This window comes from Xiphias gladius, chromosome 17 (genome assembly GCF_016859285.1).
Source record: "Xiphias gladius isolate SHS-SW01 ecotype Sanya breed wild chromosome 17, ASM1685928v1, whole genome shotgun sequence".
NCBI classification, from domain to species: Eukaryota; Metazoa; Chordata; class Actinopteri; order Istiophoriformes; family Xiphiidae; genus Xiphias; species Xiphias gladius.
In genome coordinates this window covers 19,435,900-19,557,362 of record NC_053416.1, presented here as the reverse complement: position 1 = coordinate 19,557,362, position 121,463 = coordinate 19,435,900, and the positions used below count along the sequence as shown (strand labels likewise).

Sequence of the window (121,463 nt, the reverse complement as noted above, 5' to 3'; positions counted from 1 at the left end):
GCTGTGGCCCAGCATTATTCTTCGTTTCGTTGAAAGCACGGGGATCACTAATGGTTATAATCTCTGGCGATGGGCTGTCTCGTATACAGTAGATGTTATCGCAGCGTGTTGGTGCACTGGGGACGGAGATAGCACGTTTTCTATACTGGCTCCCAGCTCTGGTAGTCCCTGATATAACACCCGGGAAAAACCAACATTATGACATTAAACTTCAGTGAAGGAGTTGTTAGCCTATTCCTCCTTCTTTCTGTTTTTTTTTCCTTTAATTTCCTTTTTTTTTTTTTTTTGGCAGGCCAATACCAGCTCAACAAAGATAAACTAACTCGTCTGGTGGCTACTTTCACCGCTCATTTGACCACAGTGTCCCTTTTTGTTATCACCTGACACCTGATTTCCATGGTGAAAAAGATAGATCTGTTTGTTCATTTTTTTTTTTTTTTTCAAAAACAAACAACATTTGCTTCATTTTTGAAGCGACCACGCCAAACACAAAATCTACCAATACCTCAAAATCAATAAAAGAATCGATCAAACAAGTAAAAATACGGAAGGAGGATAAGGGGTTATTGATTCATTGCACCTCCTGTGTCTTAGCTAAAAATTTTCCTAAATCTCAGAAATTTGTTATTGAATATGCACGTCAGAGAAATCACCATTATTAATTCGCCTTGTCATTTGGAACATGAATAATGTTCCAAATTTATGACATACATGTTTTTTTTTTAATTCAAAAATAGAAACTTTATCAACGGGAGAGCGTTGCAAAACTGAGCATGCTGCATACAATGCAAGACCCAAGTATACACTTTTAATAACCCAAACTCACACACATTTTCAGACCATTTTGTTAGATGCAAATAACTCTGTAAGCTCATAAATACCAGTAGGCTCATATATCCTAAAATATACTTTTTTTCTTTCCTTTTTTGAAGCACACCACTGCTAGGCCTACTTTATGCCAGTTTTGCTTGACAGGATACCTCCATCATGCTCTTAAAGCACAATGAACAAGCATTCGTGCTTTTTTAAACGAATAAAACAACATGAAAGCATGAGCAGAAATCTAGTGGTGAACGATTAAGCTTAAGTTAATTTTTTCCTACTGTTGGTCACAATTGCCAGGTTTGGGTAGAAGCTGATTACATAGCTACTGTAAATATATATTAATAAGGAGGCTTCACTTGTGCCGTTAAAGAACACATCCACATCCAGCTGTGAAAGCATTTCTTTATGTGAACTATAAACAAAGAGGATCTGCGGTCACACTCTGAATAAAGGAGAATGCCTCATATTGTCAGAGTAAAATCTGTCAATGTGTTGTCATAGTGGGAAGAGCAATTGTCCAGTGGTTGAGTCTTTGAAGGAAAACGCAGTCGTACAAAGATGCTAAGGCAATCTTTTCAACGACAAAGAGAAGAATCAACGAATTGGGAAAATTAAAAGCTGCGTGAATTAAAACATTTTTTTTCAAAGTAATCTTAAAAAAGCTGGGCATGACTGTAATTTGTACCCTTTCTCTGCTTTGCCACTGGACTGGAGGCACACAGACCACAACAGACAGGTTCTGAACTGCATTTGGAATATTAAGTGAAAGGATTCATTCTTTTCATTGCTTTTGTTTGCCGTTGGAAAGCGTTTTTGGATTTGTGCAGAAAACCCAACCGTGAACCGGGAGAAGCAGAGCTCTCAGGATAGCACTCACACTACCACTACCAATAATAATTAGAGTAAATGGTAAAAGACTTCTTGTACATCTACTGTTTCTTAAATCTGATCTCAGTGGGTGACAATGAAAAGACCAGAGGGGAGAGTAATTATCTCTGCGGTATACTAAGTGCGAACTGTGTGGATAAGTGTCTCCTCCTGGGTTTGTGTTTCTCCATCAGAGGTGTTGATTAGAGCCTGGCCCAGTGAGCTGGCCCCCAGCACCACTCCGACACACAAGAGGTCTCTGTGCAGCACTGGAATCTGGCAGGGTGCACGCTGTTTGTTTTGGAATGAAAAAAGCATGTCATTAGTTTTTGTTAATTGCAGCTAATTGGCCCTAACGAGATGAACAAGACCACCCACCGGGAATATTCATACAAATAATTTGTACGAAACAAAATTAATTACTAGATGCTCATTAAAGTCAATTAAAGCTGATTAGGCAGCTCTTGAATGGTAAAGTTATAGACGGGAGGAAAACACCTTGCAACACACAATATAACATGGCAAATACATCTGGCAGCTCACAGAGCTTCCTACCTCAAAACAAGATGGCTTTCAATTATTCAACCCTCATATGCTGAATTCAGCTTCCACCACCTGACCAGATTCTCAATCAAGTAGATTCATTATTAACCTCTCTTCTTTAAAAACTGAAGACTCTACCAAATGGTGGAGCATATTTTGCATCTTTCATTTTAAAGTTGTGACATCTTTTTGACCTTATGAGCATCTCTAGCGGTCAGTTAAAGTAGAACTTTTCAAGTGGCTTTTTTCCATGAAGCTAGTGGCAGAAAAATCTCTTTTTGCATGTGACCTGTTTACAGTAGAGTTCTCTCAAGTAATCATATTTATAAAATTTTGTTTATTGTCAGAGGTTTTAGTCTTGTAGTTTGAGGTTGATGTGTGGTCACTCTGTAATCATTTCCTAAACACATTATCTGATTATAAATTATAAATATTATTATTATGATATTCTCAATATAAGGAATCTAATGTTGTTTGATTGCATATTAGTTAAAGTCCTTTTACCGGTGTCTGTTTTTTTTTGTTTTACATGTATTCAGTATCATGATAATTAGGTAAATCTAGGGTAATACTGGAAATGAGACAGCAAAGCCAAATTTAAGCACAATAACAGCTATGGACACCGACAAACCTCACTCTAATAACCAGGTGCGACTTCTGCCCAGAGGTCATGTCCACACTCAAATGCATAGGAAATCCTTCGTTTTCTCGGATTTGAATACAATAACTTGTAACGATAAGTAACCACTGATGGTAGGATTTATCGCAGGACTGTTGTATTAGACTGCATTCGTTTTTAGCTAGGTGTGCCTAACAGACGGTCAGCTGGTAGCATTGTTTGTGGTAAAACACAAATATCTGTAACCAGTGTCAAGCACAGTTTAGAATCAAATTTCAGGCAAAGGATCATACCACCTGCACTGTCTCTGCTCTCAGCCAGCTGACCTCAAAGCCTTCATTTTTTTCAAGAGCTGAGAAGTGGAACAGCTTAGTGTGACATTTGCAGCGCTCAGCATACAACATACGGCTACTGTCTTTGGACAGCCTATGCTTGACTGAATTAGCATAATGCAGGTAGCATAGAAAAATGCAATGGAAATACAGAGGGGCTGTCTTATAGTATGGGAAATAAAACAATTCTTTCCATGACATGTAATTACTGGCTATTATTAACTGGGGATAGCAAACAAAAGGTGAATTTGATGCCATTTAAAAGGTGACAAAATGTAAACTGCGCTAGACAGGTGGCTCCTCCACATAAAAAACGTGCATTACGAGAACAGGAAAACCCATCAATGCAGGCGGACAGCCACAGAGAGAGGAGTAATCCGTGATGACCACCTCTACGCTGACCTGCCAGGTCATATCAGGGATTTTGTCTCATGCAGACATGCAGCTTCATCAGTCTCACCCCTATGAATCGATTTTACTGAGCATTTGCACTGGCCCTGTCATCTTTACAGCAGTACTGACACAAAGGGAGTGGGGATGATTCTCCTAAATTATATCCTAGAGCCTCCCAGTGAGAGTAGTCTATGTTAAGTTAATGTAAAAACTCCCATGTGTGTAATCAAACAGCTATCGTGAATAGGGAGAACTCAGCACTGCTGATCATGGGTCTTTTCTGTTAGGACACTTTCAAAAATTGTTCGCAATTAGTCCAAGCTGTACTGAAGCAGTAAGATGGGCATTTCATGCACAATGCTTGATTATCGAGTGCCGGTAAAACGATAGCAACGAGTGGCGTTGATCAAGCAGTGTCACATTGTCTGCATGAGTGAGTGCGGGTGTGAGGAAGAGGAGACGCGCAGGGAGAGAAAGCTACCCCATATGAAGGGAGAGGGAGTGATCCGCCGGAGGGGCCGTTCAGTGAGAGGGCCCAAGGGACAGAGTGCCCACGGCCCTGGTGATGATGGTGATTGATGCCGGCACAATTCAGACACCCCAGACGCTGCAGCAAATTAAAAGGCTATTTTGTAAAGTTGTAAAGGAGCTGAATGGCAGAGGGGAGCGATGAGCCCCCCCCCCCCTGCTCTGTCACACCATCAACTTCTTGGTGTCATCAGTCCCTTAGGGAGGAGAGCTATTACAAGCCTTTCATGCTCCCTCATACTGGATACACCGCTGAAGCCGCTTGTGCACACAGTGACGTGTGTGTGAGTGTGCGGAAGGGGGGTAAATATGGATCCAAGCACAAGGGAAAGACCGTAAAGCTATCCCTGATTCAGTAGCTGAAAGAGAGCAAGAAGAAGAAGCAAACATTGATTTTGGTATGAATATTTTTAAGTTCTCAACTGACAAGAGTAAAAAGAGCCGTGTTTCCTCCCTCTTGTGGGCATTACTTCCTTTTCTGTACATCATTTACAAATCATTAATCCTCAAGTTGAATTTAATTGACCAAGCTGACCTGAAGATGCACCCGTTGCAGGGTGTGTGTGTCCTGCCCGGGAGCAAAGTGTGTGGGGACGGGAGATAGAGAGACAGTCTGTGTCAGGCTATAGGCAGAGCAGCCTTTGGGGAGGACAGCTCACATGCCAGAGGTCAAACTAGTGTCAAGTGGGGAGTGAGCCCAGCTGAGCTGCCTTGGCCCACGCATTGTAGTCATCAATGCAGCTGCCGTCAGTTATCAGGAGTGGCCGGGGGTGGGGGCGCAGGCTGCGTTGATAGAAAGGACTAGTGCTTGTGTGCATGTTTGGGGGAAGTGGAGGGGCAAGGGATGTGGGATTGTTGCAGCTTGGGGGCATATGGTCCCCCTACCCAAGGAAAAGGGCTCTTTTCCACACAACACATGCCAAGTCTCTCACAAGCAGGTCACCTGCCTCACATCACACTTCAAATTGATTTAAACATGTTCATCTTTTATTTTTTTCTACAATTCTGAATAAAAATTCTAAAGGTACAGGTTAGTTTACAATTCCTGTACATTTACAACACTGTGAGATTACCAGTTTATATTGAAAGCGAGACGAAAAAAAGATTAGAATTAGATTAGAGAGGACAAATATTTCGATCCTTTTTTTTTAAATCTACAATCCGGAATAAAAGGTCTAAATGTTCAGGACAGTCAGCAACCACTGTAAATAGGTTTAAAATACCTTCTGAAACACTCATTTATAGTAATAAATTCTGTATTATAATTTGAATACAAATAATAGTGAGAGGAAGATAAATTAGGAGAAGAAAAAACTAAATTGCAAAGTTTGAAATGAAACTCATATTTTATATGCCCGAAGACAGATAATTAAAAAAACACAGTATTTTTGCTCCTACTGTTTGCTGTCTGATCATTATCATCTCCTATGTGGCTGCTGTGATCTCATTCAGGGGCGATATGTTTCGGGCTGCAGTGTAGAGGCTTGAGGCGCTTAGACCTAGCAGCCCTGGGTGAGGTGTAATCAGCCCCACTGCAGTAGGGTCACGACTCTTGCTGGAATGGTTTGACGGGCCTATAGCAGCTTATCACCTGCTCCCACTATGCCCAGGCCATCCACTGAATACTGACAACAAGGACGGGGAGCCCACTGTATGAATCGATCTGCGCTTACACAGATATGTCCCGCTAAGAGGTCACCGCGGCTGGTTAATATGTACACTGGAGAATCAATATGAAAATATTAGCCAAACAGCTTAACAGAGAGGGAGAGGGGAACAGAGACTGCATGCATGAAAGGGTGGACGCATGCATGTGTCAGACATCCCAGTCTGCTTCCCCCGGTGCATCTGTCAGTCTTTGATCTCTGAGTCGTATGCAAGCAGGGAGAGACATAGATGCTGCATTAGAATAAGAGTGGACTGCAGGAGTGCAGCAGACAGACTGTGTCCTGATGCTGCCGCCCACCCTTGTCTTTTCAGCTGGGCCTTCTCATACTCACTCCTTTCATTCCAGCAGCTCTCTGGGACTGGGCTTGTCCCAATGCACTAAACAGATGGGCGTCTCACAAAGGGCCTGGCTTCTTGGCAAGCTGGTGTCCTACATGGCTGATTACACCTAAATACCAAACCCAGAATTGATACAGTGGCTCATGGTCACGTTGCGCAGTGGGGTAGCAGGGCAGACAAAAACAAAAACAAATGATAAGGCAGTTTGGAACCTGTTTTTATTGGTTAGCAAAAATTGATAAATACTGCTACTTTTACTTTGGAAAAATTAGGGGTTTAGGAGCTGCTAGAAGACATATATATAATATGCCACATAATTCGCAAAGAAGAATACAACAGGCATAGACATGTTCATATTTTATTTGTTTAAAGAGAATTCATGGTTAATGGTGTAATCTTTGTTTGAAACTACTACAGAAACACTATGGATATCTCCCCTTTTTTTTGCATCGAGAATACAGGGGTTTCACATCTTCCACCCCAGACTGTATCATACCGCAGTGCTGGTACCAGAGCATGCATTGGCTAAATACATGGAAAATGACATTTTTAGTGCTTTTGGGGAGAAAAACAAAGACATACAGAGTGACAGATAGAGAACTGACAAAAAAAAGGAGAAAAACATAAAGGCAACAATTTCCCGCTGAGGTAAGATAAATCCCACCAAACATAAGTATCAGGGCTGTTTTGTGTAAGTTCAGAGAGCCCCTAATCAAATCATCAGTCACTCAATCAGAGAATCAGATAGTGGCAAGTGAAATCACCATGTCCCTTCTTTGCACTTAAGTCATTCCATAGTTCTACCACCCATAATGCTATACCTGCCACATTGTTGCATGGATTGCATGGATTAAAAAAGAATCCCTCCAATGTTAATTAATTTCTTGCTCATTATTAAATGTGAAAAAAAGTTTATTTGGAATACACCTGTTGGTCTAACTTATTTTTTTTTATTAGATACACATATTATGTAAAAACTATGGCACATAGGCTCAAACATACACGCAAGTGCCTCTTCCACAATGGACTGTGAGCAATGTTTCTTTCTCAAATCCACTGTTTCACTGTCTTGATTTTATCCCGTCTCCCTGATAGGACTGCTGTCAGCGTGTGTATAAGTGTGTGTGTGTGTGTGTGTATGCACAAGTACGTAGGTTTTTACAGGAGGACAGTCTCAAGGCTGTGTAAGTGCACATACGATACAGAGGAACAGAGAGAGAGGAGTGAGTACATGCCTGTGGCCAGACTATCCACATTTTTCATCAACATAAAAAAACAAACTGGGCTCCTTATCAGCAGCTGTGTCCTTTCCTTCCTCTCAGACTGCCCTCCCATCCCTGTCTGGCCTCCCAGATATGCTAATCGCTATGTAAGAATATCCTGTTGGATAATTACCATACATTACCCTGTGCTCATCTCCGGATTAATTCTTCATGTGCATAATCGCATTTGGGCTTATTTTCTAGCTCAATGTTAAAGGTGAAATGTGGGTAAATACAGTTTATACCAGTCGAACATTATGGTATGGAATGTGTTACCTCCAGGATATTGTCTGCAGACTGAGATGGCTGAATGAAGGGGATTATCTCCTTCATAAACTGTCCAGACTGCTGGATCTTAGAGAGTTGTAATACCACCACTAAAGGCTATTTTAAGTGGTGGATATCCTGGCATTATCCTTTGTTATTTAAAGGTTTTATCATTTTTTGGATATTCATGGTTTTGTATTGATCTCATACACTGTAACTGTCAACACAAAGTGCCTAATTACAGCCTGAATTAATCATATATTGTTTATTTTGTGTCTATTTCAGCAGTACACATTTAAAAATGGATTTGAATATTAAAATATAAATTATTTGCATAACCTTGATTTCTTTCATGTTGTTTTCATTTCATCGTCACAAAAGCTTTACAGGTAGAGCTATCAAACGACTTAAAACATGCAGCCTAATAATCTGCATTCTTACCTTTAATAAACAGGGCGAGATATAGATATTTCAGTGCTGAAATTCGTTATCATATCAAAGCCATTTGGAAATCCCAGATCTGACCTAAGTATCAAAATACAGTTATTGCAGTCATTACAGAAGTTTGCCAAACTATATTTTCCAAATCATGTCTGGACATTTAAATATATTCTCAAAATTGGCACTTAAATTGTGTCTGGTCGGTAGAATGATAAATGCATTGTAATCAGAAGATACTACAGCTGGAACCATCCCTGTATTGATAGCCCCACCCCTATTTTTATATCTTATTTGAATATATTGAGTGGGCCATCTGTAAGCCATTTATCTACATCAAAAAACCGTTAGGACTGCTGTGTCCTCCCCCTGGCCCTGCCTCCAGCCCAGTCGGCACATACAAATCAAAACATACGTGCTTGGGTTGAAGCCTGCAAGTAAATACACACATACACACACACAGAAAAAACATGTCAAGGAAGCCTTGATGTATATCTTCTCTTCATATTTTCCCATCCATTCTTTGTCCAAGGAAAGAATGATCCTTTTTCTTTAACATTTTTTACCACTCAAATATTTCAGTTCTGCAATAGAACCTACCCGACATTCACCATTAGCCTTGTCCATGGACATGGGAAGGTGTTTTAATATGATCCTTCTGACAACTGATGCCTACGTCTCTGTCTGCAGACCTTTCAACAGAGACCGGCTGTGGCAGTTGCACACATGACCCTTGCGAACAAACCATAAAAGCACTATTACAAGAGTAATGACCAAATTTAACAGTTTGCCTCAGCACACCTGGGTTCTCGAAAAGGACCGTATATTTCCTTTGACAGTCCCAACATCTCGGCAGAGTGCAGCCAACCAGAACTTAACTGCCAGGGTCAATATCCCTGGAGAGAAAGAGGAGTACTTTAAAGACATGGTGCGTTTGCAGATTCTTATTTGTGGCTGCATAAAGGCTCAGAGGGCAGAGAGGAGGACAACTAACAGAGCTCTCTGTTAATTCTTACCACTCTGGAATGAGATAGTTGACAGTGATATAAAACCATGTACTGTCCAAAGGCAGTTTCATTAGAAATGGGTTGGGAAAGGTGAATGGTTTCTTCACACTTACATTTTCAGTGCTTTGGGAAAATAAAGTCGAGTGAGCCCGACAGTTGTAGATCTTGTGCATTAAATATATAGTTCCATATTAACATATAAAAAAGCCAAAGTGGGAAAGTTTGATATTAAAACCTCTCTATTTCAGGCAAAAGGAGCTAGATAATTGTCTGCTGACATCAGTGAGCAGCAGTTGCTTTAATAGCTAGCAGGGCCAGGGGCAGAGCCAGAGGTCTTCATTCAGCCCGTACAATGCTAATGTGCTAATCTGTTTTCTTCCAGCATGCCCTAAGGCTTTACACAGCATTATCTCCACAAAGTTGTTTTTTCCTCAAATTACTTAATTGGTCAAACGACAGGGAGGCGCAGGGATGCAAAAATAGAACAATATTCACTGTAATATTCAAAAGATTTAAAGAGTCATTTAAACTGCAGTATATTTAAGCTTTATACCAGAAAACATCCACTGCCCTTATTTGAGGAAACAGGTATACAGAGACGATATAAAGCCAGAAATCAATTCAGATGACAACTTGTAGCTCAGCCAGATACACCTTGTAATAAATGTGATATGCATCATAATATATTATTCACATCACATTTGGTCACCCTTGGAGCTGCCAGAGTGCCAAAGACAGCGGGACAGTGAGTGGTGAGAGTCAGGGGAGGGCACACAGAGAAAAGTGCTAATGGACTGACACAGCAGAGCAGCTGATCACAGCTCCGAGCGTCTGCCAAGCCCAATGCTTCCTGACTCTTGACTAAGACATATGGTCATGACAAAACACGTCAAACTCAGCTCAGGCACTCTTATTGCTACAGTCTCCAGGCTCACACCCACACGACCGCACCTACCACACACCTTGCCCTGCCAATACAATACCTATAGCTGGGAGATGGGAGAGGGCGGGACTAGGATCTAATGCTACATTGACACAGCATAGAATTGGTATAAATTGTAATCCATCTCTTTGAATAGTTGAATGTGTAGCCTGTAACAGCAGCCTGTCAATCACTTTCTTAGACAAAACATCATTTATATTTTACATATTGAATAATGCCTAATATCAATAAAGACAACATGAAATGGGAACAAATACATATAGGATTAAAAACTTTTACTCACTATGTTTTCAGCTATGTTTACATTAAGGACTGAAATGTCCTTACTGATCTTGTAAGATATGTTCCAAGGTGATTATTTGTCAGCTTAACTTTGAAAGTACTTTAATTTTCAGGTCAACAATAAATTTAAATCAACAACAATAGTCACTACTTACAGTATATATAATTATATACTAGATATTCTAATCAAATAGCAGGTGGTGTTGAATGGAAATAATGAAGCCCACTTTAACTTTAGATAGTCTAACATTTGACATCTTAAGATTGAAATACAATAAACAGTAAGATGATGGCATTGCTAGAAAACCATGTATCTCCAAATATAAAAAAGCCGTTTTAATCTCTGTGAAATCATTTTTTAAATAATCCAATTCATTTTTAAATAACTTAAGAAGTTGGTGAATTTCTCAGTCCATAAAGAGAGACTTAATCCTTAAATTTTCCTAAAAAATTCAAAATCAGCAAATTTTAGAAACATGGATTTTATAGACAGCGATATAGACACACGGATTATCCCTCTCTATTGGTCACATGCTGATTATACAGTATCTGACAGTACCTCACACCACCATCACTGTTTTGTTGCCATGCCAACTATTGGTCCAAACAGCCTCATCAATGCAGATGTTACATTTGTCATGTCAGGACAGCTATTTGCAGGCAATTGATCAGTTGCACCTTCTCGGTTCCGGCAAGAGGTGCATGAGAATTAAGAAGAGAGAGACCTGTAGACCGATTCTTCACATCTGACCTCAGATGATATCACAGGACCTGTGATCAGCACTTTGCAGTGGCCTTGGTTCAGCACACCTATTGGCTCCTCTTTCTGGAGATAGTGAGGGATCAAAGAAGCCATGACACCGTATTTCCTCATCAGGAGTTGTCAAAGATCAGCATTAAAACCCTGGGGAGAAAGAAGGGTTTCTGTAGATAAACCAATCTCTGAATATTGCAGGGCTGATAACACGGATGATCCGTTCTTTGGCATTTTCCCCAACAACAGTAGTACTGGGGACTATGCCTTATTCTGTTCCCACTTAAACATGAGGCAGGTGATCAAACTCATCACTGCATCCTGCTTACCCAGAATGCTTTTGGGTATTCCAGCCATGAGAGAAAAGGAAGATGTATCTGTCAGTCGAACAAAGCTTTCCTGGTTTTTGAAAAGAGGAGCGAAAATCAATGCCTATCTCCAGTTTGTGGAGGCACAATCAATTTTGTGTGGGCCTTATCCCCTCAATGGAGATGAGAGAACAATAACAGACTATGGTCATTTCAGGGTCATAGCAGACTTGGGGAGATGGCCTTTGGTTGAGGTGTTTTTGTTGGATCCCAAGTGTTGTGTTATGTATTGATTTCTTTCATCCTCTGTGTCTCCAAGAACCATGGGCTCCTTCACACAGAGAGGAGTTAAATCACCCCTTCATGGCTGCTCAACTTTCTGTCTCTAAAGGACTGAGGAGACCTGATATCTCTACCTAATTTTACAATATATTTAAATAAAGGGCAGGATCAGTCAGTACAGACTGTTTGATTTTGACGAAGAAAATGCTAATAGATAAATGAGGCATGGTAGAAGATTAATATTGAAACAAACAATGTATCTCATCATTATCAAAAAATATAAACCTCTCCTCCTATTCACCTAGGTGGAGTTTGTATGATATCAGATTTCCATTTTAATTTCTATCAATCCCCTAAAATAATTCTTAATTCTGTTTCTCACCCAGAGGATTAGGCTGCTTTATTTCACTGCATCTGTTGTTTACCTCCCATGATTTGTTACAGCCCTGCCTGCCTGCAACCAAAAACTGAAAGGACTGTTGTTCATTCAATATCTCTTTTTGAACCCCAGATAATCCATGATTGGCATAGTATGATCCTCTAAAGCATTAACATGGTGTGAACAGAGCTTCAAAATTATTAGCCTTACACTTCATGGAAATCCATCTTTGTTGCAATGCATTCAGTAATTCAACTGATGTGATTCTATTGATGTAAGCCACAGTCAAACTTCCCTGGGTGATGCAAGTACATTGACAGGCAATGCATCATATCACACAGGGATTTGCATCAGGCAGGTGGCTGTCTGGGCCTTGAATCCACCTCAGAGACCAGCAGCTATTCTGAGATATGTTACTACTACTGGTCCAGAATCAGATGCGAATAATGTGTGCACCACAGCTGAAAAGTCATTTGAAGGGAAAGTGGATTTTCTACCTGTTGCAGACACATTATCTCCCTACCAGTGGCCAAAAAAAAGGGCTTCAACACTTTCTACATACATTCATTGTTTACACAATATACTGGTTCCTTTTAAATTGTTAATTTTATTATTGCTCCAACACTTTCAAAGGCACAGGTTGTTTTCTTAAGTGTTGGTAAGCTCATACATCAAGTGGAGAATAAATCAACCTGTAGGGAACATAGAGGGACATAGTATAGAAATACGGAAAATGAGAATCGGGACCATCTGTCAGTATTTGTGGGGAATGGAAATGGACCTCTCTGGGGTGACTTTTCTCTGATCAGTCATGTTTAGCACATTTGTGGGCCAATTACTCCATCAGACATTGCTAGCACCTGTCTGTCAGACAAAGAGAAAGCCTGATGTCTCACAGGCAGGTGAGTGACAAGGGCAAGCTTGGGGAGAAAACCAACCAGAGGCTGTGGTGCTAAGGAAAGAGGAGAGAGAAAAAAACAGGGAAGATGGAGAAAAGCCAGGGACTCCTTTGTACACCAATTCCCTTGGGTGAAGCAGTATCAGTCAATCTGGGGCTAATTCATGTCAGAGTGTGTATGCTAGCTCCTTCAGAGGGCAGCAGAAGGTTGATAAAATTCAAGTGGAGATGAAGTTGGTTGTACAAGTGGACAGATATTACAGCAATGAAGAGATTAGGACAGAGATGCTGATACTATGAATTTCCTTGATATTCCTCTGATCCTGTCCCAAATTCTGGCCATCTTTCTAACCTCCTATATATTTGAAATTGGGGGGGGGAGTTGAAATTATTTGCAGATTCTGAATACAATCTCCCAGCTCAACTTCCTTCTCAAAATGCATCACAAGCAGCCTACATTCAGTTGTCTTTAATAAACAAATCCGTTTACAAAAAGCTTGCATATTTGAGGTACATAAAAGTTAAGGGAATATATAAGGAAATACTATAAATGTGGTACACAATGGGAAAGAGTTAAAATTTTATGTGAGTTGCACCAAACTTTTCTGATTCAAGTTTACCATTCAAGAATCCGATATAAGAACATATTTCTGTCTAGCATTCAGAAGAAAAATAATTTTGTTCTCGTGAAATGATAATAATAATGTACTAAGTTGATTAATGCAGCTGAATCATGCCCGAAAAAAAACATTTACTCTCATTGATGTTATACTTACATAACAAGATAGAGCTATGATCATAATGCTTCCTTTTTTATCTATTTTCTTCATAATATTACCCCCCCTGTCAAACAGAAACACGAGAGAAATTTTAAGATTCACTAAAAGTTAAACAATACAGAACATGCATCTGGTTGTAACCAGATGGAATTCTTGACCTCTGTCTCTAACAAATTATACTGTGTGAGATTTTTTTTCATACTGAATTCAAGACCACTTTTACCACTCAAAAATAACCAAAATAAGTAAATAAACAATTCACTATATGTTATATTTGTTATATCAAATTCATTGTAGAAGGTAGCAAAATGGATATATAATCACATGAAATGTCAGTAATTAATGTGAGTTTTTCTTACACCATATTGTCTGAAATTTTTACATTTTGTATTTTCATTTTGTCTTGACGCTGAAAACACCCAAATAAGAGAAGAAAATTAACAATTGTGAGATAAAAAAGAGAGAGAGTGGAGGTGCATTGGGCTGGGAGTTAAAGGCAGGTGAGAAAATAAAGCAGATGGTGAGGTTGGGGCTCTGTGTCGAGTGCATAATGTGGCCTTGGGCTTGGGGAAGCAATGTCTAAATTAATATGATTTGTCCACCTTTGATATTTAAGAGGATTATACCTTATGTTCAAATACAAGGTTGTGAATAACCTAGGATGAAAAGTGACACACAGCAGAATAGAATTAACGGCTCCTGAAAGACTTCTTCATTCATTGTTAACTTCTGGCCTAATCCTTATTAGAATGTACAGGTCTGAGGGAGCTGGTCGAGGCTGTGGGGACATGTGCCCCTATTGTGTGTCTGATGGTTAATCATGCTGTCATGGCAGGAGGAGGGGAAAGCAAATGGGAAGAGAACGAGGGATCAAGAAAGTGCACAAAGGCCCCCTGCTCTTTATGGGTGTTACCCAGTCTGGCTGAGCTCTGATCCTCCTCCATGGTGTTAAACATGAAGTGCAGAGCACAGGCACTAACTCCCAGCATGTGCACATGAGCTATATCCCGTATGTGTTCACACACACAAACCTGTTAATTACATGCAGGCCTATTAAGGAAAAACAGCAAAATTGGCCAATTGAAAACACATTCATCAAAACCATTTCAAATCTTTGATTCCAAAGCCTGTCTGAACAGATCCGGCTGCAGAATCAGTTCCTTTTAATTTGGTTTAGACTGGCAATTTATTTCAACTATATAACTGGTAATTTGCAAACTTCTGAAGACAAATGAACAGATTTTTTTGTTTTTGTTTCATGTTTGATCTATTGTAATGGTTCTCGTTTTTTCTACATCACTATAATTTTATAATTTTTTATAACTTACTGTTAAAAGTCCCATTCCAAAGTCTTTAACAAATGTGTGAGAGGCCTCTCCTTCCCCTGCTGATTTCTGTGACCCCCTTTCTTGGCCTCTCAGCAGGGATCACACCATGGTAACACAGTGTGGCAGTCGCCTCATTTAAATGTTCAGAATACAAGTGACTTATATCAGCTAAAAAATTTGTTTGATGGCATTGTTGGTATAGTTTCTTTTCTGATTTTCCAGCCCAAAACAATTAACCCTGAGTGGGAAGTGGGAAGAACTTTGAATCGCTACTGGATGACACTGTGTTGGGTTTTGTCATTGCAAATCTTTTAGCTGGACATGTTTTTTTCATCATCACAACTGGGATTGTAGATCCCTAACAAAAAGAGGCAGGTTTACAAAAAAAAATTGGGAGCCCAAAGACTGTTTTAAACTAAATTTCCCCTAATAAACTAGAACACATGCAGTATCAGTCTGAATTGAATGGAAGGACTGAATCAATATTTTTGATATTTTTTGTTACTACGATAATTTTCCTCCTTTAAAATGTCAATGGGAATCCTTCCAGACACTGAATGACATTTTTTATGGAGGGAAATTTCCAGCAGCTAGACTCATCCCTCGGCTTTCCATGTGCTGAAGATGTAGTCTCTATTGACAGGCTTGTGTCCGTGGTGCTGAATCTCAGACTGTCTCACTGGGTGGGTGGTTCCGTGGGCCAATAAATGGTCCTATTTCCTGATACATGACAGGTCTGTACAACAGTATCAACAGTGTCCATGTGAGCAGTCTATGAATATCTGTGTCAGAGTATCAGGCATGCAGTATGAGTATGTCAGGACATTTATTAATGTGTTGTGTGATTTGAGAAGCAACAGAAATTCATTTTCATCTAACAGCTACAATGTAATCAAGGGTGCCAAGCAATTAGCTACAATATACAGACACATTAATGGCAATGCAACAGTAACTAGAGATATTTACACACAGAAGCTTCCTGCTATCACACACTTGTTTGTCAATGTGATGCACTGAAGACAAGAGCCCTGTCGTTGAACAGAATTGTGCATCATGTGTTCTCTTCTTAGATAAGAATTGAGTAACAGGAATGTTATGTTATTTATATTCCTCAAGGTGTTCACCTTCCCCTCGCCCCTCAGCCCCAGTCACCCAAACACCAACGTACTTCTGTTAAATGCTATTTTGCACTGGTCTGACCCCACCACTCTAACGCAGACACGGTGGCAATACCATCATGTAAATGAAGGCACTGCGAGTCCGTGGGGACCACTGGTTTATCAGAAACATGCCTGCCAGAGCAGTTCGGTATTGTCCACTCGCAGCAGTGCACAGAGAGCGTGCGGGAGTCATATTCACAGCCCAAAGGTCAACATCAATACTGATGCAAATGGAGCTGCACACATAAAAAGCAATTCAGACTGTTGCTACCTGTTCTTGTTGTCATGCTTAGAGGGTCTACTTTCTAATTCTTGATAATGACAAGGGGACATAATTTACATATCAAATCCTGCATATGTTTCTTCTTTTTTAAAGAAATATTTAGGAATTCCCTTCCCATGTCCTCTTGTTCACATCTGACATTTCTCAATCACCAAAAAAAAAAAAAAATGTCACCGGTGTTGGAAGATAATATACAGTTCGTATGGGTAGTATTAGAATGGAAAACCAACATTAGATTATTGGTGAAATTGAATCTACTTCACTATCTGAACTATCCTAATATACCAAACAGTGCGTGACACTGACAGCAGTGTACCCTCTTTGTTATTCTTACACCTGCAGAGCTCACCATCAAAATGTAATTAAATTATGAACTGATAAATATTGGGCATATCACGCTTGTTTGTTTATCCATTATTAGAGACAGAGAGCTTTCATCCTGTGAATAAAAATCAGGGCTGACCCGATAGCTTCCCCCACCTTACTCCGGCACAGTTATATATGAGGCACATAAGGGTAGAAGGTGAATTTAAACCATTTTTTTATGCATTGGTCTTGATGGAAATGAACAAATAATCAATAAAATAGGGTTGCATCGAGCAAGTTGTGTATCACTGTCCATTCAGTAGTGATAAGTTTTTAACACAGATAGAACTGAAAAATTGGAGACACATTATCCTTTAAGGGTGAAACTTGGTGCCAGGTTGAGCGACAATTCAGTCACATCTTTTCTTCGACAACTAATACAAGTTGTAATGACAGACACTTTTGTTCCCATTTAATATACTGTATGTCTAAAAAAAAAAAAAAAGGCATAATTGTAGTAGTTAGAGGAAATTATGACACTTGTGGGTAAACGCTCTGTAAACTGCCATTAGAGGTGAGGAGGCTTTCTGCGCACTGTAAAACAGCAAAGAGAACAGGTGGAGAGGAAACTGGCTTTAGCCTCCACAATCTACCATAATAACCCTTCAATTTACTAACACCTCCCATCTCCCATTCTTCTGTATGATTGAGGTACTTTGACATTTTCAACAGTTTGATGGTCCACTTATCTTCTTATCTGTATCAGAAACATTATTTGTGTTTATACTTGTTTAAACTGTGCAACATTATGGATAGTTTTCTAAATGTTTTTGAGGTCTGTTTTTATTGTAAAATAATCAGAAGTCGTCTCATTGTGCTGTTTCTCATTTCTTTAAAAGCTGTACTGCCACTTGCTACAAAGAAGGACTGAAATAATCCAGATCTTCAGGTAAGTAAGCGGACATACTGTCCATTCTGTGCACACGCACTGTACCAAATCATGGGGTGAATTTCTCCTTAATTAACAATGAGAGCTCTTCATTTGAAGAGTCTCATGTTTTTGTGGTGCCTCCTCTCAGATTTGGGACAATTAGAACAATTACCAAAGCAAAGTGGCACTCTGTCCTCAGAGAGAAAAAGAGTGTACCGTGATCCCCTGGCTGATGACTTCACCTCACACTACAGCCATAATGAGAGTGGAGTGCATGCCTTGCTGAGGTTATGAACTCTAGCCGGACTCCAGATTCAATGGTATTCATTAATCTGTTGATGTTCTCCGATATGATGATGATCCACTTATGTCTGCCACTGAAACCCCTCTACTCAATCATCACATTAAATGAATGTAAATGTGAGTATTGAGAAAATGTTGAAAGCATTCCTCTTTCTGCCTTCACTGGCAGAAATTTAATGATAATACTCTAAGGAGAACTGTTATTATGTAGACTAGTTAGATCTGTTGCTCTATAGAAGAAATATCTGTAATATTGCATGTTGATGTTATAATAATACTGTAGGTTATGGTTTTATTTCTGTTCGTAAGCAGGCTACATGATGTGTGACCAAATAGGGTTTGTGGTATCTAATTTGTGCAAAGTGCAGTCTGTAGTCAGTGTGTGTGTGTGTGTGTGTGTGTGTGTGTGTGTGTGTGTGTGTGTGTGTGTGTGTGTGTGTGTGTGTGTGTGTGTGTGTGTGTGTCATCCCTGGACTTGACCTCAGCTCTTCTGCCTCCAGTGCCTTTGTCTCAGACACAGACTCTGTGATTCACAAGCAGCACATGCCTGCACATCTTTTTACCCAGCATTTTGTGACAGAGGAGTGGGTGCTCTTTTCTTCATACAAAACATTTCTCGGACAAAATACAAATGAGTTGCCCTGAGAGTTGTTCTGTGCCTGACAAAGTTTTCATTAATCAGTAAATCTTTTCAAGACATGTTACAGTGTCTCTGTTAACCTAATACATTTCAGGCACTGGGATGGGAGCACTGATTTTATTTCACTGTGACCCTTCTCACTAGAATATGAGCCAAAAGGCAGCTGAGAAAATGTCATGCCCATGCACTTAAGCAGCATGCATCTGCGGAGTTTAGTAGCTTAGCGGGAGTGTGTGACAGCTGGGAGTGAAACATTATGTGTTTGATTATAACAGAAGTAAGGTTACACTTTCAATTATGCACTATGCACCTACTTTGCACATTATCACATACGCGCCATAAAGGTTGCTGCAAGAACCTTGATAATGGTATATGGTGCCTTAATAATCTTTATGAGGTTGTTTTACTTGAAGAGGACAACTTAGCTTGTAATCAATATAAAGGTTTCCATTGGCTGTCTTGGTATGTTAAACCCTGAATAAATGTCTTTTTTATTTGTCACTTCTTGACTGATTGATTAATGACAGGTTCTTATGTGCTACTTTGTTCTGTTTGAAGGCTGGTCATTAGAGGATGAGCTGCTATTATTGGAGGAGCAAATATCCTCAGAAATAGGATCGACTTCCTTCCTCACCATGTTTCTGCTGGAGCTGTGACACTGCTACCTGCAACAATGGATCAGTCCCATTACCGGGATCTGGTCGCCCAAAAGCTCCACTCTCCTCTTATGACAATATCCATAGCAAGAGGTCTAATAACTTTACTAATTATCAAACAAAAGAGAGCCTTTTCCCTGTAATTAGGTTATCTTAGAAAGTGCTGGTGACAGCTAGAGGAGTGTGGCGAACTGGGCTATAAAACCAAAGGCCAAAACAGCAGTTTGGTGGATGCTCATGTTTTATCATTAGGGAAATGCAGTCCTTTATCAAAAGCCTAGAACACTACATTTACCCATTCAATCATTTATTTGGGCTCTATCTGTATGGGCCTCATAGTTAATCCGCATATATGTAGTTAAACATGGGTATCATTAACATGACATGTCAGGAAGCTAGTCTGGCTCATCTTCTTGGCCCTTTACTTCTTTACAGTCCTCGTTTCTACCCAGCTATGGTTTATCACCACAAGTTAGATGAATTATCTTTGATTCAGTGTGATCAACCAACAATCCATAAGTCTTCTCTACTGCCCTTCAGTGTGATGTCTTGACAGGAAAAAAAAAAGTCAAATCCTTCCTTTTCATGAGGTTGCTTCAAATTGTTTTTCATTCTCATATAATTAAATGGTCAAAAATAGCTGTCATTTAGCATTCTTTCATATAAAATCGCCATAAATGCAAATTTAAACAATCAAAACAATAGGAATCAAAATTAACTATACGTACAGTGAATGCCCAATGTACTACATGTTGTTATATATATAATATCAATTGACTTTGACTTACTTGACTATTAATTTAACATCAGTAATAATACAATGTGTGTATGGTGTACTTTAAAGGGTCAGACAATTGCAGCAAGGCAGAAAAAATTTGCATGGAGAGGAAATTTCTTTTCCAGCTAACATAAAAATAACATAGTCATTAAGGAAGTAAAAAGGAAAATCAATAACCAGAGTTAATTAATATTTAGACATCACTTTTCAAATGGATGGTGCTGGAACTCTTTCCTAATAGACTGAAACACTTGCGTTACATTGGTGTTTTACAAATTACTTTGGAATAGCATGTACACAGTCTGAAACCGGCATAGGGAGTAAATGAGTATTCACAAATCAGGCCACTGTTAGCTCGTCTTCAGGCAAGAAGGAATGTTCCATTAACAGTATGTCTAGTAAAACACATTGAAGCATGAGATCTCCAGCAGCAATGACACAATGTTTTTTTCTACAAGGAAACAGGAGTTCAGTCATCCGTATTTAAAGAAAGTAAAGGACATATCAACACGTCTATGACAGGGCATCGTAGATGTGAAGGATCCATGTATTTTATTGAAACATGTTTGTTAATAAGGAATCACATCCTTTCAATCGAAATTTCCATCAGATCTTCCTTATATATCTTCAGCCACAAATGAAACATAAAATGACTAATTATAGTATAATTTAAAAATGCATTTGCTGCTAAGTGATTAATCAAGACACTTGTAAAATATAGTCCCGTACTGTAGTGCCTTCTGGTTAATATATTAAAGAACATGTTAAATTTTAATGTTTAATTATAAGAAGATCTTGAATGAAATATTTATGACTTTTAATGATTCAGGTGCTGATTTTGACTCTTATTTGTAGTGTATCTGTTGCTTCCTCAGCCGCCTTTAAAAAACAATGCTCTTAATTGACAATCAAAGCTTTCAAATATCTTTGGGACAACTATAGCTCTTATTATATGATATAATAATTGAAATTGTCCTACAAGTACATTTTTTCTTTGTTACTGTTTGATGATCTGTGGCTCAAATAAACCTCAAGACAGGTGCATACAGTGTGCACTGTATGCTAATAGTTTAAATGTGGAGCGCTTGACAAATGATCTTGAACTTCAAACCAACAGTGGAGTTATTAATGTTTAAATACCTACTCAGCTCAGTTAGAGTTAAAGTGATCTGTCCTCTTTGTGCATTTTTGCTCCTTATCACCTGCTGTAACTCTCAACCTCTCTTCTGGTCCAATGCATATCAACTTTGAGGTTAATGAGATGGTTTTATCGACATTCAAGATGTGCTATTGGATTAGAATATGAGCATTTCCTATTTTATTATTTTGATGTATAGCCACTTTATTTTGGATTCTCAGTGTTTGCACCTACAGCATTGGGTTAAACAAAAACATTTCTTTGGTTTCGGAGACTCAATCAAAAACTTGTCAAAAAAATGCTTGTTCAAGTAGATTCTTTTTTTCCTATAAACTTTCTGATGGTTGTGATTCCATACAATATCTTCAACGGAAATTATCTAGAAAATGGGAGTGCTCAAGCTCTGCAAACTCAGTATTGTTTACTCCTCTTAGTACATAATGCATCCATTAACTAGTGAAAAAACAAAGTATATCCCATCTCACAAATTCCAAATCAGTATTGGTTGATGATAATTATTTATCACTTTACTGACCTGAAATGTGTGAGAAGACACTGAAATCAATATGTCCTGCAGATTCTTCGCCTCCATGGCAGAAAGGGAATCTATTATGGAGAAATCATGATTTATGTCAACTGTGGGAGGGATGTCAGGTTGAGCAAGGGATGGAGGTTCGAGCCAATAATGATAAATGCCCCCATCCACAGGCCCACCCAGCCCCCCAGTACACTCCTCTGTGAACAGAGGTGAAGCTCTTCAGCACTTCTCTCCATCCTTCCCCCATGTGGTTCTCCTCAGCATTTGCACTATTAAACCTTTATCCAGTCTTATCTTTCCACTCTCTTTTTATCCCTTTCTTTTTTTTTACTCAACAGATATAGTCCCTTCTTCTTCTCTCTTGTGCTTCCCATCTGTTGTTGTCTATTCCCTGTGATCTGTCTATGTGGAGACCAGTGCTACTGCCCATGATGGATTCCAATGATCCAGCGCTTTAGGGAACAAGGAGCGACGCAGTCACCTTTAAGCTGTGGCTGAGCAATCTGTCTCTGTCAGACATCCCCCATACATGCAACATGGGCAGACAGTGAAAAAGAGGATGAGGAGGGGATGAGGAAGAGATATGGCCAGGAAGGTGTACGGATAGGATCAAATATGCTAGATGGAGATTTAAAAAAAAAGAATGCATTGAGGAGAGGAAGCAAAAATCCATCAATCTGGTGCCACACCATTCAAATAACAATCTTTTGAATTATTCTCGTAGCCTACCGTATGCTACAATGCATACATTTTAGTATAATTAGTAAGCTCATTACCAGTGGGAAATCTAAATGTGTTGTACAGTAGCTATTGAAAACACGACAATTGGTGAATAGCAAAATTTGGATTATTTAAATCAGTGGGTTTGACATTTCTGGGTTTGGTAAGGCTTTCATTTCAGTTTGATTAGTATTGAGTTCTGCATCAATGCAATCTGCTGCAAATGACAGGTTCATTCATACCAAAAACACTCTGAAATGGTCAATGAAAATTAGCAACAACATAAAAATGTTATTATTTATTAACGTACATCATCAATAGCGACTAGAATGATTTTCTCTTATGAGAGCTATTAATATTTACTGAAAATAATGCCCCCTGATTACCAGAGCCACCCTGACCTGTGTTTGCATGTTCTTTCAATTTGTGTTTCCTCTCACAGCCCAAGGCAGGTCAGGTAAGCCAATAACTGACTCTAAGTGTGAGTGAGTGATTGTCTATCTGTGTTAGCCCTGTGTTCGACCGCCCAGTGTCCACAGAGATAGACCCCTCACTGCCCCCCTTACCCACTACCAATAGGAATAAGCAGGTAAAAGGAATGAATGGATGAAATAATGAAAGCAATTCTGTATCTTAAAGTTAATGCTGCCTGTACTTCACCAAAATGACTGGGTTGCACACATTCAGCAGGTGTCTGCTGTGGATGTGTAGTAGGATCTTTTTTCACTGCATGGTAGCAGGAGGGCATGAGGTGCCTAGTGTGTAACTGACGGAGACAGATAGCAGTCAGATGTGATTAGTTCCGGCTTGGTAAGCAGTCCATCGGTGGCATGGCTGACTGAAGAAAACAGAGAAGTGCAAAGGCAGCAGTGGAAAGATGGTAGGTGTTTCGCAACAGGGCAATCAGTCAGCCTACCTTATATAACATCCGCTGAGCAGTAGTTATTCTGATTTAAAATTTAAAAAAAAAAAAAAAAAAAAAAATATATATATATATATATATATATATATATATACATATATGTATATGTATATTATAACACCTTTGTACGGACATTTATACAGTTCTGTAATTCAGACATCATGAAATATTGCAATAGAGGCCATAGCCAAACAGACGTGACATCTACTGTGCCTTGTTTACATTAGTCTTCATCTGCCACATATTCTGTATAAGTAAACATCAGTTATATGCTTTGAATTGACTCTGGTAGTTTGACCTTCTGTATAACACCTTCCCGAATATGCAAGTAATCTAATATAGTCTAATTTTCTATATTTAGACCACGTTGGAACTTTTCATAAGTATGCATTTACACTCAAAATGCTCAAGTTGATTGACAAATAAATGAAATAAAATCTAGTTAACATGCTGAGATGCATGAATAAATAAGACAGCCCCACTCACCCCAACACCATATTTGCTATGTTGCACACAGATACCTCCCTGCTCTTAAGCTTTAGCAAACAGGATTGTCCGCTGCAAATTTACATATAGGATGGATAAGCAATGATATCCCACTGCACCTGCGTAGTGTGTTGGAAATGTTAGTCCATATGTGAATTAGCTATTATCTTTCTAATGACAGGAAAATAATGAATAGGAAAAACAGTTTATCTAATTTTGGATTACTCATACAATGCACTAAATGGCATAAAATGTTCTAAGTCATTTTTCGGCCACGTGTTTTCAAAAGCGTTTTTAATCTACTCAGTACCAGTAGACTCTAACAAACTAATATTACTGCCCAAAATGTCTAAAAACCAAAATCTCGTTATACCAGTTGAACGATCAATCTTTATAGATTATAGTTAGTAACTAGAGTTAATATTCTGTAAAGATAAGAGTTGTAAGGATTCACGTTTACTGGTGTGGACTGAACAATAGCAGAGGTATTGGTGCACAAACAGCTGACAAAATGTCTTTTTCGAACAGGAACATGATCTAAATACTAATCAAACATCATTTACAGCTGGCTTTATTTGAGGCTCCTGAGAGACTGTCCCATACTGCTTTTTCACCATGGTAACCAGGGATTCATTTCAGAGGTGTCATGCTGCATTACCATCTCACCGGCTCATCCACTCCCCTCCGCCCTCTGGCTCACTTGCTTTTGTCCCCCATCTTTTCAGAACCCTCAATCTCAAACCTGCCCAGCATTCTGCAAGGAAAACATCTCGTATCTCGCTCTTGCTCAGATATTATACCGGTGTGATCCCTCTGCCTTACACACGTATGCAGACACACACAGAGATACTTGCATGCGCACATACTGCAGAGTATTGACACACTTTTAACCTATTTTCACACACAAAAACACAATTTCTCAAGTATTCACACCTAAAATATCTAACCATCGTGGCACCTATTGAAACAGACCAACACGTGACATTGTCAACACACTGAAGTAACAATGTGCATATCTAAAAGGTAGGGTGTGCTGGCCTTCTGAGCAGCTTTCTGGTCCTATCTCTGGAAGAGCAAATGTCACACTTTTCTTTGCATCCCTGCAGCACTAAACCCCGAATTATTATTTTTCTAATAACTCTATGGTTGCTAGTTACTTTATTCTCCATAATACTGTAGAACTTTTACTTAAACTACTGTATTACTCTCTGAACCATGTTGTACATTGATAAATGAGGTAATTACTTTAAGTTAACACTGGTCCAGGAGAAGGGGGTCATACCTCAACTACACCCATAAACTTCTGTCAATGACTGCTTTTAAATAGAACATTTACCCAAGGAATTTTCTAATTTGCCTCTCATTCACACCCATTCACAAGCACATTCACACGCACCAATGGCAGCGAACTGCCATGCAAGGGGGTAGCCTAAAGACTGACTGAGTGTCTTGCTCAAAGACACCTCGACATATGGACAGGATGAGCTGAGGATTGAACCACCCGTGAACGGAGGACAACATACTCTACTTCCTGAGCCGCTCCTGTCAAGCCCACTTACACCTGGTTAACCCATCATGTGTTTGTCTTAGCTTATCAACCACCCTCTTTTCCACCTCCAACCCCATTCAACCCATTACCCAGCCTTCTATGCAGTCATTCATCCTCACATTCATGCTCTCATTCCTTCCTACACTCAGTTTTATGTATACCTCTCCAATCTCTCCTCCATGCCTCTGATATACAATCTGGGGCTACAAAAAGGCTGAAGCCTGAGAGATAGATTCCCAACATTGAGTCATTTTCCCTCTGAGGTTCCACATGAGCAGCCAAAGTCCAAGAACCTCCTTCTTCATTCATCCTCACAATCATTTATCCTCCCTCTAAATCCATTCATCCTTATCACCTAAATGCTGCCTTTACATCATTTAACCTTAATCATCAAGTAGCATTATTCTTTGCCAATAAACAAATCACTTCCACTTTAAAGGGCCTAAAAGGGCAAGACGTGTGTTCCCTTTGCTGCATCCCATTGGTCAAAGGTCATGTCTTTGACTGGACGTGCTATGGAGGAAGAGGCAAACATGAACCATCATAAGAGCCATATCAAGCCAAATCTACTCTGAAACAGAAGAGCTCTGATTTCAGTGCAGAAGTAGAGGTGTGTGTAGATGTTTCCACAACAATCTGTGGAGGAAGATTCAAGCTTAAAAGAGAAATCTTGGACACCCTTTCCCTACGAGAGGCAGCGAATGGCATAAGTGATAACTATAAAAATACACAGTCAATCATAAATCCTCTGAAAGTGGTTTCCAGGCACATTGTCACTTTTCACAATACTCTAGTCTAGTGGGTCCTTCTTTCATACAGAATTTTTTCAACAAGACAATAAGCAATTCAAAGTGCCATTCAAATAAATACAAGATATAAAATGTGTTTCCCTCTCTGTCTGAGATGAACTATGCCAGCAGTCGGTCTAGAGGTCAGAAATGGCAGCAAATTCAAGCAGTTCTTTGTTTAGATGAGTCCCAGTGATCAGAGTGCATTAAGGAAGCCCTGACCCCCTATGTATGCTGGAGAGTGGGATTTGGCATCTTGCCACATCGAGCAACACAGAGGCGTGCAGAGGGTTTACCCTTTGTTTTGTGTAAAATGGTTTCCCGGGGCTGCAGTTTGTAATAACAAAGACAGTGAGCCCTGTCTGCATGTGTGATTATGACAAGGCAGCCCCCCTCATCAGCCATTGCTCCCTGGGTACTGTAACACACACAGTCCAGGAGCAAATCGGAGAATTTTCTTACATGAAAACTGGCAACGAAGGGAAAAAGACGAAGAGAAAATCACTTTCAGTCTCATCTTTCGTCCTTGAATAAAATCAAATAGTTTATTTCAGTGCTGACGCAGTAATATTATTCATTCAACATATCTAGTATAAATTATCAATAGTACCTGCATGTCTTCAGTAGTATTTAATTTCAATGTCTCTACATCAGTCCTCAGTCAGCATTGTGTTGTAACATGTCATTATTGATTGTCATGCCTCTTAATTAAAATAACAAATGTCCTTGTACGTAAATCTGACAGATATGTTTATTGCAACCCTGGTGTATTCAATTAAAAAATAAAATAAAATATTCAGCAGTTTCTGACTAATAATACGATTTTGAAAATGATTTCACAAAATATCATATAAAGGCTACACAAGGTTTTTAGGTCTCAAAAGACAGACAATAGCGGTCTAAAATATGTAGCACAAGAACTGTATTTCTTATAAGGGTTATGGTGCACACACAAGCCCTCTATAAAAATGAAGTGTGGTGGCCCATATCAAGGTCTATGTGAACAAAGGTCAGGCGTATGAGGGTCACGGCCTCAGTGGAGCAACCAACCATGGCGACAACCTTCCTTTCTCCAGCACCTGGTGCTACCTTAAAGCAGTTTTAACCTGTCCAGGTTCCATTAGTGAGTTGATATTTCTCCTGCTATACTGTCTTAATGGCATCAGATTAATGGAATCAGGCTTTAGGGAAAGATGGCTCTCTTTCAGTTTCAGCTAAAAACACAGATGTAAAAAAATTAAAGAAGCCTCAGGGTGAAGCATCAAAGCCTCGAGAAATCTAATGAAATTAAAAATGTAAGACGAAATATTTATTATTTATTTTTAAAAAAAAAAAAAAGTGATAAAAGAAAACCACCTGAACTGATCTGTTGTGTGGTTCGACCAGTGGAAAGCAACAAGTAAATCAAAGACTTTGTGGTTGTGCTTATGCATCTAATACATAACAGCTATTTCACTTTAAAAGTTGATTTATTTAAGAACTCACTGTATGTTCACCCACGTTTTCCTAAGCATACAATGATGCTGAATATTCCTATCTACTATAACCAAATGCATACTGTACACAAGACTCTTTGAATGGGTCATTACATTAAATTAGCCTTCCTAATATGTATCCAAGAGCCCCACGGTAAACGTGCTGTATACTCTGGGGCTGCTGACACAGACAGGGAGCTCTAATGGCCTGCTGTATTAGTGGGTTAATTGCCATGTCCTGGTCTCCATTGGATTATGAGTTGGGGCGTTTTAGCCTAATTGTGAGCCATCCGCAGCCCACCACCAGTGCATTGTGGGACTATTAAATGTTGGAGATGGTCTTCAGGATGCACCTGATGTACAGCTGACTCCTCATAGAAAACTGGCTTGGTAGTAGACTGCCACCTGCTGACACCATACTATAACTGACACGTCTTTGACGATAATAGAGCCGACACAAAGGACAGTCATTCTGGTGACTGAAACACTGATGTTAAATGAATTTGTACTATACTACACGGTGTGTTGTCTTTTACCATCACCTTTAATTTTGGTTCACCTGTTGCTGCAATGTTCAGTGTCTTCATCTGCACTCTTCTGTACTTTGTCTTGTCTTATCTGTACTCAGGCTAGTGAAACTACTGTACGCACTCAACTTGGTTGCTTTGGTGGGATACAAGATGCATGAAATATCTAAAATGTAACTTTAACTAAAAGATTTAAACATACGCTACACAGCACAGTAAATGTGATTTTGTATATATGTCTGTTGTTTATTTATGCAAACAGAAATGCAATTTCCCACAATGAAAAACTGGTCCTGGTCGCACACAATAGAAAATAGAGTGATGAGATATCTCGATTTTGATGAAATGTAAAAAGTTCAAATTGTTTTAAATTGCATGCAATTAGATTACATGCAGCCTTTCAGTTCATTTAACAGGTTTATAATTTTAACAGTTTTTGAATCTCAGAAAGCGGGGTATAAACCACAACAATTACAAGCCAACATTGACTCGCAATAATAAATAAAAAACAACAATGAAAAGCATTAAGTCTTCTTCAATGACATTCCTATATAAATTTTACTTTTCTTTTATTCGTGCTTTCGTGTATTTTCTGACATTATAGTATTATAATATACTTTTTTCTAATGCTCCTTCCGTTAACATGGGAAATGAAGAGGGCAAGCTGACACAAAAGTAGATCCTCAGTTGCTGTCCTCTTGCTAGACTGCACAGGAAATTTGCATTTTAATAGCTGAAGCTCCTTGGTCCCCCCTGCATCAGAGTGAAAGCTCAGCTGAAATTGTGGGTGACTGCCCCGAAACAACTGATTGAAACACACTGGCTCCCACATAAACACAAGCAGAAAAAAAGAAAAACCTTGACATGGTCATAAAACCTTCTGGCTGGATGCACTTCATATGCAGTATAATGAATCATTTTATTAGATATAATTTACCATTTGCCACATAATGATACCCTAATTAAACCACGGAGCCAGAGTCTTTGGTAAAGAATAATTTGACAGGACAATTAGTCTCCTCCAGGTTAACATAGTCACTCTGACTTGTACCTACTGCCACCATTTACGTAAACAGTAATAGAACAGAATGTGGATTATAGTTCGTGAATACTTGACATGGACACTACAAATTACAAATGATATAGGACAAAATAAACACAGTGAATCAATTGATGTGTTAATTTAGTCTATTTTCATTTACCAGACACTTTAGCTGTTTAATTATAATATCAAAAAAAATCTTAGTCCCTTTAACCAAGAAACGTCTTGCACATCAAACCACGTGAGACATGAATCTTCTGCTTTTACTTTGCCACATCTTTCACAAAGCTCCTGAACATAGTAAAAGCAACTGGTCCCAGTCAATTGTGTGAATCCCAATGGATCCCCAAAAGGGATGGTTGAAGTCTTTATTTGTTTAGAGGCCAAGAGATTTTCCATACAGTTTATGTATTTTTATAATGCAAAGTGATGTCTGATAATTTAGTTTGATGTCTGCAGCCAAGGCAGTGTAAAGAAATGCTCGAGACCTGTGTGGAAAACTCTTCTCAGAGAGTTAAACTTTGCAGAACTATTTTTTCTTAGCATGTTTAAGGCAGGTTCCTACTACCTGCTAGTGGGACTCTAAATAAACTATAAGCTCAACATGGTGTGCTGTATATCCTATATAGTTTGAGGCCGACTCCTTTCCTATAGCGCCCTGTTCATTTACAACAAGTTCCCCACCAGTGTCAGGGAATCTGTCTACAGTACAGTCTAACATGCCCTCAGTATAGTCTAAATCAAGTCCCACCTGATCTGCCATTTTCTTTTCCTCCCTCCTCTCGGTGGGTAATGAAACTTTCAAATGTGCTATTTTTCTGTGTTGTGTGTGGAAGATTGAGAGCTGTAGAAATTAAGAAAAAGGAGCAGGGATTAGTTGGATACATTATATTATATGAACTGAGTGAGAAGTATGTGCACTGCTTACATAGAACTATGCACATACAGTATGTCCCGAAAGCTTAAGAATATGAATTTACCTCATGGAGCCCTTATATTGAATCGTAACTTGTTGTCATGCTGCCATCTAGAGGTAAACAGCTGGATGACAGATTTACATTTGGTGCCCCGTTCTGAATATTAATGTGTTTGCTACAAAGTGGTGAGGGATTTTAACAGTTTATCAGATTCTGATGAAATCCATATGGTCACAATGTTACTGACACTACTTCTATGCTTGATCAAGTCAAAAAGTATTCTCCTGAGTATTTTAAACCTGGGGTAGAAACCTACGGTGTGAGATTATAAAGGACTTCTAATATGCCTTTTTCACAGCAAACATTTCGATTGTTATAGAAGCTAGCATGCTCTATTAAAGTGTCCCAGCCGTGACAGACTGACAGTGAGCCCGCATGCACAATAATAGAAACCTGAAACCGAGGCAGCTAATTTTACACCTGTGATTTTGCCACTGTGTCAGATGTTTGCATGTCAAAATGTCTTCGCTGAAAGGGGCCTATTTAAAGTATGGAAAATCCACTAGATCTGAACTGGATGTGAGTATTACGCTGATTATTAATCACACACAACAATACTTTATTTTCAACTATTTATTTTATTATTAATCAGAGCATTATAGATATTTGAAGGTGATTTGGTTTCCTGGGCGTGGTTGCACCAGCTGTGATGCTGCAAGAAAAAATTGTTAGAGCGTGAAGGATATGCACAAAGGATATGAGGTCTATCTACAAATTTAACACAAGCAGATGCACCACAACAGTAAAAACCCATCTGTTCTGTAAGGATTTACTTTGCAAACGGCAGGATTTTATTTGCTGATTTGCAACACAGGAATCCATCTGATGTTTGACTCAACAGTCTACATCAGTAAGTTTGTTAAATCATGTAGTTATTTTTTGTTCTCACTGGATTTCACTGGGTTTTATCTCAGGGTCTGCTAATGTTGAGGTGCAACCACATTTTGGAACATACACAAATGAACTAGTTGCTACGTATTCTTTGAGGCAGACTTGACAGTTTGACATAAGAACAAAGTTATGCACGGCATCATACAGTTTGGTAACTGTATGATGGAAAAGACTGAGCACAGCTTGAGTGCGAGGAATGTCAGGCCTACAAATACAAAATAATAGCTGAATCAAAGATTTACAAACATTTTCACATGTGATTTCTCAGGTTATAGTCAGTAGTGAGGCACTCATATTGGACAGGCAGTTTATTTACAAATAGCAGACCCATACACACAAAAAAGAAAGTAATAATGGCAAATTTTCCAAAGAATGTAGGGTAATGGGGAATTTTTATCCAACAGATCTCAACAATATAAGCACAATTTCCCTCCATCTCTAATTGCTACTGGCATAGGGCATCAAAAAGGACTCAAAAACATACAATCACCAACGGTCATCAGCAATTTACTTTATAAAAATATCACCATGGTGACCCACAGATTCACAGAATTGACCGCGGAAAGAAGGACATATTTACAGTAACCCTCATAAAGGGAAAAGTGAAAAGAAAACCATTTGGGAACAAAAAAAAAAAAGGTGGAGGAAAAGATGAGCAGTGCAGAGAGGGTCCCAAAAGGCAAAGCTTGAGCAATTCTTGCTTTAAGGTCTCTAAATGGACACCTCTTAAATCTTTTTTCATTTGTCCTGTAAAGACCAGACAAACAAATCAGTTAAAAAGAGGATGGTACAATTTGTGAAGTGTAAAGAAACATTTTAAATGCAGAACTTATAAACTCCTCATTTACACTACAACAAAAATAACTGTGCAAAATTACAGGAAATACAGTGCATCCTTTTCATTTTGATTGTGTCTTCTTGATTTGAGATGCATGCAAAATGACCTTTGTGACTTTAAATGAAAAAAAAAAAAAACTTTATAGTACAGGTATATCCACAGTTACTACTCGACTTATTATAAAATACTTATTAAACCTGAAATGAGAAAATATACACTGCAATAGCAACAATTCAATATGAACATGACCAAAACAGAAACAATTACATTATGAGAAGACAGATTGTTGGATATGTTGGTACTTTACTTTAGGGTGGACAGTTATAAATTATTATTTATTACTCATTACTATTTATTATCAATAGTGTCATCAAGTAATTGACAAACCTCCCGTTGCTCCTGTATCAGTAATACCTTTGCCTTTTGTGTGGTAATTTGTAAATGCTGTATGTACATTAACTTTGTTTCAAACTTTGTTTCAAAATAGTCTTTAACAATTGTTTATCCCAATTATTCCCCATCTTTTCTACATTTATTCATCTGTAGGCAACTTCAGCTACTTTATCAAACTAGATAATCAGTTATATACCCTAAAGTAAGGTTCTGCAAAAGCTATTAACAAAATTTGACCTGTATGCATGTGACATTGATGTTACAAACACGCATACAGTTTTTCTTGTATGATAAAGCAACACCATTATCAGCTTTACTGAAATTTTAGGATGACAGCGATGCAGCGAGGGAGAGTAGTGGCTTCAAACAAGCTTCTTTTCTTTTGTCCATTATTGTAGGTGTAAACAAAAACGATTTGTATTTCTCCATAGGCAATTTCTAATTGTAAATAGAGAAATGTAGTTTTAGACATAAAGTCTCAAGAAGGTAAGAGCAGAATGACTGGATCTGTCGCAGATAAATATGCCTACAAAGTGCCAATTGAAGTTTTACACTGAAACTAGATCAGAATGTGCGGCAGGTTGGGAGAGGTAGTCAAAAATGTGTGGCTGAAGGGTCAGTGGACAGAGAGTGAGATGTGCTCTCAGCGTCAGAAGGAGATCTCACCTCATAGTTGTTCTGTAGTACAGCCAAAATGGACAGACTGACTCGGTTTAGTATCTAGAATGAGTCTGCCAGTGCTGAAGGAGCAGGGGAAAAAAAAGATGAAAGGTCCTGCCGGTCACGATTGAGACCAGCACATGAAAAGAATAACGAACAATAAAAGACTCATATACATATAGTCACTACTCACACAGCAGCCTATAGCTATATCGTAGTTGGGTTAACTGTATATATACTATACAGTGTTGTGAATTTTCAGTCAGTTGGAAACATAAGCACTGGAAGATACAGTGAAAGCTTAAAATGACTGAATATCTTTTCAAAGTAAAATAGCGATTTCTGTGATTGGCCCATTGTCTTTGACAAAGTGAAGCCTGCCATCACACCTTTGCTAGATGTGTGGAATCTATTCATTTCAAATGAATAACATCTATGAAAGATTGATACTGTTCTTTTTAAATAAAACCACAGTTCCATTTGTCCAGAGCAGTTTAGACCAAAAAATGTGCATTTACCCACCTGGTGTGAATGCAGCATGCAACATGATACATGCATATGACATGGGTAAGAGATAACATACCACAATGTGAACAACACACTGTAAGGCCAACGTGCTAGTGTCACTCCTCCAAGTGGATGAAGTGTGGAAATCCAGGAAGCAAATAAGCTCTGAACTCAGAGTGGTTTGAGGGGAACGTGTTCTCTCTTTATATTTTTATGAGCAACATCATCGGCTAATACCATTAGCCCTTACTGATGACTGACATAGTGAGGAAGCATGAGGTGGAAGGTGCCCTCTGCTGGCAAAAGATGAGATGAGGACAGGGTGACAGCCATATGGGAAAGGATCAGGACAGCACACTGGTGTTCTGTGAATCCACGTCTTGCATGCTCATGACATCTGTACTTACTCCACTCTCATATATAGGGTTGTCGAAATCTGACTCTTCTGTCATATTGTCATATGGTGGCGAGGATGTTGGCATTCTGATAGCCTTCCCCTGCAGTCTGAGTAAAGAGTAGAGAAACAGGGAACATCCTGTTAAGGCTCCTTTGGTTGCAAATGAAATAAATGAAGTTTAAAGTTATTACTTACTTTGCAAAGTAGACATATATCCCGAGGACAACCACCAAGATGATTGCAGTTGGAATAAAAACTGCAAGGGCAATATTGGTTCCCTCCATGTCATAATTGCTATTAACAGCTAGAGGGAAAAAACACAAAACCAGGTGTTAATTCTGTGAAATATGCATTCAAAAAAAATAATTAGATTGATATGAAGTGTTTCAAAACATGGCTCACCATCTAACCTGCGTTCGTTCACATGCTGGGTTGACGATGCTACAAAGACACAGTTGCAGTTTAGTCAGTATTTGGACCAGAGTTGTATAAACACAAAGCACAGTGCTTAGATTACACTTAGATATAAAGTGCAAAGTCTTCGCATTCACAAAGAACAACAAAATCAACATCGCACATCGTATAGTCTATGTCATACCGTATTTCCAAATGGTGTGACAATTGTAAAAGCGGAAACGTTTGCTACAGTGTGTGGATGTGGTTCACCTCTGCAGGCTGGGGGAGTGCTATTCCACTGTGACGGGTGTCCAGGGACACAGTAGATGGTGGCCTCACCCTGCAGCTCGTAGCCTGAGTGGCAGGAGAAGGTCAGTGTCTCTCCTGCCTGGTAGAAGGCCTTCTCAGAGCTCTGCACGCTGGTGGAGGCAGCGCCGGGGTTCCTGCATGGCTCGTACTTTTCAGCTAAGAAGAAGGACAGTGCCTTGCGTCACAAAAACATTCTTATGCATCTTTTTCAAGAGTAGAAACACTGACACTCATGTGAAAACATATAAAGGCAACACATTAACTGAGGCATGAAAGGCAAGATTTTGTTTTGCAAAGCATGCAAGTAAAGAGTAGGGCTAAATTAACTTCAGGCTTGAATGTTGAAAACACAGGGGCATGATGTGGCTGAAATTATAACAAAACCAGTTGAACGTCCTCACCAAAAAATGCATTAAATTATAGCTATGTCATAACTGATCTATCACAAAAACAATGATCCAGGAGATATTGTGTCAAAAACTTGGATCTGACTAAACCTTTCATAAAGTCAGTGGAAAACTGAAGTGGAAATCAAATTTAAAATAACAAAAATACAGACATGCTTCATGGGCTTGTTTCTGCATGTTCTGAAATGAACAAAACACTAGTCATATTTTTTGAGATAATCAGAGGTGTAACTAACAAGCTACCCATTCATTCAATTCGAGGGCATGACTCTGTGCTTTCGCTTTAAATAGTGAACCATAAATAATTCAGTATATCTGCATTGGCAGGGGTGAAAGTAACGAATTATATTTACTCTCGTACTGCAACAAAGTCTTTTTTTATTTGTGTACTTGCACTTTTGGGAGTTTTTTTAAGGAAGCTGCTGGTGAGTCTGCAGCATCGCGGTCTGTGGCCGCTGGAGGGCAGCGCTCCGTGTTCAGAGAGGAGCCGCCCTCAGCTCACGGTCTACACACCCGGTCGAGGGGCTGAGTGGTGGTTTACATCCACCGACCCAGGGTCAGGGGGTGCGAGGGCTGCGTCCGCACCTGCGCCGGGTCTGACTGTGCCAGAAAACGAAGGATGGTGTCGTGGTTCAGGTTGGCATTAGCATTAGCATAGCTAAAGTCCGCGTCTGCCTCAATTAATCACCGATTTAAGGAACCACCCGGCAACCACCACAAATGTCCCAAATCAAACACCCCTGCCATGTTGCGCGACCAACAGGTGCATGCTGGGTCTGGCTAAAGGCTAAAGGCTAAAGGCTAAAGGCTAAATTACTGACGGTGGATCCCTCAGCTGTGACTTCCTGCTTCACTCCTACCGCCAGTGAAGTCTTGCCACCACCTTTCCGCTATTTCTGGTCGTCCCTGGTGACACTGTAGAGCTCATTCAGCTCAGTGTTAAAAAAAAAAACAACGAAGTGAGTCCAGAGAGGCTGAGTGGACTGCTTATATTTTTTGCATTGAGACTGAGGTTGAACTGGCCCAGAAGCAGGGTTTAGAGCGGGCCGTGGAGGACGAGACCCGCAGAGTAGCGGTCGGACAGGCGCGTGCAGCGCATGATTAAACTCAGCGTGGAGAGGAGAGAGCCTCGACGGCGACTGCGCTGCCTAGCAACGCGACGCTTCGCTTGTCAGCTCGCCCGCAGCGATGCTGAAAGCTGTTTTGATTTAGCTTAATAGTGCTAAATGAAAGTCCACGGGCACCCGCCGTGGTATTGAGGTTGTCCTATTATTTTGTCCAGCCCATTTATATCAGTGAAGGCAGGCTCAATAACAGAAACATCTCTGTGTATGTAACATCTCTATATGTATAATGCATTACAGTTCAACAGCACCACAAACGATCCACATCCTCCAGAATTATCACACAGTCGAATCAACACCTCTGTAAAACAGTTTTGTTAAAAACTGAACATTATAACCTTCATGACAGGAGGATGTATTGCAGGACTGTTTTGTTAGACTGCATTAGTTTTAGCCAGACGTACCTAATAAACTGCCAACTGAGTGTATATTGGTAATTATCACTTGTGTGCACAGGCTGCAAATTGCCTTACTGGAATTTATTGGTTGCTTCCTGGACTGGTTCTCACCTAGGAACTGTGAATATGCATTGAAATAGCAATGCATATACGCCTGGCAGCATAAAGATGTTATTTCATTTAATAGTTTTATCATAAATCATTATTATCACCAAATAACATTTTTTATCCCTCCCTCCACTTCCCTAACCTTTGCTCGTGGTAAATTATAACTGACTTACTTTGTACTTTTAACTAATGTACATTTTTGCACAAGTAATTTTACTACTACTTGAGTAAAATTTCTGTTAAGTAACAGTACTTTGACTTGAGTGCAGTTTTCTAGTTCCACCCCTGTGCATAAGTCATAGTTTGGCACCAAAGAAACAAGTTTAGCACAACAATAACACATTCAATATATATTCAGCACTCACACAGCGTGCCTGTGTGCAAGAGTATGTGCGCGTGAGTGTGACTTGTGGGACTTACGGACACACTTGGGCAGCCTCTCGCTCCACTTGGGCGTGGCTGAATCTCGGTTGTAGCAGGTGAGGAGGCTGCTGCCAGACAGGATGTAGCCTTTATTGCAGATAAACTGCACTGTCGATCCAACCGTGAAGCGGCTGCCTGTGATCACCTTACGACTATGCTCCACATTTCCAGGGTCCTGACACGTCATAACTGGTGAATCACAAAAACAAATGAAGATGATTATTTGTTATCATTGCCATTGGTGATGGTAGTAGTAGAGTAATAAAAAATCTAATTAACAAAGGAAAGTAATTATTGACATAATAGTATGGGTAATATTATTATATGGAAAATGCAGCTAATGTAGCCCCCAGCCAATAACTTCAAACAGGGATAAGAAGCAGGCTACAGAGGTCTGGTAAGCTCACATCTTTCTAACTCCACACACCATTTCTTTTTTTTTTAATTTTCAAACTTGTAGTCTTCAGCCCCAACCAACACTGCCTCACTACATCACTTGAGACAAATGATCAGATTTTACTCAGCTCCCCCTGGAGCTACAAAGTTATTCAACTTTTCACAGATGCAGTAGTCCTCCCCAAGACCTGTAAACAGACTTTGATGTGTACAATGTCACCAAAGGTTCACAAATGTTGTACATCTGCTCAGTTGCAACCACTGCAACTAAGCAGGGTCATAGGCCAAGGGCCAGTTAGTAGTATTGGACAGTTTAAAAGAGATCTGCTTTAGCAAAAAGAAAGTCACAATTTGACAGACACTAGAGTTTATAGGGGCTTGTAAATGGCTTCCAATTGGCCACAACATTAAAACCAGTAACTGGTTTTAATTTTGTGGCTCATCGGTGTGTACCGTATACAGTTTGTTTTCTATGCAAGTAACTGATTAGGCATTTCATTTCTTTCATTACCTCAGCCAAGGAGGTTAAGTTTTCACCTGTGTCTGTTTTATTGTTTATTTGTCAGCAGGATTACACAAAAATACAGTCATCTTTATGGTGTTGAGATCTATGAGTTTGTACAATTTGGTGCAGATCCAGATAATAATCCAGACCTGGTAGAAGAAAATGCTGAATCCGCATTACACACAGAGTTGAACTTAATATGTTTTCATTAAAAAAAAATCATTTCTTATCAGACTACTTCCTTTTTCCTTTTCCTTTTCTATTATCTAGTGATTTCACCACTAGATAATTCCATCATCCACTAGATGTTTCCATCATCTAGTGGATGAAATCATCTTATCCTCCACTAGATGATTTTGCTAAGACTTTGCACTGTGGACTACTGTGATGATAACTAACCCGGCTAAACAGCTATTCTGAAAAACTAGTGACCAACCATCTCCAGAAGTCTGCACATCATATGCAGATTTAAATCATTAACAGAATGAGAACATTATTAAATAATCTAGTCTGCTCGATACGATAACTAAGACAAAGGATTCAGCGAATATAGAGTATGACTGGCGAGGTCTTACTCTCATTCACTCTCCCTGTGTTGCTTTATGTGCGTCCTCTCACCTTCCTCACATCTCGGCACGTCACCGCTCCAAGTAAGATCCCACTGGCACATGAGGATCTCAGAGCCTACCAGCTCATATCCAGGGTAGCACTGGTAAGTGATGACAGTACCGTGGATTAGATCAGGGTGGGATGTGCTTTTCCAGCCATTGGTTATCTCCGGCAGCTCAGAGCAGGTGTCGTTCCTTGGCACCTCTGTTGGTGTTTAACACGGAGCGGTTTGTGTTGGTAGGAGAGAGGAGAGATAGAATTGGTAAAATTAAGAATTTCAAAGTGGTGAACACAATGAGAAAAAAATGGTACTGAGAGTACAGAAATAATGTAAGGTTAAATTTCTTGTATAATAAATATTAAATTTTCATTCTTTATAAAGGATCTAGATTGTAAAGGGACACATGATTAGGTTCCTCAAAGAAGTCCTAGCATTAATATGCAACAACTTCCTCAGTGGTTTGGGAGGAAAATGTAAATACAAGCTTGTGATGTTTGCTGGGAGGAACACAGCATGTGGTTTGGCACCAATCAATCTGTGCCTCCCTAAATGCAGTATACACAGCCAAGAACACAAAGCACTGGGCAAAACCAGCTGATGTTGAAGTGTACCCTATTATTGTGTGTCCGTGTTTAATGTTATCTAATCCTGTGCACCTGGGATAAGACAGAAAACAGATAGACAGAGGCACAGCAAGGGAAAGAGGCAAAGAAAGGAAAAAATAGACATTGTTATTTGTTTATTTCTTTTTGGATAGTGGTTAACCTGCTGAGTTCTAGGTATGTGCAACATTATATTTTCCTTGCTTATATTTTGGCCACAGTATCTGTGTTGCAAAGGGAAATTGACTCATAAAGAGTATCATACATATAATTCTAAGAAAACTTGAAATTGAAGTCATTTTAATGTAATCATAGTTAAACCAAAAAAGAAAAAAAGAATCACATTCTTACCAAAGAAGTGCACCACAAAGCCGTTGTTGTAGCCATAGATGTTGGTGGCAGGATCTGACTGAAACTGAATAGTGACATCAGCCATGGACGTATAGAGCTTGAAGTGTGGCCGCGTGCCGCTGTACTGACCCAGGATGTTGGCTGTGAGGTCATCACCATCATAGAAGGTCAGCAGGTCATTCTTACCCACGTGGAGTCTAGGATGAACATAAAAAAAGTGGTGACATTTCTTCCCCAATGATAGGAAGGTTTTCATATAGAGTACAGCTATACCGGACGTCCCATGCCTGTGGTTATGTGGTATGTTTGCTGTGTGTTTTGCTCAGAGCCATAACAGTTAAGTAACTGATACACTCTGGCTGAGGAAAGCAAAAGCTAATGACATAAGGCAGTGTCAGCAGTACTTGGAAAATATTAATTCTGTTTATATTGGATGGATCTGATGTGAAGTAAACACTAAATAATTTATAATGTGTGATTCTGCCCCCTGCACTGCTCTCATGAATATGTACCAAAGTGCATATGCAGGAATACATGACCATAATATAATAATATCCTTTAGGTCACTAGACCTATACAAAAAAGCTCATAGTAAACTGCAATATTTACATAAAATTTAATGTAAGGCAGCCAAGACAGTCTGACAGAATTTTTGCTGAATATTATTAGTTTAAGAATGCATTAATCTTTTCCATTTGATAATTCATATGTACTTGGCCTCTTTATAGAGCATCAGTAAAGCTTGACAGTTATTGGCACACATGCAATGGTGAAAAAAATAAAAAGCCGCAGAAGTTGTATTTCCCTGCTGATATAATAAGCAGGGGAAACTGGGTACTCTTTACGTGCCTTAAGGCGGCTGTCCAAATTGTTAATATTCACAAGCTGTGCTGAATAGAATTAATAATAATTAGCACAGTGCCATTCTTCACACACGTCAAGTTGCAATGCTCAGTGGGTATCATTCACCTGTCCCCTGCATAGGCTCTCCACCACTATTATCATATGCCTGATGAAGCAACCAATTAAATGCATAAAAACTATTTGAGAAACCAGAGTTAACTCAGAATGGTAACAATTAAAAGTCCCTGCCCTTCCCTAAACTGCAAGATGTGATACCTGAAAAACAAACAAACAAAAAAAAACCACATTTCTGTTCTGTTCAGTTGTGATCACAGCTCGTTCTCAAATCCTCTGTCACTGTCTTTTCCCCTGCATTCATCTGTCTTTGTCGCTGATTTACTTTAAATCTGCAAAAATATCCACGTGGTCACATTATCGAGTACTGAGTTGTGACATTTTTTAAGACAAATGTTTGTAGATTTGCAAAATTAGTTAAGTCATATTCAAGAAGTCAAAATATTAACCAAAAATGAATGTGGGAACGGAGACAATTTACTATTCTCACATTAAAGAACTGCATGGAAATGCACTCCTAGCACATGTAGACATCAGAGGGAGGGAAGAGACATCTGCACACTAATAAGGCTGATGTGTTTTTTGTATTTCCAGTTCTGTTAATCAAAATCTTAACACATTGTCTTATTCAGGAATTTAAAAAAAAAAAAAAAATCACACAGCACCTGAGAGACCTTCATATATTATATAGAGTGGCAGACAGGAGATTCAAGTCAATGAGGTCACAGGGCAATCAACATAAATTTAGAAACAGATTTCATAGAGATGTCAAACTTTGTCAAGAAAGTCTTCAAACATCCTTATTTTCTCACTCTAGGGTCCAACAAATTCAAAATAGAAAATCATAGAGTAAAACCACTAAGTACAAATATGCAAGTTAAATAAACAAAGAACAAAGGTTTGCAATAAATACCCTTTACACTGGTGTAAAGATATATAAATATGAATGCACATTTCTCAACAAAAAAATAAATAAAGTAACAACAGTTGGGTGCATATATATAAATAAAAATGCTAAGTCTACAACATAGTCCAATCTTGCATCCCCATTAAAATAGTTCCAAGTAGCAAAAATAAATCTAATTTGCATAATGTTTTAAAGATGAGGGGGAAAAAAAGTCAAGATTGTTTGTCACTATGGCCCTCTGAGTAGAAAGGTGGTCCCACAAAGAAACAAGGACATTGTCTTCTCATGTCAGATTCTACTCTCTGGACATTTTACTTTGTGATTTTTCTATTTTGCCCTGTGAACTCACTGATTGGACACACCTGTCTGACACACTACATAAATCAGTGAGATTTTATTTTTTATTTTTTTTACTTCAAGAGTGCTGAAACATTTATGCACAGACTTAAAGATGAAAAGCTTGCGGTGAAGTTTTTTTTCTGGTATTCTCAGTTTGACCATCAGAGCCCATGAGGCTAGAGTGCTGAAGATGCGGCGTGTAGCTTAGTTGAAACAAACACAGTCGTAGGAGTCTGTGATGGAGCCGCTTTATCTGTGACTGACAGAGTTTTATGATGATGAAAGGGAACAAATGACCCAAGTCTGTTTACCTCTTCTCAAATCTCTTATTCACAACCTCCCCCACAGAATTTCCATATTACTTCCGAGTAGAAACAAGCTGCAGTTAAAATCAAAGAGATGCACCCACTTCAGCTTTAATTGCACAGACTAGGAACAAAGCCTACTGGTTTATGTTGACTATCAGCATTAACATAAAATTTATATAAATACACCCACAAGGTGTATATTCAAGGACAACTAGTTGAGGCCAGCAAGTTCCTGAGGTTGTTTAAGACAAAAACATCTGAATTACATGGTTCTGTCTGCTTGTGCAATGTGCTGCTGGTAGAATTTTGGACAGAACTCATTTCCAGGTTTTCCTGACAGACGATGCCAGTTTCCATTTCCACACAGCCACAAGAACACACCATGCATATTTAGACCCAGTGCCTCTTAGCAAAACATTTGTGTATCAAAAAGGGTGAAAATCAACAGAATGCACAAAGTTCTCACACCAAAGGCCCCTACGTTCTTTGGTATACATTTTTGTAACAACTTCTTTGATGCATGCTCCATGAATAAGATGGACCCTGCCCACACATAGTGACTGCATGGAATGACAGACAATGGGAATTTTTATTAGTGGGAGTAGTAGTAGCTGGACTGCAGATTCACAACCCTCTACAGAATTGGACAGAGTCCCATCTAATTCAGTCTTGTCACAATAAAACAGGGGTGCCCATCAGTGAAGTCCACAGAGCAACACCATAGTCTTTTTCTATTGTCAACAAGGCTATCCACCTTATCACTGCACCGTATTTCACCTTATCTCCTGCCAGTCTCTCTGCATTCAGACCACCCTAGAAGGAGGGGCATGTTATACTGTCCGTTGGCAATCTTACCGTGTGATTACATCCTGTGTCTGCATTTCATCGTTCTCCCTTTGCTCCATACACTACAGGTTTTGTACCTGCTCATTTCCTTTCATCTCTTCCGCAGAAAATATCTTTTTTCCCTTTTCGCATGGGTCTAGTGCTTGATTTCACTACTTTTACTGTAACCCATTCCACTCTACTTCACATTGCTATATCGTATCAACACCACAAGTCATATTCTTCAGATCATTTCACTAATCTGGGATGGTGAGCTCAATAGCATTGCTGTTGATCCTCATCCTCTCCTGATAACTGTATACCTAAAACATGTTTTTGCACTTACGAATGAAATTTGCTTTCAGTTCTTATCTTTTCAGAAGTCAAAGCAGCACAAGACTTAACCTGTGCTTCTCAGTGTCTCATTTTCACCACGGAGGGGTATTCTCTCAAACTCCTGCAACATCAGCACTAAACTCTGCCTTTCCCTCCGATATCCACCTTAACATTACAAGACAGATGCTCTTTCCTTGGAAAAAACTTAAATCTACGATAGCTTTTTTTTTTTAAAAGAACACCAAAATCACCATTCAAGAACTTTGGTCAGATTTTAGACAAGTTGCAAGGGCAACACTGCAGCAAACACTCGATTTATAGTCAACCACAACAGCGAATCACATTCTTTCCCCCTTGGCACATAGTAACGTCTCCTCTTGTCTAGGTTCCTAAATGGTCCCCCCAGTCACTCTAACGCATCAAGAATGCTGCAGTCAACTTTGGTTTTAAATTTTGCCACTGACCCAATCCATTTGCTCCACTGTCTGAAGTGTATTCAAAACCCTGTTGACAACACAGAAGACTGCCAAAGGAACAGTGCCTTTAGTCCAGACTCACACAGCAGTCTGTGGTGAGTCACTACAAGCTGCTCAGCTGCCTTCTAAGTAGCAACCTGGCAATCACTTCACCCAAATGTCATCCCACCTGGCTCCTTTCTAAATGGCTTCCCCTCCAGTAAGGAAAGCAGTCACTCTCTGTCCTGTGTTGCACACTGAAGGTTAATATTCTAAAGAAATATTCATGCCCTGTCTGCTAATGTTAGAGTAAATATGTCCTTCACCTACATAGTTGGGTGTTTTGCCAAATTCCAGGTTTCTGTTTGAAAAAAGTACTTTTTAAGACTTTCTAAAAACTTCTCTGGCTACCTATGGCACCAGCTCAATGTTTGGTACAAGCCTCTAGAGATTTTGTCACCTTCACTGACCTGTCAATTCAAGCTCAAAGAACCCAACAAATCTCCCATAACTCTAACAGAACGGAAATTGCTTTCAGTGTCAAGATTTCACCCTCCTTTGTCTTCTCATACACATCTTTAGCTTCTTAATTATTGTGCTCGGTGAAAAAAAAGTTCTGTTCAAGTTAAAATAACCATTTAGTTTAGCACAAGTAGACTTGCTGCTGTAATGCTCAGAGCCTCCACAAGAGGACTCTATAAACCCAATATGTCCTATCTAAAATGTCTCAGATCCCCCCAGTAGAATAACACCTAGCATCTATGAAACAGACCTCCTCACTGTCTGGCATTGTGAAACATTTGTGGATACTCTGAATGCTTGAATCCACATGTGAACCATTTACCTTGCTGTGTTCCACAGGTGGGGATATCAGCTGTAACTCTTGTCTGCGACTCTTGCTCGAGCCATGCTCCATGCTAATTAGCAAAGAGCCATCCCTCCTGTTTGGCCTAAATTAATTAATCAGTCCTCATTATGCACACCGTTCCTCTGTAATTGCCAGCACAGACACAGTGATGAATGATAATATAGAAAAACATTCTCATTAATGTGGAAAAGTGTGTGCCCACCCTTATAATGAGACAGCTCTCATCCCCAAGAGCCTTCTTCCACTTAAACACGCATCATGCATACACACAAATACACAAATACACACAACACCCTTTCACAGAAATTACATGCTGACCGAGTCTTTAGCAGTGCTATTCTCAAGCTGAGCGGACCAGACATGAGGGTAATTTTAGGGTGTGCGGCAGGCTGTGGGTTTCTACTGCCATGAAGGCCATGCGTGACCAACCTTGAGATAAACTAGAACTGGCCACAGCACCATTAATTTACAGCGAGTGGCCTCATGTGGCTCCGATTGAAACAAACTTAAGGTGTAGTTTAAAAAGAAATCTCTGAATGAAAATCAGTTTACCTCAAATCAAACTTGTTTACTGCTGCATGAAAAAATCCCTTCTGACCATTTTTTTCTTTTTTTTTTTTCTTTTTTTTTTACCCTAGGTGCACTGGTTGACTTTCACCATCAGTCATTAATCACTGACTCATAAGCTCCGGCTAAAAAAGAGAGAGGCAAGCAGGACCGCACAAACCCCTGTGTGGTATTCAGACATTGTGTATTATTGGTATCCTCTGATGCTATTATTTCCTTTTGATCTGTGGATTATATTTGAGTGATGGCTCATATCTCAGTGCCTGAAAGCCTAGGATATAAACAGTTTGAGGCATTATGTGCATTGTGGCCATGTAGCGGCATACAAAACTGGGCCAGTACAGAAACATCCATACTTTCACCACTTGGGCAGTTTCTACCCAAAAGGTTTGCCCAGATAGAAGTAGAAATGAAATGCTCATTTTTCTTGTTTTAATACAAGTCAGCAATGGTTTTGTAGAACACCACAAAAAAAGTATATATATTTCCCGGATAAAAATTTTACAAAAGACTGCACTGCTTATCATAACATTTTGTCATTATATGCCCATGAGCTTTTTAGTTTTTTCATGTAACATTCTTTTTATGATTCATGTTTCCATATATTGAAATGTAAAAATTTGCAGATTTTTGAAGTGTAAGTGGACTTGTTTACTAGGTGGTAGAGGCTCAAAATTTAAAAAGAAAGAAAAAAAAAGATTTTTTTTGTTTTTTGTTTTAGAAAATGCCAAAAATAAAAATATATTTTCTGCGTCTACTATTATGGATGGCAATCTGTCTGCACAGCATCCAGAACTCATGTCAAATTAATCCTTGTAATCTCATCAAACTTCAGAAATATATATTCATCCTTACAGCAAGAATGAATGAATTATGAATATGGAAAACCAAACTCGAGGGAGCAAATGCCTGCATGCATACATGACCACCATGACCAATAGCTAACAATAGCCACTGTTTAGATTTGTCATTTGTCTATTTTTCTACAACCTAAGGCAGTATTCCTGCTGGTTTAATTTTAACCTCTCTGTGCCCTCTTGTGTGCAAGTGCTTCAGGCAATAACACATATCACTTGTGCTGTAGTTTTTGTGCTCTCTGAAATATTGTGGGAATCACTCACACAAGACAAACAGATAAATCCATATAAGTTGAGCAAACAAAGATGCAGATTCTCATGCAGATTTAAATAGTTTTGTTTTTGACGAAACCAATGACATCTTTTTGTTGACACTGTAGAGCAATCATTTGGATGAGAAAGCAGGGATGTGCTGCACGCATGTGTTGGGTGGAGGGGACTTTCATGTACAGTAAGAATGATGGTGAAATAAAGTGTGCCTATATTTGTGTGTGCATGCATCTGTTTGGTAGAGTGACCCTAAGGGGCAAAAGAAGACATTTCACAGAATGCAACGACAGTTCACAAAATGCGACATTTCACAGAATGCAATATTTCACAAAATACAATGACATTTCACAAAAAACAACATTTTAAAAAACAAAATGGAATTCCACGAAACACAACAACACGGAAAAAGCGGGACAATACTTCTTGTTTGTGATTGGACAGAACCCAAGTCCCTGGCAAGAGTCAATGTCATTTCCTGTTTTTGTTGTGTACTTCTCTCAGCAGTGTCCTTGCACAAATTCTAAACTGAGTTTGAAAGGATATAAGAGGAGACTGAAAGCATAAAAGAATATTTTAACAAAGGGCAGTCATATGATGTAATTTGACACACTGCAGAGAAGAGGGGCGAGCAGGAGATTGACTTGTCAGGGCATAGCGTTTTCAATAAAGCCAAACGCCTAAACGATTGGCCAATTAGCCCTCTAAGGGACTTCCATATACCTGACCATTCTAGTTAACTTTAAACTTTCCTTTTTTTTTCGAGTTAACTTTAACTTTGCCCAGAGCCTCATCAATTGACTGACAGCGAAACCACCAGTCACAGCAGGGTGGAGTTCAGAAGTGGTGTCCCACCCTTTCCGTAATCTGAAATGTCTTTGTGTTTTGTGAAACGTTGCGTGTTGACCATTGGGGTCACCGTAGGTTTGACATCTGTGTGCATGTGCATTGAGTGTGCATTGAATTACAGTTGGGAAGGCTGGATAAGTGGCTCAGAGTAGTTCACTGCCAGAGCATATTCATTTCAAAGCCAACTCTGAGACACACACCAGGGAAGTGGGAGCAGGGAGGCTTACTGGCTAATCTGGTCAGAGAGCGAGCTGAAAGCTACACAGAATTCTTAATGTAGTGAATGGGGGGGGGGGGGGATCTAATTAGTGACTGCAACCACAGAAACCCTTCCCCATGTGCATGTCATAGTGTGTCTGAGACTGAGAGAAAAGATGAGAAAGAAAGGTAGAGTGTGTATGTTTGTCTCAAGAGATGGAGTGTTTAACATCTCGAGGTCAATCTGACCTCTTCTCTGACCCCTCTGTGTGATTTCTAGTCTTACACCTGAGTGCAATTTCTTACACTTGGATGTCAAGCATGATCCTCTTGTCTTCTTCCACATGGATACCCCAGATGCAATCCTGCCCCTTGTCATAGGCCTCAGGCCAATTAGGAGACAGCACCACACCGGCAGAGTCTGTGATCTCCCCGCTGCACACAGCTGCAACACACAGGTTGATGATGAGAAATACATGTATGCACTGTAACAGATTTCAAGACACAGAAAATTTAGATCAATTTAACATGTAAATCAGGAGGCAAAGCAAATACCAAATCGTGCCATTTCTAATGTACTGGTAACTCGGTGAAAGAAACTACAAAATATATGTATACTGATACATGAACTACTATGTGACTTCATAGGACGGAACCACAGTCTTAATGCTGCAAAAAAAACACACACACAGCTGAAATGCAGTGTGCAAGCTCCTTGATATGAAAACAGCATACTACCCATGAATCGCTCGGTGACCATGACCCACAGGAGCAGAAATTAAATTTTCTCATATCTGGGCTTGGTAGAGAGCTTTTCACTTTCACTGTGCGCCAGAATGACTATGCTGGCAACAAAGACCGGGAGTAAGGTCAGCATGTCATGTGTGTGTGGGAAGAGTGAGAGTGGGCAAGAGGCAAAGGGAAGGGCTCAGGGGTATACCGCTGTTTAGCATGGTGTGCAGCCTTTGCAGTGCGGCAGTGCTCATCCAAGTTCAACTATTGTATGCCTTTAATCTTAAAGCGCTTCTAAAATTTGCCATGCAAATACATGTATCAAAGTAAATCAGTGTTACAGTTTTAAGAGGAAATTTATCATGGATCAGAGGAAGGCAGCTTACAAAGATATAGTTAACTGTCAGTCGTGTTTAATATTTGAATAAAAAGACTTCACTAACCTCTGCTCTGATCAAGCAGACAATGAAAGCCTTAGGTCCTTAGGCCAGTCATATCTGGATCTAAGTTCTTCTCTAGAGGAAGTACATTTTTTAATGGATTTTATGTCACACTATTACTCGAGCAGATGAAATCTGTTGACTCACCCCTACAGGCTGGCTCAGTCTCATTCCACTGTGGGTTTTGGGCGTCCACACATTCAATCACTACGGAGCCTTGTTCTAGCGTGTAGCCGGGATCACATGAAAATTCAACCACTGCACCCACACCGTAAGTGGAGTCACTGCTGCTGAAGTTGCCATATTTCGCAAAGGGTTCGTAGCACATACCTTTTGCAAAAGCTGTGGAAACAAGAATTGCATTAATGCATTGCATAAGTCACAAGTACAGTATACATACTATTGTATATCAGCAAACTCTGCATGATCAACTCGCCTTCATATCTGATGGCTGCACCAGTGGAAGTTACTGTTCCGTCTGTGGTGAACTCTATAAACAGGTAACGTCCAGTACTGAGCACACCCTCATTGGGCAAATACTCTACCTCATAGGAGTCATACACAGGGGGAGAGTCTATGTTGTTGCCATTCTTAATCAGCAGCCTAAAACACAAACACACACACATACACAAACATATATATATGTGTATATATATATATACACAGAAGGTTGACCGATTAAAAGAGACATAAGTGAGCCTTGAAAGGTAAAAGAAGCATAAAAGAGGTTACAAGCTATCTGTGGGCAGCTCACTGTTCCAGTGGTGGCTGTAATAACTTTGTGATAACATTCTTCACCACATGGTAATGAGGTGAATGGCCATGTGTGACAATAGCCATGTGGATCAGTGAAGAAAAATGTAATGCAATTGCAGTTTCCTACCTCTCAGTACCTTCTGTAGTCCCTTCAATTCATTCGCTTGATAGAACACTGTTAAAGGATTATAATGATAAAGGGTCCTTTCAAATCCATCTGTCACTCCCCAAAGATTTTGGTTATTTATAGCCTTTGAGAGTTTTAATGCTCTATCCACAGGCACACTGTTATTCGGAAAATTAGTTTAAAGCCCTAGTGCAATCTATTAGCTGAAGATGCACAAAAATGCACACACACTCTTACTGTGCACTCTTACTCTCGATGTGATTTTAGCATTATGTATAGACCACCTGTCATCGTCCTCTGCCAGAGCCACCTTCTCAAAGTGAATATGAAGCCGATGGCCTTCAGGGACCTCCAGGACCCAGTGGCATGTCAGATTGTTGCTGTAGTTGCCAGGGAAACCAGGAGAGACTATACGACCAAAGGTAGCATTTTTTATCATTCCCCCACAGGATGCTATATGGAAAGAAAGAGGGAGAGGAAGAAGACAAAAAGTAGAGTAAGACTAGATGAGAAAAGTAATAACACCAGCTATGGTAGGAGTTTTGGAGAGGAGTCCCTGTCCGAGCATAGATATCATCAATATCCAGTGGACTGTGACTGCTCACCTGGGTATAAGAGTGTGTGACTGTGTGCGATGGACTTGTAAAGAGAACAGCAAAACAGCAGCAGTAACACTATCAGTTTAGAGCAGCTGCGGGCAGGCACAGAGAAACGCTGGAATTGGCAGATGAGCCTTTACCAGCAGGAGAAGGATAGTCATGCGGCCCAGTTCTAATTAAGGCAGCAGGTCCAATGGTCTTTTTTTTTGCCCCATCTCCAAAGAATAGCTCCCTGTGCTGTTAATCACATGCAAACACACTCATTTGGCCTCAGAGCCTAAGTAATCAACTCAATAGGAGACAACCTAGTGAAAGCTTTCATTAATCAAAGTCACCTGTATTCTGGAGGAAAAGCTGAAGAGAAAAGGGCCTGCAATATATTTCCACTTTTTAAGATGCTACTGTTTTGCACATCATTTTAATTTTAAAAACTGTTTTTCAGATTTTTAGATTGGTCATTAACAATGTAACAGAGTTATCTGGAATACATTTGGACAAAATTTCATTGCAAAAAGGACTTAGAAGTCTGCCCGCCAGTCAGAGTTTTTTTAGTTGTTTTTTTTATATCATTTTTGTGGCATTTTTATGCTCTTATTTGATAGGAACAGTGACGAAAGACAGGGGATATGGAGGAGACTAGAGGAACAACATGCAGCAAATGGTCGAGAGTCAAAGCGGGGCCACGCTGCTCAGGGCACTTGCAACCATGACGTATGTGCCCTAACCACTTGCCTGTCGGGTCGCCCTCCCTAGTATGTGTCAACTACTAGAAGGTAATTGAAAGAAAAAAAAAACAATCTAAAACTGGTAGCCAGCATCCCAATTAACCTGAAGGTATAAGGAGACCTACAGTTATAGAGATTTATTTTGTATAGTTATATTTTGAGCTGCTGCGTTGTTGCAGGTCAGTAAGGGGGGTACCTGAATGCCCTGAACTGCCCCTAGTATTTATGAGCTAATATGTGTGTGGCAATGAACCGGTTTGTCTTACCTACACATTGAGGCTCCTTTCCACTCCAGTAAGGTGTAGTGGCATTGCGACATGTGAGCATTTTGGGGCCTTGCAACTTGTAGCCGGTGAAACAACGGAAATAGGCTTCTCCCCCAGCATGGAGGTGTGTCACCGATACTTCTCCACCAGCAGGCTCTTTGGGGAATGCGCAGCTCAGCACAAAGGCTAGAGAGTCGAGTCAGAAAGGGAGAGAAAGGGAGAAAGACAACACAAAGGGAAATATTTTTTCCTGTGTTTTGGCATCTTGTAATTAAAAAGTATCTAAAACCGGAATATGCCATACTGCATGAATGTTCTAATTTGGTGTTAATAATGTCAGTAAAATGTATTAAATGTAATGCATGTTGTTTTGGTCTGTCCAATGTGTAACTTGCGATGCTCAATAGTGATTAGACAGAGAGAGAAAGAGAGAGAGGGAGAGATTAAAAACTGGAAGCATGTTCATGCTATAATGCCATGCAATTATTTCCAAACTCAGTTAATTATCCTGATGATCCCGATGATGAAACACTTCATCAAGAGACCCGCTTTGTTTAACTTCATTTCATCACAATTTAAAATATTCTTTCAGCATCCTGAAGCCCTTTTGGTTTAAAAATGACAAACTAAGTTTTTAGATACATAATTTCCCAGGACAGGATGTTTCATTCAAAACAAAATCCAATTCTTGCCAAAATAAGCAGCCAACAATGTTAACTGGCTCTACAACATAATCCTCTGTGTCCTGCATTGTGTATAACCCTTGCTGTTTTGTAGCATTGTTGACCGTGTTGTCTCTCCTCCAAACCACTGCTGAGCACACTATACACATTTAGATATAGAGAGTTTTTCCATTATTTGTGCAGATAAATCAGGTGTGTACACACACACACACACACACACACACACACACACACACACACACACACACACACACACACACACACACACACACACACACACACACACACACACACACACAAACACACACACAAAGATGATTAATAATAAACCCTCAACTTTGTTTATAAACACTCCAGCTCTTAATTAATTGCAGTTTACCAGTACATACAATATGCAAATGTACAGAGACATGTTTGCAGCACAACAGTAATTAACATCACCATGTGGTGTGGTGGAGAGCCACTGCAAATACTTTGACAAATGGAAATGTTGCAGTTCAGTTGAACATCATAGCGGGTCTGTAAAGTGATAGCTGGAAGAGGAATTGCCTCTGTAGTGGCTGTCAAAGAGTCTTGATTCCAGCGGGGTAAGATCAATGTTCCTGGACTTGCTTTGCATTGTTGTCCTGTCCCTGTTTTAAATAAATGGTGTAGGATGGGATGGACTTCACATGGATAATGGAGTGAACTAACCAAGTCTGTAATGGAAGCTATTAAACAACCTTCTCTTCCTGTCTAATAACCACACTGTTCTACCTCATTAGTGTAGACACTTTAATGACCAGACTAAAACTTTTAAACTTCTAGAAATGTGTAAACAACATAACCAGCAACATAAGTGGACCCACAATGGCTTTTGTTACAACAACAGTGTGATTGTGCAGTGGCAAAATTAAAGAAACCTTTTAAAAGCTGCATCTTTAATCCAGCTTTGCAAGTTGCATGTCATCATTTATCTTAAAGGATGACAGGCAAAGCCTAAATAAGGGTTAATAGAAGAACAAAATGACAAGGAAAAAGGCAGCTGGAAGACCTGTCCGTATTTAAATCATATTTGCACACTTAAAAGCAATTATGATAATCATCGGGCATGGGCCATGTAGGGTAAACACCTTAATCTACTTATGTAAATATGATTAAGGTTATTTGGTGTTTACAGAATTAAGATGTGCACTGCTTTCAGCTGCATAGCTAAAGGAGTGTTTGGTCGTGAGGCTATCTTTTCTTACATTCAGCTGTCATTGCATGATTCTTATCCAACTGAACTGCATCATAAATCACTGCTAGATGCACTTCTATTTATATGAATCAAGGCGGAAGAAATGCCAACATCTTATCAGCATTTAAAGTCCATATTTGCTAAGGAAATTGAAAGTCACAATGCAATAGGGTTTATTTCTAGGTTGTTTATAACATGCCTGACTCAATCTAAATTGTCCTGGTAAAGACCAACTGCACCATTTGTGAATAGCTTTTGACACAGGTCCCTTAATGAAAGAGTTAAAATCCCAGCCTCTTAGCATCACAAACTTAGAGCTGTTAAAAGCAAAAGATGACACCTGATAGACAGGCTTGTTGGTCCACACACGTGAATACTTTAATATATTTGGGTTCTGAGGTCTTTGGATGCACATATGCTGAGGAAGTGGAGGTTAAAAGGCACAAAAAAGATCAGATGCCTTGTAGCAGGCTGAATTTGAAGTACTGTCATTCCAGCCTGCCATTTGTAGATGAAAAACAACACTTTACTGTTGTTTCTTGCATTACTTTGAAGCTAAATGGGATATTCAAAAATGTAATTCTATCCATCTTTGAACTAGAACTCAAGGGAAAATGGGTCTTAATGCATAATGGCCATAACGGCTTTTGAAGCTGCGCCCATCTACAATGTTTTAATCGACTGACTTAGGTTTCTCTTTTATACAAGCCACTGGTTGCCATCATAATGAAACAGCCCTTTCTTTTGCAGTAAATCAGTGAGCCCCAGGGACGAGGTACGCTGCCCCTGGGTCATCCATTCAATTCATAGTTTATCACTAGCTCCAATGAACCTAGTTATTGCTATTATCATAGCAGCATTTACATCCCTATTGAGCATGCAGTGTGGGAGAGCCAGAGGCAAAATTGTGGAGCCAGTTCCTGAAGTATTAAATTACGTACTGCCTCCATTCCAGTAGATGTGGTGCTGGGCCATAAAGTCTGATTGTTTTGCCATTACCAATAATAGATCCAGAGTGCGGGCAGCCAGGAAGATTAGCTGATGGTACTGTAGGGCAACGGGAAACAGATGTGGAGCTTATGTCTTTAGTTATTGTTTCCTTGTAGAGGACAGGAAAAAATAGTCACATGGGTGATAGTCAGGTAGACCCACAGTTTTACAAGAAGACTAGTACGGACTAGGATTTCAGGTCAAATTTCAGCCTTTGCAGAGAGATGCAATTTGGAACAAGTGTCTGCTACATAAGAGCGTTACCAAAATACTGTATATACTGTTAAATACTGCTCATCTGGGGAAATTATATGTATACAAGTAAATGAGTATATTTCCTGAATTATATAGAACTTAACTTTACATAAAGCACTACGGTGCACTACAGTACAGAGCTATTCTGATTATTTCTTAGATAAATAAGTGACAAGGGGACAGATTTCCAAAGTCTAAAATACTTACCTTGCTATAATTCAGTATGTCAATAATAACTGTAATATTTGCGGTGTCCTAGTGGAAAGAATTAAATGATGTAAATGATGCACCGCCCCACTGCCAAATCACACTGTGTAGGTGAAGGAGGACATCACAGGTCAAAACAATGAGACATTGCTGACATAAATGCTGTAGTATTTCCCAGCAGTACCATATTGTTACAGTAACACTTCATTTAAATATCATGTTAAAAAGGGTGTCCTTAAAAAGATTACAATGAGGAAAAACTAGCTGAAAGCCTTGGGGATTTAAATAGGACAGTTTTTTTAAAGTTAGAAAGTTGTTTTATATAATATTTACCTTGTCATAACCAATGTGTAATCACAAGGCATCTGAAAATGAGCTACGTGTTTTTTTTCACTTTATTTTTGTCATTCCACAGTACGAGGAACACATCAGTTCAAGACGAAGATATCCTGTCTTACTTTTGTTCTTCTCTCTCTCTTAGCTGTGCACCAACGGATTTTCTCTCATTTTATTATTCCTGTTTATATTACTTCCTGCCCTTTCTCACCTATCTGAAATTTAAGCATTTTGTGTCCTTGTTTAAAAAATGGAACCACAAATCTATATTTTGGATTGAATAATGAGTTATGGTTTCATAAGCCCACTGTCAAAAGTCGCTAAAGATCATCTTTTGGAAATGATTTAATGAGAGTCAACATTTCCCGAAAGAGAACTTGGTGCAAGTCCTGCATCCTTTCACACATTGCTGCCATTAATGAGCCTTATTCAGCTGTATGCACATTTCTCATTTGCCTGAGTACTTCCAATTGAGAGAGCTGCTCTTCAACCAATAATGGACAAATATTGTTGACTAGGGGACAATAGATGAGGTGAGGAAGCCAGTAATAGCAAGTTATCTGCTGTATTTGGCCAGACAAATAAAATGTATTTCAATTTAGGCCTAATAAACTGACTCACTGTTATATATCAAGTGTTGCCTGAATCCCTTCCGGTCGAGAGCTGGAATGGGATCAAACTTGGCAAGGTGAGGGCTGGAGATAATTAAATAGGGTGGCAGGAAACAGACCAAAAATAAAAAGGATGTTCAATTGTTGTTATTTTTAATGGCACTATATGGGGAGAAAATTATCCACCATGTGTTGCATCAATATTTACAGGAGAAAATGTGTGTCCACTGAGAAAAATTCCTGTGCTGACGACTAATCATATCTAGTCAGCTGTTGTTTTGATGCACTGATATGACAGCAGTCCTGCAGTTAGCAGGTGACTTGTGGGAGAGTGTGACTGTTACTGTATCCAAGCCTCACATCCTGGCTGTGCACCAAAGCATTACCTTTTACAGAAAGATCAATAGTGTTGTCTCAGGGAAAAGGGATCCAGCTGTAGAAAGCCAGGCCAATGTTCTGCCATTATATGGCCTATTGATATTTATGTGGTTGGATTAAAAACTCGATTGTAATGGTCATTTACTCAATAAATTCTATTAAAGAGAAATAACTTTGGACTAGCAGCGACATCTCATCAATGCTACTGAGAAATTGTGGAAAATGGTGGATCATTGCCAGCAGCAGAGGCTCTCTGTCCACCACACTTGTCAACCCAGCTTATTAGCAGTCAATCAGTAATTTCTGTAAGACATCATTGCCAATGGCAATGCCATACAATATACTCTGTATACTTCACAAAATCCTGAAATGACAATTCAAGCTAACCTATAGATGTTAAGAGGTCGGATATGATGACAATTATTATTTCACGAACTGAAAAAAAAGAGGCTGTGGGTATATTTTGTCATAATTTAAGTGCAATTTTAAAATGAAGCAACTGCTAATTAGGAGCAAAATGGGTCTTGGGTTTGTTCGCATTTGCATGTGTAGTGTTACTTTTAATTTGTAGTACCCACAATGCTCCTGCATACGAATGAATTTCCCTCTTAAATAAATGGCAGCATTCCTTGACCCCTCTGTTCAAAAAGTCAGCATATAGCTTTTACTGGGTGAATTATACTTTTTTGCCAAAAACTCATACTGTGAATGCCAGTGCTGTAATTAACCCATTGTTATGTTTTCAGAAGAATGGCAGAGATTTCTTTTTCCTGTTCCATAGTTAGTTTGCTCATCAGGGAGCTAAAACTTTAGGATGAATTATCCTCTCAACAAACTTGCATGCACTCTAGCCAAATAATTCAGTTTTAGTAATTAAAAACTGCAGCCGATCGTTGTTACAAAAAAGTGAGTTTATAGATTTTCACTTTGCAACAGGCAATAAACCTGCATATAACCACAAATATTTGTATCTGTAATGAAAGTGCCATCAATTCAATTGCTGCATTTCTTGATGCATACTCCTGAGTAATAACTTATACCCAGACAACAACTGTTTATTCTCTTATAATGAAGGAGAATCAATCAAATAAAACTCTTATAATTGCTGTTATTAATAAACTTTGCCTCTTAAATGTTGTGTGTGTGTTTGTGTGTGTGTGTGTGTGTGTGTGTGTGTGTGTGTGTGTGTGTGTGTGTGTGTGTGTGTGTGTGTGTGTGTGTGTGTGTGTGTGTGTGTGTGTGTGTGTGTGTGTGTGTATGGCCTTGTTTTACTGTATTCTTGGGGTCTGAAAACCGGGCGCCCACTGTCCTTGTGGATACACTCAGGATGCTCTAATTCATGTTTTATGATGTTAGCTGCATGCATTTTTTTACAAAATATATTGTAGCCGCAGTGGCCGTCTCTGGACATTATTGTTAAATGGACAAAGGAGACATCAATACTCTCTGTTGCAGATGAAGATATGTGCGTGTGTGTGTGTGTGTGTGTGTGTGTGTGTGTGTGTGTGTGTGTGTGTGTGTGTGTGTAATTGGGAAAAGATAAGGATAAGGATATACTGTACAAGGGAAGTGGTATGCCCCTCTCCAGTTTCACACCACTACGTCCCACTCTTTACATATAAACAGTAAAACAGATCATGTTCCAAGTGTCAGGCACTCTGCTGATGTTATAGAGGCATCCATCAGTGTGCCATCACAGGCAATGCTGCAGCAGACATTAATTATACTGACCTGAGATCCATCTCTCCACTGTTCTGTCTCCTTCTCCACGCTTGTCCAATCACATTTCTCACAGCCCATTATAAAGGAAAAGGTGATACTCTGCTTACCAAGGGGAGGGACGTAAATTGAAATATCTTCTATGTCTCCTATACGTCCAGTCTTCAAGAAAATCTGCTCATTGCACTTTTTCTCATTAGTGTAACTAAATTTGTCTCATCAGCTTCCAAAACAAATAGGTTGTTTGGAGGGCAACTAACTCCACACATCTAATCTGCTTTTATACGCTTCTATAGCTTGCAACAATTACAATACAGAAAGTTTTTGAGTTGAAAGTCGTTATAAGGGTATTATAGTTATGGTTTCTGTTGAGTTGAGTCCATGCTAAGATGACGCCCTCATTGTGTGAAATAAATTATTTTGAACCAATGTCATTCAAAGTAGTGAGAATGAAGTTAGACACTGATCAAACCAGGGACGTTTCTGGCCATTCTTGTGCCTGATGCCAGGCATCTACTAGCACCTCTGAAAGGATTTATGTTTCCATTGCCAAATATTTTAATAATTTTGGAGTTGGATTTCTTGATTTTTTTCTTTGCTCAATATCTGGCCTGTGCTATCGCCAAAACATTTCCTAGTTTGGTGATGGGTACATTTACATGCACACTATTGTCCCTGCCCTGACTGAGCCTTATCCTGGGTCGGTGCATATACTTGGGATATGATATGGAACATAAAAAACCTGGTAATACATATCTTTTAATGATTCTGTCATTATTCTGGTTTCTGAGAAATTTCTCCAAAGAAGTGTCCAACTCTATAACGACAACCAATGCCAGTCTGTCATTTTTTTTGCGAAGTTGCAAGCATTACCAGTTTCTGATTTTCACTTATGAATGTTCTGACCACTTTTTATCATGAGTAGGGGACTCAGGAAATTCTTAGTTTCACTTTAATTTCATCCAGGGTGTAGATCATTACAGCGTTTGGCATTACATAGGCCTGTTCTTTTAGACAATTAAGAAGTATGTGACTGGTGCTGAAGGCAAACATGCCCACATATACTGTTGCAAAATATCCTGGTTTTGATTCTTATCGTGGGTTTCAATATATTCAAAATATTCAAGATATAATTTTGGAATGGAACATAAGGAATGACCCGCTTATCCATGGTCGTTCACGAAGCAGTGTGAGCAAATGCCACTTAAGTCACAAAATAAGCAGCGGCCAGCAGTATCAATTAGCGCAGTATCATCACCCAATATAGTGTCCCCACCAAGTCTGCCTGCAGACTAAACTCAGCGTCAGGTGCATGGTGTAGCGCTACCATTGTGTTTATTTAATAATGAATGCGACATGGACTGATAGATGCATAGGTCTTTTAACAATACAAAAGGGTCAAAGAAATAGCGCACAGCATCAATCTAAATATATCAATAATTCTGGAAAATCATTTCCCATAAAATTATGCTGAATAATGTTTACTAAAATGCAAAGATGAGCAGTGGAGGAGAAAAGTACACCTGCCAATGTAACATATTTCAGCTGTTTATCAACACCGGTCCCCATCAATGCATCACACTGTATGATCTGGACTGACCTCTCGCTGTAACATTCAACCTGACCACACACCGATATTCACACATGCAACAGCGATGAACTGATTTATCTCATGTCAGCGGCACTATTTTGATGGTCACTTTCATTTTCGAGCTGATGAAAGTGCCATAGTAATGTGGCGGAATGAATGTTTTGTCCAACGGCTTCCACCATCAACTCAGATCGATGGGGCATGTAATTGGTGGCCACTTTGTGTGATTGCCAAGATAAACAGACATTGTTGCGGACATGGAAGATCAATGTCACACACAAAACAAGCGGGAGAGGGAGGAATATACGGGCCATCATATTCACCAACAACATACAGTAAATATTTTTACTGATGGGGTTTGCTGCTGCAACACGATATTGTAGTTAAAGTTTGATCAGATTAAAAAATTCATTCTGCATAGTTTTAATCTCTGCAAAGGCCAGTGGGATCCAGTGCTCACAATCTAGCTTGAATATGGAAATTCAAATAGCGAACCATCTTATTTCCTGCCAACTTCTAACCTACTTGCTAACTCTGCATGTTAGTCTCTTCTGGTAACATCATTATTTTAGGAGATGCTCTTTCACGCAATTTTCTTTTTGGGATTGTGGAGTAAAAGAAAGCAGAAATATATGCGCACGCAAAGACTCTTGCTTCCAGCTAGAATGAAATGGATATTTTTTAATGGACATTGTGGGAAACAAATAGGAGAAAAATAATCCTATACACATTATGGGGCATGTGATCAAATCTTAATATAACTATGCAATACTGTACATACAATAAGATAACCACTCAATGTTTTGGGACTTAGCATTGAGGAAAAATGAGACTTTATTACCACTTTTTTAATGTAAAGTGAGCATAAGAATACGTTCACTGCCTGCAGTGAGCAGTCAGCTCTTTGTATCTCCTCCGTATCCTGCTGGGCAATAGCTGCAACATGATAAGCAGTGAAGCAGAAGAATCCCTGCTTGCTTGCATTTTTGTAAATAAAGGTTGTCTCACAAAATGACAGTACCTTTTTGTTCTTTTGGCTGGCACGATCAAATGCAACCACTGCTGTGAACAAATACAATGACTACACAGAGTTGTCAGCCTAAAGAGGCTGGTTTCGAGTTTGTTTTATGCCGCTATACCAATGACATTTAATATTCATGCAATTTCAATCCAGTGTGAGGAACACTAATTAGAATTGTTGGACTGACACACGGTTTGAATAATCTGACATCACAGTTAGCATGGCACTGGCTCACCTTGGTAATGCAGCAGGAGGAATCCAGAGCTGTACTGCTGGTCACTACGAAAACGGATGGAGATCTGGTTGCTCCAGCTGCGTAGTACGAGGCCCCTCATCAAGACTGACTCATTGGCAAGGAGAAAGGGTTCTCGGCCACCCGTATCCTCCACTGTCACCTGCTTTCCCTCCAACACACTCACATTTAGCACCTAAAATGAAAAGAGACCATGCCATATGATTACACACACGCTTTGCTGCACCGATGTGCATCATGTATAAAGTCATGCTAGCAAAAGGTTCAATGACTGAGTTATCCTTTGCAAAGGGTCGTAGAGTAACACATTGCACAAAGAATCATCAAAGGTAACAGTAAATGCGCTGTATTTTTAGCAATGTATGAGCATATATATTTCTATCCACTCTTTGAAAAGACCAATAGGTAAAATTCATAGACTTTTAACTCCGATACTATACATAATATAATCACATATCTGTGAACAGTTGACTTATGATGTTTCACAACAGATGTAAACTTAAGCTTAAGTCAAATAACATTGCCCTCAAAAAATGGCTTACCTGCCGTGTTACTTTGCTCAGGTGTCTACTGACAAAGTTGCACGAGGATATGTTTGGTTTGTAATTTCTTTGTTAACCTGCTCCCGGATTGTAGACATGTTTTAGTGTAGTGTAATTGCATAGTTCTGGGTCATTCAGCTCATGTTTGTTGCACGATTGACTCATCCTCTTTCTGTGTTCTCCTTGTGCCTGTAAGCTACTCTGATAGAAGTCCTTTATGTCTCAACAGGTTTGAACAGCATCTGCGGCTAAATATGGTGAAGGAACCTCTGGAGGAATGCATGTAGTTAAATGGTCTGGATAATGGAGTACTGACATATTTTTGAGCAACATCAGATTAATTCCCCACAGAACCAACCAGCAAAGGGTATGTTAATCCAAAAGCAGGCCATGATTATTATTCTTTATGATAAAAATAAAAGGCTTTCACCTTCACTTGTTTTTGTAACGCGGTATTGAATAGCATCAGTGATTTTTGTCCAAATACTTTTAATTTTTTTAATCAAATTATTGAATGAGTTTGTTTTTTTTTGGTTTTTTTTAATTGCACTCAGTGGGATAACAACGAAGCTTTTAGTAAATCTGTGTAACACATGAAAGATTAATGCACAAAGACTGACATTCAAATAACTAAAACGAGATTAGCCAGATTACACGTCTGCTAAATGAGAAGCTAAAGGTTTTGTACATCGTTTTTTTCTTATTAAAAAGGAGAGGAGAAAAACAATATAAATACAGCTACAAGCCTGATGAATCTTGCAACCAAGTCCAAAAAAGACCCAGCTCCTGTCTTGAAAGACAAGTGCACCATCAAAGCTATTTCAACCTGTTTCAGCCAGCAGTGTAATTCATGTTGTGTTCTGAAAGCTGATGCTGTCATAGGTAGTGGGCTCAGGTCTCAGGTATGTCATGAGGCATAATGCAATAAACAATATGTCTGCAGGAGTGTTAGTCCAACAGTCTGGAAAGGCTGAAACATTGGGCAGGATGAGCCCATTGCACAACAGTGGCAGCAAAATGTATGTGGTCACGTTGGCTAACTGTCAGTCAGTCGAAGGGGTGCTGACATTGAGCACAGAGAGGTTAATGGACACTCTGAGACTGAGCTTGGAGGTGACTTCTTGCGGAATGATCCATGAGGTTGGCCACTTTGATTGATTTGATTTTTATCACGACCACAATTAAACACAACACCACTCTGTAGGTTTTCAGACAGATTCACAACACAGAGCACAGTCAAACAGCAGCTCAAATAGTCACACATCAGATACCTATGTTGTGTATGTGTGACAAAATTATACAAAAACTACATATTGTTATTGCAGCTTGTGTATTTTAGTTGTTGTAGGAGCCTCAAACAGCAGTGTCACAGTGAGTGGGAAAGGAATGTCACATGAATTTAGAATCCATGTTTCTCAATTTCTCAAGGGCAATGGCAATGACAAAGCCTTAGGCAGAGTTCTTTTTTTTCACCTCTGCCTTTTTGCCTGAGTTAATATGGAGGGCTTAGATGTTTTGCAAATCAGGTTACTTCGGTTACTCATCTTATAACTTCATAATCCACCCTACAGTACAGCACAGTAATTCTTCCTACTATTTAATATCCATACTATTCTATTCAAGGAATAAGGAAATGCAATTCCACTAACCATGGATTTAACTTGATTGTCTGACAAATTTAGACTGCAGAGACTCAACTCTAAATTGCATCCATAATTGATTGTATAGTGATCGATTGTTAATTGTTTGCATTGCAGTCTTGATTAATGTAGCCTAAATTTGAAGCATTTTAAAAGAATATAACATTTAGAAAGGTTTTAAGCCTACAGTATGTATGCAAGGTTAAATATAGACTCAAATTTCAAATAATTTTCCTCTGCTATGTTTCTATGGCCTCCACCATTATATAAAACTGGTGTGTGAGAGATGGCTGATATTCCACCACGGTTCATACATATTTTAGTCAACTATCTCTCCAAAAAACACCAGGGAACAAAGCAAGATGCCATGCTTGCTAAAATTGTGGAACTGCTGAAAAGCTAGTGTAGTACACCACAATGATTTGATGTAGCATAAAAGAACCTTAAACATTATTTTTCTGTCATAATAAAGCAGTTAGTTTTATATTAAAACCAATTGGATAAACATGTGGCAAGTGCAAACACTTTTCATGGCTTCTGTTTTCATTAATCCAAATACATTAATCGCAAGTTAAAAAATTTAAGTTGAAGTTGTAGTAGTAGTTGTAGTAGTGGTAGTACTAGTACTAGGAGCAGTAGTAATTTCATACAGATGTTAATGGTGTTAATCTGAATGCAGTTTGTAGAAAAAAACTGTGTAAGACAATCCAGTACAACACCGCAAAGCACACAACCTAACTACAAGTTTTAAAACAGCAGTATTTAATCTTTATTCAGATTGTAGATCTGTGACCAATTGGTTTACATATACCAGGGAGGTTTATGAAGGACAGGTGAGCAGACAGTGGACAGTGAACATTTGGATTGATAGATAACTTGGCCTCAGAGGGTCCTATCATCTGTCATCCACCCTGGGACCTGTCAGTGCAGCCAGCAGCAGCTGTCCTGCCTCAATTATGAATCATTGGCCATGTCAAGAGACATCAGACTACCTTATCTTCAACACTGCTGCAGCCAAATGCCCAGAGGGACTTCTTTCTCACTGTCTCTCCCTCTCTTTCTCATACAGACACAGACACACACACACACACACACACACACACACACACACACACACACACACACACACACGCATGCATATACCTGTATGTGTGTGTGTGTGTGTGTGTGTGTGTGTGTGTGTGTGTGTGCACGTATGTACACACACAAGCATATTCCACTGGACTGTAATGAGAGCAGGTTTATTGTAACTCCTAGCTGGAATCTCTGCCTCAGCAGACACATTTGTGGGTCTGGGGATTTGGCTGACCAAGCACACTTCTGCACCAACCACAGAAATAACAGAGGATGACATCTCTACGGTGTGTTGTTTCCATTTCGAGAATTATGTCGAGAGGAGAAAGAGTGTCTGTTTAGTATTTTTTTTTATCCAAGCTCTAAACAATGCAAGGGATGTAAGACTTCCTCTGGGTAGGTGATCTTTCACTTCGAGCAATCCTTTTTTTTTTCCCGGAACCACTGTTCTAATAAAATTTTTCCTGAGTTCAATCAAAATGAGAGGAGAGAGGGTCATCTCTCTCCTCTAGCCCCTGTCTTTTCAATCAAACCACTATAATGAACAGATCATCCTGCAAGCCCACAGTACAATTCACAGTCCTAGAACTGCACTTGGTATAGAAAAGATGGAGAACACCCGCTAAAATAAAAGGTTTCAAAGGATAGCAATATTTGCAGGATTGAATACCTTGATCTTTCTGTGCTTGCCTTGACCTTTTGTAGAACAGGGAGCTTCCAGTGTGTTGCAGGGTTAAACTATCAGATTGAACAATGATCAGAGGTGAGATCCATCTTATCACATCCAAACAGAAAGTAGCCTGGCATGGTGTTTAATCTAAGATTAGACTCACTGCTGGTATCATACGGTTAGTCCCACATAAGAGATAAATTAAATAATCTGTATAATGAAAATTTGGTAAATAAATTAAATAAATAAAAGTAGAAAGTTAATCTCTACTCATAAAAAAAAAAAACAAGACGAATGCAGTTTTTGATGAGAAAAAGATATTTCTCCTGATGCTTTGAAATAAACAATCTGTCAAATAAATTAGACTTTTTACATTTTGGCATGTAATCTTTGTCCACTCATTTTTTCATTTATCCATACGTACACAGTATGACTTAACTATCCACAGAGGCTGGTTCTCACTGATAATTTACTGTTGAAAACATCTGGTGGTGCTCTGCAGCAAACATTTACACTGACTCACAGGAGCCATTGCTGATGCAGAAATGAGCAGTATGTAATCAAAATGATCCCACTATACACGGAAATTAAATGACCCTGCTGCTGGGGGCAATAAATCAACAGCCATTGGACTCAGCAGCTGCAGTGCCATCATTACTATGATAAAACCCTCTGGCTTATATAGTGGAGCACACTGGTAGTGTGCCTACCTCATCGCCCCATATCTAAGGCTCGCAATTGAATGGTCTTGGTACACCACATCCATTTGGTGTTTTTGTGTATTTCCTGATAAATCCATACAGAAAGAGAGGTCTTCCACTGCTCATTATATGAAAAATGTTATCTTAATTGAACATTCACCTCTAAATAAAACACCCAAGCCTATTTCCTGTTTGCCCTGCTGTCTAAAACAATGGATCCTTACCAATCAGCAAAAGCTGAATGTTAATGAGAATGTGCTGGGGCCAGTGGCTGAATCCAATACTAACTTGCTCATCGTCACTTAAATCAAATTTAAAATGGCAGATATTTATGTTCTTGAGGTTACCAAATCCACAAACTTATAGGGACCATTTTCTCAAATATTATCTTTTCTTCCTACTGTAAGCTTAGAGTAAAGCAGACATTGAGACCATCTGCATTTGAAACACTTTTATTAGATGAGATCCTTGCTCTGTGATAAATCAACCTCACTTTCTGGGGTGCCTCTTGGGCGTTGACATTCCCAGTTTATTTGCAGCAGAGTGCATTTTTGCATAGATTTAAATTCATGCATTGCTGATTACTCTTCATATTTTCCCACATGCATCTTTACTCTCCCATCCTCATCATGACACCGAAAGAGCTGGAGAGAACATAGGCTTCTGCCAGACAGAGTCTCCTCCCTTTATGACAGCTAGCTGGGTGTAGGAGCAATTAGTGTCACCTGAAAGAATTCCACTCAGGATGGCTAGGCCCCATGGAAACTCATCTCGGCAAAGCCCTGACACCCTAAAAAGCTTATCAAGATCAAACTGCCCTTCTTTATGTCCTGCCTTACTCCCGTAAGGCACAATATGATGAAGGCTTCCTTCTGCCTCATCTCAAGTTGATTAAAGGCAGTAAGCCTGTCTTGGCCCCCATTACTCAGTCAGGCTCAGTTTCCCTGCGACATACGTGCTGTGTCATAGGTGCTGCTGGGGACCCAAGTCACATAATGGTCAAATTATGTGCATCACCTTTTTTAAATGCCATTTGAATTAGGTCAGACGTGAGGAGGAAGGATTAAAGGCATCATTCCATTTTAAAGAGCAACCCTCTGTTCTCATACAAAAGTATCAAGAGTTGCTTTTGGTGGAAACTTTTGGTGGAACACCAACACAACAAATTTAATTCCCTTCCTCATCAGCCAGACTTGGCCAGGGTCAATGCCGTCAGCATTTTGCTTCTTTTGTAAGAAATACTGAAATTAAAATGAGAGTGCAAGGATCAATACAGCAATCCAAGCAGCACTGAGAGGAGGCTGTGTGTCGAGTATTGGTGCGGCTTATTAACATGACTATTGATTGGAGTCAGAGGAGCATGGTTGCTGGAGCAGCATCAAATACCAATCGTTAACCCTCTAGTTGGGGTTAGCTTTAAACACTTGGCATACTCTGTAATGTCTCAATCCTTAAAGGGGCATTTCACTGATGATCCACTGAAGTGGACCAGTGCTTTATTCTCACCTTAGGTATAACTCATTAGTAATTGCAGCCTTGAGCTCATTAGTTTGGTTAAGATTTATTTTGCTGTATTTGGAATCGTCTGAAACAATATTCACTCATTTTAGGATGAAAAACTTGGAAGCTATAATTTTCCCCCCAGGGACTCAAAGCCTTTGTTTGATATTTATAAGCTTTAATTAACAAAACAAAAGTTTTGTGTTTTCTTTCACTTGATGGATAATTCTACATTTACTGTAAAACTTTTTAACTGTGCAGGACTACTTCAAAATTTGGAATCTACTTTTTTTTTTAAAAGTGTTATGTTTGCATATTATTGAAAACCTGCTTATTACTGTTACATGTTGTTTTAACTGACATAATCATGAGAATAAAATAAAAAGTGCTATTTAGAAAAGGCATCATATAGCAAGTGATGCTATAGTCATGCTTATTTGGTCCTGTTTATTCCCAGGTTCACTGCAAGTACTGAAACTGGTTGAGAAGAGCTCGACAAATACATAAACTGGTATATGAAGGTGGAATGGAAATAGAAAAAATAGTACAGAATTCAAGAGGGTGAAAGAGTTGGAGGAAGAATGAAGAAAAAAAAGATATACAGTATTGACCTCAAAATCTTTCCCAGCCATCTTCTTGAATGATGCTACTTTAAACCTCTCAGAAAACAGAAACACTTCCCCAATCATCCTTTGCGACAGTGGGAGAAATTGGCCACATCTGGGTATCCTAACCCCTGAAATGTATCAGCCACTCGCAGTCCTCCCTACACAATACATTCTCTTTTAGCAAATGTGCAGGATGTATGCTTCGTGAAACGGAGCTGGGACAACCTGTGCAGAGCTTTAGATGGTAACTCCTTGAGGCTCAGGCAGGTAGATCACTGAGCAGAGGAGACAGAGAAATCAGAGTGGGACAGATGGCCTGGAAAGAGCTGATAGCTAGCTAACCCACCCGATTTATTTGATCAAATAAAAAAAGCTCCAAAACAGATTTTAAGCTCTTTAATGCCACAGACAAGTTCCATAAAACCTCCATCTGTCCTCTACTGAAACCTTATTGCAAAAGAGACTGTGGAGAAGAGGAGGAGATGGATATAGAGGATAGAAATAAGATGTGCTTAAGATATCGCCAATGGACTAGTAAAAAATTTAGTTTCCATGTGTATTTAAAGAGAGGAGAGTAGGCTAACTTGGTAGACCCACATGCCACTACAAGATTTACATCCCATCAAGGGTAATTCATGGGTAAATATCTCTGCAATTGTAATTAATGATCCAAAATTGAGCGAAACGGCTTTTTTGACATGGTCATAAAATAACAATTTCTTAACCAGGGCCTTTATAAACGAAATATGTCTATCTTTTTTAATAATAATATATCACACCCCAACTGATTTGAGTGAATGCTAAGATTGGGTCTTTATATTTTATATACGTACAGTCTCAAGGACATGAAAACTGAGCGAACTGAACCCTGTAAAAAGCCTTTCTCTTGTAATACACTAACCTGCTCTGGCTTTAAAGCCATTTATCATTGCTAACCATAATATAATAGCTGGGAATGTCAGACAAAAATCAATACTTAACATCTTAACTCAAGACTGAGTTTGCACTATATACGTGTTCAAATGTCCTGCACATATTTTCACATATTTAGCTACTAATTACTAAAGTGCAGTGTTTTCTTAAAGAATACTTTCCGTGTTTATTACACCATTAGTTTATCTCTGTGCTGAAAGTTGGTGATATATCAGCCTCCTAATATTTGTGCAATTATTCTGCAAATAAATCATAATGCAGCCAAAATCACCAGATGGGGCAATGCATTATATGCTGTTAGCTGTGGCAGAGGGGTTGAACAGTCACACTGAGGGCAGTAAACTCTGCTGATACATTTTTCATCCTCCCTCTCCTGCAAATTGCCAGACTGCTGTAGGGAGTATTAACTAAATACAGAAAAGGTCTGCTCTTTCTTATTTATTCCTCACCAATCTCTGTGATATTTTTGAATGCTGGTGGAATCAGAGAAGTCTGTAAATGACAGACACTGTCTTCATATCAAATTTTACTGATCCATAGGTACACTAAACCAACATAAATATTTATCATATGGTCACCGCATCTTTCCTTCAGAGTTTTTCCTCTCACCTAATTTCCCTCCTTTGCCCTGGAGGGAAATGGTCTGTCTGCTATAATGATGACTCCCTTCCATAACGAGGGCTGGCTACCAAAACAAGAACACACACTTCAACCATAATGTCCCTCCTACGGCTCCTCTGCTCTGAAGTGTGGAGCATGTGAATTTTTCCCCATGGACAAAATGTTATCAAAACCCAGCTGATCAAAGTGAATACTAAGACATATTTCTGTGTGTCTAACTGTCCATAATCTGACCAGTGAAATAGCAAGGCAAAGTCTGTGATCACGCCAAAGATTCTTGTGTGATGATGACAAATAAGCTCATCAGAAAAGTGGAAGTAAAATCAATTTAGTTGTCACAACAGTTCATTTCATCTCTGTTATTGGTTACTATGATTTAAAAGATTAGTATCTTCAAAGTTGGCTAAGTAAGAGTAAAAAAAGGACTCACAATGACAGGACAGAGCATTGATTTAAACTGTTTAATTGAACTATTTGGTGTAGTAAAGATAAGCATTTTGGCATACTGTTTATATGTGGAAACCCAGTGCAAATCAAAGAAACTGGGGGAAAAAAACAATACTATGTGTGATTATAGTACATTTTTCTCTGAAAAGGATCTGCTGTTACTGGTTTCTGTTTTCCCAATTAACAAGTGCAGTGTTGATTGTGTGAATTTTAATCACATTATCTTTACAATGTAAAATGCCTGCAGATGATAAAAAATATATTACCAAATATATGTCAAAACGTCTATTACCAGCTGTCCCATGAAACATGTAAAGTCCATGGACTGGGCAACCATTTGTGCAGAAAAAAGACAAACTTACATAGGCACATTGACATTGTTACCTGTTCTCACATACCATCTCAAATACAGAACAGTGATCCATTCTTTCCAGCAGTAAGCTTGTTAGTACCATAACCAGAAAGAAAAATAATCTCTCAAGTCTAACAAAAAATAAAGTGTGTGTGTGTGTGTGTGTGTGTGTGTGTGTGTGTGTGTGTGTGTGTGTGTGTGTGTGTGTGTGTGTGTGTGTGTGTGTGTGTGTGTGTGTATATAAAGAAGGTTGGGTCTTCCAGGTACATGACTTGGTGATAACCATAATGTCCCTGGTTGAAATCCTGCTGGGGATCCTTGTTACATTCATTCTTATCTTCTATTTATCTTTCCGATCACTCACAAATGCCAAAAAAGGGATTACAAAAGGAATCTCTGAGAGGTGTTAACATTGCAGCTGCATTGCTGCAAGTGTCAGATTTAAATTCCAGGTTTGTTCTGCATACGTGTGTGTGTGTGTGTGTGTGTGTGTGTGTGTGTGTGTGTGTGTGTGTGTGTGTGTGTGTGTGTGTGTGTGTGTGTGTGTGTGTGTGTGTGTGTGTGTGTGTGTGTGTGTGTGTGTGTGTGTGTGTGAGTGCCTACATGTGTTGGATAAGTCCTATCAAAAAAGCAGATCCCATTACGCAACAGCTAAATGTGTGTCCATTTCTTCCTGCTTGTTTGAAGAATTGAGCACAGGTGAGTGAAAAGGTTATAAATTGTATATTGTTGAAAATTAAAATCATCCAAGCAAAAAAAACATTCAAAATGTAGTGGTAAAAATTGAGCTGCTTGCATAACATTTTCCGTGCACGCTGCTACTCCACAAGTCTACTTTGTGATCTCCTTCATTCTATTAAAACCTTGAGACCTGGATAGCCTCCAGGCAGAGGAGCTTCACACACTGCTGATGAGAAGGTATGACAAATGCTTGACTTCAGTTTTATATTTCTATCCTCAGTTTATGTCTTCAACAGGAACAGATACCATGGCTCCTCATTCTCTTCAGCTGTGCCAAGCAGCTGTCTGTATACTTTGCCATCAGATCACTATCAGTTTAGCAGTAGGAGGGAGAGAGACAGTGGCCCCATCTGTTCACATGGCGGTGCTGAAACACATGGCTTCCTTCTGTTTCTTTATCAGGACTGGTAGATGTGTGAGGATAAAATGTCTATATGCTTTCCCTTTCTAGCCTTGCAGTTTTTAAAGTCTAAAAGGATTTTTTCTGCCATATGCAAATGTGGAAGTTGAGAGCTGACACTCAAATGTGAGGAAATGCATATATTTGTGTGGATGTGTGTGTGTGTGTGTGTGTGTGTGTGTGTGTGTGTGTGTGTGTGTGTGTGTGTGTGTGTGTGTGTGTGTGTGTGTGTGTGTGTGTGTGCATGTACAAGTGCAGGTGAGTGTGGCTGTGCTCTTAAGTGGTTCAAGATTTATTTAAGTTACCCAGAGGAAGCTTTCAGAGAAAAACACACTCTCAAACATATACTCTGTCAAGACTTATCTTAGTCCTCCAGAGGCAGCAAGACAAAGCTCACACATTTTAAAGTCTCCAGTGGTAAATGAGGTATTTGAGGACTTGCAAATGCCAGAGAACACACACATATGCACTGACAGTTAAGTCTTTTCACAAAAGGTTATAAAAATTACGAAACAAATTTTCAACCTGAGACAGACCCCATCGCTTGTGCCCCCATCCCCCCCTTTCAACCCAGCAATTTGCTGTCTGTCTATCTCCATCATCCACACAAGAGCAGCAAACACTGTAACAGCTAAGACTAAACCAAAATATGTCAATGCTCCTTACTTTCCGCTGAGCGAAACCCTTTTTTTGTAAAATTATTTTACTTTAAGAAGTGCTTTATAAAGTATCTGGCAGCACAGTTCACGTTAAAATGGTTCTAATCAATATTTTTTGGTTAACAATAGATAACGATAATTTGTACATGAATTTGGTTGCCCATAGGGACAGAACCACAGACAACTGTCACACAATTCTGCAGTTGCTCACAGTTGTGCTTTGTAGCATCATTCAGCTAATTGTTTTGGCTTTATGGCCAACAATGTAAGCTAGTGAACAGAGTGGAGCATTTAGCTCAAATTAATCCTTATGGTTTGGTGGGGACTGAAGACCGAGTTGAAAGGAGACTAAATACTCGACTTGGTCAGAAACACAACTCCAAATTCATGTTAACAATTCTCTGTATTTGCTGGATTTGTAAATAAGCAACTGTTTGCTTGCTATAACAATTTTAAAAGTGATAAATGTCAGTGTTCTACTCACAGCTTGTGTCTGCTGTCCTGAGATGGCCAAAAATGACCACCTAATAAAAATATATCATTATAACGTGGTATATATATATATGTATATATATCATACCATAATTATTATTATACCGTAATATATCATATTGAGCCATTAGCACTGACCTGAACCTCAATGCCATATCCCAGGTAGACAGTCACCAAGTAGTTGCACTCCACTCCAGAGTCAAGTTGCTGCAGGATTTCGATGTTACCCTCAGGGTCAGTGAAATTCAGACCGCATGACTCTGTGGGAGACAGTAGGTGAGACAAGAGACAAGTGATTCCCTTTTTCCCAGACCACTGATCTCTCTGACGGCCCACCTGTGTCTCCATGGCCCTGTAGTCCTCTAACTATCTCAGCAGATTTCCTCTCCAACACTGCTCATCTGGGCCTTCAGCCCTCTGTGGGCAGTGGAAAGGACAGGCAGGACACATCAGGGAAAATCAGATTGTTTTTGACACATGAGCACCTCTGTTATCCCGGGTGGAGAGATGAATGGCTGTGTGCAGAATGTTAAATGAGCAGCAATGATTCTGATGCTTAATTTTCTTGTCCTCTGGAATGGATATGTTAAAGCTTAGGGGGAAGATATTCTCACTTTTGAATTTACAATAGGGGAAAAGTCATTTTAATTTCGGCTGCTACTTATTTTAAAGTCACTTGAACATTCTGCCTCATACATCTTTGCAAGTCAGAGAAAACAGGGGCATGCCTACCTGATGTTTGTGTGATGCTGATGGTGGTAGTTGTGATAACAGTTGTGGACGTTGTGGTCATACCTTCCACTCGGGACACTTCAGTTAGGTTGGGGAGTGGGTGATCATGACTGGTTTTGTATTTCACTGGTGTTTCCCTAGCTTCCCCCTTCTCCATCCTCATTGAGAAGGGCGCAAGGGTGGTGCCTACAGGAAAAGCACTCTGCCTTTGAGGCCGACTTCTCTGCGAGGATAAGTAAGCCACTGGGTTGTTTTCACTGCCTGAACCTCTATTATTTGGTGTCACTTGAGTGGTTATGGAGTCTGTTGATGGCTCTACCTGGTCTGCCCCCCTGTTCTTCTCCTTAGAGGACTTATTTTGAGGGAGAGACATAGGTGGCCTTGGTGTTGTGGGAGAGAATGTGGTCAGTGGAGAGGTGGCAGCCAGAGTCGCAGTAGTGGCAATGTCTGAAAAGGCTGGGGCATCCTCATGGGGCACCAGTTGAGTGGCAGGGTCTCCTGCATCAAAGGCAGACACAGAGCCCGGCATGGTGGGATATGCAGCCACAGAGCCATCCATCCTAAAAAAGTGCTGGTCCCCCTGGAAGTCCCTTGTCAGTAGGTACTCATGAAGCAGCAAGCCCTTGAGGACTGGCCGGTGGTTGGGGATGTTTGGGGAGACAGTGGTAACCAAGTGGACTTCGCTCTCTGTGTCCTGCGTTGGTGAGTCTGTGAAGAGGTCCCTGTCTCGGTCCAGTGTTTTCTTACTGATGCCATTGCTTTCCTTTGGGCCTGATAGAAAAGGGATAAAGATAATATGGTTGTGTTAAGCAAATATATTATAGTCCAGTGAACTACAAAAGCAACGTACAGTACTCAAGAGCAGTGCATCTTTTCGACAGTTTCAGTTCATTATGTATGTCTGTGTGTGTTTTCACCTGTGTGTGGCTTTCGGGGGAAGGACAGTGGCACAGTATAATCCTTTATACCATCTATTATAGAAGCTTTAATAATAGCAAAACAGTCAAGACAGAGATGTAGGTCACTAAAAATAACATACAGTTCACATGGTTGTATACACTATGATAGCAGTATCCTGTGTATACAGTTTTCATTTTCAAGTGCCTCTTCAGTGTTAAAACCAGAACATAATGTTTTCTTTCAGTACTTGACATGCTATACTGTACCCTTCTATGAAATACCATAAAGGACGTGCTTTTAAGGGTCCTGCAGATTACTACTGACATTGGGGAGTAGCAGCTTGCAAAAAGTTTATTATCAAAGATGAGTTCCGCAATCACACCCAGTGTGGCAGTGAAATCTCAGAGCCGAGAAACACTGAGAAATAGTCTGGTTACTTTTAGGACAAAAACATTTAAAAAGGACACTTTTATAAGGCCTCCTTCTATAGGCTAGTATTCTTGGTCAGATTTAGAAGATTAAAATACACCGGTGTAGTGACTTGAGTAAACAAATGAAAGCAACAAAAATAGTGTTCCTATAACAATAAATGCATGCACTGCATAGCGAAGGTGTCTGGACTGTAATTGTAAAAAAGGGAATGTGTATTAAATGACTCTTCTTTTTGCCTACATCTTACTAATTATTATTGTCCTACAGTTTACATCATATAAATAATGTGTGAGTGAACATTATTGCAAGTCACAGAAGACACCTGCTGACACAAGTTTAAACATGGAACTTTTACATGTCATTTTACAGTAACAGCAAAAATAAAAGATACTCTCTGCAGTGACTTTGGCATTTTGACAATGACACTGCTAATCCATTCAAAAGACAGACTGAGCTCTGCTTTTAATGAAACAGCTCTATAAACACAGTTAGAATTTAGTAATGAAATAATCGGCAACCTTGGACAGATGCATGCATTTATATTTGATTTAAACCATAACTGCAAAAATAATAAAGTAATACCAAGGTGGGAAGTACGCAACACAAACCTGATTATTAAATGAAAGACTGGAAGGATTAAAGATGCACATGTTCGCTACACCTGTCTTTGTGGTATCTGTCTTATCGGCCTCAGCACTGTATAGTAAGAGAGCAACCAATTTCCAATTAACTAATTGCATCAGGCAAATAATAAAAGAAAACAGCTATGGAGGTTTCCTCACCTATAGAAAGTGACCAGCCAAATATATTATAAAGATGTATAATATAATATAATAAACAGTACGGCCCAAAATAAAATTCATTGTCAATTCACATCCATGCAATTTTAAACATAAGCATATCTTTTACAGCTCAGGAAAGAAAGACAGACCAATCAATTAAAGTGCCCTAAGTGTTTATTGTAGCCAAAAGATTGCTCTTTGTGTCCAAGACTACCATATTTTCCCCATTATCTGCCACTTTTTCCTCACATCAGTTGTTTGGGGGAAATCTGATTTATTGATGGTCCCCAACACTCCAAATCCTCAAAATGCTCCAGACAGTGTACTGTAAAAGTCAGCAAAGATGAACTTCTTTGCATTACCATTGATGGCTTTGATGGGACAGTTATCCTGAAATGATCAAATGTTGTCTAGATGGCTTCCAGCCTGCCTCTCCGTACTCAGATGACAACAAGGATTTTTGCCTCATTTATAAACCTTTTATGTGGAAGGCGATTTTGTGAGGTTTGGACATTCTAGTGCTGACTTGCTGTTTTAAAGTGTGTGTTGGCAGGATTTCTTTCTATCTTGTTAAGGATACAGGTGAAAAAACAATATATTTCTCTGGGTTACGCTGGACAAAATAATGAAACATCTATGGCAATCACCAACACTTTAGCACGTTGAGATGAGCTGACTAAAAATACTACAGCTGACTGTGAATTCTTGCTTTCATGACAGCATCAATGCAATCTCCATCTCTCTTTTTGCATCTAATTATCAGTACTTAACTGTTTTACTTTCTTCCAACCTGCCCTTGTTCATCTCTACTCAGTGCAGCTGGATACTGCATGGCTAATTTTCAGCTTAAAGCTGGCAATAGCAAATAATTCTGTGTTTTGAAGTATGGCATAAATAATTGCTAACATGAATATTAAAAATAGTGAGGGAGTTTATATAATCTGTATGTGTCTACATACATATAGTATGTCTACATGAAACAATGTCATTTGCCTTGACACCTTAATTAGCTTGCATTCTGGGTGACAGTTTGTCTTAATGAGGCAGAAAAGCTGCCAGAACACTTTTCATGCTTATAGATGAAAGGATGTTGTTGACACAGGCAGCAAATGAGTGAGATATCACCATGGTGTACGTTTCTATTAGCTACAGCATTCCAAGAGGACAACGGAGCCTCATCTGGAGGTCAACACAGATAAGATTTATTTAAAATGGGCTCTAGAAGTAGATTATATGATGTTTGTGTACATGTTAAAGGTCAAGTGAAATACCGTTTGCATGTCATGGCTGAAACATGCCATGGCTGCTTTTCAAAGCAAATGTGTTTGACATTTCCTTATAAATGTTTGTGCCTTGAAATTCCATATCATTTTTCCAGAATAAAACACCTGTGTCTGAATCGTATCATACATCTTCTGGTTGATGTCTCATGATGAGGTTCATGGCCGACACCTGTTTAATCCCTATGATTAAATTATAAAACTTGCACAGACTACAATTGATTGGCTCATTTTAGCTGTATTGATTACAAGTGCAGGTGCTTTTCTTGCATAAGAAATTGATGCTAAAATCTGCTTCCCAGGGAAAAAATGTTCAAATATTGGAAAACTATAGCAGGAGGCATAGATTTAGGCTTTATGTGAGAAATGGTGTCTGAATAAATGTGAAAATTAACTCTGCCACAGGAGAGGCTCTGCTTTGCTCATAAAACTTTGAAAGCAACTGTAAGCCATTGTAACGTTTTGCTGATGCAGAGTAGTTTTACCAACAGCCAGCATGCTAGTAAAAGTTTGATCAGGCTATTCAACAGGAAGAGTAAACAATTTTGCTACAAAGCCTCTCGTAGGCTGACAGAATTGACACATGGTTTTAAATTTTACTAGCAGCTGCGACAAAACCACATTTATCTTTCTTGGTGACAGAAGCAATTCAAAGACCTTTTGATGTTTTAAGATGGAGGAGAAATATTTCCTTGTAGCCTTATTCTGTCACAACAAGAGCAGCCAAAGCTGCGCTATCAAGGCAAGCTAAGCATATTTGACATGTCTTACGACCAGAGAGAATAAAGAGAATAAACAGAGGTCTTCATACATGATTAAAGCATATAAGGCCGCCCCTTTCTTCCGAACTGGACAGTATGGAGGAATCTAAAACATATATAGACTGTGTGGTAAAACTGGGGAATTATCCTTTTGCCAAGATGATTGTTATTGCTGCATCAAACTGGTGACTAACCTCTGCCTCTTCTTTTCTTTACTTTGTCATCCTCTTTGCCTTTATCTGTGTTGGTCAGCTTTTGACCATCCAGTTGCTGCCGTTCAGTCAGAATATTGAGTGAAAGTGGAGAGTGAGAATGGAGAACTGGGTTAAGCCCGAGTTTCTCATACACAGATCAATACAGGATCAATGTGCACAGGTTGGAGACCTCACTGTGGTGATTACAGAGCAGCATGTACTGCTACCATACTGCTCTCATCTCAGAACCTTAATTGAATGTTTACAGTTGAAGTTTCAGAGAATGGAGCTGAAAACTGAATTTTAAATGTCATGTGTTGAGCATGGGAGTGATTTGAATAAATAAATACAAAACAGGAAATAAAGGAGCCAACTGTTTCTTTTTTTTAGTCTCATCAAGTCTCAGCAATTGGCAGACATTAGTTGCAAATACGACAAAATATCCTTTATGTGATAGTCACTGATTACTAATCTTTTCAGTAAATTATGTGAATCGCTTTTCGTCTCATCTGCTGACAATCCTGACAACTAAAATAAGGATTCACTTTTGAAAGTCCATATTTGTACGAACATACATAAGCTCGATGACATCTTGAAAACATATCTGGGCTGCAAAAATGCATAACAGTCATAAGATAAACTATAACTGCAGAGCCTGCCAAGCAAATAAGAAGATTTCAAAATGTAAATTTGAAGAGTGTGTGAGGGCTAATAGGAAATGTAGCTAATTATTTATAAAACAAAGCCAGAGGCAGCACCAGGGGTGGAAACAACCCCCAGTGGAATCTGATCAGCCAACCTGGTGCCTCCCCCTACCGGATTCTGACCATGGCGGAAAATTAGCTTGTTCATGTGTAGAGAATATGTAACTTAAACAAATGACAATGACAATGTAAAATAACTGTCCATTTATTGATAGCAATAGTGGACCAAAATCTCCTAGTATGTCTGGTTTGTTTTATCAAGTCAGGACAAGTCCTTGGCACAAACATAACCCCTGTGACCCATTCATTTTTTGCGACGGTTCAAAAATGGATTCTTTCTATTAAATATCACCTGCATTTATTTGGTATTGTGCTGATTCTAACAAGCTGAGGATTTAACAGCAATGCAAGTGTTGAAATTATGTTTATTTTATTTGCAATCCAACTTTGAATTACTGTCAAACTGAAAAAATTCCAACCCTTCCCAGACCCTGATTTCCTGTACGGAAAAACACAGGCAGGCCCAGTTCTCAACTGTCTCCATCCATAGTTAGAAGATCACACCGTATTGGCAGACAATTTAAATGTGCTTGAAGGACTTCAGTCAGGTATAGATGTACTGTAATATGCTGGCATAACCAGTGTGCTGTCACAACACAGTGATCTTGATGTGCTCTGTCAGCTTCACTGAATACGTGTTATGCTATCACATTTAACCCCTCCACACACCAGCAAGTTGCATCCCAGTCCAAGGCAGTGGATAAAAATACAAAGAGATTACAGATGTTAACATTTGTGAAAGTTTTGCTGTGCATTGTACTGTACTATTAGGGGTCACAAATATTTTGCTTTAGGCTGAGTGCAAGTGCAACACATAGGAGTAAATGTGTATAGGAGTTAATGTGCCGTATGCAATTAAATTGACAGCAGTAGAGCTAAAGTTAGATGCCATGCTGCACATTCAGGTTATGCGTATAACTGCATTACATTACACAGCACTGTAGCTAGTTAATTAGAGCTAATTCATAAATTAAAGGTGGTAATTAACATGACACAATGAGATTACTGTTATCTTATTCTGAGCAGTGGCACAAATACAATAAAATACCATTTATTGTCCTTGGGGAAATGTAGTTAGTGAAATGTTTCTTACATGAGCACATTCAGTAGAACACATTTAGGATATATTCAGGTCTCAGAGACAGCAAATGGGCTTACAATACAATAGGTTCTAAAGGACCCTATTGTGTCCTTATGCCCCATCACATCCAGCAATAATGTCACACCATCGTCGTCGCTAATGTTTAACACTGTTTTAAAACTCAGGCTGAATACGCATTCATCTCCTAGTTATTGATGCAGAATAATCAGAGTTGACAGTAATAAATTGTCACAACAAAGGAGGATGTTTCAGTAAAACTAGTCTGGGTGGCCTGAGGTCAAGCGCATGGAGTTGAGGTGAAAATTAATACACAATTCTTACAGCCTGCTATATTAACAACTGTTTAAAAACACATGGTCCTACTAAATCCTAAAAAGATATCTTGCAGGATAAAGTAAGACAACGAACTAGATGTTTTGCCACATCTCAGCTGGGCTGCTCATTTGTGTTTCTCTAATGAAAGCACTTGGCAAGGCAAATATAGTTTCGCATAAGACTTAAAATTATATAGAATGTTTGGAGTCCTATAGCATAACTCTACCGACCCGATTATAATAAAAGGTGTCCGGCCATCCTGATAATGTGTGACATCTAGAGTGGAGTTAAAAGCTCATACTTCACTCCGACCTTCCATAGATTCATGACAATCTCTCAGGCTACACTGACTAATATGACAGAGTGAGCAGTCATGGGGGAACCCTCCTCAAGATGGCAACAGACAGCCTCCTCTCTTCAGTTGCATATCAATGGAGTCATCAGTGAGCACTCAGTGCATAGATAGAGCGCTAATAAGATGGGACAAGCCACACTTGAGGCAGGCTGCTGATTGACATCAATCTCCTTATATCCAGGGGCTTTATTTCCTTATTATTACAGAGAGCCACTAGACAAGCAAATCAATAAGCAGCTTCCGCTGGGCTCACACATGAGGCCTTCAGATCACTCTACATGAATCTTTCTGGGGTCCTCAGTGGAGCTTTGCGTTCATGAATTCACTTTAACGCCTAAGGTGAAAATTTCCTGCTAGTGAATCCTGCAGAATGTGCAGATTCTACAATTGTTTGCATAATGCAATGAGGAAAGACTATGGAAAATAATGGGGTGAAACTGATAAATGATTCCATTAGTCAACTTAATGAATTGATCTTTTAATTTGGTTTGTGGGTGTGACAGGTGCATGGAAGGGGGAAAAAAAGTAGCAAGAAGGGAACAGAATGAAGAAAATTAAATTAAGTGAACACTGGCTGGAAGAACAAGCCTTTCAAAAAACAAAGAAAAAACAAATAGGTCACAATTTCATCCCTCACACAGTAATTTACAGTCTGAAACCAAAATAGTGCAATCATGACTGTGTGGAGATGCCAATTCCGAAGCATCAGATTTCCCTTTTACTGTCTGTCTAGTTTCTGAGTCATGAGGATAACAACATATTGAGATGAGACACACTTTTATCCTCCATCTGCCCTTTGACTTCATTGAGCGGAACCAAAACTTTTCCCCTTCATTTATTAAAGCCTGTCTGTGTTCTGGTTCATTGAGCTCTGTCCTTCAGACAGGCTTTAAACAAACTGTCTCTTAACGGTGCTAGGAAACTCATAAGACCTGACCTTTAAGCTGGAGCATAACAAAAACAGAGAGTTACCCAGCACCGCTATTTGCATGAAATCTACTGTAAAGCACTAAAGCTGCAGAAGGTAAATGGGTCAGATCTGAACTCTATGGTTGGTGAGTTGAAAGTAGTTTAATTGACAATAAATTGTTTTTATACTCTATCATTTTCTTAGCTGAATCAATTTGTATTCCCCATGCCACACTTACCCCTATTTTTTCTTCCTCATCACATTTTTTGTCTTTCATCTTTTAAGCAGTTTTTTCTTTCTACCAGAGAACTAGGGGATGAATAAGTGCATGTCTTGTACAAATGCCTCGTATTAAAATTACATCATTTCTGTAATCATGGCAAAATCTGTCTTATATAGAAGCTGGATCCTTGTTGTATTTCAATTTACCAAAGTGCTGCATCCTAGAAAATACTGGGAGGAATGTCTCTTTTCACACTTCATTTCCTTCCATTAGAGTAATTTATCTTTTCATTTTCTTCTCATTTACTCCGTGGTGGTATCAATTAGAGAGCTGTGGGTGAAACAAGACCTACAACTTTGAAATCTGTAGCGGATTACTATATTGTGAGAAATTTGCTAAGTGTGTTGTATCAGTAGTTGTGAAGTAGAAGACGGATCAACAAAATAAACATTTGATAAGCTCAATTATTCTCTCTGTCAAAAGCTGTCTTTTTGCTGTGTCCTGTATCACTTATCATTATCAAATCCTAGTTGATTTACTGTTCAGTATAAAGAAGCAAGAATATATAATGTAAACCTAAGTAGTGTCACGATATACTTTAAGGAATATCTTCTGAGGGTGCAGGTTGTGCATCTGGCTCTCCTCATGACAGCCCAGACATTAGTGGTGAATTTACAAGCCTCTTGATTGATGTCATGCTCTCTGTCCATTTTCAAAATGATTTCCCAGCCCCCATAACAATTCCATCAGCTCAAGGGAAACACTTCTAAAGGACGACACCGGGCGATTTTCAACCTTATCTGTGCACTTGTCATAGACTGACATGCCAATGTACACCATTACACTCGTCAATACGGGGTATCTCATAGGGAGGCTCTTGTTATACCACTGACTCAGTCACAGGCCATAGGCAGAGGCATTTCAGCCGCAAGAACGTCTCCATTATTTTTACCAGGCAGCAGAAGCCATTTGAAACTAGTGCCAGCTAAATACATTGAGGACATTTGTCTTTGCTCTTTTCCATATATTGCTTTTGATAACAAATACAGTCCCTTCATGTTAATGTTGTCAGTGGGCTGTGGAAGCATGGCAGCATTTGGCGAAGCCTTGGAGAAGAGCTTGAAAATCAGTGAAGTGGCCTGCTTGGCACTCTGCTATTTTCACTGCTATTTTAATTGACTTTTAGTGCAGACAGACCAGTCTTAAAACAAAACAAAACACAAAAAACCCAAAACAAACAAAACACTTCAAGGTTATATCTACAATGACAACTTTTTTTGTGTAGAATAAACCCAACAGCTCACTTCACTCTGGCTGTATCAATGTCACTTTAAAGAATTGTCCACATTGTTCAAATTCACCCGCCCCAACACTCATGCAACCTGGAAATCTGTTGCCTCAGTTTTACACTATGTGGGAAGGACTGCAGAGTCCCCTTCCTTTGAAATAAACCTACCGGCATTCTGACTAAAACAGACACTGTCTCCTGCCTATTTAATTTCATCCTGAAGACCCGGTACAGCTTACCTTGTGCCTCAGTTCTCCCCTGACCAGCTGTTCCATTTGTTTAGCCCTTTATGGTCTGACATTCAGCACCACTCTTGTGATCTATGCCGCCTGGTGCACTCACGCACACGCAGCACACACAGAGCTGAATAGCAGAAAGAGACATGCTCCAAACCCTGTTTAATGCATCGCTGTACTTCCCTTGTATATCAAACCCATAGCCACGCTCAGGTCGGACAATCTACAGAATTGTGTCTCATTGCTGTTAATAACTATTGTTTTGTTGGTGACAACCCAACAGTGGACAAGGCAAGCCATTAAAATAGCAAACCTGAGTCATGGATGATATTAAGACAGTGCCTTATGGTACTTTTCTCTGAATATCAGGCTGAGCATTTGGTATGATATTTCAAATTTATGGTATTAGTGTTCTGATCCTTTGCTTCAGGCCAGTGTTGCACATTACCACATGCTGCCATGAATGAACCTGTTATATTATCATGACACGAATATCATATTTTCATCCATTTCTGGTATGGTTACTAGGCTATCAGATGTAGGGCATGGTATGCAGGGAATCAGCTGTGAATTTCCTCTACAAAGTGATATCTTTTCCTGTGTTTTCCTTCAATCTTTCATGTCAAAAAACCTGGTCAGGAATGTCCATGGATAAGGGGGAAAAATTGAGTTTGATAGCACTGAAGAGTCTAAAGGAGAGCAGAGGCGATTATATTCAAGTGTGAACGTTAACCCTCTGGATTGGGTGGAAGGAGATTGTTGGATACCTGTAGAAAACACTATACTTTTTAACTTCTATACTAACTGCTGTGGTGGGGTATTAGATTCAAACAGTAGTAAAAGTAGTTGTTGTATTATTACCCTTAATAGTCGTTTTTTTTTTTACAATAAAAAGCCTTTTTCAAGCCTTTTCAAGAAAATTTTATTGATTACAGTACAACTCTGCATCAAATCTCAGCAATTTTGATAGAACATTTTTCAAAGCAATCTTGAAACAACATTCAGAATAAAAAACACAAACAGTAATAAGGCAAATCATGAAGGGAATGATAAGAGAGAGTGAGAAAGAGGGAGAGATATATATCTTTGAGCAGAGGCATTTTAATATGCTGCCTGCATGTAATGTTGAAATTAGTTTTATGCATTTTGGCAGGGGGATGCCAGAGAGCAAATCCAGGTGAGAGCCTGTGAGTACACAAGTCTGAAAACATAAATGCTGTAAACCAAAACACAAGCTGCCTATTGGGAGGTGGGGCGAAACAATATTAACAGTGACAATGATGGATTATGCTGCTACCTGTAGAGGTCTGGTAGATACAGGGTTCTTTAGAGCCAAGAAGCACCATGTTTTAGACTAAAAGGTGCATTCCATGTGTGGTCCACATACACAAGTAAAAATTGCAATCATAATTGGTGTACAGTACCAATGTGCTTTTTGCATAAAGGCAAATGTGTTTGTTCTGTGCTTTTTTCATTTATATTTGCAAGCTAGACTGTTACTGTAAGGTAAATGTTGGATATACCTAAAAGCACATTTGTACTGTACAGCACTGCTTGCATTGTCTTTAAACAGTTAGTATATGCTCATCGATGTACAGTCTTACAAATTTATGAACCACCACTCTTTCTGGCTTGTGACATCAGTCACAGTGCAAATGAGCAGCATGTGGTATATCATAGCAATTGTTTCCCAACACTTCTTTCCATCTACAGATGAAGATTTTAAAGTGAGCAAAAGCTTGATACAGCCAACATGCTTCTGTAATTTCTTTTTAATCAGTGTAATTCTTGGTCAAAATATTTCATATTACAGCACAAATTGTGATATACGATATGTAATCTATAATCTACTTTGCTGGATACGGTCAAACTTTGCTTACAGCAAGGAAACATATCCTGAGTAGTTACCAGTGCGAATGATGTACCAAAAGACAACAGTACAGTACATATCATAATATAAAGGCACATGGATGCTTTGCCCCAACAACTGGTGTGTGTCTGAAAGGTGCAAATTAGAATTAGCCTTCCTTGGCTATCAGCAATGTCACAGCAAGCATCTAGAGTTCAAACAGTAGAGACAAATGAAGTCTAGATCAGTTTACTGGCCTCTCAGAAGAAAAACAGCAGCTAAAACGCAGATCAACAGCCTTCCTCTCCAAAAACGATATGTTATACTGTCTTCTTCTGCTAGGCTGTGGTGCTAAAATTGAGTCTTCTCCCCACAACAGTTCTATTCAACATATCAGCCAGCCATTTGTGGTAATTTTTCTGTGAAAACTATTTTTACAGCATGGGAAAAAGGTAAAAGGGAGGAATGCTCCTGGAGGATGAAGTAACACATGAATATTGAGATATGAAGACTCTACTCAGCTGTAAAACCGAGGTGGATTGAAAAAATAAACAGAAATAGAGGCTTCGTTTGACAACTTTGGATTAGAAAAACACATTTATTGATCATATTGACTTTTAATACTCTGGTTATTCCAGTTTTATTAAAGTAATCAACCACTTTACCGTAGGTGTTTTACCTCTGAATAGTCTTCCTCTTTTAGCTTATTGCATTAACAAATGTGACTGACAGAGCAGTGTACTCATATGACTGATAGACTCCAAATGCTCTGCTCTGATCTTATTTAAACTTTTCACAGAAAAGGAGGGCTCTGCCTCATGGTGCAAGAGCAGGGCATTATGAAGTGCTGTAAATTACCACACCCCACAACTGGAGAACATCAGTTGAACCAATAAAGTTGAAGCACCGGCAGATGGTAAAAACAAAACCCAAATAATGAACAAGTCTCTTGGCAAGCAGCTGTTATTCTTTGGAAACAAACTTTACATTAGCATTGTTGACTTCATGTTTACAATCTCAAAAACACCTATTGCTGCACTGAAGTTGCAAAGTTGTTTTCCATTGGCGTCTGAGTAATGAAAAGAGTCATCACAGTTTATAAACTTTTTATTATTTTTTTATTTTTTCTGTGCTTTATAGCTTCAACAAAATTGGATTTAGAGCCTGGCTACTCAAAAAGGATCTACACACACATGTGGTGCATGAGCAAATCTGTGTGGAAGAGCACAGAGAGAAAAAATAAAAGACTGAAAATTAAAATGGTTTAGCCTGAATGGATTTAAGGGCTGGAAAAGAAATTTTAGAGCCCAGTCGTTGATACTTCTTATACCACTGTTAATATACTGTACATTTTTTATGGTTTGTCTTTTTTAGCAGAGAAGAAATATTGAAGCATTCATCAGGAGGTGTTTCACTCTCACCCTCTTTCATGCAGCTAAACCGTTCTGTGGGTGGCATTACATTTTTGCGTCATTAATCCAGTTCTATTAATTATAGATCCCTGCAAGCAACAGTACTGTGTAACTGATGACTGACTTACTGATCCAAAACATTACTTTACTAAGAGTCAAACACTGGAGTTTTAATTCAGTTTTGTCAAATATACGGTGTCAATGTGTATGCTTTAAAAAGCATCTGAAACCCCCTCCCCCCATATCTTTCCAACGTTGCAAGGTTGGACATAACCAATAATCCAATTAGCATGATAAGCATGCACTGTCCATATATTATTTCATACTTCACACATAATCACACGTAATCGTGTGTTGAAGTATGTGTGAACAGCTCCTTTGACAGTAATGCAACAGAAGAAGAGCCATTTATGTATCCATTTACACAACACTCAGATTAACTATTGGTTGGGAGGAGTTATGGTGTAGTATTGTTTAAATGAAGAACACTAAAGAAGCATACAGCAACTTTTGAAATTCAGTACATGCATGCATAGTACACTGTGAATCTCTTGTATGTGTATAGAAAGCTATTCATTATTTCAGCTGAATGGCTGTCGCTGAAAAATAACTGCTGTAATAGTATTAAAAATTACATGTGAGTTAACTCTCATAGGAGCCAGTTGTTAGATTTGTTTTAATACAAGCCTTTCTCTACTTCCTCAAGTCAATGGCGCACCACCTCCCTCGCCCAGCTCTCTAGCCGAGGACAACGCACCAAAAAGCCTAACATGCAGCAGTCCTACTCCATGTCCTTCTCTATCTCCACCAGTCAGTGGCATATCACTTCCTTGATTCACCCCTCTCACTGAGAGCGAGGTATCAAAACTCCTGATTTGTAGTCTTCCTACTACATGTCCGCTGGACCCTATTTCTACCAACCTCCTCCAAGCCATATCTCCCATCATTGAGCCAGCAATCACACATGTGATAAATGCTTCACTGGATTCAGGAATATTTCCAACTGTAGTCAAACAGGCTTGTGTAACACCTCTGCTCACAAAGCCTTTATTTGACCCTACTCAAGATGAACCTGAGGTCTCGGTGCAGATCTCCACTTGTCTCTCAAACATATCTGCATGGATGAAAGAACAACTAACTTCAACTATACCTGTCCAAGACTGAACTCTCAACATCAAAATCATCTCTTCATCTCTCACCTCATCCAAAGCAGTGAGAAACCTGGGTGTCATGATTGATGACCAGCTATCCTTCTCTGACTTTGTTGCATCTGTCTCCCAGTTGTGCCGCTTTGCACCATAAACTGTAAGAAAAATCGGACCTTACCTGACTCAGTAGACCACCCAACACTTGGTACAGGGTATGGTTATCTCTTGCCTTGCCTTCTGCAGTGACCTTCTAGTAAAACCCTTAGAGATGGTCCAGAATGCAGCACCGTGGCTGGTTTTCAGCCTAAAAGGGCACATGTCAATCCACTGCTCTTTGACCTCCACTGGCTACCCATGGACAACCATATCAAATTCAAGTCACTAATGCTTGCCTACAGAGTCACTTCTGGATCTGCACCCATGTACTTGAACTCAATCATACAGGCTAATGCTCCTTTTCGACCACTGCATTCCTCCTACAAACATTATCTGGCGCTGCCAACCCTAAACACAAGGCATTCTCAGTCCAGACTGTTCTCATTAGTGGGTCCCCAATGGTGAAACAAGCTACCAAATGCTATCAGAGCAGGGGCATCCCTCTCCATTTCAAGAATCTCTTGAAGACTCATTTCTTCCTCTCTAGCTAGCTAGCTAAGTGGCAATAAATATAATGCTAGATGATGATGTAACGGTAGCTGAAAATACTCCATTACAACTAAAAGTTCTGCATGAAGAATCCTACTTGAGTAAAAGTACGTAAATATTAGCAGCAAAATGTAGTTTAAGTATTAAAGTAAAAGTACTGATGTGGATAAATATTATTATATATGGCATCATTATATTATTAAAACTGAAGCATCAGTGTGTAAGCAGCATTTTACTGTTGTAGCTGCTGGAGGTGGAGCTAGTTTGAACTACTTTATATACTGTATATACAGGGACACTAGATAAATATGAGGTGAATAACGGAAAAGGAAAGAAGAAAAAACAAAGTTCTGATACACAAATCTGTTTTCAGTTTTTGGACTTTTTCTCTAATCTTTGATTTTTGGTGAAATTTTGGATCATTTATTTAAATTAAACAATGTATGAAGTTTAGATGGAAAAATTACTAGTTGGTGGAGCTGTTAAGTACTCATAGCCATCTGAAACGTGACCCCGGCCAAACACCACTTTTTGTAAGATATCAGCAGCCAATAAGCCAATAATTTAATTTTTAACAATTAGTTGTATTTTAAACGCTTGATATTTTATCCATTGTGTAAAATCTTCATCTTAAAAGTAAATACTAAAAAAAACCTGTCAATAAATGTATTGGAGTAAAAAGTATTATTTCCCTCTTAAATGTAGTAGAGTGGAAGTATAAATTAGCATAAAATGGAAATAGTCAAGTAAAGTACAAGAACATTAAATTTGTACATAAGTACATTACTTGGATAAATGTACCCAGTTACTTTCCAACACTGCAAGCCAGTAGCTAGCTAATCGTACAACTGCTCCTTCCCAGAACATAAGGCATTGGGCTGAAATTTCGCTGACCAGTACTCTATCAGTGATAACGGTTAACGCTGTAACCACTGTTCCACTGTAGAATGATTGGGTGGTGATTTGGCAGTACTGGCTGGGTAATGTGGTGGTGATGGTTGTGGTGGGGTGGGGGGCACCCAAACCTAATATCACCTAGGGCACGAAAATGACTAGAGCCGGCCCTGCTGCAGAGTCTCAACATAGTAATATCAACTTATCCTGAATTTTCAAGTACCCGCAGTCTCAGTGCTACTCCATTCCTGTTACAAAATTGGCAGCATCATGCTTATACTGAAAGTTGTATACTCCCTTTGATGTAAATCTCTACTGTATGATATTTTCCTGTGAGGCACTATGATTGACTGTGACGCCATCTGGACTAAACTGAACTAAAAGAACCTGGAGAAGCATAAACTGGTAAGAGAGAGGCAACAAATAACTGACAATGCTGTAACAATGAGGAAAAATCTTCCCTCATTTGCCTCTCTCAGGTCCCTTTTGTTTGCTCCTATCTGAACCCTGTTGAGAATCTGGTGCAGCTCTTCAAGGTCTTTAAAGACAGCAGGTGGTCACAACACCCACGCCAGCATTAACCCATGTGCCATTGCACATGCAAGAGACATACATCAAAGCTGATACTCACATCTGCAGCTGTTTGTTTATTCCATAGCTATGCAGCAGAATAGGAGATGAACAGCTCTTGATTTTTAGCATGGGGGAAACATTAGTTGTCTTCAGCATAAACACACACAAGTCCTCCTTTCAAATCCTGCACCATGATCATCTGTGATGTGTTATCGTTATGCTGCAAACAAACTTGTCAGCTACACTGTAGTGCATAACAAGAGGATCTGATTTGCAAAAAAACATTGCTCATTGCCATGTAATCACTTTTTGTCAGAGGGGTAGCCTTTCATGAAGTTCATACCTTCCAGCATGCAAAATTCAAGTTTGTTGTGGCCCCTTTTGAGATTGTGTATCTGTCCACCAGGAGTAGTAAGTCAGATGGATAACATCTTTCACCCTTACTGTGTGTGATTTAGATTCTCAAGATGTTCTGATGTTTGATTTGTTCCACTACTGTTCTCTTGCTTTTGTTGTTTAATATAACACTGCAGTGTCACCATGTTGAATTATGCTCAGGGTGCATCTAGTAATTTTTAAAAATTATGAAGAACTCCACCGAGTTTAGGCTCTGATAGATTTGACTGGAAAACAACATCTCCTGGAAGTTCAGTTATATGACAAGTATATAAAATGCTTTTCAAATCTTACTCTTCTCATAGATCTGTTCGCATTTGAAGTTTTACAGACAGTAGCAAGAACTAAAAATGACTTCTTTTCGATGTATAACAATGAAAAAAGTTATAAGCGCAGATCAGTATCCTCTACCAGGTATAACAAACATGACCCAAAAATGTCTCTCTTATCTGTTTTGAAAAGGTAATGTGGACTAACAGTAGCAGTATCATGCATGAAGCAGGGTGAATAATTCAATGTGCTTTTTAAAAGGACAAACGACTAGGAGAGAGTGACAACTTGTCAGCAAGAGATAAACTGGGTGAATGAATAAGAGATGAAGAAAGTAAAAATGTGTCTTAGCTGATGTAGGTAAACCAGCACCATCCACTTTTCTGCAGCGTCCTTTTATATGCGTTCAGCTTACCCCTCCTTGTTTTTTTCTCTTTTTGCAGTTGTATGTCTTAAAAAGAAACACGCAGATATCTTCCTGTACATTTTTCAGTTGCTGTATAGCAGAGCACATAGAAGCTGAGGCCAAGGCACAGATTTGTAGTTCAAAAGAGCTTTTAGGTTAGTGAGGTGAAGAGATGCTTAATGGTGACTAACACTGGCTGCTAATGCCGTTGGCCACTATGTGACTCACTTTAGCTCCTATCAAAGTAAACTCTGACCAAGTGTGTCACACACGACAGCCATGTGCAGGGCTGAAGGGGCGTTATATGAATAAGACAGGAGGGAAAGGGTGCAGAGTTTAACTTAGGGAGAGGCCAGGAGGCAGGTTCTGCTATGATTTGACAGTTTATGGTCAGTGCATTTATCACAAATGTCATTCCTTATCACTGCTGAGCTCTAACACATAGCCCACATATATGAGAATACAGTAGAGCTCTGGATAAAGGCATCAGTGAAATGGGAGGTGCTGAAGAGACTTTTTAATGACATGTTGTTGTTGAAAAAGACATCAAATGCATTCCATAAGTTATGTAATTGCCTGACTCTGAACACAATTAAACACACAAAACACTGAGAGGGTTAAAAGGAAATATATTGTAAGTTACAATATAGGAGACCAACAGACCTTATCAAAAGAAGTCAAAGGAGAGTCTCTCAATAGAAAGAGGCTTACAATCATCTTTATAGTGTTTCTTGAGACAACGAACTTAGTCCCAATTGGTTATCTTTACTTCTACCCAATCACATCATCCATCCAATTTTTTGTAGAGACAACGGCCGGAATATTCTCACGTGGTGACAATATTTCTGTGCCATTCAGGTAGCAGAAAACCTCAGGTTCAAAAATCCAATCATACAATAAAAAATAAAAAACAAACTCACCTTTGTTGTTGAAATTCCGTGGTGATATGTTTGGGAATGCAGCATGGTGTGAAAAGAGAGAAAGACACAGTAAGTGTATGTGAGTGGTCTGGATAAATAGCTTTTTTGTAAGAACATATTTTTAATATATTAAGTCATATTTCTGCAAGTAGTATTTTATTTCAGTATTTGCATGTAACTATATAGCTGCAAAATATTATCTTTCCACAGTTTTACCTCTTTGATCAAAAAACCAGCTCACTTTGAAACTTCTCTGTTTGAGCAAGGACCCACAAGAAACGCAAACAAAGCCAGTACTAGTGTAGCATGGTACCATATGTGATTCTCTACTGCTGTGTTAAGGGCTCATGAAAAGTAAATATGCACGCAGATTTTTTTTCAATCATCACTAAGCTGATTGTTTTCTTTCAGTCATCTTAACTTCAGGGGTAGGGATCCTTTGCAATGCACGCATATTCATTGACTGCACATCTCCAGCCATATGTTACTTCTCTGACCTTGGGATTTAAAAGGGCAAAAGAAATCATGATTTTCCATATTGGGCTTAGATGTTTTTCTTAATGCATAAACAGATTAAGTTGGATATTTGTTTAATCAGATATTCTGCTCCCTACAGTCGCAGTGCACTGGAGTCTTGTGGGAAACAGTCCAGCACATGTTATTTACAACAAAATGCCATGGGAAGAAATGAAAAGTTCAAATTGAAATTAAAATATCAACTATCTGAATAACTGAGCAATTACAGTTATGAAATGATGTCTGGCATGAAATGAAGCACATTAGTACATGAGGTACTAATTAAGTGAGGAGTCATCTCCAGGACTCCGATTATGAAAGAGCTATTATCTTGGGGATCAGATCATCTCTATCTCTGAATTTTTGATCAAATTCCACAGCGGCAGCACTTTTCATGATTGATACATGACATTTTGCAATAAAACTCTTCAATTGGCAGTGATACCAATCAGAATTTTGTTTCATCATTTTTTAGATAAAAGAATTAGACTGAAGTTTGTTCCTGTATTTCACTTTTCATGTTGCTTTTATCTTGAGCATATGTATTTAAGGTCTCTCCTGCAATCTAAGAATTTTCTATCACACCTTATATTCAACATTTCTGTGGAGTATAATGAATGTTAAATACAGGGAATGCATCGCTGAGTGTGTATTTGGAAAATTTGCAGGCCTTGAAATCCATGATAGAAAAACATGTTAAAGATCTGCTCACCAGATACAATTTACTTTCCAGTAGATATGAGGGAAAACAATGAAAATGCACATTTATCAGTGCTGAACAGGACAGTAAACATGTACTGTACCAAAGTAAATCTGGTAAATGTGTACATTTGCTCGTTAATCTGGGTGGAAAATGGTCGCCACAGTAGTGCAAGGTTAAGCGGTTTGTAGCACCACGGAAAATAAAACCCCGGTCTAATCCTTTAAATCTTGGCAGCTCTACCAGCACTGGGGAAAAACATTCAAGCCAGCATTACTGGAAACAGATACTATGTGATACACATTGTCTCATTGTTAAATGTTTGATTAGTTCAGCCTCCTGTGCAAAGGGGTTTCCCATTTGGTCACCTGATATTTGTCCCACGTTTGGCAGGAATAAATGAAATGGACACATAATTGCAAATGCCATTTAAATCATTGCATTGCCCACAGTTTTTTACTTGTTCTGGAGATAAAGAAAAATAATATATTATTGAATTTTTAAATAAATTTCAGTGTGATTGCAAAATTGAGCACACTAGTTTTGAACAGCAACTTTGCAGTCAAGCATGAAGCTAGTCTTCAAAATGGCCTGAGGTCTTAGTTGCACCAGCTGCCTGTGAATTCAATACTTAAATAAGACAGGGTCACTGTTCAGGGATTGTTACAGCATCAGTCGTCATCACTATAAAATCAGCCAGCACCCTGACACTGCTCCAGGTACCTGTCTGCTCTGTCCCATAGGGAGGTGAATAAGCAAGTGGTCTCACACATCAGTGGGTCAGTTCTGCGAGCGGTGCCAGCCACAAGGTTAAAAGGACAGCACCCTTTGTGTACGGCTGTTCGCATAGAGGTTATGCTAATCCTGATCTTATCTGAGCCTGAAAGAGTTGCTGTTTTTCATTTGTTGCAACATATCATCATAGTTGCATTGCTTCTCCTGAGGAAATAAATAAATAAAAGAAAAACTAAATGGGAGATTTAGGCTGACTTGGAGCCTGAGAGCATCAGACCTTATCGCCTTTATTTTAATATTCTGGCACCAAAACACAGACAAATAAACACATTTGTCTGCCCCTGGGGCACTGTTTTGAGGTAGGTGTTTAAAAAATGAAAATTAAAAAGGAGCAGGCAAATGACTGAAAGAGTGATGAATGTAAACGAAATATTAATAAGAAAAAAAAGTGTTTACACACAAAAAGTAAGATTAAATAAGACTAACATCTACTCGGTTTCCATGCCTGTTCTGAATTCTTTGGGTTTCATCAGGAACAATATAGTAAAGGGTGAAATATCTGCACCTATACCTCTGATATTTTTTTCCCTTATGAAAATCTTTGTTGTTAAAAGTTGTCTTTTTCCCATTGGAATTAATTAGCATCCTGTGGAGCTGGTCTCGGAGTATTATCTTTAGGATTTTAAGAATTTTCTGTGGCACTTTTTCTAATCCAGACAACCAACTGCTCACTCCACTTAACTGGAGTTTCTTCGGTCGATGCCCTCTGCCATCCCATATCCGTCAACCTTAGCATCAATACTGCTGATGGCTGACTCCCGGAATTGAGGTCTGAGGATGAGGGACGTGTCGCACTGTGCCAGAGTGATTATCACTTTTGAGAAGATCCGTCCCAAGTGCAGAAGCTCCAGGTGGGATATTTAAGATAAAATACATGCATTCAATATTACAAATATATGTTCTTGCTTAATATTAGAATCATATTTTACATTTAGGATGGGAATTGTTGATGTTGCTGCTGCATTGCTCTACACCCAAAACCACTCTTCAAATATATTAACAGTTAATTAACCACCAAATACCATTTTATAGTAATTGTTATTTATAAAATTGGGCAGCCAAACCGTCTCATTTCCACTCTTTTCCATGCTGCACGGAGAAATTCAGCAGCAGCTGTGACCTGCCAACTGGCCTGTAAAATGCTCCTCTTATCAGCTTGGAATTTATGTCAGCATGTGTAGTGCAATGGCTACATTTACAGATAAAACCATCTATCTCTCTCAGTCTGATGGCTGAGGACAGAGAGAGTTTAGGTCATGTTGCTGTTATAGTAGAGAGATAACTGATGAAGCGTTGACCCTGTGACGACACAGAGATTGGCACAGACAGAGTTTTATGTCGCAGAAAAGGTCATGGAAGCTATAAACAAAATCAGGTGCCGACTGAGCGGGCAAGGTTGTTGATTAGAACTCCAGAGATTTGCTCATAACTCTGTGGAGAACTTATAAATGACACATGGACTCATCGACCAATTGCACCATCAGTATAACTCAGAGACAAGGGGGCAGTTCAACAAGGTGATAGAGCCGATAAGCAGCTGACATTTGAGACGACAAGTGGCCAAAAGAGAGCATGAATAACTAAAACACACAGGAACAATGGCACCATTTTGTACCATCTGAAATATGAGCGGTAGCACAGATTGCAAAATAGGGTTGATTACCGTCATCAAAGATCTTTCAAAGCTAGGACCACTGAGCTAAACTGAGTTGGCGACATTGCCTTCTGAAAGATCTGGATAAGAAGCTGATTGCTTTATGGTATTTTTATGTCTCTATTTCTTTGACTGCTGTCACTCTTAAAAAAATGCAGGAAATCCGTCGGGATCAAATCTCTAGCACACACCTTCACTTGAGTTATGAGTATGTAAGTAAACGACTGAAAGAAACAATTCTGACCAGAGAGCTCATGTTCCCCATCCAGAGGTGTAGAGCAAGTAATGGATTTAATGTTGCAGACTGAGAGGTGAGAAACAGCAGAGAAAACACATTCATCTAATACCCCCCATGAATATCTTTTTTTCCTTTTTTTTTCTTTTTACAAATAATACAGTGTTGTATAGCGATGTGGGTGTAAGAATAGAAATTCAAGGCCTCACAACAATTCTTTGATAAATGTCCTTTATGAGTGTTAAATGTCCAGTTAATGACTTCATCAGATGAAAACACACTTTTTCCCTTAGATGACCATGATGATGACAGATTGACGGAGACCATCCATAGATTATGCAAGTGTCTCCATTTCTCCATTGCAAGTTTGGCTGAGCAGATTCTAAATTATTAAGATGTTTGTCAGATGCTGGCTGGCAAAGAGAATTTGCACTGACTTTGCATACTGCTGATGCTGCAACAGGATGCACAATGGCATTTCATTCCGTTTGTGATTGAGTGCAATTGTCAAGCTATGAGCTATAGCGCCATAAAATACATGTTTACCGAGCAAGACAGTCAGTCTCAGACAGGCACAGTTTGTAGGGATCAGTTTTAGACAGCATCAGCGGAAGGCCACATCACTCAATCAAAAGAGAGCAACTTTCAACAAATCTGGATTAGATTAAGAAATTATTGACTAACTAAATAGATGAACCCACATTCAGTTTTTTTTTTCTTTTCATCTCACCCACAATGACGTACATCATAAAGTATAAATCTTGCAGCGGAAGATGTGGGCTGCTGTGGTAGAATTGGTATAAGAACTGAATTTTAATAGCAAATCAATATAAGTTACTGAATTTTAAATATGTGTTACAATACCTTTATCACACATCAGTCATTCTCTGTTACCTTTACTGCTTTGAAAAACCACAAATAACAATAGAAATCTGATCATTTTTCACTTTCAGATAATACTGTACACCAGCACGAATATGATCCCTGATAAGATTTCATTCCACAGAAGTAGATGGCTGTCATTGGCAATCTTTTTTATTTCTCGAAAAGGATCTTTGTTCTTCCGGCTTTAATCTGCTCATCTGCTTAAGTACGAGAAGAATACTCTTATCAGGTTTGAAATGTATTGTAATTGATTAAAACGATTGAGGGACAAAAGGACAAAGAGAGTGAGTAAGACAGACAGCGAGTGACGTCTGGAGGAGATGGTAGGAGAAACCCTGGCCATCCAGCGGAATTTTAATTACTGCAGGCAGCAGCAATTCTCACAGACTAATCTCCTCAACAGTAGGATTTATAGGCATTACTGATGCTGACAAAGTGATCGCTCAGGGAGAGATAAAACATTATAAAATAAAGCATGAAAATGGATATGAATAACACTTCCTCCTAAAGGCAAGGTTGTTTTAATGTTTCTTTCACTAAACAGCATTGCTTATTAACAGATTGTTTTGGATTATTACATTTTGTAAAAATAAGTCGGTGTTTGTGCCTGTGTGTGGTTTTAAAGGCTTAATGAAAGATTTTGATTTGAATTTCAAAAAGACTGCATTTCATGAGGCACTAGTTATGAAAAATGTCTGTTCCAAACAGAGTGAAATAAAGTCTTTTGCCAGAATTTTAGTACCAAATTCACAACTGTGAATTTTTCAAAACAGCAAAGGTTAGTGCCATTTTAAAGCCAGTGTGAGTGGGAAGTAACAATAACGATTCTACACTAGCTGTGATTTCTAAGGCTTGGAGTTAGGACATCCCCTCGCCCCTCCTTTCCTTTCCTTTTTCCCCTTCCTGACATTTCTATTATTGAGAAACAGCAACTCTAGGATAGCATGCTACTGCTGCTGCACTACATCCGCTCCGACTTAATCCTCCTGGCATTTCACTAGCCTGCTCTCCTTCCTCACACACGCCAAACTATTTAATATTTAATCCACTTTGGATGAGATTACCACGCTATGGGTTAGTTGAAATTTTGGCAGGGGACGGCCTTATCAATGGTTATGATGCATGGCAATTTTTCTTTTATTTCCCTTTGGCTATGAAATGGAACGTCGGTTGATTGTGCTTGTTGAGTGTGAACAGGGGTTGATGAGAGGTCTGAGACTGCAGAAAGAGTTCCTAATGAACAAATAAATCAAACATCTCTCCAAGATTGAGCTGGTGTCTCACCGTGTGGATCACAAAGTCACACCACATCAGACTTGCTAAAGATGATCAAGGGCACTAATTGAATTGCAGCATACACACACGTACAGTGCAGCATGCCCCGCCCCTGAACAACCGGAGCTATCACCTCAGTGGATATTGCCTTTAATTTCACAGCCTGAAGTCAATTTCACACCCTGTAATCTCCATATGTTTATCTACAGAAATGTAATTTCTGTAATTAGTGACAGTCCTTTCGGCCACATGCTCAAGTGCTCATACACACGTCATGAACAAGACACACACACGTTCCCAAACACAAACATACCATGAACAAACACGCATACACCCACGAGCTTTAAGTCTGTGTGCAAACATCTCTAATTTCTTCCTGAATGCATTCCTCCTAGCTGGTGTAGGACATTGCTGACTGATATTATAAAAACAACAGTCTGAAAGAAGAAAGTTATTTCAAGAAGAAGATACTGGTGACTTGGATTAACAATCATTTTCGAAAAGGTCTTATGAGCAGCAAAAGATTGCGGCTTTTTGTTGAGCATTTACGTGGGTGGGTATAACAGACTGCAGAAATGATATACTTGAGCATATAACTTCTAGTATTTTCCTTTAAAAGGGAGCTGATGAGCTGAAGCAGAACTCTCAAGGTATGATTAATGCTTAAAGTAAAGCTTTCCATATATCTACACTGTTGAGATGATCCGTTTAATTTCTCAGACTAGCTGTTTGTCTAGAGGGAGTCTTGCTGCCAGTCTCACAGATGGGGAGGATAGGGATCATTACTGGAAAAATCAGGATATATTCTTGTGTGATCAAAATAAAAGCAAGGCCCCCTCTGGAGGCTTGTCTAGCTAAGAATAGAAACAAAAACATCGGCTCACACATCTTGTGAACTAAACGTAGTGATGGAAATCCAATAGAACTGGTTTCAAAGAATTCCTCTTGTATCTACCACTGTGTTACCTGCAGCAAACCTGAAACTTTCCAGTAATATAGACAAAGCAAAGTAATGTTTTGCACACAGAAGAGCCCTGGGTTATTTTCTCTAAAATTTATTTAAATTATATCATGTGTCAGTGTACCAATTTGCATCTGTCTAAGTACCTTTAGCAGAAATGAAATTAAATGATAAATGCACTGAGGTTTAATTAAAGGCAGAAAAATGCAGTGATACACTATGTGGTTCGCAGTACTGGTGACTTGATATGGAATGACTCCTGGCTTTCTGTTTTATTTTCACACCCTAACCCAAATGACTATTCCAATTTATTGCCATATGTGATACAGGTATTTTCATGTTTATGTAAGGACTGCTGGCACAAGAGGTTTATGTTTACTTCACCTCACGCTCCCCCAATCCCAAAGTTATCAAGTAGGTTAAAGTGAAGAATTTGTGCAAAGTAAGCCGATGCTATTCACCTGCATGCTTTGAAGTTTTTTTCTTTCAAGGTACCTAGCCTGAGTCATTCCCCCATTCATACAATGTAAGTTTCCTTGATGGAAGCTCACTAGTGACTGCAGTGATGTGCAGTATGGATAGACTGATCCTGGGCATAGAAAGATAATTAGGTATTGTGCCTGTCTGGCTACGCCTTCAGCATACAGTAGTCTTGAGGTTGTTTACTGCTTACACTTCTTGTATGTGGTTCAGGAAACATAACAACAAGTCTCATGTGGAATTGGGAATCTGTAGGAGAGGGATTTAGATGTGTCGCCAACCAGTCTATGCGATTATTGAGAAACTGCGTGAGAGCTCAGCACACCAGCATGAAGAATGAGATTTGTAATTTAGAGATGTGGACTCAATACGGCAACACAAGATGTGGGAATGCCCACTGGCCTCGTTCCCCAAGCTTACATATGATAAGCTGCAACTATCTTGTCTTGAGCCGCCAAGTCGGTGTGTAACACAGCCTCATCTGGCCAGGGCAGTGGGCTATGACATTTCACCCGCCTGCCAAGAAGATCCTTCTTCTATCTTCTCTCTCCAAAGCCCCCTGTGGCCCCTGAGAGCACCGTCAGCATGCAGCAGTCAGCTGAGGCTGATTGAATTAACTGAAACAAAATGGATTCTACTTGCTCAACCTGCTGGACAGATGAATGCATCACTGACAGACTTTGAATCCAGGCAATGTGAGTGTGTCTGATACAAGCTTTCAGCAGGATATAGTGGCTCAGACAGCCATTAGGATAAACACATTCTCAGTACTACATCAAATACAACTGGGATGACTGTAAAAGATAACAACCCTCAACCCTGGCATGGAGTTCTCTGAGGCTCCGAGAAAGGTTTCTTGTTTCTGCACTGCATCAAAGGCATGGTTGGATGTTTGACGTAGATTTATTTGTTTCCTAGCAATGGGACAGTGTTGGCCTAAGGTTAAAGGAGCAGACTTGTGACTGGAGGTTGCTTGGGAAGTCTGGGTTGTGGAAATTAATGAGAAACGCTTTCCTGTGGTTGCAGCAGGCAGCCCTCAAGCGTAAGTGAACACAGTTCCATGAATTGCATATAATCCTCCTTTCCCTACAACTGTTGCCCCAAGGATGTAAATGAATGTGAGTTACGGTATAAGTCAACATACCTGGTGGAGTACAATATAAACTTCCTGTGAAATCCACAACAACAACATCAAACATTAATGCCATAAATATGATGCTGGGGTGCCCTGAGGAGAGTTACACAAAATACTCAAGAGCACTAATGGATGTTTAAACCAGTGTTATGGTTCCCTTTGGTACACTCCAGGCCACAGGGCAAAAAATACTTACAGTTTCCGGGTTAATTAAAGCAGGAGTTCCTGAACTATTTAGTTTCCTGGTTGTACTGTGGCATATGCCCATACAGATTAAATGCCTATTTGATAAAGGAAAAAGATTTTGTGAGATTATATGTATCAAAATAAACAAAAAAAGAATCCACTGAATGGAGGAGCAGTGGAATTAATCTTCCATTGAACAAGAACACTGAAGTGTGTATATGATCTGACAATAAGCACTTTTTCTTCTCTAAATTTAGTGTTTCAGCCTCCACAATGAGACGCAATTAGAGAGGAAACCCACACTTGGAACAATCCTGTAGGATGGACGCGGGTTCAGCCTCAGGGATTGACACATTGATTCCCTTCAGGCCCTGAGTCTGGGCTCTCATTACCGACGCTTACATGTAAAGCTGTTCACTGCTGCCTCAAGATGTCTGCAGAAGAACCCTAAATTGAGCGCTGCAGTGAGGATGATGGATAGTCTTGTCCAGGATACAGATGGCTCTTGCTGGGGGTCTGGCTCCCCTTTGGGACGAGTCAGCTGGGCTGAGAGACCACATGTTGACAGCCAGAACCTCTTTGCAGTGTAACATAAGCCACCACCGAGCTATCTATAACAGCTTGGAGACCTGCATGTCTCTGAGATACTGCACTATTACCAACCGATCAATAAAGCAGCCAAGTGTAACACTAACAGCTCCAACATGCATGTTATCCATTCTTGACTGTGCATAGTCATGAGTGATGTGTTTCCCCTCTTGAAACTATCATCCCGACATAACCTCCTCCACTCTGCCATATTACTGTATACTACTAATTATAAAATGGATTTTAGTTAAAATATTTTAAAAGCATTTTATCAGTAGTAAATCTAAAAAAAATAGATCAAATATGAACTTTGTAATTATCATTTGACTCTAAAAAATAATATTAATAATACTGGATGATGGATATAATATATCAGTTTCAAGACACAATTATTTACACATGATTTATAAATGCATTTGTAAATTACTGATGACTAATATACAAATAATTTGATACAACATTCATTTCTGAGCATAAAATTGAAGTGTTGATAATGAACATATCATTAATGTATCATTTTCATTGTATGATTTTTTGCATCATTCTAACTTGCTAGTCTATTACTGTATTAATCATTCATAAACCATTACAAGTATTAGTTTACAAGCAGACATACTATATATGACCATGCTAAGAAAGAATCTCAAATGCTTGTTCTAAACAGAGCCATATGTTTGCAGGAATATTTTTTGGATGCTTCAAAATAAGACAGAGTGGTTAGTGTGTGTGTGTGTGCAAATAATATAAACAGAATCTAAACAATCAAAATAATTTGATCGTGATAGGCAAATTACTTTTTCCTGCTTCCTAAGAAGAACTGATGTAATATATCCAACCCCAGGAGTACTAAACTGAATGTGCTGCCAAACCTACAAGTGCAAGGTTTATTGGTGTCACTTGAAATCTGACTGAAAGAGCAAGAGGCTCGTGGGTGATGGACTGCACTTGTGTAAGTGAGGGCTCCAGGGTCACACGTCATTGTGTCTTGCCCTTAGAATAGGCCTTGCCCTCCTGTTCCTGCTGGCCGGGCTCTCCTGTTGGTACAGGTATGGCTAATCACAGACTATGGCATTGGGTCTATGCAGTCAGCCCTGAATAAAACATGGAGCAAAAAATGTAATCAAGAGAGGGCATCTGCGGCCGTCTCAGGCTGCTGGTACTAACACTCCAGCTATTCACCACATGTGTCCTCATACTAATGACAAGCCTAAAAGGAGGCAGAGGGCAACCTCTTTTCATAATCAGAGTGTTTTTATTCATGACATGTCTATTAATTAGTTTGGAATAGTCGGCACCATGTGCTCAGGAGAATTTAAATTGGCTGAAGAGGATTTGCCCTTTCTCTTTTGAGCCAATGATTTCTTGGCAAGTCTTTATAACCAGGGCGGGACAAAGAGCTGGAGAGGAAGAGACAAGGAGATAGAAAGGGTGTCTGTGTGTGTGTATGTCTGTCTGTCTAGCTCTCTCTCTCTCTCTTTCCCTGTGTGAGCTACTCACAGAGCCTATAAATCACAGGAAGCAACAAGATTGAAACAGTAAATGCTGTTTGCCTTGTTACAATGTATCTAATCTAGGTGTGTATATTAGTAAGAAGTACACATGAATCCATTTGAATCCACTGAAAAGAATAACCGTCCCCAAGTCATATCTGTTTGGTGCTTGATTTGACACTTCATCTAAAAGAAGGCATTGCAACTTAGGAATCAAATGCATTATCAAAGCATTAGATAAGCTTGAGAAAAGAATATCTTTGGGAAAAAAAAGGTTTAACATTTTGCCAATGAAAGGCAGAGTAAAATGATTGTGAAGGATTACCTACTTAAAGTGACTTCTTCAAGTGGATGCAGGAGAAAAAAACTTTAGTTTTCTCCAATAAAGGGAGTATAAGTATGTTTACATAAATAAATAAATAGGATCGTTTGATGGGTAATAACACCTACGTCTTGAGAGACAACTACCTTACCAACCTTATTGCTGGATTACGTGATATCCTTTGAAATTCCTGCACCAGTAGCTCCCATGTATTATTCCACTGTAACAACTCGCCATACAAGATAATTAAATGTCTTCTCTCATGGCTTAATCTCTGTCCTCTGTCTCACCACCACAGAAAAGGAGCTATAAATGTTTGTTTATGTCTTCTGTCATTTAAGCTGTACTTCAGCTTCTGTCACAGTACAACCTGACACAATTGCATTTGTAACCTGCTTTCATTCAAATTATGAATCAATAACAGTATCCAATTTAAAACCACAATAATGGAACCTCATAAACAACCTGTCTCTGGTACAATTAACAAATAGGCATACAGTATTGACACTTGTCAAGACATAATCAGCAGTGATGTTTTAGTCATGGTGAAGGATGCAACAGGAGGCAAATTGTTTGCTAATTCTCATTTCACACTCCTAATGTGAAATCAGCCAGGCACACATAGCACCGGTTCCTTTACATGCACAATGGTCTGGCTCGCTGCATAACACCAAATTATCTCTCCCTTGGTTTAATTATTCATTAGGCAAACATAATTAATTTAAGAAGCTTCTCTCACAGGAAGTGTTTCAAATAAAGACCAGAAGGACAGCTTTCTGCTTAATCATTAACTGAACAAAGAACACAGCCAAGAACCTGCATGGTTCTAAATGCTTTATTGAATATAATCTTAATCTGTGCCAACAATTTTCACAGCACCAAAAAGTTGAGGCCCTTTGTCAAAAATGCACTGCAACATTTTTAATGGCCCAGCTGATACAGCTAGAGGCAACTTCAAATTTAAGATCTTAAACCATACTTAATGTCAGTGTGTGTGATTTACCTTCCATGCTAATATGAGCAAGGAACCAAAACCACTGCACAAACTCTCAGATGATTCAAATGGCAGCTGCAACCTTTTCAAGGCCTTACTTGCATACATCATTTAGCAGGCCCTATTTTGTCTCAAGGTGTTGGGGGGCAGGGGACGGGGGGGCTGATGCTTGGGTGATAGAGAGGATGTGAAAACCAGAAAGAAGGACATTTTTCTGCAGCTCCTCTTAGCCAATCCATCTCCCACCCTACATATTTACCAGAGAACCAGCCTAATTAGACCAACTGAGTACACAGGCACACACACACAAACTTTGCCCTTTTCTTCTCCTCCTTTATCTCCCCTTCCTTCGCTCAATCTTCCTGACTCCAACGGAAGCGTCTTAGAGAGAAAGCACAGGCTTTGATCTATCTTCTCCATGATTCTGAGCTTTCAGATCAAGGGGTGGTTTGTATTCAGGCTCACCAAATCCTCAGACGGCCCGAGACAAAGAGCAAACATACTGAAGTGCCTTTCTAGATCCATTTGCCTAAGGATAGAACTGTCTGTTAGTGTGTGTGTGTGTGTGTGTGTGTGTGTGTGTGTGTGTGTGTGTGTGTGTGTGTGTGTGTGTGTGTGTGTGTGTGTGTGTGTGTGTGTGTGTGTGTTTGTATCTTTGTGCATTGACCCTTTTCTGTTGCATCCCCTTGTGCCACTCAATTCAAACAATTAATACAGACTTCATTTTGCTCTAAATTAATTTTATTCCAATCTATTTTTCAGCCTTGATGAAATGTCTAAATGGAAGGACAGAGGCTTCCATAGTGCTTCTGCCATTGTCTGAATTCACCTTATTTCAAGTAAAGTTTCTTCATGGAATTAGTCTCTGCAAGCAAACTATCCGCCTTCATATTACCATGGAAACCACAAGATATTTTTTTTCCCCCTAGGGATCTATTAAAACACTTCTATTCTGAGGATCTATTCATGAGTCAATGAAAAGTGTGAATATGACACCTCTATGCTACTTCTGCCAGTGTGTCTCTTGGTCAATAATTTTAGTTTAAAGGCTCCAAACCAAGCTGTAACCAAGGAGCAGTGGATTGTTTTGGTCATAATAACTTCTGGAGAAAGAATACTTCAGCGTTCAAAGTTTTTCTCAGCTATTCTTGATTTAGTTGTTTAGCATCTTCATGCAGCCATTTTGTAGTTGTTGTTGCTGTTTTTCTGAGCCCTGTCTTATTTTAATCGCTACAAAAACTATAAAAAAAAATTTTTAAAGCGTTAAAAAGACTAAATGTAAAAATGTTACTCTGTACATCAAGGATGCTCTCACCAATTAGCTAATAAATTAAAGCTCTTTTAGATATTGACCCATCATTCAATTTGATAAATTAACCTGTGTTTGAATGTGATGAACTGGCAACAAAATACATAAATGAGTGCGTTCATATCTTTCGCCATGCAAGAGATGGGACATATCACTCTGAGATAAAGTCAATGAAAAAAATCTGAACAAACTTCGTCCAAGGTTTCTTTGTAATAAGGTTGTGACAACATATAACATTGTTGAAACTTATCTTTCAAATAAAACATAATAGTACTTTAATATTATAATGTTTATTACCTAAAGTACATAATATATTACATCTGCCATGATCATTATTACAAAGTTTTTGTTTTACTAGCCACACACAGGTTGAAACAATCATTCTGAGTTGCTTCAGAAACCAGTGTAACAATCTAATCCTTGTAGAACCATCCCTTTTGCAAGCAGTGGCAAGAAAAGGCAAATGAGTGGGGAAAAAACATTTGCAAACCTTTAGAATCTGTTTGAACTTTTGCCTTCAAATGTGTCCTCATATTTACCTTCATAATCAGTTTGGACAGACTGGATTGTGCTGTGAAATGAAATGTGAGTTCACAAATCCCATTGGCTTATAGGGTGACAAATCCAGTTGGCCAGAAACGTTTCTCTTATCCCTACTTTCATTTACAGTTGAGTGCAGCAAATATGAAAAAAAGTCCATGGGTAACTTTGTAACTTAGAGTTTAAAAGGCTAAAAACAGCAAAGAGCACCATCACAAATGGCAAGGGATACTGAGACAGGGAGTGCACACACAGACAACAAAAGGAAAGGCTGCAGAATAAAATGTCTCCAAATTCACAGCTGATGTTTTAATCCAATATCCTTGGCACATGGAACTGTGTAAAAATCACATTGTGGTTTGTCCCCTATAAAAGCCATAGGCATGGCTTTATGCCATCCAAATTGGCAATCCTAAAGCACCAAAAGCAGAATTGAACAACAATCTAACAAGAGAAAGACAGATTCAAAGAGAATGTATTGCAGCCAAAGGACAGAGGTAGAAATCAACATGACCAAGTAAAAACGAGATAGGCTGTGAGGAATGAAGCAATCTTCTTCAATTTTTAGTTTAACTTGTGTATTCCTCTATTGGGTGAGATTTAAAGGTTAAATACCTTGTGGAAGATCATTTAAGTTATCATTATCTTGTTTTTTTTCTGTTTTTTTCTCATGTTTGTGTAGTATTTTGGAATGAAACCCCTCAATATCTTGTCTAAAATTATAATTCTGGCTTAAACAAAATGGTAGCTATAGCAAATATCTCAGACGTTGACTTGGATCTGATAAAGCTCTCTAGAAGTCAAACCATTTTTTATCTCATTTTTGTATTTTCTCTATGCACTATAATTAAATACACTATAGGCTGGCTTACACTATTTGAACTATGTTTCTAAGTGCTGTCTCCGCCCTCCTGTCTCTGCATTACCTTTCATCACTACCTCAAATGTGCATCTACATGCAGAGCCAGGGCTCCTGGAGCTGGGCCAACGAGTCTCCCTACAGCCTCTCAGCAGAAACAGCTTTGTCAAACTCAGTTAGCCGCCTCCGAGGGGAAACACCTCTTTCCACAGTAATACTCCAACTATTCACATCATGCCCCTGCCTCTGCCCCGGCCACCTCATCAATCCACACAGCAACAAAGGTAAACAGCCTCACACCTCCCAAACAGAGGCCCGTGCTGCTTTGTTGACACAATGTATGTGCAAACCACCTGCACAGAGGGTGAACGAGTCACAGGATAGACTGAGCTTCATTTACAGAAGGTAATTGCACTGGAGCCAAGTGGTGCAGTTTTGTGATGAGATTTTTCACAGCTTGAACAAAACAAAACTGGCTTGATGAAACTACTTGGACAGGGGCATATAAAAAGTTAATCTAAACACAAACATTCCAGCAGAAACGGACACTGACATTGACAGGCTATTTACCAGCAGTCCTCCTTTATTGTGTACACCTAGGCAGTAAATAACATGACACTTGTCTGGTTGGGATCACTTAAGATGCCCTGATAAACATTTTCAGGGTTATTGTTTTGAGCAATGGTGGGTTCTGTATGCCCTCCTGGTTTTGTTAAGGCCTTGACAAAATGGTGTATCTAATGTTTTTCATAATATAAATGAAAGGAATGAAGGGGAGACAATTCCTCACTACTTTTCCTTAATTTCCTCCCTTTCCTCCCAAACTCTGCACTCACTTTTACACCCTCCTTGTCAAATTGTTTCTAACCTGCTACCTTAGTTGAACCGAGGCACAATTCTTGCCATGGAAACACAGGATATACCCTCACAGCTGTGATCTCATTGAAGATGTTCTACTTCCCTCAGTCAAATCTGCAAATTTTATGCTATACTATGTACATGTTCCTCCGTCTTTCTCTGAATTCAGTGTGGAAAAAATGAGAAACACATCTTTGAAAACAACTGATGCCAAAGAAAATTGCCATTGCCCAATGTGCAGAGATAATAAGACACTGTTTACTGAAAAGTCTAACCAAGGCATTATTTCAACAGATGTCTTCACATGTTTTGAATTCAGATTTATTCCTTTTGTCGTGATGAAAAACTCAGGATATGGCAGAACATTTCATTCACAATACAGCAATAGAAATGGATAAAACTCAAGAATCGTGTGAGTGTTTGGTAGCAGCATGGACACTTGTTCAAAAAATGCCCCCAGATGATCTCTCATAGAATATTTTCTCTCCTTATCCCAAGGCTGCTAACTGATAAACATCTGGGTTTTTTGTTTCTGCAGACCAGACTCCACTTGAGAAAAACAGAGATGTATTTATGATGCTACTCATGTTGATATTGAAAAAGAAAAAAAATACAGAAGGCAAGCTCAAAGCAAATCTGAGGTGTTTTTCAATGGTTCTATTCAAACTGTCTCTTAAAACTAATAATGATTACAATATACACTGTTAAGGGCAGGTACTTGGAGTTTCTCAGGGCAAGAAAATAGTGCTATTTATGTATTGTCTATTGTTGCTAAATGAAAGGATAGAGATGAAATGGAGGTTAGAGAGAAAATCATACATTCTTTGAAATCGGTGCATTTCTAAAAAGTACAGCATGCTACAATAGTTAGTATTGTTGATTCACTGCTAGTAGGAACTAGCTTGTTTCCCTTTGTAGATTCTACCCTGAAGTATGTATGTTGTGATAGATTGAGATATGCTGTTGTTATATAACTGGCCTGTTATGTTATGTGCTTGCCCTGCTCCAGTAAAGACACCGACCCAAATATTATGGAGTGTCCCCTCCAGCTGGATAGCAGCTCATCAGTTTATCTCACTTATATAAATCAGTGACGTAATTAAACAGTATCAATTAAATTTGATACATTTATTTGTTTAAATTTATTAGCAGCTAAGATAATAATTGATATCCATGGTGCAGTTAGCAGACATTTCCACCAGAGGTTAAGCTAATGTCATGGTGATATCTGTGCTAATTCCCTCTCCTTCTTCCTTCTACCAAATATCTGGTTACACAGTCACATTATGGGGACTCATCTCCCATACCGGGGACAAAAAGGTTGTCCCCACAAGGCAAAACATTACATTTTAGAGCTTGACTTATTTTTTGGTTAAAGGAATAGTTTGACATTTTCAGAGAGGTGCTTATTTGCTTTCTTTCTGAGCGTTTGATGAGAAGATCAACACCACTGTCATGTCTGTATGCTTAATATAAAGCTAGGGCCAGCAGGGTTAGCTTAGCTTAAACAGGATGTAACACTCTGTAAAACCACAACTTGCCATTTTTACATTTCTTCTTGTGTGCAGATTAAACAAGATATAACACGGTGATTAAGGAGCTTTACCGTACAGGTTCCATTTGGAGAATTTGAACAGTTCCTTTGTCTCTCTTTGTGTCTACCTGTCATTTCTGCCAACCGAAGTCATTTCACCCTCTATGGCCTGATCCTAAATTACACAATTTATACTGAATCATGTATGAAGAGGAATGTAATAACACAATATAAAATTGGTTCACTATGTTCACATACACATCCAGAACTGCTATATGGAGACATCTGACTTTATAAAAACTGTGGATTTCCCATCAGTTACAACTTAACGCTACAACCGTAGCTTAAAAGGTGGTGAGCTCTATGATCCAAGGATTAAATCCCTGAGGAGCCGAGAAATCGAGACACGGTTGGTAAATAGACATAATAATCTGATTATGGCAATGGTCAGACTATATCATCATTCCAGTTAAGACATCTACGTGTGTTTCTAAAAAGATTGTTGGATTGATGATACTGTTTTGCTACGCATATTGTAAAAACTAGCTGAACACACTTTCTTACTCATGGAACATCTTTGGCTGTCTTTTCCAACAGGTGATTTGCTCTCGACATGAAACCCCTTTATTAGTTATTATGGAAATAATCACATTAACATAACAGCATGGTGTGTACATGAGTTTGATGTTACTTGGGCTACATCAAATTTACTCCAAATTACTTTGACAGATGACTGTTCTCATATATCCACCAAAGGAATGAATGTAATATTTTAATGTTTAATCCTCATGAGAAGCACAGGAGTTAGTATTATGAATGGCAATACAAAATCATTTGGCCTATTCCCACCCAGGCTCTTCCTGACCACCTCGGTTTACCATGGACATACTGTGTAAAAGGTCTTTTCGAGACTTTACCAAAAACCAGTCTGTACTGTCAGAATTCCTTTCTATCAGTTTGCGTTTATAATTCAGATATGATCCTATAAAGTACAAACAGCCAGGCTTTACGGACTGAATACGTGCTCCTCCGCAAAGCTACATTAAAAAACAGATCTCTGGGTTAAATGGGAGGTCAAATAAGGATTTTTAAATGTTATGCAACGGTTTTTGCACATTCACATTTACATCCGAAAACACAATAACAAAGACTGCTATAAACTATAAAACAAACAACTACTATAACAGCATAACATGAAAAAATAAAATGAGAAAGTAAAGAGTATGTTCCGTATATTTCCTGGTTTTCTGTTTGTGTTGGATCTTTCAGTGATGTTTTGAACTCAGAGGCAGTCATAAAACCCTTTATTCAAATAATGGAAGATATAAGGTTGATTACAGATATCAGTGAAGTGTAATGCTTGAGTAATAATCTATTTAGTTAATTTAAATATATCATGCTCAATGAATGCATTGGCCTACGGGCTTCAGCAAATCATCCAAAAACAACCAGAAGGCAACCAAGAGGAGCAGCTTAACAATATGCACACACACACACACCCATCTAAATACACGTCTATTTCCAGGCAAACATACTGGTCTCACATTTCATCCAGAATGACAGATAACAAACAGAACCATAAGCAGTTAAATGGAAGAGTTTAACATTTTAATGCTTGCCAGAACTTTTCAAAAAAGTAAAAATCCCACATTTCGATTGGTATCAGGATGGTACTTAACTAATTCCAATTTGTAAACAATAACAAGTTTGTGATGCATTTTAGAAACCTGTCAAAGGTCGTATTTGTTAGACTCTTCTCTCAGGCAAGGATATCTGAAATACTCCTAATATCAAAAACAGAATTATGGATAAACATAACAGACTGACAACTCGAGAGACGAGGACACAGATTATAACAAGAGTATCCAGTAATGTTAGTGGCTCTGAGGTTGTACTTCGACACAGCAATGGTTTGCACAAAATGTTAATGTTGGCATGGAAACATTTTCACAATGACAATGCTAACATGATGACGATCACCATCTTAGTTTAGGCTCTTAGCGTGCTAACATTTGCTAATTAGTTCAGTCAGTCAGTTAGCAGTTATTTGCTACCTACCAAAGTATTGGAGAAATGCTGACCTGGTGATTGTGCTAGATGGAAAGTCAGGGGATAAAGTTATTAATATTTTGACCAAATTTAATGGTAATCCATCAAATAGCGAGATGAAAAGGCATTAAGGATTTCCAAAGTCACTAAGATTAATCATCTGGACACAATGGATATCTTTACCAACTTTAATAGTACCAATCCAAGACATTTCACTAAAAAAACAAAAAATAACCACTTGTCAGCAGAAGGACAATTCAGGGGGAACCAAAGAAAGAAAAAGAAATGTCAGAAATGCACAGACGAGCTTTTACCACAAAAGGCTATTGTCCAGCAATCAATGACGTGGTCTGACAGAGCTCCAGCCGTTCCTTGCTAAGTAGTCCATTCTTACGGGCGAGTATCGTTTTTAAAGGCTGCTCACTGCTCTGACAGATGAGAATGGTCACAATGAGCTGGCTCTCCATCACCAGGAGAGAAGCAGAGGCAGAGGACCGTCTTATAACTGACAGACAATTGCCTGACCACCTGGCAGTCGCTTGGACTGACAATGTTCGATATTTTGAAGATGGCGGTCGATGTTAGAGCCTCTAAATTATACACAAGGTCCTCTGGGACATCTCTCCAATACAACTCACTACAGAGAGCGAGGCTCACGGTCCCATCGCAGGCCTCTGCTCTGTGTATGTATTGTCTGAACCAAAGACATGCTTGGGAATGGATGAATGTCTGTGCTACTCTGCTTTATTTTAACCAGTGCCTTAAAGTCAGGGATGTTATTTCCGCTGCAAGAATTTAGTGTTTTTGTTCATCTTATGATGAGTTTGTCATAGGTAGTACGTGTACTTAAAATCATACATCACAGGGAAAAAAATCAAGACATAAGTAAAAGCACAGTGGAGTGCAAAAGCAGCCAGGCTGCAACTATAACCGCAATAACTTTCCTCGGCGTCTTGCAAACCTGGTTTGCTTGTGTTTGTCTCTGGCTATTTTCAATTACTCGTGGAGCGACTATCCCCTTCCTTGATCTATCCACAACATTGCTATCTTTCTCTGCTACTTATAATATGTTTACTCATCCTGATGAATTCAATTACATCTTTTCAGAGGAAATTACTGTGGGGGTGGCTCAGCCTGCCAAAGGTCAGCACCAACTGTGAATACTAAAACTACTCCCCCAAACACATTACATAGCCTATTACCCGCTGCTTTCCACACAGCACTCTCCAACCCTCCATAAGCCTTTCCACTGCCACAGATGAAATGCTTTCTAGATGGGATCTGGCGTGGAGAAGAGGGGAAGAGAGCTAGAGCTGTCCCCAGGCCTAATCGTTTCAGAGAGCCATCCCCGCTGCAGCCGCAAAACACGCCAGTGCTGATTAGGGAGGTGTACACGGCCAGGCATAGTGTGAAAGGTGGGGAAAGGAGGCTTGGCCTTGGGGAGGCTAGCCATGCCGACTCTTTTTTTCCATGGACGACTGGTAGGATCGATAAGGCGCAAGGCCAAAGGCAACGCAGGTAGAAAGTAAGCCAGTGACGTACTACCTTGACAAAGTGGTAGACATCTCTTCATTTAGGGTTTTGCTAGAGGGTTACTCTTCACTTAGAATAAATTAAATGTGGATGCCCCACCACCACCACCGACACCGACTGACCAGGCACAGTTTCTGAGTCCACTGCCCTCCCTGCTGGATGTCCTACCATGATCCTCTGCTTTGAGAGAGAGATTTCATGAGCGGAGCAGCTCAGAGTGCCCAACCCGGAGAAAAAAATCTCTCCTCTGCTGAGGATATATGGTGACAATTTCATTGGAAAACCTTTTACTTTAAATCTCTGAAGAGATTGTTGTGTTGAGACAAAACACAGGCTGTCGGAGAAACTTTTTACATAATTATCTAAACGGAAGAATCCTTTTCAGGTCTATTCAAACTGTCAAACTGATTAAGCAAACAGGACAGGAAATGCTATGAAGATAAAAGCCAGTTTCTTCTCTCTACATTGTTGTATTTTTTTTGACTATTTCACGGTACTATGTAGTACTACTGTAGTAGTACTATATTATATTTTTTATATTATACTTTAATTTAAATTGGGTGTAAAAACAGACTCTAATTTACCTGGGATCAGAATGTAGGCTACATGCTCCAAAAGATAATGTACAAAGGCAAATTATGTAAAGGTTGTTATGCTCTAAAATCATTATATATTGTTGCTGCATTCTCTCTGTAAATCTGTGTGTCAACAGTAATTTCTACGTGAAGGATTATGTTGTATGAGTATGACGTCAGTGTTGGTGTTATTTTAACATTCAAACAAATTATATGTGTGAATATATGAATTTAAGGATGCAGACTTCAAAACATACACATATTATTAATTGAGCCATTGACATTGTGTCACTTCAAATACAGGAAGATGATCCTGCTTCTTGACCAAATTGTAAGAATGCAGGAAAAAAATAAACATGTGTCATATCACTTCACATTGTCCATATCTGAGTTGTAAGACTGAACTGTAGTCTACTTCAAGATTTAGAAGTACAGCCTGATTTAGTGAGAACACTGGGGATTATTTTCTATAGGGTAAAACCAGCTGTTGGAGAACCAATCTAAGCAAAACACTGATGATATTCAAAATGATCCTTGCAAACATACTCTTTTCCCTCTGACAAATAAACCTCCACACGTTTGAGGGTGAAAATATGTGAGGCAATGATTCAAATTAGGATGCATAGAACATTCTCACAGAGCGAGAGAGGCATTTGCACATGAAGAGTTGAAAATGAGTCGCATTCAGCCAAGCTGTGAGCTCCACCTAGGAGGCAGTGAAAGAGACCAAGACAGGCACAGAAAGGGGCTGAGGCAGGCAGGCGCCAAGCCTTGAAGAGGGGCATTCTGGCATAATGACTCTCATTTACCATTGACAGGCCTTGGGAAAGTTAAACTAATTATGACAGCACACAGATGCTGAATAGCCCTTGATGAAGTTAATCACTGGCAATCCAACAAACAGGTGTTGACTGATTTCTCTTACCTCCCCTGGAATTATAGGATGTTCCAATTTTTCTAGCGTACCATGATCCTGGGAAATTTTAATGAACATTTGTGAATATGATAGACACCTCATACTTTGGAAAACAGAAAACTGGTGTCGTGACCTATGCTAGTTTGAAACACAAAATGAGCTTCATTCCACTGTATTGGTAACAGGTGTCAATACAAAAGCATTCTCACGGAAATGTTACGTCAGCCTTTCTGTGAGCTCAGTAGCTCAATGGCTGTCAGTAGAGCAGATTTAATATGTTCCTCTTCCAATATTAACCTTAGAGACCAACACAACATGATAAGGTAGCCTATTTAAATTTGTTTTGACCTGGTCACAGACTTAAATAAGTTTTAGGGTCATAGACTTAAATAAGGTAAGAAAAATGTTTCTGTTTCCATGTGAAGTGGGTGCTAAATTATTGTATGACATGATCTAAAATGGAATGTGGTAAAGTAATAATTATCATTTGTCATATATTGTCGATCTACTGATGTCTTATCCAATATGATCCATTACAAATAATCTTCTGATCTTAAACAACAAAAATTAAAGGAAGACTTATTGTTGATATCCAAATCAGACTTCCAACTATAACACATTAATATAACCAGTAGTGGCATTTCAAGTAGAGCTCTGTCAACCAGGATGAGATCATAACTAAAATTAATGAGCTTTCAGATACATAAAACATCTTTTTCTCCAACTCCCAGATCACTACAGATCGCTGTTAGGCTGTTAGATGGAGATAATGTGTAGGCATAAAGATAATAGGCTTGGCTGTATGTCATTAAGTTGTGTAAAACTTCAAGGGCCTCACTAGCGCCAATGAAAACTCTCCACACTGAATGGATACATGAATAGCTATTAATTATCTGAAAGGTTTTTATTAGATGTACTCATTTGAATATCTTTACAAAATTCAATTAATAGGCTGATTTGTTGGGAATGGATGGGTAACTGCTGAAAGAAAAAAATATTTTTTTAAGTAAATATAGGTTCAGTACACTGGCTTTCTAAAGTAGACTGGGAACATGTCTAATCATAATTTATTGGCGGGTGGTAGGAAGATTTATACAGTTTATATTCCTCTAATATATCTGACATAGAATCTGACCAGACAGAATACTGTAAATGTAACAGCTACTTCTGATAACATGCTTCACATAGAGTATAATTTTGATGGATACCACTTGTGACAAGATCAAGCTGTTGCCTTCTGGATGTCTATGCAAGTCAATGTTTATAAAAAGTTCAATCACTTTGTCCCTGAGAGATTTGCAGGGAGATAATTAATGGCCCGTAGCGTTCTCACACACTGCTAAGTATGACTTGTTGCAGTTTGGAAATCCCATCCTCAAAACATGGTTGCTGGTTGTTGTGCATGGGCATCTCTTTTAATCGCACGACACATACCTCAACCAATTCACACAAAATCTACTTTTAATTCTAATAAAGTAAATGCTGTTTTTATTATATTTATACTTTATATTAATTAACTTTTTTTAATTTACCCTTCTGTGATTTGAGAGAGACTGTACCTCACACGACAAGCAGCCATTCAATCAAAGGACAAACGACCTCCTCTTATTAATGTGAAAAAATAAAGGGAACAAAGGCTTGAGCGATTAATTTCCGAAACAACATCATTTGTTATAACCATGAACTTTGTGCCATTTAGTCCTATGCTTTTTTTTTTAACTTAAACAGTGGGTAGTTTCTGTATTTCTTGCATGCTTACATTTCCTTTTGTCTTTTGGCTTGCCGTCTATGCGATGCTATTGTTTTCACTAATTTCATCCTAGATGAACATTTACGTATGAAAGAAATATGATGCTAAAATTGTAGTCTAAGGCCAGGACAAGCTGCTTTCTGTAATATGTAAAAAAAATCTTTAATCCATCTGCTTGTGCACTTTTTCTGACTTTGAAAAGACGTGAAAAGTTAGAAGCCAATATAATCTCATATTAATTCACGAAACAAGAGAGAAAATTAAAACATTTCAAGCAATGTAATGTTTTAGCTGTTAATATCTACATTTGGTGAAATTTTAATGACACAACTCTGGCTCCTACAGTGACAACACACAGTACAGGGTGTTGTTTAAAAAAATCAACACTGTGCCTGAATACTTCAGTTGCATCCAGCACATGCAAAAAAAAAAACATAATAAGCTATTGGAAATAAATGTTTTATGAGGCACTTTTGATGTACTGTTCACACTCAAGTGTGAAATCCTGAATAACAAAAGCAGCCTCATCTTGCACTGCAAATAGCAGGTGTAAGGCACAATTGAACATGAATAGAAAATAAAAACCAGCTGTTAAGGAACAATCAGTTGCTTGTACTTCTGATGACCCCATAAAGCTATAATTATAACTTAAATGATTAACTGAAAGGGACATTTTTCTTTACACAATATTTTGATGATTACACTGGGGAAAATAATGGCACAGTTCCCAAAATCTTGCAAAAAATCTCTGTTCCTGTGCTCACGACAGTGAGATAAATGGGTGTTGTATTCCCTGCGAGGTAACAGACTGAGGCAAGTTCACAACAACAGGCTGTGCCATAAACGAGAAATTAAGACCTCTTCTAAACCAAAACTTCATTCGCTCCCATGCGTGCATACACATTCAAACCTTCTAGCAATGGCAAAACATGAAAACCATGAGAATTGAAAATCGAACTGGCCCACCTTGGACAATCTACAAAGAGATGAACAATAGCTGGCCAAGCAACAGCAGAGAATTCACTAATGGAAGCTGTTAAATTTCATTTTCTTCTAAAAATAGTGCACTGTGCACTTTTTCCTCTCCCCAGAGTTTTGACCTGTGAGAGAACTATGCAGGTGCGTTCTGGGGATATGTGCAATTGTGACTCTGAAAGAACTCAGAAAAATCACACATCTTCTGCTACCAAGCAGTATTTTACAGCGTTCCACTGCTGAGTGGGAGTCTATTCAAACAACTTAATTAAACATTTAAACAAAATAAAATGTCCTCTGAGGCTATTAGGTTATACCACAAATAGATGGATTTTGCACTTTGCTTACATGAGGTTGTGAAACTATGTACTGAAGGAATGCAGCACCTTTCCTCCGCTAAATATTCAATCAGCGGATGTTTTGCTGATGGTGTAATATATTGTTTCCGGCACTGGTCCAGAATTGCACCCCAGTTTTGGATGGGCCAAGGCGTAGCCGAATGAATGAAACAGCCCAGGCAATATGAATTCATTTTCACAGTTATTGTACTGTTTAGTAATCACTCGGTTCCCATAAATGTCTTCAGTTTCAACATGAAACAGAGAGCGTTCATGAAAGGTTTCATTAAAAAGAGGATGTGGAAAGGCGTTCAATCTACTGGCATTTATTCCGCCTCTTGCTAAAGAAATGTGTTAGAATATTATGTGTTACAATGAACTGATGAGCTGATGTGTGTTCATGTAAGAAAAAACTGTCAAATTGTTATTTTTACTGTATATTTAACATTTAATCCTGCTCAGATAAATAAGCTCAGATATACATATCAATTTATCAAGCCTTAGCTGGGACTGTACAGTGACTGCACATTGCATGATATTTTATTCACCTTATTTATAAGTCATTACTGATTCTCAGCACACTGGACAAACTGTATATGCGTGCACTGCCTTGGAGGTGACTTGACAAATAAGAGATCTACTGTGCGTTACACATAAAGAAAAAAAAAAAAAAAGGACGGTGACTGTAAAACTGTGTGGACTAGTTGAAACACAGAAAGCATCGTTGCAATGATGAAGAGAGAGAGAAGACGCGCGACGGAGAAATGATTAGAACAAGGGCCACTGTGCGCGGATCCGTCCCCACAAGCACTAAACTGTGTCAAACAGCTTGGTCAGTAATCTTCAGCAATTCCTGAGGATTAGAGTCTTATTACCGAGCACCGTCTGCCTCACAGAGCTCGCCGCCTCAGTCACTTCCTCACTGTTTACTCCGAGTTTCGGCAAATAACTGAAAAATGTCCACTGGAAAACGGAGCGCGTTGCCTTGAATGCGTTTTTGTTTTTTGTTTTTTTGTTTTTTTTTGTTTTTCAAGCGTTTCGTTTGGATGTCTTACCAAGACCCCCCGCTCTATCTCTGGCCAAATGCGCGTGTGGCTGTGTCTGCGAGCGTGTCCGCGTGTGCTGCAGTCCGAAGAGGTTCTCGAAGTTGTGGCCGACGCTAAAAGCCGTTATGTAACCGCTAAACACCTTTTATCCGGTGGCGAAATGGGGGGGATCCATAACTTCTCATTAGCCACACTCCGCGTGTAGTGCGGAGCCACATGGGGGGAAACGATTTTCATTTATTTCCGTGCATGCTTCTAATTTCATATTTGAGTTGCCCGTGTAGTTCAAAAGTAGTAGTTCAGAATCTGTGTAATTGGTTAATAGAAGTATCTTTGCGGTCTACAACTTCGTACCTTCGCACCGTCACATTGTGAACCTGCTATCAGTTTGTAAGCACTCCATTTTGTTCATGCCGCCACATGCAGAGTCGGGAACCGCGGTGCCGTCGCCCAGCGCTCAGCTCTGCGCCCTCGCCTCGCATAGTCGGACGGAAGGGAGCACACGGAACAATGGGCGCAAAGTGCGTGCGAGACCCAAGTTCTTACCTTGCCCGTGGCTTCCGGCCGCGGCGGCCGCGAGGACCGCGACCGTGAAGAGGGTCTTCAGCGGACAGTCTCGTCTCACACACATGTCTACTAAAGTCGGGCTCGCTCTGCGCGTAGCTACAGAGAACGTCCTTGTGTTGAGAAAGAATACTTCCCAGGGCTTAACAAGAGAAAAAAAAAAAAAAAAGAAAGAAAGAGAAGAAGAAAAAAAAAAAAGCAAGCGAAGCGAGAATGTCAACGTCTGCGAAACACAGACGGAGCCGCGCGGGTTGCCGTCGCACTTCCTTTATAATTGGCGGAGGGGGGAAGACAGTCGACGATGATCAGGCGAAACGCGGAGGTCGCCTCTCAGGTTGGACCATCGCTAAGCGGATTCCTGGCTGTGTGAGCTGTCGGCGCACGGAGAGCAGAAGCCGCCGAGGCTTCAGCACCGCGGACAGCTCCTAGCGTCCGCTGGTGGAACAACCTCCGCAAAGTTAGTTGAGGGAGTTAGAGCCCCGTACACTCTCTGCCTTTTCCTTACATTTCCTTTACACTCGTTGGCTTCAGTCTTCTTTTTAATTTCATCACTAAGCGTTTTTTTCACGTTTATCTACTGTTTTCCTCGACATCACAGTCGTGTAATCGGGTTCAAGTGTACAGAAAAGGGGATATTTTTAGGCATACCGATCTAGTGCTGCTGTTCACAACGAGCACCAACAAACTGTGTACCTGTCATTTCTATCCGGATTATTTAGTCCTTTATTTGAACTGATAGTCTCGCCAGATCAAAATCTCTCTTTTCAAAAGAGGCCTTTGAACAAGAGAATAAAAATATAGAGTGTGAGCATGGACAAAAACACAACAAATTCACAACAAGCATAGCCTGAAATTTTTACATCAAGTACACAGAACAGTAGTCACATATTAGAAAAACAACTGAAAGGAGAATTCAATGTGTTTGAGCGCAATATTTTTAAAATCCGCAAAAGCAACGAAAGAGTTTAAAAGGATTTTAAAAAAACCCTTAGTAAGTCATTCCATTGGTGAATAGCATAGTATTAAAACTAGTTTTGGAAAACGCAGTTCAGATTATGTTAAAATATCCTGTGTCCCAAGATTATAACGACCTTATTTACATTAGAGAGTAGAGAAAGTTTTATTGGCATGAGAATTTGCAGTCCACTTCAATAGATGTACAGCGCAACCCTCCTCTGTTGGCCAAGAGGAGCAACCAACCTTTTCACACAGGACACAATGGTGAGTGAGGAATTTATCACATGTGGTAAAGCACAGTGATCCGTGACACACGGAGTCGAGAGGCTTGAAGGTGGAAGGAGAGGCGTGCATGTTTACAACATCACCATGAAAGACAGGATGGTGGATCAAAGAATGTTCGTCTGTACGGAAATCGGATTTTTGATCTTCAATTTGCTGGTCAAGTGTGCCACATGGATCTTAAAAGTGAGCGCTGTCTAGCCAGATACCTAAATATTTGTAATCTTTGTATGCTTTTGTCCATACCACAATTACGTTGCATTACATTTAACTACCGACCCTAATTTTGACACACACCATTCTCCTTTTTTGCCTGCAGAGTCAGGACTGAAGCTGAGTCATAATTTTCCCGTCTCTTCTTCTTCTTTTTAAAATCCTTTTTCCCAAGCTCAAGCTCAGCCTCTGCATGAAAAAGCCCCGAGGTGAAATGTTCCTCAGGTGCTGGAAATAATCATGACATGAGTCTCCGAGTCTCTTAGGTCAATTCTTTTGTCCCTTTTCTTGGTTCAGTTTATGTCTCAGGGCTGTATCTATTTGCCAGTGACGGATGTCTGCCCAGTGCTTGAAGGAGAACTTTAATGAATAAAGTGGGGTTGCTAAAAGTGGTTACTGAGGGTAAACCAGTAAAAGTTAACTGGTACAGTGCAGTATTTTGAGCAGTATAGCAAGAGCCAACGCCTTGATGAGAATATAAACTGTAGCATGAGCAAGACACTGAACTCCTAGAAGCTATAGGGCTGTTGATCTATGACCTCTGACGTCCCTCTGGAGTCCGAGTAAGTGGAAAGATGATTCGCCTGAAAGATCAATTAGGTATTACATCATTGTTCTTGTAACAGGAGTTAATCAGAGTAAGGGAAGTTATCAAAGGCTATCTTAGCCTTCCAAGTAGTTGCTACCGACTGTGCTTTTAATTCATCACTAATCTCATCATCCAGTCTGAGTATGACAAAAGTGATTTTTCGGAAATTACTAGTCTGATAAATTTGTAGAAATATACTCCCCCCTTATGACACCAAAACAGTCAAGTATTAGTAGATAGTAGCTATAATGCTTATCATTACACCCCCTTTAGTTATCTAGGTCATATTAGTCTGTTATATGAAAAGAGGCTTAATATAGCCAGTAAAATACTTGCTATGTGTCCACATTCTGTTCATCCAGTCAGTGATTTCTGCGTAAGTTGTGCAAAGACAATGAAATTCACAAAACTTTCACAGTCTACAGAGAGAAATAAGCAACACAACATAGCGCTTTTCAGGACAGATTTCTCTGCTATTGTATTGCACTCTGTAACCTGAACAGAAAAAGATACAGCCGGTTGACGTGCATTCACACGCATCCTGTGTGGCAAGACAGAGCACAACAACAGCATCAAAATAAAAGTAATTAGAAGACAAGAATAGAGATGGGGTTGTGAGTGGGGAATAAAGGTGTTGCAAGAGAACCAGAGACAGACTTTATTGAAGACACTGAAATAGTATATGTAAGCAGACACTGTTTCAAAAAGACCACTCCTTCTAAAAATAAAATGTGCACAGTGGAAGCAATAAAATGTGCACTTGTTCTTTGAATTCTACAAATGCAGTATCCAATCATAAGCCATGTGTGATTTGTTTCTGTCACACCTCTGGCCCTTCAGACTCTACTGCCCGGGCTTAAGAGAAATTTTACTTTGGAAATATTGTGTATGTCAGTGTCATTGCACACAGACCCATTTTGTACTCTCCTTTATTCTCTCCTTCTCCTTTTCCCTTTTTTATCTTTGACTTCTCTTTCAGGTTCTATTTGACTTTGTCTCACTTTGCTTCTCTCCGTCTCCTCTATCACCGCGCCAACGTGTCTCTCTTCCATCTAAATTTATCTTTCTGTTTCCCTCCCCATCCCCAAGCATGGGATACTCTCCTTGCATCACTTCCATACTCCCTCTGGCCTGACTCAGAAACGGCTCTAATGGTGCAACTTTCCCTTTAGTGAAGCTCGGTGAAGCCATAAAGCAGCCCTGAGGTCTAGTTGGCAGCCAGATGGTTGCAGCCGAGCTTTCATTCTGCTAATGGGTAGGGGGGGGGGGAGCTGAGCAGTTAATGAAAATCAGACTCTCGAAATGAAATGACCAATGTCCCAAGGTAATGACGCACACATCGGCAGCAAGCCTTTACAAGCATTAAGGTAATCTTAGATGGCAGGATTATGTAAAAACATCTTATGATGACTGTTCATTAGATAGCTAAGGACTGACTGATTATTACATGGCATGTTCAGCTAACAAACACGCTCCTACTGACTCAGAGCCCTATCTGTGATAAGTGCTTCATCCAAGCAAGGCTGAGTGCCAAATGCTATCAATGAGTCTCTACCCACGCAGCATTATAGCGTACAAATTATGGCCCATATTACAGTCACAGACAACAATATTACAGTTACAGGACTCACAAATGCATGCAGGGCTAATCATCGTGCATTACATTCACAGTGCAGAACCGTGACCCCTTTCAGCCAACAATCACAATTAGCGTACTGTCCCGAAATCTGTCCACCGCTCGCTGCTATTTACTAGTATTTGTCTTGCATTAGGCTATGCCAATCACACTTCAGCTGTTAGAGGGGAGGAAAACATGAGAGATTTAGTGTTTGAAACTGAGGGATAATATCAGAGTTTGAGGTAGAAATGAATATATACCAGAACCAGCCCAGTTGGTAACAGCATATTTCCCTATCTGATGTAACTCAGTCCTTGGTTGATTGTTCCTGTTTGTTGTTTGTTTGTTTGTTTTTTTACCTAAAGTTTTACTGAGTTTTGAAGTTTTTTTTCATATTT

At 39.3% G+C, this 121,463-nt stretch overlaps 1 protein-coding gene across 1 annotated transcript; it reads right to left on the bottom strand.

Moving 5' to 3' along the window:
- Window positions 1-32,118: 32,118 nt before the first annotated feature.
- Window positions 32,119-117,473, bottom strand: LOC120802901 (seizure protein 6 homolog). Its single transcript, XM_040151084.1, has 16 exons — window positions 117,389-117,473; window positions 72,290-73,060; window positions 71,696-71,817; window positions 60,160-60,352; window positions 50,915-51,100; window positions 49,609-49,777; window positions 48,878-49,044; window positions 48,589-48,783; window positions 47,576-47,714; window positions 39,576-39,772; window positions 38,631-38,825; window positions 37,109-37,300; window positions 34,613-34,807; window positions 34,349-34,387; window positions 34,142-34,250; window positions 32,119-34,053 (listed from the first exon to the last, which is right to left on the bottom strand). Exons 1-16 carry the CDS (start codon window positions 117,471-117,473, stop codon window positions 33,894-33,896), a joined length of 3,114 nt encoding a protein of 1,037 aa, XP_040007018.1. The 3' UTR covers window positions 32,119-33,893.
- Between the last annotated feature and the right edge of the window lie 3,990 nt (window positions 117,474-121,463).

Bases quoted from the DNA above. Each gene is read 5' to 3' on its own strand.
- LOC120802901 (XM_040151084.1), bottom strand. From the start codon at position 117,473: ATGTGTGTGAGACGAGACTGTCCGCTGAAGACCCTCTTCACGGTCGCG. The intron at 49,045-49,608 runs GTGGTCTATACA...TTTGTGTTTTAG, and splicing joins CTGGCAGAGGACGATGACAG to GCTGCTGATTAAGAATGGCA. The intron at 34,808-37,108 runs GTAAGTCCCACA...CCTTCTTCTTAG, and splicing joins GAGGCTGCCCAAGTGTGTCC to CTGAAAAGTACGAGCCATGC.